The sequence below is a fragment of the Ambystoma mexicanum genome, chromosome 9 (genome assembly GCF_040938575.1).
Source record: "Ambystoma mexicanum isolate Mex_15411 chromosome 9, UKY_AmexF1_1, whole genome shotgun sequence".
In the NCBI taxonomy this organism is placed as follows: domain Eukaryota; kingdom Metazoa; phylum Chordata; class Amphibia; order Caudata; family Ambystomatidae; genus Ambystoma; species Ambystoma mexicanum.
The window spans coordinates 1,502,607,025-1,502,751,203 of record NC_090931.1 but is presented as its reverse complement, the minus strand read 5'-3'; the positions used below and the strand labels follow the sequence as shown (position 1 = coordinate 1,502,751,203).

Sequence of the window (144,179 nt, the reverse complement as noted above, 5' to 3'; positions counted from 1 at the left end):
ATGCAGTAGGATCTACGCCCTTACGGAACCCGAAAACCGGCACCTACGAGAATACTTGGACCAATACCTTGCTAATGGCTTCATTCGTCCATCTAAGTCCCCCGCATCTTCAGCTTTATTCTTCATGCCCAAAAAGGAAGGTGACCTCAGAACGTGCATAGACTACCGCGCATGAAACCAGATCACGGTGAAGAACCGATATCCATTGCCTCTGATCCCCGAACTACTAGACCAAGTAAAGGATACTTGCATCTACACTAAATGACATCTCCGAGGGGCACATATCATCTGGTACGTGTAAAGAAGGGCGACGAATGGAAGACCGCTTTTCGCACCAAGTACGGATTATTCAAATATCAGGTGATGCCCTTCGGGTTGTGCAATGCACCAGCAGCCTTCCAGTATTTTATGAACAATGTCCTTCGTGAACTCATTGACCTCTGTGTTGTCGTATACATAGACGATATTCTAGTGTACTCCTCCTCAGAATCAGACCATGTTAAGCACATTCGTGCAGTCCTTGAGAAACTACGCCAGCACAAGTTATATGCAAAATTGGAAAAATGTGTTTTTCATGCTACAGAAGTTGAATTTCTTGGATTTATCCTGACTCCAAAAGGAGTCCGAATGGACTCTCGAAGGGTGGATGCAATTCTTAAGTGGCCATCACCCAGTTCAGTTAAAGGGGTGCAAAGCATGATTGGATTTGCTAATTTCTACCGCAGATTTATTCCTGACTTCTCATATGTTGTACACCCCATCACAGCACTTTTGCGAAAAAACAAACGCTTCTTGTGGACCGAAGAGGCTGAAAAAGCCTTCCAAGAACTGAAATTGAAAATTACGTCGCCATCTGTCTTAAAGCATCCACGCCCCGAGCTCCCATACATAGTTGAAACCGATGCATCCAGTTTAGCCATGGGGGCTGTCCTGTCCCAGAAGGATCCGGAAACTGGTCAACTTCATCCAGTAGCATTTTGGTCCAGAAAATTCTCAGCCCCCAAATTAAACTATGCGGTTTCCGATAAAGAGTTGTTAGCCATCAAATCCGCCTTCAAGGCTTGGCGGCATTATCTTCACGGTGCCAGGCATACCATTACTGTAATCACCGTTCACAGGAACTTGCAGTATTTAAAAACAGCCAAGGCCCAATCATCGCGTCAACTTCGATGGGTCTTATTCCTTGCCGAATTCGATTTCGTGATCACTTATCGACCAGGTTGTAAGAATGGTAAGGCAGACGCTTTATCCAGAATTGGGATGGGAGAAGCATATTCGAACCCGGAACCGGTGCCTATAATTCCTGAACAAAGAATTCTTGGGATAACTACTCTACAGACCTTAGAAGATATTCATTTAAAGATCGAACAACTTTTCGATTCAGCAGCCCTGCAGGACTGGGTTAAAAAGGGCCCAGATTATTCAGTTGTCAATGACCTACCTTACTATCAAGGACGTCTATTTCTACCACACAAGGAACTACAAGAACAAGTCATCTCCAATTACCATGACGCTCTGATGGAAGGGCACCCAGGTATTGCAAAAACTGAAGCTAAAATTAAAAGACAATTCTGGTGGCCCACCTGGCGAAAAGATGTAAAGTCATTTGTACTGTCTTGTGGCATCTATGCCCAGAGCAAAAGTCAAAAGAAGAAACCAGCTGGTATTTTACAACCTTTAGATATTCCACCCACACCATGGCACATTTTGTCTTTATACTTTATTACAGATCTACCGCCATGTAATGGATTCAACACCATTCTAGTTATTGTGGATCTTTTTTCCAAGATGGCCCACTTTATTCCTTTAAAAGGATTACCTTCTGCTTCAATCTTGGCCAAGGAATTTCTCGAAAATATTGTTCGAATACATGGATTTCCTTCCGTATTGATCTCTGACCGAGGTAGTCAGTTCATTTCGCAATTTTGGCAGAAGTGTTGTCAACTGGCGCAAATCGACGTAAGGTTATCAACCAGTCACCATCCCCAAACCGATGGTCAGACGGAGAGAACCAGCCAGACTCTTGAACAATACCTATGTTGTATACTCCACCAAACCGAAAGTAATTGAAAGGACATTTTATGGATTTCAGAATACGCATACAATAACTCTGTACATTCAGGAACCGGACAAAGCCCCTTTTATACCATATATGCACATCATCCTTGAACCTCAGAACTCGATTCGCACCAGCATTTAGAAATGCCGGCAGTAACTCATCTGCATTCTACTATTACACAAGCTTTTAAAGAGGCAACAAAACATTTGAAACAAGCAAAAGAGAAATACAAGAAAAATGCTGATCAACATAGAAGTGAAACCCCACCATATCGAATCGGAGACCAAGTTTGGCTGGCTACAAGACATTTACCTCTGAAAGGAACTCAGACTTTTAATCCTAGATATTTGGGACCTTACACCATTAAGGCCATTATCAACCCGGTGGCCGTCAAATTAGAATTACCCTCTAATATGCGGATTCATCCTGTCTTTCATGTTTCACTTCTAAAACCAGTTCAACCCAGGACAAGATTAACCAAGCCACCTGACCCCATCCTAATATATGGAGAACCTGAATTCGAGGTAAAAAACATCCTGGACTCTAAAATGGTTAAATCAAGACTTTTTTATTTAATTGACTGGAAAGGTTACGGACCACAAGAAAGGTCATGGGAACTTAGTGACCACGTTCATGCGCCTCGATTGGTGAGAAAATTCCATCGGGACTTCCCAGACAAGCCAGGGCCAAGGGGAAGAACAACATTAGGAGGGGTCTTGGGGGGGGAGTGCTGTCATGATGCCTACCCCCGGGCATCCGGATTGAGTCCATCAGTCCCGGGAGCAGGCATCCAGATACTCATTAAAACCCCAACAGCCCCGGCTGGGGGCTGTTTGGATTCAGTCCTGGCGCCTAAGGCGCCAGGCTCATCCTAGAAATCAGTCCTGGCGCCATAAGCGCCAGGCTCATAGACTTTACTTGCCTTACGCAGACCATGCTGCAAATGAGTCCAAGCCAACGTGCGGCCTGGATGGGACTATTTTATTACAGGGACTATTTTTTACTCGGGTGTGGTTCTGGGGATCTTCTTACGTGGGACTACTTTGCAGGCTATTTAAACCACGCCCGAACAGCAGCTCATGCTTTGTGTTTTTCTGCATCCAGCAGCGTAACACTCACCGTGTCTGCAAGTCAGCATCCAGTCTTCTGCCACGCCCACCTCGAATCCGGAGCTCCTAGACAATAGGAAAAGAAAGGAGAAGAGGTTAGATCACGGACATTATTTGATTCTTTACCTGATTCCGGAACCAGCACATCTCTGAGCCTGGAAAGGACATTATTTCAGCACGCGTCGCTTTGCCAGCAGCAGCGCCGCGTTATACTCACCAGTCCACCTCATCTTTCATCTCGGCGCTGCCTCCATCATTTTCTTCGTCGAAACCCAGCACCTGGGGGGAAATCAAAAGGAATAACAAGGTGAGCCGAGAAAACCACCAAAGACAATCTCTTTGCCACCATAGGCTTACCTGCTTTACCACCGGAGGTATTATCCTTTAATTCGCTGCATCTTTCTATGCCGCACCTATAAAGGGAGAGAAAACAGCAAGTTAAACTCATGCAACTTTTAACGGACAGTGTTTTGTCATACAGACTCTTACCTGAACGCCATCAGCTGCCTCCAGGCAATATTCTTTTGGACCCAGCTGCAACCTAACGAGGGAATGGAACAAGAGTGAACATCGGACAAATTGAACTCTTTGAACTTTATAGACACTGGAGTCAATATTCCTCCGGAACTCCTCCAGTACCTTCAAACCAGTGAAGGAACTGGTATCTAAGCGCCCCTGCATGCCATGCTGGATGGAGATCTCATCATTTAAAAAAACAAGGTGAGTTTACCAAGAGGGGATATCAGAGGTGATTAGTGGGGAGAACGAGAACAGTTGGGGGGGCCATCACTAAAGTCCACGGGCGGCTAAATCCCTTTCTCCACTTGCAGGAGAATACTTCTATGAGTCCAGCAGACAAGATTAGGCGGGCCAGTCCAGACTGTCATCTCTTCACTACGCAACACGTTGGTGGAGACCACAGCTGTCCGGGTCCGATCGACGCCCCTGTGGGAACCAAGTGAGCGTAACACCAGAACACAATCACTAAACTTTTCCAGAATTTACACAAATGTGTGCAAGGAATATGGGCATCAGATGATGAAGTGTCAGATTTTTAACATACAGACATTTGGAGTAATACCCTATTTTCCGCTACTACCCCCCAGAACATACCACAGAGTCCTAACACCTCTTAAAATGTGCACAGAAAAATCACAGCAATAATGATATTATTGATAGAATTTTGACAATTTTGTACTATGAATTATCCATCTTTCTAAAATTATGCTCTGGTGAAAATGGGTGTGGTTTCCCAATGCACATGGGGGAATTTCTGGTTTGTCCACTTCCTCCAAGCTCAGCTGGCTCACAGAGGCAGTGCCCCTCCCAGTTCCTTCCAAGAGGAAGCCATTTACGACCCCCTGATTTAGCAATTGCTTGGAGCAAAGGGAAGCTCATTGTTCTGGTTCCCTGCAGTCCCAGGTACCCCTCCCCTGATTCAATCAGAGAGGTGTAATCTCCTTTTGGTGGGGCAGCAGAAGGCAGGCCAGGCCTGTGAATGCAGTTGCTGGGCAAGTTTCAACTCCTGTTGGGGGTAGTTGCCGGGCAGAATTCAATCTCCTTAAGCCAGGCTTCAGCCAAAGGTCACTTTTGTTCCCATTTTTCTTCATTCAAATCAAACTTACAATTTTGACACATGCAGCTAGAACGCTGATTCTAAGTTCAAAACCATGACATTTAAGCAGTTGCAACCTATGTGACACTCAAAAGTAGGTCACTCATTTATTTTAAACATTTCGATTTTAGTGGCTTTAAATCCCATTTCACTTAAGCTGCTGGCATCCACAGCTCAGCCAGTTTTGTTATGAACATTATTTTAGGCTCTTCATCTTTCCAGATTTGGTATGAACACAAGACTTCCTTCTACCAGACGTCTGCTGGTGTTCAGTAAGATTTTTGAATATCTTGCAATGTTTGAAATAGGCATTTTGAGCTTGCATTCAGAGAAACAAAGGTGATTTCAAAGCGCTTTTTGAGCTAACAGGCACTGCTGTTTTTCCTTTGGCACCACGTTTCACTCATGACGCTTCTGGCCCATCACGCTCGCACTGGTGGGTGGCGGGTCAGGCGACCATTTTGGTGTGCGCAAAAACTGCGCGGTTTTCCTGGATTCTGGCGCAATTGTGGGCTTTTTAGCCATCTTGGATTTTCTAAGCCCACAGCACCAAATGTTGCAGCATAATAACTTGAACGTGGGTCGATACACCTGACATTATTTATTGAACATTTGTATGGCACCTAAACAGCAAAAAAGTGTTTCGCATAACACTGGATATGAAGAGAGAAGGTGAAGATATAGGGTGAGGGACACCACAGGTAGAGAGTGAGCTAGAGAAAAGGGCCCAGTTGTACTTGGGAGGTCGATTTGAAAGGAAAGTGGTCAACCAATCCAGTGACCGGTCTTTGATGCCCAGGGTATCACAGAGCCGATTTATGAGGGGGGAGTGATTGACCGTGTCGAAAGCAGAGGACAGATCGAGAAGGATGAGAACGGAAGGAGAGTTGGAGTCGAGGTTTGGGAGCAAGTCCTCACAGGTGTTCAGCATAGCAGTTTCCGTGCCTATGGCTGTTCTGATGCCAGACTAGTGGTCATGGAGGCAGCCAACAGATTTAGGGCCTCATCACGAGTCTGGCGGTAACCCTTAAATGCGGTGGTAGCGCTATTACCGCCGCATTTAAGGGTCCGCCAGATCATGGCTTTGGCGGATTTCCCCCCAGCTCTGAGCTGGGGGGAAATCCGCGGCAAAATTGCTGATTTTCAGCGCTATTACCGCCGGCGGCAAATCCGCCGGTGGTAATAGCGCGAATTTTCCCCATTGGGCCCAATGGGGAATGAGGAATTCCCAAATGGGCCCAATGGGGAATGGGAAATAACCCTTCTGCCAAACCCGTGATCCAGCGCTAATAGCGCTGGGGGTTTGGTGGTAGGGCTATTAGCGCCGGCGCTAATAGCACCGGCGTTACCGCCCAACTCGTGATGAGGCCCTTAGTGTGGTGGGTTAGTTGGAAGATAACCAGCTTCTCCAAGAGTTTGTCCAAGAAGGGGGTAGTGGAGATAGGGCGGTAGTTAGCCGGGCAGGAAGGTTCCACATATGGCTTTTTTAAGAGGGGGTGCACAAGGGAGTGCTTGAGGGGTGATGGGAAGGCACCAGTGGCCAAAGAGGGGTTACAGAACACAGCCAAGGAGGGAGCAAGAGAGGCAATGTTGTCCTTTATAGTTCTAGAGGAGCAGTGTAAACCCTGTTTGGAGGAGACTTTCATAGAACAAACTGTCTTGGTGACCTCATTCGGAGCTATGGGTGAGAAGGAAGAAAATAGGGGGAAAGGAAAGAGGGCAGTCAAGCGAGGCCTGGGTCCAGGCGGGGGAAGGAGTTGGGTAGAGGAGAAAGTGGACAGGATGTCCTAAGTTTTGGATGTGAAAAGTGAGGCCAAAACCGTGCAGAGGGCCTTGGACGGAAGGGGAGAAGTGGAGGCTGCAGTAGGGTTGGCAAGTTTCTTTCAGATTTTGAAAAGTTCAGCCGTGTTGTTTGTGGCCCCAGAGATGCAGGCTTGGATATGGGCCTGTGTCTTGGTGTGGATGGAGATTCTGTGTCTTGGTGTGGATGGAGATTCTGTAATGCCTTTGGAGCAGGCAACAGGCCAGTTCATCAGAGCACGAGCTCCCTCTCCCAGCTGAATGCAGAAGCAGTCCCCCCTTCCTCACATGCACTAATGTGCTCAAGGTAAGTCTGGAGGCTATACCAAATCAAATGTGCAGAGGCCGTACCCTCTGCTGTAATTCTGCATCTATAATCCCATAATTGATGCTTTAAATCTGCGCTGATTTCATGCCCTTACCAAGTTCCCTGGGTTAAAATCGAAGTGAATATTGCATATTAATTGCAGCCCAAACCACAAGGTTTTTGCTGCTCCAAGATGGCCGCCGTCACATTTTTGGCCAACTCCAACACCTTCCAATTATCACCTGTATCCTGATTGGCCTCCCCTGCCTAGTAGCCAATCGCAGGGCACCTGCAGATGAAAGCCGGCCCCCGACGAAGGCAACCGAAAAAGGCTCTACCTGACTGAGCCTGACCGAGCCGGTGAGCTAAAAGCGCTCCATCCCCTCATCCTTTCGTGTGGAAGTCCTTTTGTCTGAACCATCAGCCTTGCCTAAAGACCACGGTCTGCAAAACTCTTATGTCGGTACTGCTTCCTTCCAGCCTATGGTGAGCCTGCCCGACACTGTATGATCCATTGCCCACTCATTACTTGACTAATGCCCATAAATCACCCCTTGTATGCCGCGACATGGATTTCACCAACAGTTAAATGCTGTTGTCTGCACATCACTGCTATATAGGCATCTGCCCCCTATATCGGCTGAACTATTCATAACACGTCCACGTCTCCTTTTTGCATTTCGTTACATTTTGATGCATACGTTAATGTACATGGTCTTGCTTGCTGCTTGGGGCTTTGCCTTACCCCGTCTTTGTACAGTATGGTGTTTGCTGCTAGTTGTGCTGGAATCTCCATCCTCTTTTGCTGCTGCATGCACTTGCACTTTAGGCCTGCCAGCTTAAAATCTGTGCCATCCCTTAGACACCTGCCTAGGCACCCCTTTGCTGCGTTACCGAATGCCCATGACCATTAAATTGCATATAGTGTAAGTTGCTGATGTTGCCCCAGTGCCCGCTCACAATTAGTGAACTACATAGTACTGGTCTTAGTAGTTTACCCCCACATGTACTATCAATCGTAGATATTTCTGAACACTATTTACTGTTGAAAATTGCTGTTGTATTATATCTGCATCCTGTGACTGTATTGTATAGCATCACGAGTCAAAACGGCAGATGATTGTTGTCTCTGATACAGCTCTCAAACACTGTTGTTGCTATCGAACTGTAATGATCCCAGTAGCCTCCCGACAAACTATAGCCGCTGACGCTCTGAGGTACTTTTGACGGCACTTACTTACTATTCTATGTTATAATGTATTAGCATGTCCCTATTTGCATGGCCATTCACCTCCTAATTGACCCTGCCTTTTGCTTGTTCGGTCAGAATGCTGGAAACGAGCAAACCGGGGTAGCCTCAATAATGCTTCTTGCGAATGGGGTGGAGAGAAGCTGGAAAGAATGAAGCTCCCTTCTTGAGACTGAAGCAGTGGGTGCCGTGCACAGCAGAAAAAGGCAAAGCGGGGCTAATGAGCTAATGGGACGCACGCTGAGTCAGCAAATTGAAGAGGACAGACGAGAGACATGAACACTAAAGCTGCCCGGTAGATCCAGAGAAAGCGAATGGGTTACCAGGGTGCCTCAAAGTGTATGCTGTGTCAGAGAAACAGCACTAGAGAGACGAGTGAAGCCTTTGAAGAAATTGACACATTTGTGAACGATACCAAACAGTCGATGACCCAATGTTTCCAAGGAGAAGTGAATGTGCATAGTATTGGAAAAAGGGTAGAGAGCCAATGTTCGAAAGGAAGAGTGTTGAAACAAACTGTGCTAAGCAAGGGTCAGTGACCCAGTATTGGACAAATACTATTTCATGGATAAGAGGAAAAGCGATTAAAGAATGGAAAAGCCCTGGCAGGTGAGGGAACCAGGAAAGCTGCAAGTCTGGTACTCGCATCCAATAAAGAGACTCACTAATGTCATAACATACTGTGGGTTGAGGCTTCTAGGAATGGAACCTGCCTGTGCTGTGCAACAGTTATATTTAGATTGTGAGTTTGGCAAGATCACAGGAGCCGTTTTGGGGTTTAGCCTGAGCCCCTGTTTGGTACGTGGAAAAGGTTTTTTGCTCCCGGTTATCTTGGTTATAAAGATTTGAAATGATATCCATAACACTTTGGTTGGTACGAAGTGATTCGTTTATTTGTGGTCAGCCGACACGTGTTTCGACCCGTAGGGTCTTTCTCAAGGCTGAACAGTGTTCAATGGTGACAGGTGTTTATGTGATTTGTGACAATTGTGTGACAGATTATATTATATTCCATTGTGGTGTAGGGGTGATGTGCAGTAAGTGACCAAAAATAACATAACATAACATCACATCAAAATACATTGACGTGTTAATTTATAAAGAGCATTGTTACATGCAAGCGAGGAGAAGGGGAGGAAAAGAAGAAGGAGAAGGTTAGCAAGTGGGCAGAAGGGGAGGAAATGGGGGGTTTTCCTTTAATGAGGTGGAATCCTCTTACCTAGTCTATTTGCTGATTGCCCTCAGTGGGGTGTTGTTCAATTTGGAACTGTCCTTGCGGCAGTCCTGGCTCCTATTGGGCCCTGTGATAAGAAAGTCCAATAATGGTGGTTGTAAAAGCATTGTGGTATGATATACATGATTAATTTCTAGTTGGTTCCCAGCTAGTGAGTGTTCTTGGCGGCGTCGAAATCACATCACGTGCAAAATCCGGCTCGTGTGTGTTTCTTGGCCGTGTGGGTCGTCCCTAGCGGAGTTCTTGGGTTCATTATGGGGCCCCAGGTTGGTGCCATGAGCTGGTCTGGATTGACATCAAGGGCTCTTGGGTAGAAGCTCTTGTGTGTGGCCAGCCACTAGAAAGGGCTGGATTTGTTCCGGGTCGCTCGAGTGGGGAGCTGGTCAATGGGAATGTCCCTGCTGGTTGGAAAGTCTGCTAACCATGAGGGCGGGCGGGGAGGCTTACCTGTGTGTTGTGTCTGTGTCCCTGGGCAGTGATCTGCTACTCTCCTCCACCGCGCTGGGGGCCGCCATTATAAGGCGCTCGTGAGCTAGCTGAATCACGTTATGTGACGGGTGCGCATGCTCAGTGGTATAGTGTTCTAGCGATTGTCACTGCGAATGCGCGTGTCCCGTCGTGTCTGCGCATGCTCAGTGGATCATTGCTGGCACTGTAGTGTTCGGAATGGTGAGATCTGGGAGATGGTTGTATGGGGCCATTGGCCCATGGCAATTGGCTGGACGGTTGCCAGGGGGGGGGATTAGCGTTGGGAGGCGCATGAGCGAGAAAGTGTTGCTATACGTGGAGAGCCGTGAGGATACTCCGGCTTGGTGGGAAATTCATGTTCCAGCTTGTGTGTGCAGGGGAGACTGTTGGACCCTGGGCCACATAAGGATTGTATGTGATGTGGGGATAGATATGGTCCCTAATTGGTATGTGTGTCAAGGACATGGGTTGGGCATAGAGTTGCCCCCAAGTTGGAAAAATAGGGAGAGGAGAGGAAGTGTTTACAAGAAGACATTTAGATCGTGGTCTTTGTTCAGGCCATTTTTAACACATCTGAAGTGACAAATTAGCCGTGCTTCTTCTTGTCTTAGTTTCTGAATTCTGTCTCCTCCTCTTGGTCCCAGCCGTACCATCTTGAGTCCGATGAACCTGATGTCACTCTTATTGTCCATTTGGTGATACTTTTGCCAGTGGTTTGCCAGTGGCAGTTTCGGATCTTGTGAATGTATGCTATTGATGTGCTCTCTAATCCTGAAACGTGTCTCACGGATAGTGCTGCCTATATATATCTTATTGCACACACAGATTATTGCATATATCACATATTTGCTTTTGCAGTTGATGTGCTCATTGATATTGAAGATTGGGCAGCCTGAGAATTTTGCACATTTGGTCTGGGTTGCATACTTGCACATGGCGCAAGTCCCGCATTTCGTGAAACCCATTGGTGTACGTTTACTGAGCCAATCTTGTGCTGTAATGTTTTTGTCTGACAGGAAAGAGGGGCTTAGTAGAGTTCTTAGAGTTGGTGCTCTTCTGTAGGACATACTGGGATATGTTTCCAGTTGCGACTCGATATGTTCGTCCATGCGGAGTAATCCCCAGTGCTTTGTCAAGATTTTTTGGAATACATAGCTGTCCTTGTTATATCTGGTTACGAATCTAATCATAGGATTGTTATTTTGTCTTCTGGGTTTGGGCTGGAGTAGAGTTGATCTTTCTAATTGACAGGCCTGTTTTCTTGCTTCTGCCAACTTCTCATGGGAATATCCCCGACTTTGAATCTTCGATCTAGTAGGTTGCACTCATCTGTGAAGGATCTCTCTGTGTTACAGTTTCTTCTTGCCCTGATGTATTCCCCTTTGGGGATGTTGCGTATAACGCCTTTTCTATGGCAACTTTCGGCATGCAGGGTGGAGTTTACTTCCGTTGGTTTCCGGTAGGTTCTGGTAATGATTTCGTTCTCTTCTATCTCAATCGTAAGGTCCAGAAAGTCAATTCGAGTCTTGCTGGTGTGGCTGATTAGTTAGATGCCAAAGTCATTGGTGTTGAGATAATCCATGTATTCATTGAGCTCTACTTCTGTTCCTTTCCAAATTAGGATGATGTCATCTATGAATCTGGCCCAGTTGACAATGAGCCTGGTGTATCTGTCTTCCTTCATTGCATGCTTGATTTCATAGGAGTGCATGAAGCAGTTAGCTAGAGCTGGAGCATAGCTGGCTCCCATTGCGATCCCCTTTGTTTGTTTAAAGTATTCGCCATTGAATATGAATATATTGTTTGTGAGGGAGAATTTGAGGAAGGCTTTAGTCATTTCCACCTGGTCTAGGTGTGAGGCTGATTCTTGTCTGAGAAGAAACCCCATGCTAGTTATCGCAAGATCATGGTTAATTGATGTATATAGGGCCTTGACGTCGAGCGTGGCCATTAGAAAGTGCGGTTCCCATTTGATGCTGGCTTGTATCTCCAAAGTGTGCATTGTATCTCTTAAGTAGCTTGGTATTTTTGTGACGAGTGGTTGTATGACATTGTTGATGTATCTAGCCAGTGTTTCCGTGATTCCTCCAATACCGCTTAGGATTGGTCTACCTTCTGGAATGGTGTCGAAGGCTTTGTGGACTTTGGGTAGGAAATAGATAGTTGGCATAATCGGGTGGTCTGTTCTAAGGTAGCTGTATTCATCATCAGTTATCAGCCCTGCTGTTTTGTAGTTGGTGAGCAGTTCCTGGTGTTCTTTTAGAATCTTCGCCTGCGGGTTGTTCTCCAATTTGAGGTAGTTGCCTGGTGTTTCCAGGTGGTTGAGTGCCATTTTAAGGTAGTCTGCTTTATTCATTATTACTATGTTGCCCCCCTTGTCGGCCTCCTTGATTATGATATTAGTTTCTTCTCGTAAGTTTCTAAGTATGTTCTGTTCTTCCTTAGTTAGATTGCCCTTGGCCTCTTTTCCGTTGGTGCGTTGGTCTTCAAGTTTATGAAGGTCATTGATTACCGCTTGGTGGAAAGTGTCTATATAGTTTTCTGTAAACAGTTGCGGCGTAAATCTCGATTTGCTTTTAAGTTCCGGAATTGTCATTGCCACATTCTGGATACCCAGTTCTTCTAAGCATTCTTGCTTGTTTTTGTCATTTTCTACGAGCGTACTGAGGAGATGGATGTCTTCAACATCCCCTATAGTAAGTACGCTAGGTTTTGGTGTTTTTTCTATTGGTTTGTATACCGATGTCTTGGTGGCAAAGAATTTCTTTGGTTTGAGAAGTCTTGTAAATTTAAATAGGTCTATTTGTATGTCCACAAAGTTGTTTTTGCTGGATGGTGAGAAGGAAAGTCCCTTGTTGAGTACTTTCGTTTCAGGATTTGTAAATTCTCTGTTTGACAGATTCATGATTAGATTTTGTTCTGTTTCTGGCCCCCAGTTTTCTGTGACTGGGACCTTGTCCGTCTTTGTTCCATTTCTTCCTCCAACTGTCTTGCGTCTTCTGACTCTTCTTCCTCCTCTGCTTCTTCTTGTTGGGTTCCTGTATTTGTTAACGGTTTTGCGAAGGATACCGTTTTTTTGTTGTTGCTTTTGGGTTGTGGTTTCAGACGACTTGCTTTCTTGTGTAGTTTGATTTGATCTAAAAAACTGCATTTTACTGGTGGTTTATCTGTTGTTTTCTCTGGTAGATCAGATGTTTCATCTGGTTCACTATCAATTTCAGAGCTGGCCCCTGAGCTGTTTGGGGTGCTTTCTCTGGATTTGGGTCTTTGTTGGTTTTGGTCATATTTGGGTTGATAGGTGAAGACCCTGTCTTCTCTGTAGTCTTTATCATCCCTGAAAAATTTATGGAGTTTTCTCATTTTGACTTCATCTTGGTGAATTTTCAGAATTCTATACATTGTTTTATAATTTTTCTCTTTAGTCGTTTTTGGGGCATCATAATCTTCTATTTCTTTCTTTAATTCTTCAAGTAGAATCACCACTCTATCGTGTTTTCTTTTTGCGTGTTCTATTAGTAGTTCTATCATCCTAGTTGATCCTAATATGAGATTCTCTTCCCATTCGTCTGCTAGGTCTGAGTCCAGTGGGTCATCGAAGTCTGGAAAAATCAGTATCCTGAGGCCTCTCGGTATTTTCTTTTGTTCTGCATATTCCTGCATCGTTGTTTTCTCCCAGAATTTGTTAATTTCTTTTTTTGATAGTTTCTCAAGCCTCATGAATTTATGTTTGAGGTCTTCCTCTAAATTGCTGTCTCTAAACGCATTGTCCGTTGATCCTCGTGGGGCAAAGAGTGGCCTGATGTCTTCGTTCCTTGACATCATATATTCTGCCATTCCTTCGTTTTATTTTTCCGTTTTATTCGTATTGGAATTTTCCAGGTGCGTGAGCATTGGCTGGTTCCCTAGTGTAAAGGTACTGTGGGTTGAGACTTCTAGGAATGGAACCTGCCTGTGCTGTGCAACAGTTATATTTAGATTGTGAGTTTGGCAAGATCACAGGAGCCGTTTTGGGGTTTAGCCTGAGCCCCTGTTTGGTACGTGGAAAAGGTTTTTTGCTCCCGGTTACCTTGGTTATAAAGATTTGAAATGATATCCATAACACTTTGGTTGGTACGAAGTGATTCGTTTATTTGTGGTCAGCCGACACGTGTTTCGACCCGTAGGGTCTTTCTCAAGGCTGAACAGTGTTCAATGGTGACAGGTGTTTATGTGATTTGTGACAATTGTGTGACAGATTATATTATATTCCATTGTGGTGTAGGGGTGATGTGCAGTAAGTGACCAAAAATAACATAACATAACATCACATCAAAATACATTGACGTGTTAATTTATAAAGAGCATTGTTACATGCAAGCGAGGAGAAGGGGAGGAAAAGAAGAAGGAGAAGGTTAGCAAGTGGGCAGAAGGGGAGGAAATGGGGGGTTTTCCTTTAATGAGGTGGAATCCTCTTACCTAGTCTGTTTGCTGATTGCCCTCAATGGGGTGTTGTTCAATTTGGAACTGTCCTTGCGGCAGTCCTGGCTCCTATTGGGCCCTGTGATAAGAAAGTCCAATAATGGTGGTTGTAAAAGCATTGTGGTATGATATACCTGATTAATTTCTAGTTGGTTCCCAGCTAGTGAGTGTTCTTGGCGGCGTCGAAATCACATCACGTGCAAAATCCGGCTCGTGTGTGTTTCTTGGCCGTGTGGGTCGTCCCTAGCGGAGTTCTTGGGTTCATTATGGGGCCCCAGGTTGGTGCCATGAGCTGGTCTGGATTGACATCAAGGGCTCTTGGGTAGAAGCTCTTGTGTGTGGCCAGCCACTAGAAAGGGCTGGTGTTGTTCCGGGTCGCTCGAGTGGGGAGCTGGTCAATGGGAATGTCCCTGCTGGTTGGAAAGTCTGCTAACCATGAGGGCGGGCGGGGAGGCTTACCTGTGTGTTGTGTCTGCGTCCCTGGGCAGTGATCTGCTACTCTCCTCCACCGCGCTGGGGGCCGCCATTATAAGGCGCTCGTGAGCTAGCTGAATCACGTTATGTGACGGGTGCGCATGCTCAGTGGTATAGTGTTCTAGCGATTGTCACTGCGCATGCGCGTGTCCCGTCGTGTCTGCGCATGCTCAGTGGATCATTGCTGGCACTGTAGTGTTCGGAATGGTGAGATCTGGGAGATGGTTGTATGGGGCCATTGGCCCATGGCAATTGGCTGGACGGTTGCCAGGGGGGGGGGGGTTAGCGTTGGGAGGCGAATGAGCGAGAAAGTGTTGCTATACGTGGAGAGCCGTGAGGATACTCCGGCTTGGTGGGAAATTCATGTTCCAGCTTGTGTGTGCAGGGGAGACTGTTGGACCCTGGGCCACACATAAGGATTGTATGTGATGTGGGGATAGATATGGTCCCTAATTGGTATGTGTGTCAAGGACATGGGTTGGGCATAGAGTTGCCCCCAAGTTGGAAAAATAGGGAGAGGAGAGGAAGTGTTTACAAGAAGACATTTAGATCGTGGTCTTTGTTCAGGCCATTTTTAACACATCTGAAGTGACAAATTAGCCGTGCTTCTTCTTGTCTTAGTTTCTGAATTCTGTCTCCTCCTCTTGGTCCCAGCCGTACCATCTTGAGTCCGATGAACCTGATGTCACTCTTATTGTCCATTTGGTGATACTTTTGCCAGTGGTTTGCCAGTGGCAGTTTCGGATCTTGTGAATGTATGCTATTGATGTGCTCTCTAATCCTGAAACGTGTCTCACGGATAGTGCTGCCTATATATATCTTATTGCACACACAGATTATTGCATATATCACATATTTGCTTTTGCAGTTGATGTGCTCATTGATATTGAAGATTGGGCAGCCTGATAATTTTGCACATTTGGTCTGGGTTGCATACTTGCACATGGCGCAAGTCCCGCATTTCGTGAAACCCACTGGTGTACGTTTACTGAGCCAATCTTGTGCTGTAATGTTTTTGTCTGACAGGAAAGAGGGGCTTAGTAGAGTTCTTAGAGTTGGTGCTCTTCTGTAGGACATACTGGGATATGTTTCCAGTTGCGACTTGATATGTTCGTCCATGCGGAGTAATCCCCAGTGCTTTGTCAAGATTTTTTGGAATACATAGCTGTCCTTGTTATATCTGGTTACGAATCTGATCATAGGATTGTTATTTTGTCTTCTGGGTTTGGGCTGGAGTAGAGTTGATCTTTCTAATTGACAGGCCTGTTTTCTTGCTTCTGCCAAGTTCTCATGGGAATATCCCCGACTTTTGAATCTTCGATCTAGTAGGTTGCACTCATCTGTGAAGGATCTCTCTGTGTTACAGTTTCTTCTTGCCCTGATGTATTCCCCTTTGGGGATGTTGCGTATAACGCTTTTTCTATGGCAACTTTCGGCATGCAGGGTGGAGTTTACTTCCGTTGGTTTCTGGTAGGTTCCGATAATGATTTTGTTCTCTTCTATCTCAATCGTAAGGTCCAGAAAGTCAATTCGAGTCTTGCTGGTGTGGCTGATTAGTTCGATGCCAAAGTCATTGGTGTTGAGATAATCCATGTATTCAGTGAGCTCTACTTCTGTTCCTTTCCAAATTAGGATGATGTCATCTATGAATCTGGCCCAGTTGACAATGAGCCTGGTGTATCTGTCTTCCTTCATTGCATGCTTGATTTCGTAGGAGTGCATGAAGCAGTTAGCTAGAGCTGGAGCATAGCTGGCTCCCATTGCGATCCCCTTTGTTTGTTTAAAGTATTCGCCATTGAATATGAATATATTGTTTGTGAGGGAGAATTTGAGGAAGGCTTTAGTCATTTCCACCTGGTCTAGGTGTGAGGCTGATTCTTGTCTGAGAAGAAACCCCATGCTAGTTATCGCAAGATCATGGTTAATTGATGTATATAGGGCCTTGACGTCGAGCGTGGCCATTAGAAAGTGCGGTTCCCATTTGATGCTGGCTAGTATCTCCAAAGTGTGCATTGTATCTCTTAAGTAGCTTGGTATTTTTGTGACGAGTGGTTGTATGACATTGTTGATGTATCTAGCCAGTGTTTCCGTGATTCCTCCAATACCGCTTAGGATTGGTCTACCTTCTGGAATGGTGTTGAAGGCTTTGTGGACTTTGGGTAGAAAATAGATAGTTGGCATAATCGGGTGGTCTGTTCTAAGGTAGCTGTATTCATCATCAGTTATCAGCCCTGCTGTTTTGTAGTTGGTGAGCAGTTCCTGGTGTTCTTTTAGAATCTTCGCCTGCGGGTTGTTCTCCAATTTGACGTAGTTGCCTGGTGTTTCCAGGTGGTTGAGTGCCATTTTCAGGTAGTCTGCTTTATTCATTATTACTATGTTGCCACCCTTGTCGGCCTCCTTGATTATGATATTAGTTTCTTCTCGTAAGTTTCTAAGTATGTTCTGTTCTTCCTTAGTTAGATTGCCCTTGGCCTCTTTTCCGTTGGTGCGTTGGTCTTCAAGTTTATGAAGGTCATTGATTACCGCTTGGTGGAAAGTGTCTATATAGTTTTCTGTAAACAGTTGCGGCGTAAATCTCGATTTGCTTTTAAGTTCCGGAATTGTCATTGCCACATTCTGGATACCCAGTTCTTCTAAGCATTCTTGCTTGCTTTTGTCATTTTCTACGAGCGTACTGAGGAGATGGATGTCTTCAACATCCCCTATAGTAAGTACGCTAGGTTTTGGTGTTTTTTCTATTGGTTTGTATACCGATGTCTTGGTGGCAAAGAATTTCTTGAGTTTGAGAAGTCTTGTAAATTTAAATAGGTCTATTTGTATGTCCACAAAGTTGTTTTTGCTGGATGGTGAGAAGGAAAGTCCCTTGTTGAGTACTTTCGTTTCAGGATTTGTACATTCTCTGTTTGACAGATTCATGATTAGATTTTGTTCTGTTTCTGGCCCCCAGTTTTCTGTGACTGGGACCTTGTCCGTCTTTGTTCCATTTCTTCCTCCAACTGTCTTGCGTCTTCTGACTCTTCTTCCTCCTCTGCTTCTTCTTGTTGGGTTCCTGTATTTGTTAACGGTTTTGCGAAGGATACCGTTTTTTTGTTGTTGCTTTTGGGTTGTGGTTTCAGACGACTTGCTTTCTTGTGTAGTTTGATTTGATCTAAAAAACTGCATTTTACTGGTGGTTTATCTGTTGTTTTCTCTGGTAGATCTGATGTTTCATCTGGTTCACTATCAATTTCAGAGCTGACCCATGAGCTGTTTGGGGTGCTTTCTCTGGATTTGGGTCTTTGTTGGTTCTGGACATATTTGGGTTGATAGGTGAAGACCCTGTCTTCTCGGTAGTCTTTATCATCCCTGAAAAATTTATGGAGTTTTCTCATTTTGACTTCATCTTGGTGAATTTTCAAAATTCTATACATTGTTTTATAATTTTTCTCTTTAGTCGTTTTTGGGGCATCATAATCTTCTATTTCTTTCTTTAATTCTTCAAGTAGAATCACCACTCTATCGTGTTTTCTTTTTGCGTGTTCTATTAGTAGTTCTATCATCCTAGTTGATCCTAATATGAGATTCACTTCCCATTCGTCTGCTAGGTCTGAGTCCAGTGGGTCATCGAAGTCTGGAAAAATCAGGATCCTGAGGCCTCTCGGTATTTTCTTTTGTTCTGCATATTCCTGCATCGTTGTTTTCTCCCAGAATTTGTTAATTTCTTTTTTTGATAGTTTCTCAAGCCTCATGAATTTATGTTTGAGGTCTTCCTCTAAATTGCTGTCTCTAAACGCATTGTCCGTTGATCCTCGTGGGGCAAAGAGTGCCCTGATGTCTTCGTTCCTTGACATCATATATTCTGCCATTCCTTCGTTTTATTTTTCCGTTTTATTCGTATTGGAATTTTCCAGGTGCGTGAGCATTGGCTGGTTCCCTAGTGTAAAGGTACTGTGGGTTGAGGCTTCTAGGAATGGAACCTGCCTGTGCTGTGCAACAGTTATATTTAGATTGTGAGTTTGGCAAGATCACAGGAGCCGTTTTGGGGTTTAGCCTGAGCCCCTGTTTGGTACGTGGAAAAGGTTTTTTGCTCCCGGTTATCTTGGTTATAAAGATTTGAAATGATATCCATAACACTTTGGTTGGTACGAAGTGATTCGTTTATTTGTGGTCAGCCGACACGTGTTTCGACCCGTAGGGTCTTTCTCAAGGCTGAACAGTGTTCAATGGTGACAGGTGTTTATGTGATTTGTGACAATTGTGTGACAGATTATATTATATTCCATTGTGGTGTAGGGGTGATGTGCAGTAAGTGACCAAAAATAACATAACATAACATCACATCAAAATACATTGACGTGTTAATTTATAAAGAGCATTGTTACATGCAAGCGAGGAGAAGGGGAGGAAAAGAAGAAGGAGAAGGTTAGCAAGTGGGCAGAAGGGGAGGAAATGGGGGGTTTTCCTTTAATGAGGTGGAATCCTCTTACCTAGTCTATTTGCTGATTGCCCTCAGTGGGGTGTTGTTCAATTTGGAACTGTCCTTGCGGCAGTCCTGGCTCCTATTGGGCCCTGTGATAAGAAAGTCCAATAATGGTGGTTGTAAAAGCATTGTGGTATGATATACCTGATTAATTTCTAGTTGGTTCCCAGCTAGTGGTCTGGATTGACATCAAGGGCTCTTGGGTAGAAGCTCTTGTGTGTGGCCAGCCACTAGAAAGGGCTGGTGTTGTTCCGGGTCGCTCGAGTGGGGAGACCAGCTCATGGCACCAACCTGGGGCCCCATAATGAACCCAAGAACTCCGCTAGGGACGACCCACACGGCCAAGAAACGCACACGAGCCGGATTTTGCACGTGATGTGATTTCGCCGCCGCCAAGAACACTCACTAGCTGGGAACCAACTAGAAATTAATCAGGTATATCATACCTTCTCCTTCTTCTTTTCCTCCCCTTCTCCTCGCTTGCATGTAACAATGCTCTTTATAAATTAACACGTCAATGTATTTTGATGTGATGTTATGTTATGTTATTTTTGGTCACTTACTGCACATCACCCCTACACCACAATGGAATATAATATAATCTGTCACACAATTGTCACAAATCACATAAACACCTGTCACCATTGAACACTGTTCAGCCTTGCGAAAGACCCTACGGGTCGAAACACGTGTCGGCTGACCACAAATAAACGAATCACTTCGTACCAACCAAAGTGTTATGGATATCATTTCAAATCTTTATAACCAAGATAACCGGGAGCAAAAAACCTTTTCCACGTACCAAACAGGGGCTCAGGCTAAACCCCAAAACGGCTCCTGTGATCTTGCCAAACTCACAATCTAAATATAACTGTTGCACAGCACAGGCAGGTTCCATTCCTAGAAGCCTCAACCCACAGTACCTTTACACGAGGGAACCAGCCAATGCTCACGCACCTGGAAAATTCCAATACAAATAAAACGGAAAAATAAAACGAAGGAATGGCAGGATATATGATGTCAAGGAACGAAGACATCAGGCCACTCTTTGCCCCACGAGGATCAACGGAAAATGCGTTTAGAGACAGCAATTTAGAGGAAGACCTCAAACATAAATTCATGAGGCTTGAGAAACTATCAAAAAAAGAAATTAACAAATTCTGGGAGAAAACAACGATGCAGGAATATGCAGAACAAAAGAAAATACCGAGAGGCCTCAGGATCCTGATTTTTCCAGACTTCGATGACCCACTGGACTCAGACCAAGCAGACGAATGGGAAGAGAATCTCATATTAGGATCAACTAGGATGATAGAACTACTAATAGAACACGCAAAAAGAAAACACGATAGAGTGGTGATTCTACTTGAAGAATTAAAGAAAGAAATAGAAGATTATGATGCCCCAAAAATGACTAAAGAGAAAAATTATAAAACAATGTATAGAATTCTGAAAATTCACCAAGATGAAGTCAAAATGAGAAAAACTCCATAAATTTTTCAGGGATGATAAAGACTACAGAGAAGACAGGGTCTTCACCTATCAACCCAAATATGACCAAAACCAACAAAGACCCAAATCCAGAGAAAGCACCCTAAACAGCTCAGGGGCCAGCTCTGAAATTGATAGTGAACCAGATGAAACATCAGATCTACCAGAGAAAACAACAGATAAACCACCAGTAAAACGCAGTTTTTTAGATCAAATCAAACTACACAAGAAAGCAAGTCGTCTGAAACCACAACCCAAAAGCAACAACAAAAAAACAGTATCCTTCGCAAAACCGTTAACAAATACAGGAACCCAACAAGAAGAAGCAGAGGAGGAAGAAGAGTCAGAAGACGCAAGACAGTTGGAGGAAGAAATGGAACAAAGAAGGACAAGGTCCCAGTCACAGAAAACTGGGGGCCAGAAACAGAACAAAATCTAATCATGAATCTGTCAAACAGAGAATTTACAAATCCTGAAACGAAAGTACTCAACAAGGGACTTTCCTTCTCACCATCCAGCAAAAACAACTTTGTGGACATACAAATAGACCTATTTAAATTTACAAGACTTCTCAAACTCAAGAAATTCTTTGCCACCAAGACATCGGTATACAAACCAATAGAAAAAACACCAAAACCTAGGGTACTTACTATAGGGGATGTTGAAGACATCCATCTCCTCAGTATGCTCGTAGAAAATGACAAAAGCAAGCAAGAATGCTTAGAAGAACTGGGTATCCAGAATGTGGCAATGACAATTCCGGAACTTAAAAGCAAATCGAGATTTACGCCGCAACTGTTTACAGAAAACTATATAGACACTTTCCACCAAGCGGTAATCAATGACCCTCATAAACTTGAAGACCAACGCACCAACGGAAAAGAGGCCAAGGGCAATCTAACTAAGGAAGAACAGAACATACTTAGAAACTTACGAGAAGAAACTAATATCATAATCAAGGAGGCCGACAAGGGTGGCAACATAGTAATAATGAATAAAGCAGACTACCTGAAAATGGCACTCAACCACCTGGAAACACCAGGCAACTACGTCAAATTGGAGAACAACCCGCAGGCGAAGATTCTAAAAGAACACCAGGAACTGCTCACCAACTACAAAACAGCAGGGCTGATAACTGATGATGAATACAGCTACCTTAGAACAGACCACCCGATTATGCCAACTATCTATTTCCTACCCAAAGTCCACAAAGCCTTCGACACCATTCCAGAAGGTAGACCAATCCTAAGCGGTATTGGAGGAATCACGGAAACACTGGCTAGATACATCAACAATGTCATACAACCACTCGTCACAAAAATACCAAGCTACTTAAGAGATACAATGCACACTTTGGAGATACTAGCCAGCATCAAATGGGAACCGCACTTTCTAATGGCCACGCTCGACGTCAAGGCCCTATATACATCAATTAACCATGATCTTGCGATAACTAGCATGGGGTTTCTTCTCAGACAAGAATCAGCCTCACACCTAGACCAGGTGGAAATGACTAAAGCCTTCCTCAAATTCTCCCTCACAAACAATATATTCATATTCAATGGCGAATACTTTAAACAAACAAAGGGGATCGCAATGGGAGCCAGCTATGCTCCAGCTCTAGCTAACTGCTTCATGCACTCCTACGAAATCAAGCACGCAATGAAGGAAGACAGATACACCAGGCTCATTGTCAACTGGGCCAGATTCATAGATGACATCATCCTAATTTGGAAATGAACAGAAGTAGAGCTCAATGAATACATGGATTATCTCAACACCAATGACTTTGGCATCGAACTAATCAGCCACACCAGCAAGACTCGAATTGACTTTCTGGACCTTACGATTGAGATAGAAGAGAACAAAATCATTACCAGAACCTACCGGAAACCAACGGAAGTAAACTCCACCCTGCATGCCAAAAGTTGCCATAGAAAAAGCGTTATACGCAACATCCCCAAAGGGGAATACATCAGGGCAAGAAGAAACTGTAACACAGAGAGATCCTTCACAGATGAGTGCAACCTACTAGATCGAAGATTTAAAAGTCGGGGATATTCCCATGAGAACTTGGCAGAAGCAAGAAAACAGGCCTGTCAATTAGAAAGATCAACTCTACTCCAGCCCAAACCCAGAAGACAAAATAACAATCCTATGATCAGATTCGTAACCAGATATAACAAGGACAGCTATGTATTCCAAAAAATCTTGACAAAGCACTGGGGATTACTCCGCATGGACGAATATATCAAGTCGCAACTGGAAACATATCCCAGTATGTCCTACAGAAGAGCACCAACTCTAAGAACTCTACTAAGCCCCTCTTTCCTGTCAGACAAAAACATTACAGCACAAGATTGGCTCAGTAAACGTACACCAATTGGTTTCACGAAATGCGGGACTTGCGCCATGTGCAAGTATGCAACCCAGACCAAATGTGCAAAATTCTCAGGCTGCCCAAACTTCAATATCAAGGAGCACATCAACTGCAAAAGCAAATATGTGATATATGCAATAATCTGTGTGTGCAATAAGATATATATAGGCAGCACTATCCGTGAGACACGTTTCAGGATTAGAGAGCACATCAATAGCATACATTCACAAGATCCGAAACTGCCACTGGCAAACCACTGCAAAAGTATCACCAAATGGACAATAAGAGTGACATCAGGTTCATCGGACTCAAGATGGTACGGCTGGGACCAAGAGGAGGAGACAGAATTCAGAAACTAAGACAAGAAGAAGCACGGCTAATTTGTCACTTCAGATGTGTTAAAAATGGCCTGAACAAAGACCACGATCTAAATGTCTTCTTGTAAACACTTCCTCTCCACTCTCTATTTTTCCAACTTGGGGGCAACTCTATGCCCAACCCATGTCCTTGACACACATACCAATTAGGGACCATATCTATCCCCACATCACATACAATCCTTATGTGGCCCAGGGTCCAACAGTCTCCCCTGCACACACAAGCTGGAACATGAGTAACCTCACGGCTCTCCACGTATAGCAACACTTTCTCGCTCATGCGCCTCCCAACGCTAATCCCCCCCCGGCAACCGTCCAGCCAATTGCCATGGGCCAATGGCCCCATACAACCATCTCCCAGATCTCACCATTCCGAACACTACAGTGCCAGAAATGATCCACTGAGCATGCGCAGACACGACGGGACACGCGCATGCGCAGTGACAATCGCTAGAACACTATACCACTGAGCATGCGCACCCGTCACATAACGTGATTCAGCTAGCTCACGAGCGCCTTATAATGGCGGCCCCCAGCGCGGTGGAGGAGAGTAGCAGATCACTGCCCAGGGACGCAGACACAACACACAGGTAAGCCTCCCCGCCCGCCCTCATGGTTAGCAGACTTTCCAACCAGCAGGGACATTCCCATTGACCAGCTCCCCACTCGAGCGACCCGGAACAACACCAGCCCTTTCTAGTGGCTGGCCACACACAAGAGCTTCTACCCAAGAGCCCTTGATGTCAATCCAGACCAGCTCATGGCACCAACCTGGAGCCCCATAATGAACCCAAGAACTCCGCTAGGGACGACCCACACGGCCAAGAAACACACACGAGCCGTATTTTGCACGTGATGTGATTTCGAAGCCGCCAAGAACACTCACTAGCTGGGAACCAACTAGAAATTAATCAGGTATATCATACCACAATGCTTTTACAACCACCATTATTGGACTTTCTTATCACAGGGCCCAATAGGACCCAGGACAGCCGCAAGGACAGTTCCAAATTGAACAACACCCCACTGAGGGCAATCAGCAAACAGACTAGGTAAGAGGATTCCACCTCATTAAAGGAAAACCCCCCATTTCCTCCCCTTCTGCCCACTTGCTAACCTTCACCTTCTTCTTTTCCTCCCCTTCTCCTCGCTTGCATGTAACAATGCTCTTTATAAATTAACACGTCAATGTATTTTGATGTGATGTTATGTTATGTTATTTTTGGTCACTTACTGCACATCACCCCTACACCACAATGGAATATAATATAATCTGTCACACAATTGTCACAAATCACATAAACACCTGTCACCATTGAACACTGTTCAGCCTTGAGAAAGACCCTACGGGTCGAAACACGTGTCGGCTGACCACAAACAAACGAATCACTTCGTACCAACCAAAGTGTTATGGATATCATTTCAAATCTTTATAACCAAGATAACCGGGAGCAAAAAACCTTTTCCTAATGTCATAACATGGCAGGAGAGTAAACCAGGAGTGGGAAGAGAAACAAACTTGACTTTGTGGAATAGTGCGGAGATATCCTGGCAGGATTGGGAAATTGTGAAACTGTGAGAAACTAATATTAAAAAGGGAAGAATCATACCCCTTCTTCTGTAAAAGCAAAAAGAGAATATCGAGGCTGAGTACCCCAAAAGGAAATACACCAACACGGGCTTACAAGGATACACAGATCTTTATTCAATAACTGAACAGTTTTCAAAGGACAAAGTATCAGATAGCTATCGGGCCATCAGTACATCACAGCGAATACCAGCCATTCGGTGTGAGAAGTGAGTGGGACGGTACATCAGAACACTCGCTCTTTTATACAATTCTTAACATGATGTCCAGCCCATCTGCAGGTTAATAATTCCTCGGGCTAGGGGTTCGTGCCGAGTTCACTTCTAATTTATTCATCTATAGGCATATGGATTATTCCTAGTATATTCACAAATAGGTCACAATGGTAACAGTGTATTCTCTGGATTTAACATTAAGCCTTTGTACATGTTTTATAGAATGTAGTTCAACAGGTGTTCACATTCAGTATTTAAACAGTATTGTACTTAATATATGCTCGCGGATCAGTATTGTTGGCACAGGTAATCCTTGATCTACAGGTCAACGAAGGACAAGGTCTCATTACATGACCCTAACATTTGGCCTACGGGCAATTTACACATGAACTTGCATGTAGGGGTCAAGACGGCCAAGTTACAAACAGAAGAACACTGTCCACCATTTTAGAACACAGAGTGTCTTTGGAGTGAGAATCAAAATGGCGGATGAACGTAAAGTGGCGGCTAAATTCATCTAAGGTCAGAACATTGCAACACGGATTTCTTCGCAGAGCGACTGGGCTTAGGCCAAAATATACAATAAAGGAGGCATGATATGATATCCCGTCTAACAAACCCTCGTTTTGGCCTAAGCCAAGCGCTAAACTACTTCTAGTCACTTTACGAGTAACTCCACGTCTCAATGTCCATACATCCTGAATCACTGTCGGAGATATCAATTGCCTTGAGATCCGATACTAAGATTTCTTTCAGCACATATTCGTTGGAGCTCTTCTCAGGGGCGTATACTTTGTGTCCTAATGTACGCATTGCTTGTTCACAACATCCCCCTAGCATCGAGCACATACCAGGAAGGCATTGTATACAACAGCAAAGAAACTACAGAATACCTAAAATAATCAGCAAGACCGAAAGTAGTTTCCATCCCCAAGATCGCAAGAAGTCCCAGAACCAAGCGCTAAGATCCCAGTTTCTCTCAGGAACATGCACCTCTGAACTAAGGACATGCAGATTCTGTATTGCCTTGAAGATAGTTGGGGAGGAATCTGGCACGAAAACACAGCAAGCGGACCCCACTAATTTACATACCCCACCACATTCAGCCAGGATGACATCTAATGCTACTAACCTTATTGCTTTTTGTTCTAGAGTCATATTATAGAGTATGTCAGTGGTCCGGTTGATGGTCTTCTCCAGTACTCTCGCTAGTCTCCTGATATCTTCTGAGTTCATTATTTGCCCCCAAAATGGCACAAAGGATTTAGCTACACCGCCTAGAATTTGTGCTGAAGTGTCACCATGCTCGTCTCGCCGTTGACGAGCCTTTGAAATTTCTACAGTACTGGCTATGAACACCCCGGGTAACAGAATCCCTAAATAACAAGTTCCCTGCCAATCCCTGTGTAACCATGGAAATGCTACATTACCGCAAACAAAGTAGACAGGTTCGTCTACATAGAAAGGTCTGTCCTCGCCAGTCAAATTTGCAACGTTGGCGCAACCTTTAAAATCACCCATTGAATGAGTGCCATTCCTTTGTATGCAGAAAGAAACTGAATCGGGGCTATGATTAACAGTGTAGGAAGGAGGTGTGGCATCCTTATTGCCTATAGGAGCCATCTTGAAAGAGATCAAAGATTGAAAAGGACGGGAATTTTATCAGAAGGCCTAATAGAAGCAACGTTAAGCTTACTCCTATTTGCAAAAAACGAGCTTCCCAGGGGCGTCAGAACACATTTTTCAAATTTGTTCAAATTAGTCCCATCGAAGTTCCCCGAGATGCTATTGTTCCATCGGCCAAAGAATAATGCTCTAAGAGAAGCATAGCATGCAGTTGTCAAAGGTAAAGGATGAATATACCAACATAGCCCCTTATTCCCGTGTTGCAGTAAATGTGAACAGATCCAACAATTAGACTTATTAAAAATGGCATGTGTAGCATTCATGATGAGTAAAAGTGTGTTGTTGTGATAACTCTGTCTGTGCTGAGAGTCTCTAGGAGATAGAGTGTGCAGATGCACGAAAGGAGTAGAAATAGTAGGTATATTTTCAGTAGGCAACAAATTCTCAAACGGATGTACTTCTTCTAGATACCAGAAACCTAAGACAATGACTATTGTAAAACCAATCAACATTATCACAAGACAGCAATACTTTTTCGGGGCCCACATATTAGATTGGCCATTTTCAAAGCTGGTCACACGTTCTCTTATCAGTTCTGTATGAGAGGAAGCGGTTGCAGGCATTGTAGTCTCCAAACGAAAGCACCAATGTTATTTGCTGGCGACCTCCAGGCAGAGCGTTTTCTTAGTCCTTCCACAAACCCTAGCCAACAGAATCCCCGTTTGTACAAATGATCGGCCCAAAAAGACAAGCCCTTTGATGATTTTTCCTTGATAGCACAGCCGAACCGTGCAGTAAGTCTATTTCCTCGGACGCAGATCGTACCTTGTGATCCCTGGTACTGAGTGATCTGTGAACAACGTGTCGTCACTTCCCACTGGAAGTGGAGAATGAGCAGAAGCAAGATCAGAGACACGATAAGGGACAACTTCCGGAAACAAAATGGTTGGAGAGTGTGGAGATGAAATGGCTGTTTCCCCAGACCTCACGGGCTCAGGTTGAGTCTCTGATGCACTCTCAATGCTAGTTGCTGCTTCGTGATCGTTGGTTACAGCATTAATGAGGGGTTCTGTATCTTCTGTATTGTGTGGCACTGGGTGTGGAATCCTCTTGGTATGCGACGCATGGATCCAATTCTTCCGGCCTGCTACCCGCACCGCAGTCTGTTTGACCAGCAAAACTTGGAAGGGGCCCCGCCAACGAGGTGCGAGGCAAGAAGATCATTCAAATGATTTGGTGAGGATCCACTCCCCCGGTCGTATGCTGTGACCGGGACCCTCGTACCGTACAGGTAAAGCCTCTCGCACCTGGTGATGAATCAAATACAAGTTTTTAGTCAACTGGCTGCAGTAATCAGAAAGAAGTACATTTTCAACATCTCGTAAAGAACGAGACTTCGGAACATTCCAAATATTAGCAGGCCTCCTCATAACCACCTCAAAGGGAGAGAGCCCAGTCTTAGTTTGAGGGGTTGTTCGCATAGATAACAACACGATCGTTAAGGCGTCCGGCCATTTTAGTTTGGTGCCGGCACACATTTTAGCAAGCTTGTTCTTGATGATGCTGACGTGTTTTTCCACTAGTCCAGCACTCTGAGCGTGTTTAGCCGGATGGAACCATTTATCGATCTGTAATTCTGCGCATATCTGCAGAATTACAGCAGCGATAAAGTGTGGACCATTGTCCGACCAGATGGCTCTTGGTAACCCAAATCTTGGAAAATATTCCTTTAACATAGTCTTTGCCGTGGTCATAGCTGTGGCATCTTTGACGGGAAAAGCCTCAACCCATTTGCTAAAAGCACAGATGACGAGTAATACATACTTGAAATTGTTGCAATGCTCCATCTCAATAAAATCAAAATGAATAACCTCAAAGGGGACAGAAGGTGAAACAAAACTACCCCTAGGAGTTGATGTGCCCTTTCCCACATTATGCTGCAAACAAATCATGAATCCCTGAATGAAGCGTTCGGCTACTTTAGAGATTTTGTCATTTACCCATACATTTCGCAACATTTTAGTGATTTTTCGAGCACATATATGGGTGGGACCATGAGCCATAACAACCATCATCATAATGTATGCGTCAGACAGTAACCATTTCCCTTCAACTTTGTCCACCCAACACCCATCATCATCCAGTTTCCCCAAGCCCTCACCCCATTTCTTAGACTCTTCTAACGTGGCATCGGCTTGGATATCCCTTATGGAATCAATACCCTCATCCAAAGTAAAGACATTTGTGGCTTCCCTTGAAGTGTACATTTCTGAAGAGAGATCAGTGGCAGTCTGTTTGGCTATCTGGTCAGCAAAAGTGTTCCCTTTTCCTACGTTATCTACAATCTTCTGATGTGCTGCGCATTTTATAATAGCTAGCTGAGTAGGGAGTGCAAGCGCTGAGAGTAACTGTACTATGAAGGAGCCATGTTTAATTTTTGTACCATGTGAAGTCAAAAAACCTCTTTCTGACCAAAGTCTACCAAAGCTGTGAACCACCACAAAAGCATACTGACTGTCAGTATATATGTTCACTGTAAGCCCTTCGGAAAGTTGACAAGCTCGGGTCAATGCTATAATCTCTGCGGCCTGCTCAGAGTTATGTGTGATTCTCTTGGTTTCAACGACCGTGCTCAATATAGTGATTGCATAAGCAGCTGTGGATGTACCATCTGGGAGTTTGAAGCAGGAGCCATCGCAAAACAGCTCCCCTTGTGGATTGTTCAAAGGAGTATCCTTCAGATCGATTCTACCCGTTGTCTCTTGTTCGGTAGTGTAAAGGCAGTCATGTGACTCTTCGTCACTGCAAGCAATACCTTGCGGGAAAGGTAAAAGTTCAGCCGGATTAAGAACACAACACCTTTTTATTTGTATGTGCGGCACAAACAAGATCAATTCATATCTCGTCAATCGTGCGGAGGTGAGGTGTTGCTTTTGTGTTTTGTTGAGTAGCACATCTACAGAGTGAGGTACCATCAGGGTTAAAGCATGGCCTAGGACCATTCCCTCGCTCTGTTTTACAGATGCAGCAGCAGCAGCGACAGCTCGCAAACATCTTGGCAAAGCGCATGCTACAGGATCAAGGGCGGAAGAAAAGTAGCCGCACGGCCTATTCTTCCCTCCATGTTCCTGCGTTAATACAGCCAAAGCACATCCATCACATTCATGCACATACAACACAAAGGCCTTTTCGTAGTTTAGTGTGCCCAAAACCGGTGGCGAGCACAATGCAGTCTTGAGCAAATCAAATGCTTGCTGGTGTCCCATGTTCCACGGCAATGGCAAAGAAATGCCCTTCTTCGTCAAAGCCAACATTGGTTTAATCACTAGTGAGACATTAGGGATCCACTGCCTACAGTAAGAAGCCATTCCTATCAAGGCTCTAACTTCTTTCTGCGTATTTGGGACAGACATGCTAGAAATGAGTTTTATCCGTTCAGGCGTCAACCTTCTTCCCTCCTTTGACAGGAGAGAGCCTAAATAGGCGACCTCCTGACAACAATATTGACATTTTTTAAGCGAAGGTTTGTGTCCATGTTTAGCCAAGTGAATAAGCATCAACACAGTGCCCTCCTTAGAAGCGCTCTCTGAGTCAGCAGCTAAAAGCAAATCATCGACATATTGAAGCAGTATACAAGTAGAGGGCAACTCAAGGGTATCGAGCTGTTCTTTCAAAGCCCTACTATAGATGCTAGGACTTTCCGTGTAATATTGCGGTGCACGGGTGAAGGTAAACAAACGTCCCCCTAAGTTGAATGCGAACAGGTACCTGCTATCCTTGTGTATAGGAATACTAAAGAAAGCGTTCTTTAGATCCACAACACTAAAATGAGTAGCTGAAGCCGGGATCATAGTTAATATTGTCATCACATCAGGCACAATCGGAAATTGTGGAGCAACAATCTTATTGATGGCACGTAGATCAATTATGAAACGGAAAGGAATTGCATTATCGCCTTTATTGTACACGGGCAAAATCGGGCTATTGCACAAACTACCTGCAATTTACTCAAGCACCCCTGGATGCACAAAATTGGAGACTATGCATTTTAAAGCTTGCTCACTATCGACCAAGATCTTATACTGTGGAATACGTGGCAGCTTTACTCCATGTTTCAAGACAATTTTAACAGGTTCAATTTGCAAAACACCAAAATCATTATCATCGATAGCCCACAAATACTCCGGAACATCACTAAATTCTGGCGGCAAAGGTCTGGTCAAGAATTGAGAGACAGAAAGTTGCTGTGGTGAAATCGTCAAACGCACTCCATCAGAAGAACAATGAATTACCGCATTTAATTCCCTCAACAGATTCAACCCCAACAAATTCTCTCCACAATTCGTAGTCAAAAGGAATGGACAGTGGTCCGTAAATGGACCCAAAGAAATAGGTACCGGTGAAGAAACCAGACAGACAACTGGTGTTCCAGAAAACCCTACAGAAACATTGATTTGCCCTGACAGTGGAATGTTTGGAACTCGTGAATGATCAATGGAACACTTCTGTGCCACTGTATCTATCAAGAATAGATGTTTCCTATTTCCCACTAACATTTCAACGTAAGGACCTTTCTGATTAACGGGAATAGGCGTTGGTTCCAAACCCTGCTTCGGGCAATCCTAGCGAAACAGAATGTCGTCAAAAGGAAGTTCTTCAGAGAGGTAAGCAGCAGAAGGATGATCAAAAATGTTTCTACTATCCACACTCGATGCCTGTATGTCCTGCGAAAAAGGTTGCTGTAAATCCTGTGAAAACTGACCTCTCCCAGGATCCCCTACACCTGGGCGACCTCTGGATTGTCTACCCATATTCGCAAATGCATTATTCGACCTCTGTTGGAGGATCAGGCATTGTGCATGCCAATTACCCTCTTGTCTGCAATAAGCACAATGGTTAATGTTTACGGGACCCAATGGCGCATTTCCCTGTGGAACATACTGACCTCTAAATTGCGTACCAACCCCTCTAGGGCCCCTACCAATTAGTTGCAATAGTACTTTTGTCTTCAAGTCACCTTTTCTCTTTTTGACTCTTTCCTTTTCGTTATTGACACGATTCTCGTAGTACTGAGCCATGTGCAGTACTTCTGACTGATACTTCGCTTGCCAAGCGCTCTCGGAGGACATCATTTGCGACTGGATGTCAGGCAGCAATCCACGCACAAATTTGTCCATGAACAATCTTTTCCCAGACTCTGTGCCTAACTCTTGTCCACTGAAATCTGAAAATACCTGTTCGAACAAATTGAAGAACTCGGTAGCACCCTCAGACTTCCCTTGGACATAGGCAGTAAGCTTGTCGCAAATAATTCTCTTTTCAGGAATTATAGTTTTCAATTTTGTAACTATTCTGTCAGGCAAAGTTAGTATCACCTGAGGCGGTCTTTCAAAAGCTGGCCTTTCTGCATCGAGCCTAACCATGTTAGTCCATGTATCTCCTAGCCCTGGTAAATCATTAAATAGTTCTAATCGGCTTCCACAAATCAACAGGCAGGAGTACAGGAAATAACAAATCAATATCACTTAGAGTGAATATCGATGATTGCAAATCAGACTCTATTTCTTTGTAGAACCCCGTCGGATTCTTCAAAATGTTGGGAATAGATTGTTTAATGGTGTTCACTTCCTGTCTCGAGCCCGGGACGTGAACGAACTGCGACACATAATGTGCAGGTATTTCTTGAGCAGCTGTACCCGCTGCAACATTAGCGGGAATCTCAACTTTTGGGACAAATGTTGGAGGAACCTCTCTCATAGGCAACTGAGAAGTAGGAAACTCCGAACGTTACTAAGCAACAGAGCCAGATCGAGCGCTAAAGCAGCTGAAGAAGTGTCAAACGAAAAATCTCTCTTATAAATACTCAATAACTCTGCGGGACAACAAATCTTCAATCTCATCCTGCAGGTACTCTACCATTACCTGTATCACTTTCCTCTGCATTTCTGGCGTATACTGACTATCGATTTACGACAAGGAAAGAACCGTTTCTGTACGAACATAACTTCCAAACTATTACCATCTTCATCTTCATTCCGTAACCTTTCCAGCTCCCTTCTAGACTCAAGAACTCTCTCAACATGCTCTTGCACTTTCTCCACAGTATCTCTAGAGAACGCTAAAGTATTCAGATCCCTCAACCCTTGTGGGAGATCTATATCATTTAGCCTGTTCCACATTACACATAAATGAATTCCTAATCCTTCAATAAAAACATTTTTCTCAGGAAAATTGTCTATATTAGAAAGTGTGGCAAAAACATTAGCTTGTTCACCCTCCTCCATGCAATGCTTAGCCCACGCAACTAACTCACGTTTTTTCTCTGAAGATACAGTATTACGAGTTACAACCCTCAATCCCACTCCCCGATCTACTACAAGCGGTATAGAACCACTTGGAAGAGGGAGAGTATGCAAGTTTTGAACATCAGGGAACGGAGGTACTATCACTGGTACAGTAGGCAAAGGTGGAGGAACGGGTGGATGAGCAACGACAAGAGGAGGAACAACGACTGGAGGAAGAGGAACAGCAGGAGGAACAATAGGAGGAGGAATAACAGCAGGAAGAGGCAAAGCAGGAGGAAGAGGAACATACGGAGGTGGCGCAGTGGCACCAGGCCTTCGTTCATTTAACAATTTATCAATAAGCTCATCAGAAACGTGAAAGTCTTAAGAAGGGTAGATTTTCTGGATATGAAGTGAGAAAGCCCTATCCATATTCCTAGCTGACTCAGACTGTCGGTTCTGGTCATACAACAACGCTTTTTCGGCGTTCGTCATAAGACGGCGCGCATGCTTTTCTCTACTCTTGAGCTGTTACAGAGCTTCTTTCTTCCAATTCTGTAATACATTAAATGCTGCAGGTCTAGCCTTTTTCTTCAATAATATAGATTCTAAGTATTCAATACGAGGGATTTCAAAACTACCATTGATTGGCCACTGGAGTTCGGAAGCATGTCTAGTTTGTCTGTGCCAAATATCATTAAGTACTATACTACCAATGCCGTGCTTACAGTACATAGTACATGCCAGCGACCCCTCCATTGGCGCCGGTCGGCCAAATTCCAAAGATTGTCTGTGCTTGCGGAATAATGCCCTGAAGCAGGCAGACAATTTCCCAGGCATATCAGAATACTGGTGTTACCTGGTCAATAATTGAACTTGCGAGTGCAATACGCCAAAACAAATTATCAGGATACTTAAGAATCGGGTCACGACTCACCTGATCAAATCCTAAGTGTTTGGTGATTTCAGCAAATCTGCCCGCCTCGATATATGGACCCTCGTCAAGATGCCGACTCGGACCGCAGTCCAGGGATCGGGTCGTGCAGCGCTGCGGAGGTGTCGCATCTCATACACAAAAAGGGCCCCCTTTTGCACCACCTGATCCCGGTACGATAGCCGCGCCAACCTTCAACCTTCAACCAGCTGGCATCAATCTTGAGGGTCCCTGTTCGGGTGCCATCTGTAAAAGCAAAAAGAGAATATCGAGGCCGAGTACCCCAAAAGGAAATACACCAACACAGGCTTACAAAGATACACAGATCTTTATTCAATAACTGAACAGTTTTCAAAGGACAAAGTATCAGATAGCTATCAGGCCCTCAGTACATCACAGCGAATACCAGCCCGTTCGGTGTGAGAAGTGAGTGGGACTGTACATCAGAACACTCGCTCTTTTATACAATTCTTAACATGATGTCCAGCCCATCTACAGGTTAATAATTCCTCGGGCTAGGGGTTCGTGCCGAGTTCACTTCTAATTTATTCATCTATAGGCATATGGATTATTCCTAGTATATTCACAAATAGGTCACAATGGCAACAGGGTATTCTCTGGATTTAACATTAAGCCTTCGTACATGTTTTATACAATGTAGTTCAACGGGTGTTCACATTCAGTATTTAAACAGTATTGTACTTAATATATGCTTGCGGATCAGTATTGTTGGCACAGGTAATCCTTGATCTACAGGTCAACGAAGGACAAGGTCTCATTACATGACCCTAATATTTGGCCTACGGGGAGTTTACACATTAACTTGCATGTAGGGGTCAAGATGGCCAGGTTACAAACAGAAGAACACTGTCCACCATTTTAGAACACAGGGTGACTTTGGAGTGAAAATCAAAATGGCGGATGAACCTAAAATGGCGGCTAAGTCGATCTAAGGTCAGAACTTTGGCACGCGGATTTCTTCGCAGAGCGACTGGGTTTAGGCCAATATATACAATAAAGGAGGCATGATATAATATCCCGTCTAACACTTCGAGGATTATTGAGAAAATGGCAAATACCCTGGCAGGAGAGTATACCAGGAGTATAAGGAAGACTAACAATAGAAAACGGGAGAACCATGCCACGGACATTGCCGACCTAATACTGACCAATAACCTTGATTTCTTAGCCATAACGAAGTCCTGGCTGCACGAGGCAGCAGGACCCTCACTCTCCCTAGCTGTCCCGGATGGCTATAATCAGACAAGATAGAGAAAATGTACGTGGTGGAGGAACTGCCATCATCTCTAAATCTAGTCTCTATGAGACTTGCTCCTACACAAAATACACTCTCCTGTGAAACCCTCACAGCTAAACTCCCCCTAACCAATTCCCAGACACTAACCATTCATCTTATCATTCGAGGAGGATATCCACTCTTCTATCCAATAACCTTGAAACCACGTCTCAACTACTAGTCTTGGGAGACTTCAACTTGGGCTTCATGGACCCACTTGACAAGCATGCCACCACCATTGCTAATACACTATCTGAACTAGGCCTATCCCAAAAAATTAGCAAGCTCACCCACACTAAAGGAAGCACCCTCGACTGGGTGGCAGAATACAATTGCTTGGTTAATATCACCTCCATCACGCCCTATCCTTGGACAGACTACTTTCTCCTGTCTTTCTCACTCCTTACCACTAGATCACTCATGTTAACAATACCTACAGTTCCTCCCTGTCTAACTAGAAACAACAAAAAAAACATAACAAGGGATAAAGTGATCCCAGCTATCCTGCCTACCCTCAACTTGCTAGAAGACATCCTTGACCCAGGCACACTTGTCAAGGAATATAATAAAATGATGCTAACTACACTTGATACCATTGTACCCCTTAAATTTAGACACAGCAAACTGAAAGCACATCTGAATAAATGGTTCACGCCTCAACTCAAAGACCTCAGACACCTAAAAAGGAGGTGTGAACTACATGGAGACTTCTCCCATCCACATCCAATAAAATTAAACTTACTGAAATCTCATCCCAATACAAAAAGGAAATCGTCCTTGCCAAATGCAATTCGTACAACAAACGCATCTCTGGGGCTAATTCAGTACTAAAGAATTGTTCTCAATCCTTAAGGAACTTTAATCCCCTATCATCACCCCAAAAATCTGTACCAAGGACAAAACGTGGTGCTCTGATATACAACAAACCCTCTGTAATAAAGTGACCACCCTTCAAAATAAAATATCACAAAAAAAACAATCCCTTAACTGCCCTCCTAACCATAGAGCTCTGAATGTCCTTTTGAAGGAAACACTGGCTAACCTGACCCCCTGATTCAATATCACCAAAATCTCTATCCTTGAGGCCGAGAAAGTAATTCTTTCACTCAAGCCCTCTAACTGTCAGGGAGACCTCTGCCCTGCTCAGCTCATAAAAGACACTGCTAGAGATCTTGCCCCTTTCATAGGCAAATTGATTAATGCCTCATTTGCATCTGGCACCGTCCCCTACAACCTCAAACAATCATAGGTGCTTCCACTACAAACGTTAGACCCGCTCATACCCACCAACTATCGCCCCATTACAACTGTACCTTTCCTGCTCAAGATCCTTGATAAAGTTGCATATCTCCAGATTCAAACACTTCTGGAATCCCATAAACTCCTAGGAGCACGTCAATCAGGCTTCCGTCCCCAACACGGAACAGACACTGCCCTTATTGACTCGAAGGCACAGGTCGATGAGCTGAGAGACAAGGGGAAAACGGCCCTCCTCCTACTTCTTGACCTCTCAGCTGCATTTGACCTGGTGGATCACAAGGTCTTATGCAGACACTTGGACTCTGCTGCCAACTTTTCGAAAGAGGCTATAGTATGGATTGAGTCCTTCTTGAGCGACAGAACCATGAGGGTTTTTGCTCCTTCAGCGGCAGCAGACCCCATTCCTATCACGTGTGGTGTCCCCCAAGGGTCCTGTGTCTCCCCCACTCTATACAACATATTTACCAATAATTAATAAATTGTTGCAAGACTATCACCGCGCTTGAAACTAATATTCCTCATTCATGTTACTCTATTTAGTGACAAGTCATCCAATTATTCAATTCCAGGCAATAAAGTCCCCTTATTGAAATCAAGGTGATGTTTTCTTTATATTGTTGTCATGCAGTACAACAATGATATAGCCGACACGTGTTTCGACCCATGCGGTCGTCCTCAAGCCTATTCATATCGATGAGAAGCATATTGAAACACAGCCAAATAAATGATAATTACCATTCATAATGTACCAAAATGAAAATGCCAAATGAAAACAAGTCATGATTAACAACATCAAAATAGAAAGCAAATTATCAAAACCATATCAAAAACATACCACACAGGTTGTTGCGGGTTGGGAAGTGTATACATCCATTGCAATCATGGCGAAGAGCAAAAGAAAAAGCATTCCCAGTTAGCTATATCTGGAATTCATATGTATGTGCACACAATTCTTTTAAATCTTGATGCACCATAGCCCATTCTAATTGGCTTATGAATAACGTGTTCCATGATCTATTTTTGGGATGCATGCGTTTGGTACAACCATCTACCACTTTTACATTGATCAAGTTCTTTGTCCCCCACACCATCATAGTGATAACTCAATGCATATTTAAATCCAAATTATATGTGGCACCCAAAATGTGCTCCTATGTATAATAGCTATTGTACTGGTGGTTCACTTACCCTTGTCCTGTGTTTAAACTTTAAAATCTGTATTTAAAAATATAATGCGATCAGATAGTGTGTTCTGTATTCATTTTTCTGTGTATGAAACCATGCAGTTAGTGAAGTTTATGCCCACCTCATATTCCGCTCAATATTCCAATCACAATAAAGCTTTTCTTCTAGTGCAGTCAAAAATATGTCTCGGGTTAAATCCCAGTGCCCTGAATGGGTCAAAAGAAAATATATGTAATCTCTTAATGTTATCTGTTGCCAAGCTACTAGTAAAATTATGCATGTGCTCTGTTATGAAGTTCGCCTCACCTGTTTTGTAAGGGTCAATCCCTAGACCGGCATCCTAGCCCCATCTATTGGAAAGTCCGTTCTGTTCTGCCTCGTTTAAAATAGCCACGAAAAAACAACAAAATGGCAGCCACGTATTGCGTGATGACGTCACGCGTTATGTTGCGCATGCCGTCACAATGTAAACAGTATACGTCATCAATGACATGCTGTTTATATCGTTCTCTAAATCGAAATAAAATGTCTTGTGCCCATTGTGTGATGCTAATGAATGTAATTGGAATGTGAATATATTAATGCATATATGAGTATATTGTTTGTTATTTTTCAAACGTGTATATAGAGATGCACTCTGCTTTCGTAGTGTGTTAGTGAAAGCCAGTATAAACTATTTGTGCCTGAATATAGGTAATTATTTTTGTTGTTGCCACTATATTTTGACGCACTCGTAAATAAATGAAAAGAAAGCCTAATGTTATTATAAAGCGAATAGCCCTTTGGGCCAGATAATTGGTGTTTGGTTGCCAACGACATGTTTCCCCAATATTTTACCAAAACATCATGTTATATATTAAAGTATTACAGTCATAAAAATACATACATCTCATGATCTGAGTTGAGTCCATATTCTGTAGATCATAGAAGACAAATTACTTTGGTTTCAATTTTCCGTATGGAATTATAGTTCACCCACTCTCTTTCCTTTCTTGGCTTTCATCAGCCCCAAAAATCTTAAATCATCTGCATTACCAAGCCCCTCTTCGATGATCTGGACCTTCTTGGCATCACCTACACTTAGTTTGCAGATGATACCCAGATTCTTCTCCCACTTTCCGGGGAAAATGGAGTGGATTTGGCCTTGGTGAATAGGGTGTATCTCATCATCCAGGCATGGATGGCTACTCATGGTCTATGCCTGAATGATGAAAAAATGGAACTCATCATTTTAGGTACCCACACTAACCTGAAAAAACTAGGACATGATTACTCATCCTTCATCATTGATGGTCATTTTATTAAGGCAGCCAAGGAGGTAAAAACACTCGGTTTCTACCTCGACTCCACCCTATCCCTAGCCAAACAAGTCAACGCCTTGGCCTCTGCCACAGCCTACACTTGTAAACTGATTAGATCTGGCAAACCCTTTCTCTCGATGACAATTGCATTACCCTGGCAAGAGCCCTGATCTTATCCAGGCTCGACTATTGCAATGCACTATACATTGGTGCCAACAAATCTATCATCCAAAAGATTCAAATCCTTCAAAATTACGCCCTAAGAGCGGCTCTTGGCATGCCTAAAATATCCCATATCTCAGCGATAAGGCGTCAAAACAATTGGCTCTCTACCCTCAACAAGATTCATTTAAAAACAGCCTCCTTGACACATAAGGCACTGAATAATGCTGCCCCCAGTTACCTCACTAACAGATTTCAAAGAAGAACTTCCACTATACCCACAAGACTCATCAATACCAATTGCATCACTATAACTAGATTTAGGCTATCCAAGGTTGGTGTCAACAGCTTTCATGTTAAAGCTGCCCAACTATGGAACGCCCTACCACACCACATTAGAGAAGATCAATCCTATCAAAAGTTCAGACTAAGCTACATCATCTGGCTTAAGCCGAATGACATCTAATTGCCTACTCTTATGTACCCCTTGGCCAGGATCATACTTCAGCACCATTGTTGTATATTTGCTGTGTATTTTGCTAATAAAAGCGTATTTTAGATATATGTACTTTGCAGTTGTATCGCGCACTAAACTGCAATCTCTTTACCTGTATATACTGCATATTCCACTATGCGTTATCTTGTTTTATACTGTTCTGCCAATTATGTAACCTGTTAATCAAGCTTTGCATTATCTTTACTCTTGCGCCCTGATACCTCTGGGTATGGTGCGCATTATTAATGAATAAACTAAACTAAACTTATCAGAGGATTTGCTAAAAGGCAACCACTTCTGTTCGGCACTTACGTTTCAGCTAGGCTAGGTCAGAATCATACCAACTATTGCACTTGTAAGCAGGCTTCATGCAGATCCCCATGGCAGAGGCAAGGGTGTCAAGGGTGTTGGAGATAGAGAGGTGAAGGTTATCAAGGGCTGAGTCAGTGTCAGAGTCAATGGCAGGAGTGGGGGGAATGAAGGAGGCTGCAAAATCAGCTACTGCAGTCGCTTCATTGGTCGAATGACGGAGAAGGAAACTGGCAGTGCAGGCAGAGGCTTTGCCGGGGAGCCCAGGAGCTCCAGATGGGAGAAGAGGAGGGCATGGTCAGACCAGGAGAGAGGAGTAAAGAGAGGGTTAGAGAAGGACTTATCAGCTGAGATGAACGCATCCAAGTTGGGCCCGGCTGAGTGGTATGGTCCCGAAGGAGGAATGGTGAGGGTAAGAGAGTCACAGAGGTTGCGGAAGAGTAAAGTGGCTGCATCAAGAGTATTCAGATTAATGTTGAAGTCTCTGAGGAGGAGAAGGTTAGAGGTAGATGTCAGCAGAGAAGTGCCGAGGTCGGCCCATTCCGAAGGAAGAGGGTGATCATCCAGACTGGTTAGACCTAGGCTTGGAGAGGATCTTGTAGCCCTCTGGAAGGAGATGCGGTGACAGAACTGGCATTGAACCATGTCTCAGTGAGAGCGGGGACTTCAAGGTCAAAGTCTTCGATGAGGTGACAGATGTCAGAGGAGTGTTTGACAGCAGAGCGAGAATTAAGGTTAGCTAGGTGGATCTGGTTGCCACCTTTAAAGTTCTTCCGAGGCAGGCTACAGGGACAAGGTACATTCATCGGTGGTGGCGAAGAGGCCAGAGGGGTGGCAGACGGCAGAGTGGCTAGAGAAGGGAGGAAGTTATTGAGAGATGGAAGATGCCTGTCAAGAAGGAAGAGCTTGGGCTGAGAGACCTGGGCCATCATAGTGCCATTCTGGTAGACAATAATGATGCACCTAGAGGATGAGAAGTGTGCCAAGAGAACTTCCTATTTGGTTCCACCATTAAAGGGATAGTGCACTCAAAAATTGTATTGGCTAAAAAGATGGCCCATAATAAAAAATATATATAAAAAATATTGTTAAATAAAGTTCCTATGTAAAGTTTTGAGCAAATGAGGCTCAAACTCGAACATTTCAAGCATTAGGAAGCATCCATTTTGTGGCACTAATGAAGCAAAAGCCAGCCAGCTGTAATAAACAAAAGCTACCACTGGGTGCCTTTTTTGCTTCATTATTGCCGGAGAGAAACGAATGCAGGCAGGAAGGCTGCATACAGGTAAGTGCACATTTTGTTTTTCTTAACAAATCACTGCAATTATAAATGCAACATGGTTGTATTTATGATTGCCGTGGTTATCTTTCTAAGTTTCCTGGGCTCAAAGCGAAATATGCAGCATTTATAAATAGAACGTTGTTGGAAACTTAAAGAGAAAACCACAGCAATTATAAATACAACTGCATTGTATTTATGATTGCAGCGGCTTTCGCTTTGAGTCTCCCGGGCTCCCCCCTGCCCGGGGGAGTCCAGGAGACTCAAAGCTGAAGCCACTGCAATCATAAATACAATGTTGTTGTATTTATGATTTCCGTGGTTCTCTAACCACGCAATCATAAATAAAACAATGTTGTATTTATATTTGCCGCGCCTTCGCTTGTAGGCAAGTCCAGGCAATTATGAATACTTTGCTGGCATCCGGCAGAGTTTTCATAATTGCTGTGACTTTCTTTTATAGTTTCCTGCATGGGAAACTAGAATAGAAAGTGGCAGCAATTATGAAAACTCTGCCGGCAGCCGGCAAAGTATTTATAATTGCTCTGCCTTTCATTTGACTTTTTCTGTGCTTTCCTGGGCTTGCGGAGCACCAAAAACATAAAATGAAAGTGAAGGCAGCCTCCTCTCCATGTTCATCTCTGCTCTGGCTGCAGTAAACAAAAGCTCCCAGTAGGGGGTATTTGCTGCTTGATTAGTGCCGCCAGGGCAGAGCTTAACATGATCAGAGGAGGCTGCTTGAAATGACAAAATGGATGCTCCCATGTAAACACTTTGAGCCTCGTTTGCTCAAAAGTTTACATAGGAGCTTTCTTTAAAAAGATGTTTCATATATGTTTTTGATTATTGCCAATCATTTAATACAAACATTTTTTTGAGCACATTATTCCTTTAATGGGGGCGAGGAAGAAAAAGGGGAAAGGATAGAGACCATATGGGGTCAGGAGAGGGGACAGAAAAGAGTATGTCAGTGATAGTCTGCCTGGAAGAAGCAGTGATGTAGGTGTCAGCAATGGCCAACCCTGTGTTGGAGGCCAGGAGTGCTTTCTTACATTATCTCTTTCCAGGCTTCAAGAGAGAGGTAGGAGAGATGATAGAATAGCAATTGGAGTAGATGGGAGGGATCAAGAGCCCCATAGTTGCGGGGGATATGGAGAGCGCATAAAGGATGGTACAGTGCACAAGGAACTCACCAGGTGGCCTAGAAGCAGGTCAGGGGAAAAAGAGTCAACTGCAACAAATGAAACAATGAATCAAAGGGTAATGAGGGCCAGGACCTAGGTTACAAAAGGCAGCAGGGAGCCAAGCAGTTCACAAATATGGAGGCACAGCCAGTAAAGGGAGCATCCAGAATTGATTGCCAAGGTAAAAGGCATAGCAATTGACACAGCAGTATTTACAGATTGAACTCTGATTTGAATTGCAAACATGGTAAAAACGCCCAGCATTTTAGCACAGCCCGTGGATTTAGAGCAACAAGAATTGATTTTCAAAATACAGTCAAAATGCAACCTTTGAGTAAAGCTAGCAGATTCCAAAGCAACCATATGCAATTTGCAAAATGCAGTCAGTGGCAATATTTGAATAAAGCCAGCAGAATCAGAGACATCTAGATTTGATATTCAGACAATACAGTCAAAATGCTACTTTTAAAAACATCTAGATTTGTACTTTAGCATGAGGTTGAGAAAGGCCTAACAGTGAAGAACAGCACGTATTTTTTACAAACATCTAGATTTGTAGTTCAGAATGAGGGTGAGAAAGGCCTAGCAATTAAGGCGGCCAGCAATTGGCAGGAAGCAAACAGATTATAGATTGAGGGCCAGAGTGAAGGGTTACTGCATCAGATTAGACAAGTGAGAAGGTAAAGCAAAATGATGGGGAAAGCCAAAACAAAAACAGCGTGTAAAAGAGCAAACCAAATCGAATATCCCTGAAGGGGAGGAGAGGCCCAGATTCAAGGCAGCAGACAGGCGGTTGCAAAGTAAAACATCAAGGCTCAGTAGACAATACAGGTAGTACATTTCGTAGTACAGGTATGACAGTGCACAACATAGTCATTGCAGCCAGGAATTACTAGAGGATGCGATGAAGGCAAGTCTGTAGTGGTGTCCGGCATTCGAGGGAAGGAAGTCAGATGGATCTGCTGTTCTGATTTTCCCAACAAGATGAGAAAGCTGATTAGCATACCTACTGGAGTGGTACACCGCTCGAGTTGTCGTTAATACGTTTACACAGCACAACATATGCAGGAACACCCTCCAATATATTGAAAACATTCAGACAAACACAGACAGTGAATTTAGTTGTGTCACCTAAAACATCACACTATCAGGAAGGGAGAGAGTTCACAAAAGCTGAAGAAGGGAGCGATTCCCGAAACATGTAGTGTGTAAACAGGACAATCTCATCCACCACAGAACAATTAATGTCTTATTGTACAATCTGTGGTACCTATCCTGTATTAACTCAACCCATGCAAATCATGTTAATTATTCCCAAGAGGAACATTGTGTATAATCTTTCCTTGATTTTTGAGAAGCATCAACTGATTTGCTATATGTAATTAATGGTCTGTTTTTACCTATGGCAATTGCAGACCATTTGTCCTAATATATCTCTTTAAGTTCACAAACTTGGATTGATTGTTTTTTCTTTAAAAACATTTCTATTCATAATTTTGAAAATCTGAATCATCATAGGGTATGGTATTGTTTATTTATGTAGTGCCTATACACCGGCAAGTGTTTCAAAGCACTCAGGGAGGGTGGGAACATGGGGAAAAACAGCAGTCGCTTAGAGCCCTTGAAATTCTGAGACAATAATAGTCTGCACAGGCAGAGTAAGTGGATAAAAAATACATTTCAAACCCCCAAACAAACACACCTGCTATTCATGGGAATGTTCAGTGGAGTGCACTGAAGTGCAAGCTTCAACTTCTTCCTGCACTTTTATTTTAAAACTAAACCATTCTTTTTAAAATAAAAGTATGGGAACAGTGAAACTTAAAAATAAAAAGTATAGGAGCACGGCTCCTGACCGCTCCCGCCCACTTCGACCTCTAGATAGCAGGGTAGAGGGAGTGAGAAGGAAGAGGAGAAGAGGAAGGTCTTGAAGAATTTCCAGAATTTAAGGAGATCCGGTTCAAGATGGAGGGCGGCAGGGAGGCTATTCCAGAGGGAGGCACCTGCAGGGGATAAGGACCACCCTCCAAATCTCTGCTTGAAGAACCGGCTCACTTGCAGAACGTTGGAGGTAGATGAGCAGAGGGTTCGTGAGGGACAGTATTTAGGTAGGCAGCGTTGCAGGTAGGTAGGTCCCAGGCCCCAGAAAGCCTTGTGAACAATGCAAAGGGTCATGAATTTGATCTGGAGCCAGTGATGGGATTTCAGTGCCAGAGACATGCAATCCAAGGATAAGTCTTGCGGTTCTGTTCTGGATGAGCAGCAGAGGGCGCAGGGTAGAAGAAGGGAGGTTGAGGAAGAGGCTGTTGCAATAGTCCAGTCTGGAGAGAACCAGGGCTCTGGAGACAGTGAGACTCTGGGGCAAAGTGAGAAAAGAGTACCTCTGAGGAGGTGAAGCTGATAGACCTTTTAGAGATGTCCGAAATGTGAGAGGAGAGTGGAGTCAAAAATGACCCCAAGGTTTCTTGCCTCGTAGGTGGGTACGGGCACATGGCCAAGGGAGGCCGGCCAGCGTGAAAGTGGAAAAGCGGGAGCAGAGGTCCCAATGCGCACAATCACTGTCCTAGTGGCGTTGAGGCAGAGGTTGTTTGCAGCGCACCATGACTGAATTGCGGATAGACAATCAGATATGATCAAGGAGGAGGAGGCGGCTGAGGGTAGCCTGAAAGATAGTTGCGTGTCATCCACATAGCACTGAAAGTTGGAGGTGAAAGTTGCAATCAGACATGCCAGGGAAGCGATATAGTCATTGAAGAACCAGGGGGATAGGTTAGATCCCTGGGGAACACCATAGGTTGAGAGAGTGATAGTCGAGTGAAAGGCTCTGAGTTCCACCTGGGAAGGGTGGTCGGAGAGGAAGGAGTTAACCACTCCAGGGCCTGATCTGTGATTCCCCGGGTGTCACGGAGACGTGCGATCAGGATGTTGTGGTTAACCGTGTCGAAGGCAGAGGAGAGGTCAAGGAGGATGAGGATAGAGGGGGTCTTAGTGTCAAGATTTGAGAGCAGGTCTTCACGGGTGTTCAGAAGAGCAATTTCCGTGCCTCTGGATGCTCTAATGCCAGATTGATGGTCATGGAAGCAACCAATAGATTCAGTGTGGAGGGCCAGCTGAAATATAGCCAGTATCTCCAGGAGTTTGCCAAGGAAGGGAGTGATGGAGATAGGGCGGTAGTTTGCCAGAATGGAGGGGTCAGCAGAGGGTTTTATGAGCAGAGGGTGCACAAGCAAGTGCTTTAGGGCAGTTGGAAAAGCTCCAGTGGAAAAGGAGAGATTGCAGAGATCAGCCAAGGCTGGGGCGAGGAAGTCAATATTGTCTTTAATGGTTTTGGAGGGCAGGGGTGCACCTGTTTGGATGAAGCCTTCATAGATCGTACTTGTCTGGTGACCTCATCTGGTGTGACGGGTGAGAGAGAATAGAGGTTAAGTGGAGGGGGGCTAAGGGAGGCTCTGGTGTTGGTGTATGCTGTGATGTGGAAGAGAGGGTGGAAAGGATGTCTTGGGTTTTTCTGGTGAAGTGTGCCGCCAGGGCCGAGCATAGGTCCTGGGTAGGTGTGACAGAAGAAGAGTCTGTTGCAGGATTGGCTAGTTCCTTGCATACTTTGAAAAGTTCGGCCGTGTTGTTTGATGCGGCAGAGATGCAGGCTTGAATATAGACTGTTTTCTTTTTCCAGATGCAGAGTCAATAATGCCTTTGAAAGAGGCTGCAGGTCATTTTGTCAGATAGTTCGCCCGATGCATTCCATTTTCACTCAGCTGCCCGACACTTGCGTTTAAGGGCAGTCAGGTTGGAGTCATACCAAGAGTTGCACTTTTTGGAAGGCTTCAGTCAGACTCTCGTGTCAGGGGCAAAGGTATCAAGAGTATTGGAGATAGAGAGATTGAGGTTAGCAAGGGCTGTGTCAGGGTGGGAGTCAGCCGAAGGAATGGGTGGGGGAGAGTAGGAGGAAGCAAAAGCAGCCACTGTCACTTTTTTCATGGGTCTGGTGACTTTGAAGCCAAGTGGCTGTGCCAGATGTATTACTGCAAGAGGAGAGGGGAGCTTTGGGTGTGTTGAGAGAAGAGAGTGGTCAGTCCAAGAGAGGGAGGTAGTGAGAGGTATAGAGAGAGGGATATCAGTAGAGATGAGAGCATTCAAGGTGTGGCCCACGGTGTGCATGGGGCCAGAGGGTAAAATAGAAAGGGCGAGAGAGTCACAGAGGTTGTGGAAAGCACCTGAGAAGTCAGGAGAGTCAAGATGGATGTTCAGATCACCCATCAGGAGGAGTTGAGAAGAGTAGGAGAGTAGGTAGGAGGCCAGGTCAGCCCATTCCGAGAGGAAGATAGTGGACTGTCCTGGTGGCTGATCGAAGGTGGCCATACGGAGAGAAGATTTAGGGGAAAGTGAGAATCTGCAAACTAGGCACTCAAAGGAGGAGTAGGCCTGAGTAGGGATGATGGACACAGGTATCCATTCTGGGAAGGTAAGCGCCACTCCCACACCTGTTTTCTTAAGCCTGGGCACAGAGAGGATTTTGTAACCTTCAGGGAGGAGTGTGTCAAAGCTTGTGACAGAGCTATTCTTGAACTAAGTCTCAGTGATGGAGAGCACATCAAGATCCATGAGTTCAAGGAGGTTGCAGATGTCAGACAAGTGTTTGACGGAAGAGCGAGTGTTGAGCGTGGCAATGTGAAGCAGCTTGCCATCTTTGAGGGTCTTCCTCGGGGGTGGCACAGGGGACAGTGGTCCCCCGAGGGTGGCAAGAGGGCCAGGGGAATAGTGGAGGTTGGCAAAGGAGCCAAGGCTAACAAGGGAGCTGGGACAGTTGGGTAGGGCAGGGGCGCCTGTATAGAGGGGGGGCACAGAAGGCAAGGAAGCCTGTGCAGAGGAGGAGGAGGGAGCAGACGGCAAGGGAGCCTGGCCGGGGGGAGAGGTGAGGTTAGAGAGGCGAGGGAGGAGCCTGTCAAAGAGAAGAAGGTTGGTTTGAGGACCCTGAACCATGATGATTCCATTGAGATAAACATTAATGATGAATCTGGAAATGAAGAGGTCAAGGAGAACCTGCCAGCGAGTGCCACAATTATTGGGATAAGAGGCGATAGGAGAGAGAAAGCCGACCATGTAACAAGTCCATAGGTCAGCTGCATTAACGAAGGAGGGGATGTCAGTGATAGTCTCTCTGGCGGAAGACGTGACATAGGTGTCTGCAATATGAGCCCAGTATGTCCTTCTTAAGTTTCTTCAGGCCAGATTTAGTGATAGGAGAAGGATATGAGATAGATAGTGATATGGTTGGCTGCAGTGGAGGGGGGCCCTTACCAGTCAGAAGCAGTGATGCACTTGGAGGAAGGGGGGTAGGGACACAGGGGAAGGGGAACAGGGGGAAGCGTGCCAGCTAGTGAAGAACACAAGCAGCTACAAGGCACAACTAAATTTGATTATCAGCAGGATAGGTGAAAACACATGCAGCAACTGGGCAAATCTAAATATATATTTCAGCAGGGCAAGGTGAAACACATTCAGTAACTGGGCAAAGCTGAATTTGATTTTCCGGAGGACAGTAAAAACACATGCAGCAACTTGGCAAATCTAGAATAGTGGGAGCCCAGATCAGATGAAGTGAGAGGTGGAACAGTCCTAGGTGTGAAGGAAATGATTGATGAAGTTAGTTAAGGGAACTGATTTTCAGAGCTCCTTCACTTACAGTGTGTCCAGAGAACATGCAGTTCTCCTCAACCTTCATGTGCATGTGGGGGGTATAGGAGAGGACACACAGCCTTACCAGACAGTGGAGAGGGAGCAAACAGTGCCTTAGAAAGTGGGCTTTTGAGGTGAGGGCCGACTAAAGCCTGCTGGTCCAGAATAGGCCAGCCAATGGACCGAGGAAGAGGAGTCCAAAGGGTGGGGGATGCCTCTTACTGAATGGAAAAGGCAGCAGCCATCTTAAAATTGCTGCAAGGTCGGCACTGAAAGGCCTGCACAGTGGAACTCGCTGCAGATACTGTGCTCTCAGCACACAGGGACTAGGGCAACAGGCATATAAGAGCGGATGCCAGAGAATGGATGAGTGAAAAACAAAGTAAAAACGTTTTGGTGTTTTCTTTTTCCAAAATAAACATTTTCAATCAGACTTTTTTCTTTTTTAATTCCCAAGTCATTCCCCATGGGAGTGTCTGGTCTTTTCCTTGATTAGCTTCAAAGAACTTCTTTAGCCAGAAGTCTGCAGTGGTGCGCAGGTCAGTGAGAGCAGCATCATGGGAGCGGGAGCAGGGAAGGGTTAATGTAGGCTGCAAGGCGGTAGAATGTGAATGCGCACCAATGAGGGGTACTTAGCGGGAAAAATTAGTTGAGAAGTTAGAGTGGGCTCAGTCACATAATCAAGTGGCCACAGAATAGATGAGATGGATGAGTGGGGAGAGAGCGAAGAGGCTTACCGGGTCGTGAAATTGCAGGAATCCGGAAAAGCATGAGCTCAAACTCACGGGGCGGCGAGCAGGGAGTGGGGCCCCCCACCAGCCCCAGACAGGTCCAGACAGGGTAAGCCTTTGCCCTTGTAGGTGGCCCTTGGAGGGGCATGTGTCTCCTGCAGGCTCCCAGGCCTGGAAAGGGTAATAACCTCTCAGGTACCAATCACGTGGGGCACAGAGGCAGATGGTGCATCAGCACACTTCCATTCTCCCGGCGGCCGTGTTGAAAAAGGCTGAGCCGGGTTTCAGGCAATGGGGCACCTCGAGGCCCCAAGAGTCTGTGGCAAGATGTTGCTGCATGCAGAGGCAGGAAGAAACGGAAGTGTATATTGAAAATGCTAGAAATAGAGAACGGACTACATCATCACTTCCCACCTCCCAAATCAATATCTGGGAGGTGGGAAGTGATGCGCCGGTTGGTCTATAGAGATAGTGGGTTGAGGTTCTGGAGGAGTATATGGGGAGCTGATTTGGGGGTGGAGTGGTTAGGTCAAGTGTATGTGGTCTAAATGGAATGCTGTATGTTCTCTTGCAAGAGGTGGAATAAAACCTTCCCTGTTCACCTGAACTTTAACTGGTCTCCTGTCTCGTTAATATACATTCCACTATCTGTGTATATGGACTGAATGGGTTGCTACATGCTCACACGTGACAACGTATTATGTTATCTGTAGCATTTGCAGGGCAGGGTACAGAGCACAATTACACAATGGTGTGTACAGCAATTAGGTGCAGAGCCAGGCAGCAAGGACATTTACTATGTTGTACAGGATGCAGTTAGTGTAGATAGCAAACAGACAGTATGATAAAGGTGTTGATCCATTAAAATGAGAAGAACACAGAGATAGAGGAGCTGTATTAGCTTAGTAGCTAATACAGGGGTGGATGCAGGGTAGTGGTGAGTGAGTGTTAGTGAAGGATCCCTGATTTATTTGTATGTTATGTTAAATGTTATGTTATGTTAATTCTTTTTACACCCGCCATGAGGGGGATGCAGCGCAACCAACATCAAAAAGGCAACATGGAGCTAAAGCAGAAACCCATGATTAGGAACCATAACGAATGAACTAGAACAGTTATGTTTTTAGGGCCTTCCGGAATTCCAGAATCACGTGCTAAGATTGTTGGAATTCCATGTCCACCTCCCTAGACGACAGGTAAAGCACATCAATCTCTGGATTGTCGATTATGATTTACCAGCCTTGGTGTAATGAATTAGTATTCTCATAGCAATGCTTAACTCCAAATTGTGGATTAACATGATTAATTCTCGGACTAATGAACTGGTGATATCTAACCCTTGTATTGTAGTTTCAAATGATGTTTCCTAAAAACTGATATTATTTCTGTTTAAATTTCTTTATAGTGATCTTTTGTTTAGAAGCCCCTGATGTGGAATAAATTACTCGAATCGCGTTGGGCAATTCGTTCATTAAATGTTATGAACCAATGGACTACTGAATTTCTTTATGTGATGACTGTAAATGTATTGTACACCTAAAAAACATGCTGAATTTCTTTTACAAATTGACTCCACCTCAACAAACTAAATAGTGGCAAATGTGTTTCCCCTATAGGAACCACTTGCTACTTACTCCCAATCACTTCCCTACTTTAGGTTATCGGATAGTGTGCAGGGGACGTGAGTTCCCTAATAGGGAACTTTCTCTTTTTCACTGTTATATTGACAACCTAGATGCCAAGGTTGTGCTCTCTCTCCCCGCACCTGAAATTCATCAAATCACTTACCACAAAGTCACAGCAATAATTTGAGACTCTCTCCAAGCCTTCAGTCCCCTAACTGAACAACCAATCAGTGTGCACTCAATCAATTTTGTGTATTCTTTCCTATAGTCAGCATCCCTGGATGCCATGTTTAATGTGCCAAAGGCTGCCAAACAATCTAAAAGCAGCAGCATGACAACACTGCCCCATCGATAATACACCTGGGATCATCCCAGGCTGACAGGAGGCTTGTTGTGAGTCAAGGAAGTTAGGTGATCTCTACAACTTTAAGGGATGTAAGTGACTCTACTGAGATCAAATGGGATGTGGGACAGCACAGGGTTTGAAACTGCCAGAAGCTGGTAGCTATTTAGTTCCTGCTTGTAGCATAGAGGAGCCTGGCCAGCTTGACACCAACAGCTACCAGGAGCTACATTTGCTCCCAAAACAAGTGTGCTATCGAACATTAACTCTGTGTGTTTGTCGATGTGACCAAGAGGACTTCGGGAAACATCTAGAAGAGCTTTTAACTGTACTTGGTGATATTTAATGGACAAAAGGTTATAGTTGCCTCTCACATGGAAATTAGATTAGCAATGTGCTATGTATTAGGTCCTCATTCCCCTGAGGTAGCTCCTGCTTACTCTGTGAAGCCAATACTCAGGAGAACCTTTTAGCTCCTGCTCAACAAATCCTTGCTTTGATCCCTGCAACGTAAGGCAAAAGCATACCTAGAGAAACTGGGTTAAAATGATATAAACAAATGAGCTTTTCGGACGATTTGAAATTATACAAAATAGACTTGAAATAATGTTGTACTTTCCTTTGCGCTCTAAATCCCATATATAGGTAACATGGGTAAATAACATCAAAAATCATGTCTTAATTTTGAAAAGGGTTAAACAGCAATACCCATTCTGAAAGCTGGCCAAGTAGGAGGGCTTCTTCTCCTCCTGCGATATAGCAGAGGTGATTGAGAAGTTAAAGAACTCCAGAGCGCCAGGACCCAATGAACGCCAAACATCATGAAAAGATATACTATGGAATGGGCCGAGAGCCTTGCAATTATGTTCTGTAAGATTATATCTTCCTTAATTCTGCCCGGGCCAAGACTGTATCTTTGCTGGTCATGATTTCCAAAAAGGCAAACCAGGGGGATCCAAAACTCTAAAAGCTAATGGCTACAGGCTAGCAGCAACAGGCCAATAGCTACAGGCTAGCATCCACAGGCCAACAGCCTTTCTAGATGCACAATCTTGCATCACTCATATTAAAGTGATCACCACTGTACATTCAGGGTTGTCCAGGTGGAAAAGAAGGGGATTTCGGAGGTCCTAGCCAAGTATCTTTGACTTTTCAATTTTATGTATGAGGACCTTTTGAATGGATCGTTAATCATGCACAGATATGAGTGTGTGATATCTAAGTAAGAATAGTCTCTTGACAAGGCCAAACAGTAGGTAATGTTCTGCACCATGGACCACTCTATATGTGCCTCATTGACGGTTTGTCTACTTTTCAAGGTGACCACAGAGGGATTTCACCACAACTCTCACAGATGTTCTCGGTGTAAGTGATCCCTTAGGTGTTTACACCATGGGAAGGAACTTGCATGTTGGTGCCACAGCAGATCTAACAAGGCTTCCCTACATTTAATCAAAAGTGGATTGCTGGACCAAATGCATACCCAGTAGAGCACTGGTTTCTGTTTGATATCAACACCAATAGATGGCAGCCCAAGTTCTAGGTGTAGCAGGATATTTGGTGTGCTGTGGGACGACGACTGTTAGCAGCTTTTTTATAAAACAGTTTTCTATTACGCTCAATCTAGAGTTGTTGCAGCGCCTCCACAAGCCGAGAATCGTCGCTGGTAGGGTCTGCATTTAGTAGATTATCAAAGCCGAAAGGAGAATATTGTTACCAAACGATTTGGAATAGGTCAAGATTGCACTGCTCCTTTCCCTTAGGATCAGGTTGGCTTTAGCAATATAGTTTTGCTAATTCATGTTTCACCCAAAACTGATTCTGAGGTAATCACAGAAAGGGACATCCTCGATTCTGGGTTCCCCGATACATTGTTGCATATGGGAACGAGATCTAGAGTTTTTCCCACACATGGGCAATTTAGTCTCATCTGTGTTAATTGTGTTAGTTGACAAAATGCTCTTTAAGTTTAATTAGGCCACCTGAGGTCCAGGAAATGAGGACACCATCACCCTCAAACATTGGCAATGGAATCTTTTCACCCTATGCTGGGAACGTCAGATGTGTGTGTGTGTGTGAGACAGTATATTACGCAGCACCCCATTGAAAAACACATTAAAGAAGTTGGAGGCTAGAATACATTGTTGTCTAACACCCTTACCAACAGAAAAGTGTGTACTGCATTACTGCATCATTACCAACACAATTTTGGATTTCAAGTGCTGCAACTAGTTCATTTATTTGCTTCATGCTTTGTGATTTTTGGTAAAAAAGGGTTAAAGACTAGAGGTGACCCTTTCATATGGACACCATATTTATCAATTTATGATAAATCAACTGAATAAAATTCTTGAGGTCACAGTCTCCCCAACTCAAATGCCTATTATTTATTGATGGACGTAACAAGTTGGCCGTCTCAAATTATATCAATTTGGCAAGTTTGAGACTCGGTTTATAGTCGGGGTAGTAGTGAACACTTTCACCTCTTTGGACAACTTCTAATGACTTTGCAGGCTTCCAGTTTCTTACACCAATTAGTATATAATAAACATCTCTCAAGGTCCTGGCATTATGATAAGTAGGCTCCGGTGGTATAACGCTTTGTATAACGCTTTGTAGTCACCCATTACACATACAGAAGCTTTAGATCTCCCACAATTAACAACATTGTTTTGTTTAATGTATTGCCAAACCAATTGGCTGCCAAATGTTCTAAGAAGTCACAATACCATTTAAGTCACAGGGTCTGTTCTTTGAATAGCCAAAAAAGTGATTGACTCCTGGGATTTCAATAAATAGGCCTTGTATATCTAGCAAACCTGTATCAATACATTTTATGGGGGCATTCAATTTTACACTAACCCACATACATAGCCCCCCGCTTGGCCGTCCTATCTTATGGGAGGGACAGACTGCAGACGGTAAAACACATATAACCCTCCAAATATAGAGGGCTACAGGGCCATGTTTCCTGGAAACATATTCAGTCTAAATATCTAATGAAGTCAACCCAATCGAGGTCGCCCAGATGTTTGCGCAGGCCAGCTGTGTTCCAAGACACCAGATTCAGCTCCTGCATAAGATCCCTCTCTTGTGTTAATTCAATAGTATTTAAAAAAACTGGCAAGCGGGAGGGGAAAGTCAAACATTGATTTATGTGGTGTTGTAAGGAGGCTGACAAAGTGATATCATGTTTAGATATACAATTTAATTAAGTAAAGGAAGAAACCTGTCTCGCCCTACCTCTAAAAGGCAGGCTTTCCCAAGCTCAAACTAATATAGCTAGGCTAGTTGTCGGGATGAAAGTGAAAAGAAACGTGTATACTGCACTCGGTCCAAACCAACTACTCTATCCCACTAAGAAAGTAAACCAAAAGCATTCAGCAAAGGTCTTATACAGATACCAGCAGAATGACTCCCTTCTCCTGGTGAATTATTCCACTCTCAGGCTAATTCAACAGCTGTCGCTTGAAATAGGGTCCGATTTACCAGCCATGCTTAGAGCAGGAGAATGACCCCCTTCTCCTGGTGAATTATTCCACTCTCAGGCAGGCTGATTCAACAGCTGTTTCTTGAAATAGGGTCCAATTTACCAGGCAGACTTAGACCAGGAGAATGACTCCCTTCTCCTGGTGGATTATTCCACTCTCAGGCTAATTCAACAGCTGTCTCTTGAAATAGGGTCTGATTTACCAGCCAGACCAGGAGAATGACCCCCTTCTCCTGGTGAATTATTCCACTCTCAGGCTACTTCAACAGATGTCTCTTTAAACAATTAATGTTAATGAGTCTTGTACTGTGCAATAGAAGGGGGACTGGGGGTCTGTAAGTGGGACCGATAAGGAAAAGAGCAAGAGAGCTTTGATGTGCTATTGGCAGCTTCAGTACAGAGAAACTGGTCACTGAGCGTAGGTGCATTTTCAGTTGGTAGCCGTCATGTGGTGTTGCAGTATGATTGTGTATGGTATGGTTTTGTGTTCTGTTTTGTGAAGTGTGTGTGGTTACATATATTAATAGTGTCTGATTTACCAGCCAGACGTAGACCAGGAGAATGACTCCATTCTCCGGGTGAATTATTCCACTCTCAGGCTGCGTCGATGACTGGCTCTTGAAATAGGGTTGCATTTACCAGCCAGACTTAGACCCCAAGAATGACTCCCTTCTCCTGGTGAATTCTTCCACTCTCAGGCTGCTCTGACGGCTGGCTCTTGAAATAGTGTCTGATTTACCAGCCATATTTAGACCAAGCGAATAGCTCCCTTCTCCTGGTGAATTATTCCACTCTCAGGCTGCTTCGATGGCTGGCTCTTGAAATAGTGTCTGGTTTACCAGCCAGACTTGGACCAGGAGAATGACTCCATTCTTCTGGCCCTTCTGGAAAAGTTCCATAGACTGATACTTGACAGTTCTGGTCACTGGTTTTGAAAAGTATCTTTAGTTCTTCCCGAGATCAATCTTGATGGATACTTGACTCTTGGCTCTCTGGGTATAACTACTGTGATGAGGGAGATCACGCCAGAAGAATAATGTACTCTTGAACCACCCCAGGGCCCACCCGGATCTTGCACTGCTCCCATTACCTCTATTCAATAGTTGGAGCATTGACATTTCTTCCCAGAGTCTTATCTCGGGGTGGCGGGGTGGCCGCTACAAGCGCCCTCTGAAGGTACCTCTCTGGCTTCTTCCTTCTCAGTGCGGCTCTGTGGAGCCCAACGCACAGGTCTCAGTGTTGTTAATTGACCTGACGGTCCACGTTCTAGAGGTTATGCCACTGCCAAGTTCTTGACTTCTCCACAAATCTGCAGTCACACTTAGGCTCGTGCAACGTCTTCCAGCTTCCTCCGTTCCAGAGAACAGCGTTATCACTGTGTTCGAGTCACTGCAGGGTCGATTTTCCCAGGCAGTACAGCGCGCACGCCAGCTTCTCTTGCTGATCTTGCTGTATCGCCCTTTTCTTAGTTTACTTTATATGGCTGTGCCTGCCACAGTGAAGCATCAACGTTCACGGCTAATGTCTTTGCCGTGATCTTCATGTCTTCCAATGGCCACCTGCGCTCAGTTCTTGGATTACTCCTTTCATTAGTAGTCTTTATGTTTCCTTGGTTCTTCTTCGTCTCAGTATTATTAACCTTTACAGATGAGACAGTGCAAAACTCACATTAACACACAGTATTAGTTTCCACTTGTGAAAGGGAAGGAGTCAACAACGATACATCTTCTGGGGCAATGATTTAGGGGGGTCTTTACCCAACTGGGAGTCCCTATTATCAAGAAGGTAGTCTGTCCATATGAGGCCCTCCCGCTATTTGCCACCCCTTGGGAGACTATTGGGTAATGGCCTCACCTCCCTAGCCTCATAGGGAAGGGCTCCCCTGGAGAAAAATGACGACATCTAGGGAATCGTCACAGTTGTGCAAGGGTTGTTAGCAGCTTCTGCATGGATTAAATCAACTGAAGACCGGCCACTCGTCTCAATGGTGAGGCCTGCTGAAGGATTAGTGTGGACGTCAATTGATCTAAGCTTTGCTGCCTTCCCCTAGAGCATGTAAACACCTAGCTCCAATAGTATCATCTCTCACAATTGACAAGCAATGTTTCTGATTGTGTATCCAATAGATGCATGTATTGATAACACTGTCTTTGCCCTCCTCTTTTCCTGATACTAATTTTGGAACATTAGTCATGTATAATACTCCTCCTCTAGGGTTATAATCAAGAGGTATTAATAGGGGTGTATGTCTTTTCTAAGTTTGCTATACAATCTCCCCTGGGCCGATAACCATGCCCCACCACAGTATGAGGTGCATCATCTGAGGTTTTGGGGCCTTTTGCCACATAATTTCTAGGTGGAATATGCCCCATGTTTGAGGATGGATGGCTTTTAATGTGATTTTCAATCACCTGGAAAATGGGATTAGGTAGCAGGCATTTGATTAGCTAGTGGTAAATGGGAAGCAACAGCGATCCTAGGTGGTGGCCTCCCCACTGGTGGATTCATCAAAGTAGTTAGGTGTTTTGGCATAGGGTGGGCTGTGCCAACAGAAAAGCAAAGTGGTAGGACAGGGTCCTGTGAAGGCTGCAGACTGCCTTACCATTTCCCTGGCTTTGCCAAGGGCTCGATATTTAGCGTCTTTTGGAGCAGCGTGGGTGGGGCCAACAGAAGAGCAAAGCCTCAGGACAGGATTCTGTTGAGGTGGCCGTCTTACCCTTGTCCCCGGGCTACACCCATGGACTCGAAAGCCAACATCTTTTGGCATAGGGTGGGCTGGGCCAACAGAACAGCAAAGTGGTAGGACAGGATGCTGTTGAGGTGGTGGGCTGCTGCAGATTTTCTTGCCCTTTTGCTCAGGATTCACAGCATGGCTTTTAACTACATGAATGCAGCTTCTCCTGCTCTGTACACTAGTATGATCAGTCTCTAGTATGGCACCTCTGATGCGTGCAAAGACGAGTTCTCTCACTGAAGCGCTTCTCACACTCTGTACACCGGTGTAGTCGCTCTCCAGTATGGCACCTCTGATGCCCGTAAAGCAATGTTCACTCATTGAAGCTCTTCTCACACTCTGTAAACCGATAGGGTCGCTCTCCAGTATGGCACCTCTGATGCCTGTAAAGACGTGTTCTTTCATTGGACCTCTTCTCGCACTCTGTGCACTGGTGTGGTCGCTCTCCAGTATGGCATCTCTGATGCCTGTAAAGACGTGTTTGTTCATTGAAGCTCTTCTCGCACTCTGTGCACTGGTGTGGTTGCCCTCCAGTATGGCACCTATGATGCCCGTAAAGCAATGCTCTCTGATTGAAGCTCTTCTCACACTCTGTACACTGGTGTGGTCGCTCTCCAGTATGGCACCTCTGATGCCCATGGAGCAATGTTCTCTGATTGAAGCTCTTCTCACACTCTGTACACTGGTGTGGTCCCTCTCCAGTATGGCACCTGTGATGCTCATGGAGCAATGTTCTCTGATTGAAGCTCTTCTCACACTCTGTACACTGGTGTGATTGATCTCCAGTATGGCACCTCTGATGCCCGTGAAACAATGTTCTCTGATTGACGTTCTTCTCACACGCTGTACACTGGTAGGGTTTCAATCCAGTCTGGGATACCTTAAGTGTCATCATGCTTGATGCATGATTAAAGTGCTTACCGCATTCTGTGCATTCTTAAGGCTTTACCCCAGTATGGATTCTTCGAAGACTGCTCAGGGCTGAGCAGAAACTGAAGCATTTCTTGCACTCTGTGCATTGATAGGGCCGTTCCCCAGTATGGACCTTCTGATGCTGCTGCTGACCTGAGCTCTGAGTAAAGCCTTTCTCACACTCTGCACACTGGTAGGGTTTCTCTCCTGTGTGGGATCTCTTATGAGTCATCAGGTTTGAGGCATAATTAGGGAGCTTACCACATTCTGTACACTCATAGGGCTTCAGCCCTGCATGTATCCTCTGATGCTTAGACAGACTTGAGCTACAAGTGAAGCTTTTCTCACACTCTGTACACTGGTAGGGTTTCAATCCAGTATGGCAACTCTTGGGAGCCATCAGGATTAATGCCTGGTTAAATTGCTTACCACATTCTGTACACCAATAGGGCTTCTGCCCTGTATGGATCCTTTGATGGCACCTCAGAGTTGATTGGTCACAGAAGCTTTTATTGCATTCTGTGCAAACATAGGGCTTCCCCCCAGAATGGATCATTTGATGGTTGCTCAGGGCTGAGGGGTCGCTGAAGCTTTTCTTGCACTCTGTGCATTGATAGAGATTCTCCCTGTATGGATTCTTTGATGCTTGGACAGACTTGAACTCTGAGTGAAGCTTCGCTCACACTCTGTACACTGGTATGGCCACTCCCCAGTATGGACCTTCTGATGCTTCTGCAGATCTGATCTCTGAGTATAGCTTTTCTCACACTCTGTACAATGGTAGGGCCGCTCCCCAGTATGGATCTTCTGATGCTTCTGCAGAACTGACCTCCAAGTGAATCTTTTTTCACACTCTGTACATCGGTAGGGTCTCTCCCGAGTATGGATCCTTTGATGCTTCTGCAGACATGAGCTGTTAGTGTAGCTTTTGTCACACTCCGTACATCGGTAGAGTCGCTCCCCAGTATGGATTATCTGATGATTCCGCAGATGTGATCCCTGAATGTAGCTTTTCTCACACTCTGTACACTGGTAGGGTCGCTCCCCGGTATGAATCTTCTGATGCTTCTGCAGACATGAGCTGTAAATGTAGCTTTTCTCACACTCCGTACACTGGTTGGGTCGCTCCCCGGTACGAATCTTCTGATGCTTCTGCAGACATGACCTGTTGGTGTAGCTTTTCTCACACTCTGTGCATCGGTAGGGTCGCTCCCCAGTATGGATTCTCTCATGAATCTGCAGATCTGATCTCTGAGTGTAGCTTTTCTCACACTCTGTACACTGGTAGGGTCGCTCCCCGGTATGAATCTTATGATGCTTCTGCAGACATGAGCTATTAGTGTAGCTTTTTTCACACTCCGTACATCGGTAGGGTCGCTCCCCAGTATGGATTCTCTGATGAATCTGCAGGTCTGATCTCTGAGTGTAGCTTTTCTCACACTCTGAGCACTGGTAGGTCTTCTCCCCAGCATGCATCCTTTGATGGCTGCTCATTCTCTGTTGAAGGAAGCAGAGGTACACTTTATTATTTTATGTGATAGCCACACCCTCCAAAATTCTCTCCTGCGCCTTCCCTTTAATTCTAGACACTTTATTGAATGAATTACACACATAAACATATGGTGCAACTAGTAATTCAATATGGCCGCCACCAAGAGGCAAATAAACAAAGAACAAAGTATGGGTCTAGTTGTTGTAATGAGGGAAAAGGAACAGGAAATGAGATATAATGAATTGCAAATATGGTGTCAATAGCAATCCGACGAAGCCCAGTTTGGGGTGAAACGCATTATTGTGAGTTTTTACATGGATATACTCTCGGCTGACCACATATCTTATAAATAAAGGACGTTTTACTATGGAAAAAGCTTGAGGATGTGACGTTTTTCTTCGAGTGAAAATGGAGGAGTGCCGCTGTGAACTGCTATTAACACAGAGATGGCAGTCGGTGGTTCTTCAGAGTTCGTTCCCTATCTTTCGAGTTCAACCCTAAGAAGCGTGGAGCCTTGTGCTCAACAGTAGAGTTGTGCATAATTACGCACGATCGGGCAGACGAAACAAAGAGTGGGTTTTCTTTGCAGGGCTGTAGTAAGTCAGGAAAGGGCTTAAGGAGATGAAGAATAATGTCCCGCTATTTCATTAGGCCCTGCCCTTGGCGGCAAAGCAGTGTTGAACAGGGGAGAATAGCTAGGGAGCATAGGCTAACCCACCCAAGTCTGAATACCTTAATGGGATACTTTTGCGGAAAAATGATCGGATGTGCCAGGGGACCACCGGTAAGTTATGCAAGTACTCACCGACTCTCGGCACAGTCTGAACCAAACTTTGCCAGTTTAGGCAAGGTTGCAAGTAGATTCAAGCCCTGTTACGCTCACCTGGTTTCTGCTGCGGCACTGGGGAATGGTTGCAGCCCTCCCTGGGGTGAGGTCGCTCTGGTCCGATTTCACCCTCTGCGCTTATGTGTTGACTGTAATAGGTGATGCTGCTCGGGACTGCTCCTGCGTGGAGAATAGGGGGTCTGAGTATGCCAGCTTGTGCACCTGATCCCCCTCCAGAACCCTTCTCCCAAACCGTGGTACCCGTGGGATGCTCTGTCCCTGGAAAGCTCACCTGTTGATTGGTTTTGGCGAGCACTCTGTCCTGCTGCTTCTGGCACGGGCACTTGTATGATCTGGACTGAGTTCCTTCACTGGTCCCTTGCACGTGGTAGTCCAGTCCTGCTGCGACTAAGCCACTATACTTCAGGTAAGTGTTCCTGTTTGCCTTTGTCTTTTCTCGTCTGTTTTTGTTGTATTGTAAAGTTCGTTGTCTTGTATTGCTGTCAGTTCCACTTTTGATGTTTGATCTTTTGCTTTCTTCCCTTGCAGGTGATGTTGCCGGCCCGGCAGAAGCTGCGGAGCTCGAGGCGGCAGCCTGGGGAAATGAGGAACGAAGCTGCAGCCGCAGAGTAGCTGGTAAATTGTTAACTAGGGGGCGCAAGGGGTTCAAATGTGTTGCGGCCCTAGGACGGATGTTCTAACCTTGTCTTTCTTCTTCTTCACAGGGTCCGAGTTCGTGGATGCGGAGTGCAGTGCTGCGGCGTCGTGATCATGATCACTGGATGTCAGGAGATGAGTCTGCAGATGACGCGATGAAGTACCGGTTTGCTGGAGGTGAGTATGCAGGTGAACGCCTGGTTTTAAAGGTAAGTAAACTGGTCCAAGCGGCGGTGAGCGCAATGTTGCAAGCAAGTGCACAGTAACGCGAAGCACCGGCCTTAAGTATGGAGCAGCTTATATAGCTGAGCTTCTGAAACCATGCCCACCAGGTTCAGCCTGCCTGCCACACCCTGCATCACCCGATGAGTCAGGACATGAAGACCAGGCCTAGTGAGCCACACCCGATGAGTCAGCAGATGAGGATGTTCTCTGAAATAAAGGCTTTCAGCTCCTGGAAAGTTCTTGTAAAATAAAAGCACTCCTGCACTGAAATAAAGTAAAAGCACTCCTGCACTGAAATTAAGTGTTCCTGCTCACATCTCTATATGGCCCTGGCGCTAAAGGCGCCAGGACCGAGTCCAGCAAGGGCCCCTGTGTTTATGGCTCCCAAAGGGAAATAAGTGAGTCAAGTGACCCATTGACCCCATCACTAGATGGTGTGGCTTTTGTGTTCTGGGGCCTGTGGCCATGACAGCACTCACCCTCAAGGCCCCTCTCATGGGTGGTTCCCCCCCTAGCCCTGCTTTAGTGGGGTTATTTCGGTAGAACTGCCTGATTAATCGTGGAGCGTGGACATGCTCCCTGGGTTCCAAGGTCCGATCTTGGGGTCCATAACCTTTCCAGTCTATAAGGTAGTATAACTTTGACTGGACCATCTTAGAGTCTGGGATCCTTTTAACTTTGTATTCTGTTTCTCCTTCAACTATTTTGGGATCCGGTGGAGTATCGATCCGTGTACCTGGTCTCAATGGTTTTAGGAGGGAGACATGAAACACCGGGTGGATCCGCATGTGGGCCGGTAATTCTAATTTCATGGCCGCAGGGTTTTTCACAGTTTAGGGTCCCAGATATCTGGGACGGAACGCCCGTGGTCCTTTCAGGAGGATTTTTTGGATGCTAACCAAACCTTGTCTCTGACTTGGTAGTTGGGAGCTTCCCTTCGGTGTCGATCCGCAAACTGCTTCTGTTTCTTTTTGGCTCTGGCAAGATGCTCTGCTGCTTTCTTAAAAACCTTGGTGATGGTTTTGTGTAAGGTCATTACAGCGGGAATTTCTAATGATTCGAGTGGGTCGAAAACGGATGTCCGTGGATGTCGACCGTATACTATATAGAATGGGCTTTGTCCCGTACTGGTGTGAATGGAGTTGTTATATATCTATTCTTCTAACCAAAGTATGTCCTTACAGGTATCCTTGGTTTGTTGCAGCATGCACCTTATGTATTGCTCGAGGGTCTGGTTAGTCCGTTCGGTCTTGCCGTCGGTTTGGGGGTGATGGCTTGTAGATAACCGGAGGTCGATTTTGGCAATTTTACAACACTTTTTCAAGAATGCAGAGACAAACTGAGTTCCTCGGTCTGATATGAATATTGATGGGAAGCCGTGTAGACGGACGATCTGTTCCAAAAACACGGCAGCCATAGTAGAAGCAGTTGGGATACCTTTCAGGGGAATAAAGTGGGCCATTTTGGAAAACAGATCTACGACGACTAAGATGGTATTGTATCCGTTACAGGAGGGAAGGTCTGTAATAAAATCCATTGATAGCGTATGCCAAGGTGCTGGGGGCACTTCTAAAGGACGTAGCAGACCTGCAGGACTTTGCGTTTGGGACTTGTGGTGTGCACAGGTGCCACAGGTTGTGATGAACTGGACAATGTCCTTTCGCCCAAGTTGGCCACCAGTAATTTTTCTTTATTTTAGCTTGAGTTTTGGCTATTCCTGGATGCCCTTCTACTAATGAATTGTGATAGTTTGTGATGATTTCATTCTGTCATTTCTTATCCGGGATGTACAATCGTCCTGGGTAGTATGGTAGGTTGTCCACAATCGTATACCGGTCTCCCTTCCCTAGCCACTCCTGTTGCGCTGGTGGACTCATCAAGTGTTGCAGGTCAGATTTTAAGTTGTCTAGAGTGGTGGTTGCAGCAATCATGTCTTGGATTCGTCCTTCAGGGATGATGGCCACAGGGTCTGGTGTAGTGAGTGCCTCTTCTCCCTCACTCATGCGAGACAGGGTGTCCGCTTTTCCATTGCGTACTGCGGGTCTATAGGTGAGGACGAAGTCTTATTCCACAAAGAAGAGAGCCCAGCGGAGTTGGCGTGATGATTGCGCTTTAGCGGTCTTCGGATACTTTAGATTGCGATTATCCGTGACGACAGTGACTGTATGTCTAGCCGTAAGAAGATAATGTCTCCAGGCTGTGAACGCTGCCTTCATTGCTAGCAGTTCTTTATCAGTGATTGCGGAATTCAATTCAGGGGCTGAAAACTTGCGAGACCAGAATGCCATGGGATGCAACTGACGTGTTTCGGGGTCTCGTTGTGACAGGACTGCTCCCATTGCTATCTTGGAAGCATCAGATTCGACCACGTATGGTAGTTCTGGTCGAGGATGCTGTAGAATTGGTGCTGTGGTAAATGCTTGTTTTAGCTCTTGGAAGGCTTTCTCTCTGCCTCTGCGGACCAATTAAATTGTTTATTTTTCCAAAGTAAAGAGGTGATTGGGTGGACGATATGGGAGAACCCGGGAATGAACAGGCGATAAAAGTTAGCGGACCCGAGTACACTGTGTACTCCCTTAATGGGTGTCGGTGAGGGCCAGTTAAGGATAGCGTCTAGCTTATGCGTGTCCATGCGTACGCCCCGTGGTGTGAGAATAAAGCCAAGGAATTCTACCTCTGTCACATCAAAGAGGCATTTTTCCAATTTGGCATATAGCTGGTGTTACCGCAGTTTCTCCAAAACTGCCCGGACATGGTTGACGTGGTCCTCCTTGGTTTTCAAATAGATAAGAATGTCATCAATATAGACAAGAGCGCAGACGTCCAACAGTTTGCAGAGCACGTCATTCATGAAAAATTGGAACACCGCCGGGGCATTACATAGTCCAAAGGGCATAACCTGATATTCATAAAGGCCATATTTTGTGCGATAGTCCTTCTTCCACTCGTCTCCTTTTTTGACTCTTACTAGATGGTAGGCCCCTTATAAGTCTAGTTTTGTATATATCTGAGCGTTTTTGACTTGATCCAAGAGCTCGGGGGTAAGCGGTAACAGGTACCAGTTTTTTACCGTGATCTGGTTAAGTGCTCTGTGGTCAATGCAAGTTCTCAGGTCTCCCTCCTTTTTAGGCACAAAAAAGAGGGGCGGGGATGCAGGGGACTTGGACGGACGAAATAAGCCATTTGCCAGATACTGATTGAGGTAGGTTTTTAGATGCTGGTTTTCCTGTTCTGTAAGGGTGTAAATCCAGCTGCAGGGAACATGAGCTCCAGGTACCAGATCAATTTGGAAGTCATACGGTCTGTGTGGAGGTAGGGTGTTTGCTTGCTCTTTTTGAAAGACATCTTGGTAATACAGGTATTCAGGTGGTAGTGAACTGGTAAGGCCGAGTATGGTTTCTTTCTTCAATGAACCTGGGTTGGTAAGACCTTTTAATGAGAATCCCTAGCTATAACAGGTGTTGGACAGTCTCTGGGAAAGGTCAGAACTCATTTATCTCAGTCAATCCTGGGATTGTGGGTCTCCAGCCAGATCATTCCCAATAGCATCTGGGACTGAGGAGATCAAAGGTGATGTTTAATCTTTTGCTTTCTTCCCTTGCAGGTGATGTTGCCGAAACTGAAGCTGCGGAGCTCGAGGCGGCAGCCGGAGGGAATGAGGAACGAAGCTGCAGCCGTAGAGTAGCTGGTAAATTGTTAACTAGGGGGCGCGAGGGGTTCAAATGTGGTGCGGCCCTAGGACGGATTTTCTAACCTTGTCTTTCTTCTTCTTCACAGGGTCCGAGTTTGTGGATGCGGAGTGCGGTGCTGCGGCGTCGGGATCATGATCACTGGATGTCAGGAGATGAGTCTGCAGATGACGCGATGAAGTACCGGTTTGCTGGAGGTGAGTATGCAGGTGAACGCCTGGTTTTAAAGGTAAGTAAACGGGTCCAAGCGGCGGTGAGAGCAATGTTGCAAGCAAGTGCACAGTAACGCGAAGAACCAACCTTAAGGATGGAGCAGCTTATATAGCTGAGCTTCTGAAGCCACGCCCACCAGGTTCAGCCTGCCTGCCACAACCTGCCACACCCGATGAGTCAGCACATGAAGACCAGGCCTAGGGAGCCACACCCGATGAGTCAGCACATGAGGATTTTCTCTGGAATAAAGGCTTTCAGCTCCTGGAATGTTCTTGTACAATAAAAGCGCTCCTGCACTGAAATAAAGTGTTCCTGCTCCTATCTCTATATGAGCCTGGCGCCAAAGGCGCCAGGACTGAGTCCAGCCAGGACTCCTGTGTTTATGTGTCCCAAAGGGACATAATGATAATGATGTGTTATTTATATAGCGCCTTAATCCAAAGCGCTTTACAAAGCATCTATTTACATACAATATCACCCAACCGAAATTGGTACTCATTTATCGACCTCAGAAGGATGAAAGGCTGAGTTGGCCTTGCCGGGATTCGAACCTGCAACCTGCAGATCACGCTCAGATCACAGCAGCGAGCGCTCAACCCACTGAGCTATCTTACCGACATAAGTGAGTCAAGTGACCCATTGCCCCCATCACTAGATGGTGTGGTTTTTGTGTTCTGGGGCCTGTGGCCATGACACGTCCTGAAGTTTTGTGATGGGACAGTTGCCTTTTCTCAGCTTCCGAAGGAGCTAGGTAGAAAATTCTGGTGCAGCGAGATTCAGGGCATAGGAGAGAAAAACAGCAAGATATCTACAGCGACTGTCACTAACCAGTAGTGATGCAGGAATCACATGAGCAGGTCTCGTTATGCACTCTCCTGATTCGGGACCAGAGGCGCAAGGCCTGCAAAATTTGGCAGTAGAATGCACGGGACTACATTCAAGAAATATCCCAAGTATCGGGTCTGCACTTGAGACGGCGGCGGAGCTGCTGGTTATCCTGTGGTAGAGCTGGACAGTTCACTGGATGGCCCAGTAACACTTCCTAAGCGGTTCGTTCGGTGGGTAAGCAGGGGGCACTGAGAGTAGTTGTTCCCTCTACCCCAAAGGGGCGAAGCGCCTCAGAGGCCTTCTGGTTTGATGAAGAAAGTGGGGATATGATGGGACAGCAGTGGGTGAAGGGTGCTAAAACCTTCTAAAGCATCTTCAGCAGTTTCACAAGTCTGTTTCTTTGTACAGGAGACTTGGCTCATTCTGTAGTTTGGTGAGAATTCAGGTGATCGACCTGGAATGGCTGCAGAGCCCCTTCTCTTATCCAAGATTAGCTTTGTGCCAAAATCGAGGACTTCCAGTAGAAGGTCTGCTCTCTTGCAGTCAACCTAGACGTGGACCAATGACAGTCCACAGTGGTCTCAGTCCTTCAGGCACTCCAGACATCCTGGCACCAGTAGTGTGGATTGGGACTAGAGAGTCCCAAACCTCTTCCTGGGCACACACACGTGACAGGCAGAAGCCCGCAAAAGAGATCGGTTTCCGCGGGAGGCTGCATGCCCAAATAAGGAAAACCCAGGTTACTCGACTTGCGTGAAGGCAAGGAAGAAAATGGCCATGGGACAGAACAAACGACTTTGTGGCTCAGCCATTTTTGGACCTGGCCACAGTCTTGAGCCAAACTCGAGAAACGCGGTTTACTCAGTAAAAAGAAGTCAAATATTATGAAAAGTAACTGCTGCCAACAGTTTGTCCCAAGCACACTCCAACAATCACCAAAAAATCCTTCAAGGGTGATATAACAAAAAGGGACCCCAGCGCATGGTACTGGAAGGTACATTGTGCACTGTTAAAAAGTTACCAATAAATGGCAACATAGTCAAAGACTAAGGGAAATATAGAGGAGGAAGTCCAAGAGTTTTAGCCACAAATGGGTAGTTGCGCATAACCTCTGACTAATAGTGTGGTTAGGGTTGGTATTGTTCACAGGGTTTGCTGCAGTAATGGGGCATGGAAGGGGGATTCCTCGGTACCCTTACCAGATAAACTATAGTAGAATAGGTGGGGTGCTCCACTATCTGCGCTTCCAAAACAGTCTTAGTACTTCTACATAAGGCTCAGCTAATGTAACCACAAGGTTCCCTTTGAAAGTAAAGGTAGCTGACAACAGTAAGGTGCTGATAGTTACATCATTTTTAATCAAATCAAAAGAAACGCCACGCCAACACGTGTTTCAGCCCTCTCTGGGCCGTCCTCAGGGCGTAGAAATATGTTACTATAATCAAGAGTCAGAGAGTATAAATAATACATTTAACCCAAACATTAGAGATGATTGTCAACAGTTTGGACAACATAAGAGTATCAGTCATAAATGTAAATGCACCAAAAGACAGCAAGGAAAAGATAAGAAAAGAAACAGGGTTAGGGGAAGAGGAGGGGACAAAAAAGGAGGAGAAACCATAGGTTTGAGCAAGCATGTTCTCATTCTAAAGGTATTTTCAAATGTAGTCCATTGTGTCATCACAAAACATTACAAAAACTGCTACATTGTCAAAAGACCACATCACAGAGCGAGAAGGCAGTACATGAGAGAGGTACCTGGTAAATGCTACATGTGATAGTACGTCGTATATAAAGCGTTAGCTAAAAGTTTGCTTGAAGTGTTCCAATCATACGTGTAAATCTGAGAAAGTAAACAATGACTATTTTTAGCCCAAAGGAAAATGATACATAAAGATAAATAACTCTTAATTAGCCAAAAAGTCGTATCATTAAAAATAAGTTAGTACCATTGCGTGGTCAAGGTAAAGATACTTAGTTAATAAGCGCTTACCCTCCAGTCATGAGTGTTCTCTTGAGTGCGCGAAGAAATGTATTTTGTCAAGGCATCTCGTGCGTTTGTATTAAAAAATGTTGTGATCTATTAATAGCAAAGAGAAAAAAGGGAAAAAGCGGGACAAGAACGTCATGTCTCCGTAAGAACGTATCTAGATCAATCTGCGATGTGAAAGCTTCTCCGTGTAGGAGAGATTCGTCAGCTTACCAACTAACCGCTTGAATGCGTATGTATCTGAGCCACTTCTGGCTCGCTGGTCGCGGCTGAGAAGGAATGTGGGTGTTGTTACTACTAACCAATGGCGGTTCAGCAAAGAAATTAAAAAGCTGTGGTCATGTGACCACTAAGGCTGGTTGCCTAGTAACCCTAGTCGAGGGTTCTTTTAATTAAGCCGTGCCTCTCAAGGCATATTTGTGTGTTGAATTGCAAAAGGGAATGAAGGAAGAGACGTCGAAATATCCCATACTTAAGCAAGGTGCGCAGCAGCGGTATCCCATATCTGGAGTTAGTGTGTGAACACATTTTAGCATAAAAGCTAAGGTTTTAAAGGTTAAGCAGAATACGAGCTGCCCCATTTTAGGTGTTCTTGTTGCCGGGTAACCTGTAAGCTGGGTTAAACATTAATGTCCTTAGGGGAAAGTCTTCCAGTGATATGACAGAACAGTTATTAAGAGATATGAGTTCTCTGACTCATACGAACAAATATCAGTGAAAGAAGGCTAAACAGTCCCAAATTAAATGCGAACGAGTGGACGAACGTCTCCAATGTAAACAGGATTCCTTTTGGATACAACGTATTAAGTTGGCTATCCACGTAACTAAGAACGAGCTAAGCGCTCTTTACCTCGTGTGAACGAAATGAAATAAGTGCATATTAACCTATGTATGGTATTAAGTGCACACGTAACCATCATATGTATGGTGCTAAAATAATAATTTGCATATTGGAAAATGAAAACATAGTGATAATAAAATAAAAGGAATATGGGTCACACGTGCTTCTGCTTGTCTGAGCCTCAATTGTCTGTCTCCACCTCTTGCATGTGCCTTGACTACAATTCCCAGAAGCCAAAGCACTGTTGGCTAAAGGACAAGAGACTGAAGGTGAGCCGAGTCACATGGGTCCAGTTGGCAGCAATGATTCCCGACCACATGAAAACAACAGGGAAGGCAACTCACCTGACATGGCTCTTGCCCAGCCCCTTCCCTCCAGTGATCTGGATGGATTCTAGTGATCTTGGGTGGATACCCCTACAGTGATCCTGGATGGATTCTTCTCCAGTGAACTCTTGCAGAATTCAGGACAACACCCGCCCGGTAAGAGAGGAAGAGTCCAGGAGACAATGGGTCCTGAGCAGGATCCCAGCGTTGCACTGACGTTGCTCTGAATAGGAGACATTAATCACCGGAAAAGGAGACACTAATCTCGGTAACAGTGACTGAGCTCTGCGTTAAGCTCCTATGCGGCCATAATGCACTCTGGCTGATAGACCATCATGCAGCTCCATTACAGTGAACACAATGAAAGGGGCGTTTCCTTGTCTCACAGGGCGCCCCAACATGTGGTCCATTTCATGCAGTGAACTGCCATGGATAGATCCATAGAGATATAATTATGCCTCTCCCATGCTATCTGTGCATTATTCTGATTTTTTTCAGGTCTTTGTAACTTATGTGTACTCATGGAAGCCAAAACTAAGAGGTGTACCAGCTGGAGCTGCGAGCATGGTCAAGGGCCTGTATTGCAGACTGGGTGCAAATCCAGGCTCCACCACTTAAAATGCATAGCTCTCAACTCACACGCTTTTCGCGGGTGTCACCCGCCTTGTAAAGGGCTGACTCACCCGCCAAAAACAAAATCGGGTTGAGAGCTATGAAAATGTGTGATTCTCAGCAAATAGTTTTCTCTCACTGAGCCTTATCTGCCAATATTTGAAGGGATAATTCACAGTGTACACTATAGATAAAAAGCTTGAGTCACTCACAGATCATTGCACATAGATATGTGTTGCTTGGTTCACTCATCACAACTTAATGCCACTCCATGGTGATGCACTCAACTATGAAAGACTGATGCCTTTCCAAGCTCAGACGTCAGTTTCTGGCCCTCATGCCGGGGCCCCACACGTCGGAGACATTGGCAGAAACGAGAGAAGGGGGGGCTGCACACAGAGCAATGCATAATGCTAAACTTAATTAAAAAGAGTGCAGTTGTTTTGACCCCACCCTCCCTTACCAGAACGTTTACGGGTTTGGCCCAAAAGATGTCACAGAAAGCAGTGTGCAGGGTTTTATAACATCGAACCAACACGTGCTGCAATATACCGCGGTCACGAGGTTTGAGAGTTAATAATCGTGCTTAAGCACAGGCAGGGCAAGAGTTTGTTTGTTTGTTTATTATTTATAATGCGCATCATACCCGGGGTTAACAGGGCGCAGCAGTTTACAAGTAAATGCGAAGCTTAGTTACACAAAAATGAATACAGTTTACATACAGATGATACTTACAAGGTGTATATAAACAATATACATATTTACAAGCAGAGTAATATATGGCAGTTACTGAGGGCAATACATAGGGAATAGAGCAGGTGGGGGAAGGGGTTATTAGTGTTGGTTAATAGATTTCAGCCATATGATGATATTGGATCTACATTTCTGGTAGGATTGGTCTGTTCTCAAACTACCTCTAGTGTGCCTGGTTCTTCAGTACAGCCTCCCTGTACTGCTCAAGGTAAATGCAGCCTGCCATAATGGCGCATCTTAATATCTGGTGATGGGGTCCTGCTGGGATCTGCCTTCCACACTGCGGACTGCACAACAAAGTATTGAAGACTTGGCACACTTCCTCGTTCACGGCTAGGAAGCGCCTGGACAGATCGTGCCCTGAAGGCCCAAGAGAGAGAGTTGCTGGGTGCTGCCTCTTTGATGCATGATTCAATGCTGCTATGACTCGTACGCTAGGAGCTTCAGAGGTCTTCAGGGGGACATGTCATCATGCTTCTGCGGCCGTCAATCTGCTCCACATATGTTGCAGCTGCTTCGTTCCTGCATCACTCTCAAATTTCGGACAGTGAGGAAAGGGCAACGAGGCAGATCAGACAATAAGAGGTGGTCCAGACCGTGAATGGCGGCGTATTCTAGCCTGGAAGAGTAACGGGAACCCTGCTCCAAGGGTTTGCATCTTCGCAAGCATGCAGAGCTCATACGGCACATACCTACCACGTAAGGCGACAGTGTCCATGGCCGGGAGGGATGAGGCATGTGCAGAGGAAGAAAGCAACATATCTTCCTCCACCAGGTGAGAGCCACTTTCCCAAGACTGCCGGCTGATCCATGTGGCCAGACAATGGTACTACCACTATTTCTGGTGCCAGCATGTGATTTATCGGGCTCCTGACCACATTAGGCTCCTGAGGGACCCTATGGGCAAGAGGTTGGAGATGTTGCTACTGCAGGAGAGACAGAAAACACCACAGGAAGAAACATATCTCTGTTACACTTGGAGTGAGCTGCACAAACAATTCAAGACTCTTCCACAAGGAATGGGTCTTATGTGGACTCTGGAGCTGCCCTGATAAACTACTTCTCCCCTATGGTGAGCATAGATTGTGACCGATTCCAGCTACGCCCGGCAAAATAACATCTGGCGGAATCGCTAGATGACTTCTGCACAAGGTCGAGACAGCTGGCCACTAACGTGTGCGTTCCCAGATGAGGAAGGGGGAGTAGGAGGACAGATAATTCAGAAATGATTCTCCTCCCAACTGAGAAAGCAAATCATCAAGGAGACATACCTTCTGCTCTATGAATATTAGAGCTAGGCAGGCGTTAACTCAATGACACCAACAGAACACTGACCCTTATACACAATGGATAAACCTATTCAGATGCAGCAAAACTGCAATGTATGTAAGAATCCCCCGCCTGGATCTGCCGACCCCTGCAAGGGAGGAGGTTTGTCGACACAGCAGGGAAACCCCAAGGGCGAAAAAACCCTGTAGTCTGGTCTTCTTTGATTGCGTTTTAATGAGCTCCTCTGGAAAGCTTTCTGCGATAAGTATTTCCCTGTGTCTAGCTGAGAAGGGCAGCAGGCTAGCGACCGGCTGAGTGAGCGGGCTTCAACAGGAATTGAAATCTCGAGGGACCAGGAGTGAAGGCGGGTTAGAAGCAAGAGAATAGACCACACACGATTCTACAAACAAGAGGTATATAGTGAGCATCAACATGACAGTAGTAGAGCAGGGATAGTTGAGTTCCGCACAGGATAGCAGAGAAAGAAAACAAACTCACAAGCATTATGTTGCGACATAGCAACGTGCCTCTTCTTCGGTCTCTTCTGTACTTGAGCACTTCACCCACTGTGGACTGACGCTGGGGCTGCAGAATCCACACAACAGTACTCCTCCTTCTGAACAACTAGACTGTTACATGGCACTTCAGCAGCCATGTTGGGGGAACCAGGAAGTAATGAACCAACCCTCTTCCAGTGAGGCAGGAATGAATGATGGTGGAACTGGGATATTACAGTATGCCCCTCCTTAGAGGAGTCAGCCCCGGTTTGCCCAGATGCAGACGTTGAAAGTGTCAGACCAAAGGCAGGGCAAGATCCTACGTGCAAGCTGCAGGTGAGTACCCCTTCTAGTCCACCAGATTCTACAGTCACCAGTATAAGAAGCGGGAGTCACAAATGCCTGCAACTCATACTCCAAACCAGAAGTCGTAGCGACAGGAGAGGTACGAGCAACAGAGGGAGGGAACTTGCATGTTGATGCCTGAACAGATCTATCAGGGCTTCCCTATATTTAATCAAAAGTGTATTGCCGGGCCAAATGCATACCCAGTAGAGTACTGGTTTGAATTTGATATTAAAGTCAATAGATGGTAGCCCAGGTTCTAGATATAACGGGATATTTGGTGTGCTGTGGGACGACTGTGAGCAACTTTTTTATAAAACAGTTTTCAAGTAGGCTCAATCTAGAGATGTTGCAGTGCCACACAATTCTGCACCGAGCATCGCCGCTGGTAGCATCTGCATTTGGTATATTATCAAAGCTGAGAGGAGAATATTGTTACCAAAGATTTGGAATAGGTCACAATTACACTGCTCCTTTTTCTTAGGATCAGGTTGGCTTTATCAGTATGGTTTTGATAATTCATGTTTCACCCAAACCTGATTCCAAGGTAATCAAAGAAAGGGACATCCTTGATTCTAGTTTCTCCTATACATAGTTGCATATGGGAACGAGATCTAGAGTTTTCCCCACAACTCGCAATTTGGTCTCATCTTCATTAATTGTATTAGTTGACAAAATGCTCTTTAAGTTTAATTAGGCCACTTGGGGTGCAGGAAATGAGGACACCATCATCCTCAAACATTTGCAGTGGAATCTTTTCACCCTTTGCTGGGAACGTCAGATGTGTGTATGTGAGAGGGTATATTACCCAGCACGCCATTTAAGAACACATTAAACATGGTGGAGGCTAGAATACACTGTTGTCCAACAACCCTAACAAGAGTGAAGTGTTCAAGTGCTACAACTAGTAGTAATTGTAATTGTTTATTTGTAAAGCACGTATACACCACTGAAGTGCTTCAAAGCGGAACAAGGGAATACGGTCGTCATTCTTAGGCCTTGAAGATTCTGAATGATCTAACAACAGTAACTAGCATACTAGGCCAGAGGCATATATACTAGTGAAGTGCTTGACAAAGGGTGAGAGGAGAAAGGGGGTAGGGGGCATACAAATCAATAAACTACAGTCCTGGCCTGGTGACATTTCAGATTGCTTGGTGGTTGATCATCCATGCGTCTGTGCATGAGTATTTCAAGCACGACCAGCTAGGGGGGGACGGGTGTACAGAGGGAGGACTGGACAGACCAGACTTGCTAGGACTAGAACATTCAAGGTTCTGTAAGTGCACAGAGCAGGAATTGTGAGGGAGGAGGAGGGGCACACGTCCAGAAGGGGCCAGGGTTGAGTGCAGAGTGGTTGCCCTTCTCATGAAGCATATTGCAGTAGTGCCAGGCAGAGGCCGAAGGCAAATGCAGGACTGACGGGTGAGTGTGGGACCTGGGAGGTTCTGGAGGTGTACCAGGCGACCATTCGGCTAACTGAGCAGGTTGGGGAAGAGAAGGAGAGAGGGAAACAAGCGAAGAGGGAGAGAGATAGAGGAAGAGAAGCGGTAGGTCTTGAGGAGTTTCCCGGAACTTGAGGAAGCCCGGCTCAAGACAGAGAGAGGTAGGTAGGCTGTTCCAGAAGGAGGCACCTGCAGAGGATAGGGATCTACCCACAAATCTCTGTTTGGAGAAATGGCTCACCCGCAGAGAGTTGAAGGAAGCTGAGTGGAGGGCTCTAGAAGGAGATTATTTGGGAAGGGAGCATTGTAGATAGTGAGGGCCCCGGTCCCAGAAAGCCATGTGGTCTATGCAGAGGGTCTTGAACTTGATCCTTGCAGCTATGGGAGCCAGTGGAGAGATTTCAGTGCCAGAGAGATGCAGTCCCTGGGCTTGATGCCAAGGATAAGTCTTGTGGTTCTGTTCTGGATAAGCTGATGAGGTTGGAAAGTAGATGTAGGAAGATAGAGAAAGAGGCTTTAGCAGAAGTCAAGTCTGGAGAGACCAAAGGCTCTCGTAGTGGGATTTTATGGACATGTCCAAGATGTGAGAAGAGGAGAGAGTAGAGTTGAAGATGACCCCCAGATTGTTTTCCTCAATGGTGGGTGGGATCGCAGGAGCAAAGGAGGCCGGCCAGAGTGAGAGTAGGAAAGTGGGAGCAGGGGTCCCAATGAGGACGATCTCTGTCGTGTTGGCATTAAGGCAAAGGTTGTTAGCAGCACATCAGGACTGAATTGCGGACAGACAGTCAGGAATGAGCGAGGAGGAGGAAGAGGCCGAGGGTAGCCTGAAAGAGAGTGGTGTGTCATCTGCATAGCACTGAAAGTTGGAGGTAAAGGCAGAGATTTTGTGGGCCAAAGGGGCCATGTAGACATTGAAAAACCAGGGGATAGATTAGATCTCTGGGAGACACCACAAGTAGAGAGAGTAATAGCGGAGTGGAAGGACCAAAGTTCCACCTGGGAATGATGGTCATAGAAAAAGAACGCAAGCTACGCCAGGGCCTGATCTGTGATGCCCCGGTTATCATGGAGGCGGAAGATAAGGATGCTGTGGTTTACTGTATCAAGAGCAGAGGAGAGGTTAAGAAGAATGTGGACAGAAGGAGAGTTCGAGACAAGATTTGAGAGCAGGTCTTCACAGATGTTCAGAAGAGCAGAGTCTGTGCCTCCAGACTGATGGTCAAGGAGACAACCAACAGATTCAGTGGGGAGGGTTAGCTGAGAGATAGCCAACTTCACCAGGAGTTTGCCAAGGAAAGGAGTGATGGAGATTGGGCGATAGTGAGCTGGAATAGAATGCTTTGCAGAGGGTTTTTTAAGCAGTGGGCGCACAAGAGAGGGTTGGAGAGAAGTGGGGAAGACTCCAGTGGCGAAGGAGAGGTTGCAGGGGTCTGCCAAGGCTGGAGCTAGAGAGTTAATGTTATCCTTGATGGTTTTGGAGGGGCAAGGGTCCACCTGTTTGTAGGAGGCTTTCATATACCAGACTTGTCTAGAAACCTCCTCAGGTGTGACAGGAGAGAGGGAGGAGAGAAGGGGGGAGTGGCGGTGTCAGCCGAAGGGGGCCCAGGAGATTATGGTGCACGAGTCGAGAGAGAGGACATGATGTTCTGTGTTTTGGTGGTAAAGTGTGAAGCCAGGGCCCTGCAAAGGGCCTGGGTGGGTGCAATAGAGGAAGAGGCTGCAATGGGTTTGGCCAGCTCCTTACAGACTTTCAAAAGTTTGGCCGTATTGTTGGTAGCTGCCAAGGTGCGCGCTTGAATATGGACTCTTTTCTTGCGCCGGATGGAGAGTCTATATTACCTTTGCAGAAGGCGGCAGGCCAGTTTATCAGAGGGTGCACCTGAAGATCCCCATTTCCGCTCCGCTGCCCGGCACTTATGTTTAAGGTCAGCTAGATCAGAGTCGTACCAAGAGTTGCATTTTGGGAGGCTTCAGTCAGACCCTCATGATAATAGGGGCAAGGATGTCAAGAGTATTGGAGATGGAAAGGTGAAAGTTAGAGAGTGCTAGGTCAGGGTGGGAGTCAGCCGCAAGAGTAGGAGGAGAGGACTAGGTGGAGGCAAAGGCAACCACTGACACTTTTTTCATGGGTCGGAAGACATTGTAGGTGGGAGGCAGTGCAGGGTGTGCCAGTGCTAAAGGAGAAGAGAGCTTTAAGTGAGAGGAGAGAAGAGAGTGATCAGTCCATGAAAGTGGAGTAATGAGAAGGATAGATAGATAGAGGGATGTCTGTGGAGATGAGAGCATCGAGGGTGTGGCCAGCAGTGTGTGTCGGACCAGAGGGTAGAATGGAGAGAGAGAGTTAGTCACATAGGTTGCGGAAAGCTCCTGAAGAGTCAAGAGAGTCAACATGGATGTTGACATTCCCAAGCAGGAGGATTTGAGAGGTGGAGGACAGGAGAGAGGATGCCAGGTTAGCCCATTCCGAGAGGAAAAAGGTGGAGTGGCCCGGCGGCCGATAGAAGGTGGCCAGAGTGAGAGGTGGGAGAGAGAGCCTTCAGACCAGGCATTCGAAAGAGGAATATGCCGGAATGGGAATGGTAGAAACAGGGATCCATTCTGGAGAAATCAGGGCAACTCCCCCTCCTGGCCTGTTGAGCATGGGCTCAGAGAGGATCTCATAGCCTTCAGAGAGAAGTGTGTCAAAACTCGTGACAGAGCTGTCCTTAACCCAGGTCTCAGTGAGCGCAAGAACATCAATGTCCGGGTGTTCAAGGAGGTGGCAGATGTCAGAGGAGTGCTTGACTGCGTAGCAAGAGTTACGTGTGGCAACGTGGAGCAGATTTCAATTTTTGAAGGACTTACGGGGGGTGCAGGGGACAGAAGTCCCAACCGTAAGCAGCGTTTGTACAAAAGGGATAGATGCCAGAGACGGCAGAGGGGCCGAAGGGAGGGCAGGCAAGGGAGCTGAGACAGTAGTAGATGGCAAGGGAGCCAGTGGAGTAGGGGCCGCCGAGAACAAGAGAGCCCTAGATGCATTGGCAGTGCATGGCAAAGGCACCAGCATGGGCGAGGCTGACAAGGTCAGTGCTGAGTGTGTGGGCAAGGGAGCCAGGATAGTAGAATACACCAAAGGAGCAGTAGTAAGACAGGCAGTGTGACCAGGAGGCAGCAAGGAGACAAAGGTGTGCCCCACAGAAAAGGGAGCCAGGAAGGACCAGGGTGCAGTTGGCAAGGCAATCAGTGAAGAGGAAGGTGAAAAGTTGATAAGGCGAGGGAGGTACCATTTCAATAGACATTAATGATGGCCCTGGAGGTCGAGGAGGAGGCAAGAAGGACCTCTCAGCGGGTGCCACCATTGATATGCGTGGAAGAGCAGGGAGAGAGCAGAGCAACCATATGAAACGTCCAAAGGTCGGGGTAAGGAACAACGAGGAGGATGTCGGTGAGAGCTCTCTGGCTGAAGCACTGACGTAGGTGTCAGCGATAGGAAGGCCAGGGCTGGAGCCAAGTGTGTCCTTCTTAAGTTTCTTCCTGCCAGACTTGGTGAGCAGTGAAGGGTAGGAGATAGAGAAACAGTTGGAGAAGATAGAAGAGATAGAGAGTGCCATGAGGGGACACAGGGTGTGCTACACTTAACCCGGCTGAGCAGCTCAGGCACACGGATGGGAGATGACAGGGGGCGCACACGAACAAGGAAACCCAATAGGAAAGGGAATAAACACTGGGAGCTAAAAAGGGAAGGGGGGGGTAACAGGGAGAACAGGACAGAGACAAAAAAGAGACAAGGGTGTAAGTAGGAATTTAACTGGCAGGACAAAACAAATGCAGGATGGGAGTACACGTAAAATTGATTTTTTAAACAAACAGTTACATTAATTGCATGGAGAAAGCACACCTAAGTTAAATTTACAAACAAACAGTCACAATCAGTTAATGGAGAAAGCACACCTAAAGTCGATTTTTAAACACACAGTTACTTTCAATACATGGAGAAAGCACACCCAAGTTACATTTTTAAACGGTCACAACCAGTGCATGGAGAAAGCACACCTAAGTTAAATTATTAAACCAACAGTTAAGTCAATGCATGGAGAAAGCACAACTAAAATGAATATTATGACACAGGAGGAAGGAATACAATTAAGAGGTAGATCTTCTGTGTAAGGATACATGAGTCAACAGAGATAGGGCAATGGGCAATGTCTGGAAGGCAGAGGGTAGGAGTCAAGGAGAGATAGGGCAGGCCATTGAGCAATAGTCAGTACGTGATGGCAGGAGGGATGCCACAGCCCAAGGGAGATAGGATGTAGTGCCCAGCATAGTTCATGTCTTGCAAGTAGTTAAAAGGAATGGGGCCACATGCCCAGCCAGGCCCAGACATGGCCTTAGATGAGGGCCTCTGATTGGTTTAGGTTAATTTATTTGCTTCATGCAATTCTTGTCAAATCAATACTCCCTCTTCGTTTGGATTAGGACACATGATTTTTGGTAAAAAAGGGAGCAAGACTAGATGACCCTTTCCTATGAATACCATATTTATCAATTTATGATAAATCAACAGAATAATATTCTTGAGGTCACAGTCTCCCCAACTCAAATGCCTATTATTTATTTATGGACGTAACACGTGGGCCATCTCGAACAATATACATTTGCCAAGTCTGTGGCTTGGGCTATAGTCAGCGGGTAGGGAACACTTTCACCTCTTTGCACAACTTCTAATGATTTTGCAGGCTTCCAGGTTCTTATACCAATTAGTATATAATCAATATCGCTAATGGTCCTAGCGTTATGATAAGTAGGCTCAGGTGGTATACACCTTCATACCCAAATAATGAACAAGCTGGGCAGTTGGTAATCGGATTTCCTTAGCTTCGGTGGAGTTAAGGGAGAAGAGCCTCAAATCATGTGCTCCTCAATAGAACGACTACTTCATGTACGGGTTCATACAGAAGGCTAAGATCTCCCACAATTAACACATTTTGTTTAATTTATCACCAACCCAATTGGCTACCAAATAAGTCACAGGGTATGTTACTGTTATAGACATTGAATAGCAAAACGTATCCCCTCATGGATTTCAATAAATAGACCATGTATATTTGGAAAATATGTATGTCAGGAATCAGCATGGTAGCATTCCCCAAAGAGCACAAGAGCAGACAGTCCATTCATCCCGTGCTGCCTGCCCCCAAAGGATGAGGAGAAAACAGTTGCCTTTCTGGCAAAGACAAAGAACATTGTTTCTGTCGCGTTGGCAGCTCCCATGGAAATGATGGAAGCCCTGCCTCATACGCTGCAACGTAGAGAGGAAGCGTTTGGCTCCACATCATGTGATGCATTTCCCAGGACGCAGTGCACGTAAAAGTCTGACTCAGTCTTATCTCGGTGCTTCTGAATGAAGTTGCTACAGTCACATTTCATGACTCGATTGTTTGGTTCTTAGATTCCTGCTATCACGTCTACGGTACTGTTTCCTTGCTTATGTGCATTGTACCTTTGAAACCGGACCGCCGAACGGATGGTTTCAGGCCCAAGAATTAGTTCCTGTTTTGCTGCTTAAAATCATATTTGACCCGGCTTGTTTTACGGACTGATTGCGCATTCCGATTCTGACTCTGGCAACCTCCCGCACGCTCTTTTTGTATCTGGATTGCTTTACGGACTGTTTTCACATGCATCCTCGTGCCGTCGGTGTAGGATTGCTGAACTCTTGAACAACTGAAGACCTTGATAGGCGTCCTCGTGCAGTTGGGACAGCCCTCCTGCAAAGGACTCCAAAGCACAGCCCGGAATTCAAACTCTTAATCTGTTGGTAAGATCGGGTTACTATATTTGGGTATTGTTTTATTGTTCTATCTTTGGGTCCTTCATATTCGTTATACCTTCCCATCATATTGCAGACCAATACGTTAGGAGAGATTCAGGAACACTTATTGCCAACAACCCCGCACTCTGCCTTTTGGGACCCTTCTAACACCTACTCAAGGGTGGCTTAGTCTGAACCAACTATTCTCAGTATTAACCGGTGTACAACTTGTACTAAGAATTGCTTTTCTCTCCTCCTACAGCCATCGTGTCGGGGGTACCTGTGTTCCATCTTCCAACTAATTGATCTTTCTACTTGTATTTACACATCAAGTAGAGGGGTACATTTGTGGGAAAAATTTGTCAGCGACTAGAATTCTTGTGTTCCCAGACGGTTCTTCTTTTGGGCTACCAGGCAAGATCTGGGTAAGCCTGACAATGTATCAATACATTCAACTTTACACTAACCCACATATAACCCTCCACATATAGAGGGCTACAGGTCCATGCTTCCTGGAAACATATTAAGTCTAAAGATCTAATAAAATCAACCCAATCAAGGTTGTCCAGATGTTGGCGCAGGCCAGCTGTGTTTCAAGACACCAGATTCAGCTCCTGCATAAGGCCCCTCTCTTGTGTTAATTCAACAGTAGTAAAAAAAACTGGCAAGCAGGGAAGGGAATGTCAAACACTGATTCATGTGATGTTGAAGGGTATTGGTTCTGGGTTGTGTGGCATGATGGAGTAAGGAGGCTTACAAGGTGATATCATGTTTAGGTATACACTTTCATTAATTAAAGGAAGAAACCTATCTCGCCCTACCTCTAAAAGGTGGGGTTTCCTAAGCTCAACCTAATATAGCTAGGGTAGTTGTCAGGATGAAAGTGAAAAGAAACTTATATCCAGCCCCTTAATGTCTGCAGCAGTTAGCCAACCTGCTCAGCTATCATACTGGGAATGGTGCATGTGACATGCAGGTTATAATTCGATGTACGCTGTGGGTGCCTAAACCATGAATTGTTTCTATTTAACATATTTATAACATGCAACATTCACCCTGGTGCTGAGTGCTTGGACCGCAGGAGAGTGCAGCAGGGCTCCTGATTGTGAACACATGCAGGACTTCCAAGATTCACAAAAGATCAGATTATCATCAGGAAATGATCAGGAAATGGAACAATGGTGAAAAGGGAACTACACCTTTTGGCCCCTATATTACCTCTAGCCTTTAGATAGAGCACTTGTGGAACTGTTAGGAATATGCATGTTTCTCTTTGCAAAATATCTCTTGATTTTCTTTACAATAAATAATGCACCATTGTCATGGAAGTCCTTGTCCAACATTCACATGGCTTTTAACTATATGAATGTAGCTTCTCCCGCTCTGTACACTAGTATGGTCAGTCTCTAGTATGGCACCTCTGATGCCTGTAAAGACGTGTTCTTTGGTTGAAGATCTTCTCACACTCTGTACACTGGTGTGGTCGCTCTCCAGTATGGCACCTCTGATGCTCGTAAAGCAATGTTCTCTGACTGAAGCTCTTCTCACACTCTGTACACCGGTGTGGTCGGTCACCAGTATGGCACCTCTGACGCCCATAAAGCAATGTTCTCTGATTGAAGCTCTTCTCACACTCTGTACACTAGTAGGGTTTCACTCCAGGCTGGGATGTCGTATGTGTCATCAGGCATGATGCATGAGTAAAGTGTTTTCCACATTATGTACAACCATAGGGCTTCTGCCCTGTATGGATCCTTTGATGGCGCCTCAGAGTTGATTGTTCACAGAAGCTTTTATTGCATTCTGTGCACACATAGGGTTTCCATCCAGTATGGATCCTTTTATGGTCACTGAAGCTTTTCATATACTCTGTGCATTTATAGGGCTCTCCCCTGTATGGATTATTTGGTGTGTGTACAGGCCTGACTTATGAGTAAAGCTTTTCTCACACTCTGTACACTGATATGGCCACCTCCCAGTATGGATCCTCTGATGATTCTGCAGATGTGATCGCTGAGTGTAGGTTTTCTCACACTTTGTACACTGATATGGCCGCTCTCCAGTATGGATCTTGTGATGCAGGTGCAGATTTGATCTCCCAGTGAAGCTTTTATCACACTCTGTACACTGGTATGGTCTCTCCCCAGTATGGACCCTCTGATGCAGGTACAGATTTGATCTCTCAATGAAGCTTTTTTCACACTCTGTACACTGGTATGGTCTCTCCCCAGTGTGGATCCTCTGATGCAGGTGTAGACGTGAGCTCTGAGTGAAACTTCTATCACACTCTATACACCGGTATGGCCGCTCCCCAGTATGGATCCTCTGATGCTTGACAAGATCCGAGCTCCGAGTGAAGCCTTTCACACACTCTGAGCATTGGTATGGCCGCTCCCCAGTATGGATCTTTTGATGCTTCTGCAGGTATGAGCTCTGAGTGAAGCTTTTCTCACACTCTGTACACTGGTAGGGTCTCTCCCCAGTATGGATCTTCTGATGATTCTGCAGATGTGATATCTGAGTATAGCTTTTCTCACACTCTGAGCACTGGTATGGTCTCTCTCCAGTATGGATCCTCTGATGCTGCAGCAGTTCTGAGCTGTTAATGAAGCGTTTCTCACACTCTGTACACTGGTATGGGCGCTCCCCAGTATGGATATTCTGATGTGTCTGTAGGTGTGAGCTCTGAGTGAAGCTTTTCTCACACTCTGAGCACTGGTATGGTCGCTCCCCAGTATGGATCCTCTGATGCTTGACCAGTTCCGAGCTACAAGCAAAGTTTTTCTCACACTCTGAGCACTGGTGTGGTCGCTCCCCAGTATGGATCTTCTGATGTGTCCCCAGGTGGGAGCTCTGAGTGAAGCTTTTCTCACACTCAGAGCACTTGAACAGCCTTTCCCCTGTGTGGGTTCTCTGATGTATTCTCAGGTGTGATGCCCAATGAAAGTGCATATCACATTCCGTGCACACGTAGGACTTCTCCCCAGCATTCATCCTTTGATGGCTGCTTATTCTCTGTTGAAAGAAGCAGAGGAACACTTTATTCTTTTGTCATCATACAGCCTAAAAAACATTAGATTGAGTGCAGAGCTGTTAATCCTCATTATACTCGAGGCTAACAAACTCACTGTGTGATCCTGTGAGAAGCCACACTTGTGAACCTTCACCAATCAGGAGGGAGACATGGAAAAAATGTACTAGTTGAGAGAATTCTACACAGACTTACATGTACAATATTTAGTAAAAATCTATTCGTATTTGCTCCATACATGAATAGATGAGACTTGGGTATGAATTTCGCTTTCACTGTTTAATGCAGTATTTTTCTAAAAGAGGAAACTAATTGGGGAAAAATAGAATTATTAAAGAGTAGGCACTTTTTTAAATACTTTATTGTGTCATTTGCCTAATAAACAAGCCTTAAACACACAATAAATACAACATTCTTGTACATTGCATATGTGTTCACATATTTCATAAAAAATACAAATTTAAAATTAATTCAAGAATTCATAATTATAAACAGGCATATTATCATTAATTATCATTATTTATTTCAGCCTTTCATACACATACTACTAATTATCTAAAATGTCAATAAAAATACATAATTAAGGCAAGCATATTATCATTCATTTTTCAGCCTTTCCTGCACCTTCAATACATTTTTCAAATTCTTCCCATAAATGAAAGTCAGCTGCTGATACAGCCACTGAGTCTCCTCTAAACAAAGTATTCCAAAATAGATCAGAGTTAATAACTCTAAGATTCCTGCAATTGTTCCTATATCCTTTTTCATAAAAGGTTATCATTTTGGGACAATCCGTTAAGACGTGCCTGCTTGTTTCGATTGCGTCCCCACATAATCGACATATCCAATCTTCGCATGGAAGGCCTCGCCAGATACCCATAAGCTCATTAGTCTGGAATAAATTAATTCTTAATTGTATTATGAATCGTTTCACAGCAATAGAGCAACGCTTTGGTAGATATGAAAAGGGAGAGATTACTACAAAGCTTGGTTTAGAGTGTTCAGCATATCTAGTCAACTTAGACAGTCTTTCCATGTTTTGAATTCTGTCCAATATCTCAGCTTTCCTTTCCAATATCACATCAATATGTGGGCATTCTTGGGCTTCTTCCATCGTTACCACTGAGTATTCTAGATATGTTACTGTGAAGGCTCTGAGCTCTGCCAGGTATGCATTGTAATATGTAGACTTTTCTCTCAAACCCAATATGCTGTTTAAATCATCTGTCTTCAATTTACCAGCGAACATGTTCAGTCAGAGGATCACTCTTTGGACGGCCCAGCTTGTGTCAAGGGATGTGACTGCATATTCTCGTCTAAGTTCCTCTACTGGGGTTGCTTTTATCTTCTATTTGTTAAAGCCACTGAATGTGGGTAGAAAGCAAGGATGCTAACCCGTACAATAAACCGGGCACGATGCTCTCCCTATATACCTCCAATAATGCCTTTACATTGGAGCCTCCATTGTTGGCTATACACCATTCCCTCCATATGCGAGGGATACACATCTTAGCATAATAATTCAAGCCAGGGTTCTTCTTTAGGTAGAGGCGTAAATACCAATATTGCTCAATCACCTCGAGGGGTTTCCCATCAAGTTTCACGCCTCTCAAAAACATACTTCTGGTCTTGTTTATTTTAATCATCATATTGTTTTCCTTTACATAAAGATTCAGAGCGTTGATGGATCTCTGTAGTCCCACTGGAGTTAGGTCGAACAATACAGTATCGTCTGCGTATGCTAGCCATCCCGTGGAGATGTTGCTTACATTCATGGATGGTACATAAGGCTTCAGGAAGATCTACAGCATATAAGTTATATAGAATTGGGGCTAGCCCACATCCCTGTTTCAATCCTGCATTAGTATCACAGAGACTTTCTATTCCCTCATTCTGGTTTAAACAAATGAAGACTGATGTATTAGTATAACGCCCCTTGATGTAGTATAGCAGTCAGGGTCCTATGACCCATCTAGTTATTTTTACCCAAAACAAGGGGCGTGAGACACTATCGAAAGCTCAACTGAAATCTATATAACAACAATAGAGGTTTTTACCGGCATTAGTCAATCTGGACTCTGCCATAAGACATGCCATTGCCAATATATTGCTCATGGTGCTGTAGTTCTTCCGAAATCCTGTTTGGAAAGGTTTAAATAAATATTTATCACACGCCCATTTCATTATTTCTTTAAAGCTATAAACTATGGGACTATATTTGATATACAGTTTCTGAGTGAAATCTGATAGAAAATGAAAGTGGAGCTCGGGTTTATGATGCTATTAGGTACCCCGGGGTGGAATATACCCCTTGACTGATAGCTACCCAAATATTTTATTATGATATCTATGGCGCCCATGTCTTTTTCACACTCCATGAGTTGTCCCCAGGAACCAGCAGTGCAGGGGGTGGGAAGAGAAGGCATGAGGGAAAGGTATATGAGAGTAAAAATAAAGTTAACCACCCCATAAGGAGAAACAAGTGCACCACCAACAAATATCCCCTGACCATAACCATCACAGTTCCCTAGCATAACCATGGCTCCTGTGCGGTGTAAGGAAGGCATGGTATCAAACAGCGAAGACAGACACAAGTGATCACAGTTCAAGAGTGTTTATTGATCTTCAATGGGTTGGTTGAATGGCTGTCTAACCTACATGTAAGGATGGGAGCAAGCTACGACCATTACATAATAATAATGCAGTCCTAGTCAACTCTCTGTCAAAATAAAAGGGCCTATACTAATAAACCTATTGCCAATCCTTACTTCTAAATATAAAAGGGTGTGGGACAATAACGTATGCAACAAAGAAAAGTGTTCAAGAAATAATATGTCAGGACGGTTGAGCAGGTGATTTCCTTACCCATGTCTTCAGCACAGGTAAGGCAACAAGTTCGAGCTTCACACACTCTTGCTTCTCGGCCACGAGGATACAGTTCCAAGCATAGACATCTGAGTATTCTGCCAAACCATCTTTTCCAATAACAGTCTCTTACTGCAGAGGGCCTGTCGTAACAAACAAATCTCAAAGTTCCATTCCTATTAGGATTTTCACATGTACAAGTTCTTGCTTCTAATGTTCATCAAGGTCTCCCTCCTTCGGGCACGGACCCCCTTTTTATGACAATGTTCACATTTGGTCTCCATCGTTCGGGCTTGCACCATGGATCTCCCTTGTTCAAGCTTGGTTCCTTTGATATATCTGTGTTTATATTTGTTCCCCCTTGTTTTGGCCTGGACCATGCACCTTCCTTGTTTGGGTTTAGATCCTCTTTTTACTAAAATCGAAAATTTCAAATGTGTGATGGGTGTTGCTTAAACCGTTGCAGGACCACTACGATTCACTTCACACAATGTTCTTATCAATCTTCTAGTTTTGTTTCTCTTGGCGGGATACCTTACAGAGACCTTCGATTGAGCACATTCATGGTGCCGGACCACTCTGTCAATGGAATTGCACCTTTCCTTCTCAAGTTCAAACATTAATCTGCAGTTTAGCTTTAATCGCTCCTTTCATCACACGCATTTAACAATGTTCGTTCTTGTCACACTGTGCAAAAGTTCCAGCCCCCTGAGACTCCTCACCTGGTTCTTCAGCAGGGTTTGATGACTTCGGTCTCCTTCTTCTTTCCGTTTGGAGACTTTCTCTTTCGTCGCTTGACTGAATAGTCCTTCTTCCCTTTTTTCGTTCGAAGAGATAGGGACGGTCTCCCCCCGAGGCCACCTTGCCCGCCTATGGATCGGGCAGTCAGGTGGACCCAGGGGAGTCCGCTCCTCAAACAGGGAAAAAGCCTGTTAAGGCAGAAAAAACCCTGTGTGTCAATCGATGCCTTTGGTAAATCCGATGTGAAGACTGGAGAGGCTGGCGTAGTCCTGTATCAGCTGTAATAGCAAGCTCAAGGTTTGATCCTTCCGGATGAGGGTTTGGCCGCTCACGGGAAGCGAGGAGAAAATCCAACCGGAGGCTAAGGAAGTAATGATAGCCACAAAAGACTCCTGGACGAAGGTAAGAGAGGAAAAAGGAAAGAGAGGGTACGAGCGCGAGAGAGTGAGAGTGTGCGAGCGCGAGAGAGAAAGAGAGAGTGCGAGCGCGAGAGAGAAAAAGAGAAAGAGAGAGAGAGAGAGAGAATGAGAGAGGGATAGACAGAGAGGGAGAGCGAGCGTGAGAGTGAAATCGAGCGTCAGAGAGAGAAAGAGTAATAGACGCGGGAGTAGTAAGGTGAAACTGACACCGAACACACCGCGACAGGTTGACTGAGGCTCCAAGCAGGTACAACCGGGGGGAGCGAGAGAAGAGGAAGCAAGCGAGGCTGACAGCAGAAGAGAAAATCCGGACAGGAAGCTAAGGATAGCGAAGAATCAGATGAAGCAAAAGTAAATAGATTCGCTGGACGGGGCACTGCAAGCAGACGAAAGTCAGGAGACTAACAAAGCGAGTTGCAACGCAAGTTGCAGGGGGGCGTGGTCTCCTCTTATACCTGCCGGTCCTAGACGACTAGCCCGTCGAGCGGACCGGTGTAGAGGCTCAATACCGCCTCCATCTTGACCAGAGTTTCCACGGCCGCGGTGTGACAGTATGCCCTCTCTTCATCGACTCTCCCCCAGGTTTTCCCGGATGTAGGCGATGGAACTGTCTTAAAAGTTGTGGAGCGTGGATATGTCTTCTGGGCTCCCAAGACCGTTCTGCGACAGAATACCCCTTCCACTGAACCAGGTATTGTACAGATCCATGCCTGTAACGTGAATCCACCAGCCTCTCCACTTCATATTCTTCCGGTTCAGGGTCTTGGAGTTTAGAAGAGGGTATATGACGGTTCATGGGATCAGGATGATAAGCCTTCAGGAGAGAAGTATGAAAAACGGGGTGAATCCTTTTCAGACTGGATGGCAGACGTAATCGAAAAGCCACAGGGTTTACTTGAGACAAAATGGGAAAAGGGCCTATAAAGCGGGCTGAGAATTTCCCTGGATGAACCCAACGTGGGAGATATTTGGTTGACAACCAGACCTTAGTTCCCACTTCCCATTCGGGGTTTAGAGATCTCTTCTTATCCGCATACTTCTTGTATCGAGCTCTGCTTGCCTCCAACTGCTGAGTCGCTTCCTTCTGGATGGATCGGAGATCAAACAGGCGTTGATCTACCGAAGGGACTGAAGTTGGAGGAATACCAAAGAGAGGTATATGTCTTGGATGATATCCGTAGGTATAGTAGAAAGGGCTGCAGCCAGTTGCCGAATGTATAGTGTTGTTGTAGGTAAATTCTGCTAGAGTTAGAAAGGATTTCCACTTATCTTGTTCCTGATGGCAAAAACAACGGAGATATTGTTCAAGGGTGGAATTTAGGCGTTCTGTTTGTCCGTTGCTTTGGGGATGATAACCAGAGGATAAAGCTCTCTTTATTCCTAGAGTACTACATAAAGCCGACCAGAATCGGGATGTGAATTGGGAGCCCCTGTCGGATACTATGGTCCGAGGTAGACCATGCAATCTTACTATTTCTTTGAGGAATACTTCAGCGGTTTCGGATGCAGATGGCAGGCCAGGCAAGGGAGAGAAATGAGCCATCTTGCTCAAGGTATCCACCGTAACCATGATTGCCGTTGATCCCATTGAGAGAGGGAGATCCACGATGAAATCAGTGGAAATGTGTTCCCAGGGTTGTGATGGTAGAGGTTCTTGTTGGAGCAACCCCATGGGCCGATGAGTAATGGGTTTATTAGCAGCACAAACCGGACAAGCCTTCACGTAGGTTCTGACGTCCTGGTCCATAGTCGGCCACCAGAAATATCTGGATATCAGACGGAGTGTTGCTTCTTGGCCCTTATGTCCTGCCGAAGGGAGGTCATGGCACCAGAATAAGGCTTGTGTCTGGAGTTTCTCTGACGGTAAATACAGTGATCCTTGATGAAAGAATAGTTTCCCTCTCCTTTCCATGCTGGTCCTATGGTCAGAAGAGACTTCAGAGAAATTAGTCGAGCGCTCAACTTCTTGTATGAAGGAATTGATCATTCCTAGGATTCTCTTCCCAGGGAGTATCTCACCCAGGCCTTGTTCTTCCTTGGGCTCCAGACTGCGGGACAGAGCGTCCGCTAAGGTATTCTCCTTTCCTGGAAGGTAGGTTATTTCAAAGTCGAACTGGGAAAAAAAATACGCCCAGCGGGCGTGACGAGAATTACGGCATTCCATCTGTTGCAAAACCTTGAGATTCCGGTGGTCCGTGCGAACCAGAAAGGGATGTGCCGCCCCCTGCAGTAAATGCCTCCACTCTATACATGCCTGACGAATAGCCAGTAATTCTCGTTCCAGAACAGAGTAGTTCCTCTCACTAGGTGTAAGAGTTCTGGAATAGTAGGCCACCGGATGTTCTGCTCCATCCTTGCTTGATTGTAGGAGAACAGCTCCTATGGCACCTCCGGAAGCATCCGTCTCCACCACAAAAGGAAGAGACTGATTTGGTTGCACTAGGATGGGAGCGGTGGTGAAAGTCCTCTTAAGTAAGAGAAAGGCCTGAACCGCCTCCTTATCCCATTCGAACTTCTGACCCTTCTTAAGCAGACGGGTTATGGGTAGAACAATATCCGAGAAATTGGGAATAAACCTTCTGTAAAAATTAGATAGTCCCAGAAATCTCTGAATATCCTTGGGATTCCTGGGAGTAGGCCATAGGAGAACTGCCTTAACTTTCTCCGAATCCATCTGTACTCCTTCCTTAGAAAGAATGAATCCTAAATAGGATACTGAGGAGGTTTCAAAAACACATTTCTCGGGTTTGACCAGTAGTTGATGTTCTCTCAGCCTTTGAAGGACCTGCGTGACATGTCTTCGATGTTCAGATAGGGAGGAAGAGAAAATCAAAATATCGTCCAAATAGACAACCACAGAGATGTATAACATGTCTGAGAAGATCTTGTCTACAAACCTTTGGAACACGGCAGGAGCATTCACTAGTCCGAAGGGCATTACCCTATACTCAAAATGTCCCATGGGAGTTCTAAATGCCGTCTTCCATTCATCTCCTTCCCTTATTCTCAACAAATGATAGGCTCCTCGGAGGTCTAACTTTGTTAAGATTGAGGCTCCTTCCACAGCTTCAAGTACCTCCTTGATGAGAGGCATTGGGTACCTATCCCTGATGGTCATGCTATTCAGCCCACGGTAGTCTATACACGGTCTTAATTCTGTAGTTCCCTTCTTGGGAATGAAGAACATCGAGGCTCCTGCTGGGGAACGGGATTCTTGTATTAAACCGTTTTGCAGATTGGCATCCAAGTACTCCTTCAAGGCTCTTCTTTCCGGAAGGGACATAGGGTACATACGGCCAAAAGGAACAGATGCCTCGGGCTTTAGGTCGATACCGCAGTCCTCGGCTCGATGTGGGGGTAAAGAACGAGGTAGCCTGTCTTCAAAGATTTCCGCATACTCCTGATAATGCGGTGGAATCGTTTGGACCACTGTAGTGCATGTCGATTGTGCTTTCCCCTTCTTCATCAAAGGAGAGGGTTGTGGTAGACATTCCTTCGAACAATACTGTGACAAAAAACAGATGGTATTTGCGGACCAATCAATCCTGGGATTATGTTTACGTAGCCAGGGTATGCCTAAGATGATTGGGAAATGGGCTGCTCTTATAACATCAAAAACAATCCGTTCTTGGTGCTGAGACAAGGACATGTTAGCCGGGACTGTCTCCTTAATGATGGGACCGGATGAAAGGGGTGCTCCATCGACCCCTTCTACTGGCAAAGGGCAGGCTTTCCTACGCAGGGGTATGCCTTGTTCTTGAGCCCACTGGATGTCCATAAAGTTTCCGGCCGCACCACAATCCAGCATAGCTAGTACTTCAACAGATGGAGAGGATTCAAACGTTAGGCGCACAGAAAACACCATAAGACTGTTGTTATCCGCAGAGGGATCCTGGTGGGTAGAATTGCAGGGATTCCTTGATCCTGCCCGGTTCCTTTCCCTGCTCAAGACCGGGGAGGCGCGTTTCCCGGACGTCTCGGGGGCACATCCGGACAAGTCCGGAGCAAATGTTTCGAAGATCCGCAGTACATGCAGAGGCCCAGGTCTCTGCGTCTCTTGCGTTCCTCGGGGTTCAAAGGGCCTCGGGTTGTTCCTATTTGCATAGGCTCTTCCTGTTGTGGTCGGTTAGGAGAACCTGCAGAGGGATTCCCTCCTAAGGGATGGAGTCTGAATCTCCTTCTTTCCAACCTTCGTTCATGCAATCTGTACTCCAGTTGCAGGGATAAAGTAACCAACTCTTGGAAGGAGGTAGGACGTGCCATCCTGGCTAGCTCGTCCTTGAGCTCATCCTGTAAGCCTCGGCGAAAAAGGGTCTGCTGAGCCGAATCTGGCCATCCGGAGTCTGTGGCCAGTTTGGTAAAAGTAGAGGCATAAGTCTGTACATCTTGATTGCCTTGCCGGAGATCTAGAAGGGTTTCATAAGAAGAATATTGGACTTCTGGTCTCTCAAATCTGGCACACAATAGGTGAGTGAACTGAGAGTAATCCGCTAGCGCAGGGTCCGCGAGTGTTATCAGTGGGGTTGCCCAAGCCAGAGCGTTACCCGTAAGGTTGGAAACAAGAAACCCTACCTTAGTTCTATCCAGTTCATATGCCCTGGGTCGAAAGGTGAAGTAAACCATACAGGCATTCAGGAATTCCTTAAGAAGTTTCGGATTGCCATCATACTTCCCAAAAGAAAAGGTCAGAGGAGGTAGATCGCCTCGGGATTCTTCTCGTGTCGCTACCTGTTGGCGTAGGTTAGTGTTCTCGGTCCGGAGATTCTGAACCTCGGCCTGAAGGCCCTGAATAGCTGTAACCATCTCCTGGAATTGTTCTAAGGAGGCCATGCCGGTAGTTGGGCGTTGCAATCTGTCACACTGTGCAAAAGTTCCAGCCCCCTGAGACTCCTCACCTGGTTCTTCAGCAGGGTTTGATGACTTCGGTCTCCTTCTTCTTTCCGTTTGGAGACTTTCTCTTTCGTCGCTTGACTGAATAGTCCTTCTTCCCTTCTTTCGTTCGAAGAGATAGGGACGGTCTCCCCCCGAGGCCACCTTGCCCGCCTATGGATCGGGCAGTCAGGTGGACCCAGGGGAGTCCGCTCCTCAAACAGGGAAAAAGCCTGTTAAGGCAGAAAAAACCCTGTGTGTCAATCGATGCCTTTGGTAAATCCGATGTGAAGACTGGAGAGGCTGGCGTAGTCCTGTATCAGCTGTAATAGCAAGCTCAAGGTTTGATCCTTCCGGATGAGGGTTTGGCCGCTCACGGGAAGCGAGGAGAAAATCCAACCGGAGGCTAAGGAAGTAATGATAGCCACAAAAGACTCCTGGACGAAGGTAAGAGAGGAAAAAGGAAAGAGAGGGTACGAGCGCGAGAGAGTGAGAGTGTGCGAGCGCGAGAGAGAAAGAGAGAGTGCGAGCGCGAGAGAGAAAAAGAGAAAGAGAGAGAGAGAGAGAGAATGAGAGAGGGATAGACAGAGAGGGAGAGCGAGCGTGAGAGTGAAATCGAGCGTCAGAGAGAGAAAGAGTAATAGACGCGGGAGTAGTAAGGTGAAACTGACACCGAACACACCGCGACAGGTTGACTGAGGCTCCAAGCAGGTACAACCGGGGGGAGCGAGAGAAGAGGAAGCAAGCGAGGCTGACAGCAGAAGAGAAAATCCGGACAGGAAGCTAAGGATAGCGAAGAATCAGATGAAGCAAAAGTAAATAGATTCGCTGGACGGGGCACTGCAAGCAGACGAAAGTCAGGAGACTAACAAAGCGAGTTGCAACGCAAGTTGCAGGGGGGCGTGGTCTCCTCTTATACCTGCCGGTCCTAGACGACTAGCCCGTCGAGCGGACCGGTGTAGAGGCTCAATACCGCCTCCATCTTGACCAGAGTTTCCACGGCCGCGGTGTGACAGTTCTAGCGCTCATTATACAATGTTGCCGCTTGCAACCTTGACTTCAACAAAGACCGGTCTTGCATCGGTCTCCCCAATTTACCGGCTGTGTTAAGGATTTCAACCAGGCAACACATACCTTAGTCTCCTCCTAGTATGCAGCGCACAACCGAAATGCTTATCTTTTTATATTGATTCAATATTGAGATGGTACACCACTCATATTCCACCCCTTTTTCAAATATCACAATGGACCATGAACCAGGCTGGTTGGTAGAATAAAATATTTATTTATTTTAAAATTCAAGCGAAATCATACCATTTTTAATATGGGCCGCCATCACCAATGGGGTGATAATTACAATGGGAATATGTGCAATGCACTGGGTTTAACCTTCTAGTGAAACATATACACAGCACAGAGGAATAGGAGCACTTTTTGATTTAGGAAAGATAGCACCCAAGTTAGAATTTCCCCCTGCAATGTTCCCTCAACCCACAAATAATCAATTCTGAGTGGATAAACAGAATCAGCAGGTAATCTGGAATAAGAAACAGGAAACGGAATACAAATCTGACCTTTCCTCCCCCAATAAGAGAGCAAAATGGATTTTAAACCCCTTGCAATGTTATGAAATGACACTTGGAAATGGACAAATAAATAATGAATGTGTGTTAAAAACCTTGAAGCAAATATAATTCCTCACTAAAGCAACAAAGCAACAACACTAATAATCACAAAGAATGGATTAGCAAAAGCATACAGTTTGAAAATGAGTGGCAAGTTTAAAACATGCTGCAGCAAAATGACACGTTGGAAACTTTGCAATTTTGCAATTCCCGCCTAAAATTACCCAAATGGTTTTTAATAAAAAACGAGTGAAATACACCTATTTGGTTGGAGGATAGAGGTATATCACAGGAACAATATGGAAGTGGAATTAAGTCTCTAGCTGGTAAATTGGATGAGTTATGCAAGATATACAAAGGTGCGCTTTGAGTAAAATTAAGCTGTGAAAAAGGAAAGGAAATCAGTTGTGACAAGAACAGTTTTACTTTACACTAGAGTATTCAGGCTAGGCCACCAAAGAGGGACACAGTAAGCTCCAGGGTTGATTCGCGAGTTCAACCCTATCACCCCAGTGCCCAACCTTGGCAGAACCAGTCCGATCACTCGAAATAGGACTAATGGTTTAGGATTACACAAGACAAAATTACTAAAGAGATGGCGCTAGCACTAGAAATCAAGGGCAGGGTTGCAAGAATGATTCTGACAGTTTGAACAAGTTATCAGGATAAGGATAGGATGACTTAGAGAGTGAGATAAGGACAAATGCAAGACAAGTAACCTATGGATTTCTATGGGGTAGGGATGATACTTACAGTCCACTTTTAGTTTGGGATTATGGACCGTCAACGATTCTGGTCACTACACGGCAGGGCGCCTGGCAAACAGCTGGGCAGTTCTGGTCACCAGATTGCACTGGACTGGAATGGCAATTCCGGTCTCTGGATACTAAAGATCAGCTGGGTGGCAGGTTTACAGCGAGCCTGCAGTTAGTGGTATCGGGGTGCTTCCCAAAAACACCACAGCTTTGACCTTTTTAATGGGAGGTTAGTGGGTTTTCAGAATTGAGGCCTTGCTGGAGCAGTATCAGCAATGCTTGGGTTTTGCAGTGGACCCTGGAGTAGGGTCAGCAATGCTTTGGCCTTGTAGTTGGGATCTGGAATCTGGATGGACGGAACAGGAACGCAGCACAGGAACGTCAGGAAGAGTGTGTGTCTAGAGTCTTGTCAGGGACTCTTATTTATAATGCATAGTGACATCATCAAAGTATGTGACAGGGGCAGGCTTAACTAAACACGCCTCTAACAACGGGATTGCACAAGGGTGATAATCTCCGCCTCGCTCTAAGCTGGTTGGATTTCTAAAAAATGATGTCAGATTTATGATGTGAGTTTTACAATGTCCAAAAACCTCCCACAGTTACTTTAACTAAAATCCGATTTTGCCACAACCATACATTTATACAATTGCAATCTCTTAGCAAATTATATACAGAGGTTATATATTTTGTGCAGCACATAGCAGTCCAATCATCCAGTCTGCAAGACTTTGTTTCATCCTTCTACCAGTTTTTCGTGCTTTTCAATGGGATTCATATTACTCAAAATTCTATAACTTTATACATCGGTGTGGATTATCATAAGGGATGTATGTACAAAAGTTTGCATTTGCAGATGCTTTTCTTGTAATCCGCCATACTTCGCCATTTCTGTCCCCAAGGTGTCAGTGAATTCTACCATGCCTTAAAAGAAAGCCTAAAAATTCACTCTTACACTTCGAAAATTCTACATTTTTACAAAGTCTTGCTGCAGAGATAAAAGTCTTTAAAGTTTATTTATGAAATAGTCTTTGGAAACAAATGCCAGTCCTTTGTCACTGGATCGTTTTTTTTCCTTCCTTCAACTGCTACCAACTGTCATTTCCTTCAAAGCATAGTGGGGGCTTCTCAGTTTGATTGAAGGTTTTATTGCCCCTTCACACTTCAAACTTCCTTGCCCTAGGAGTTGCATTTTCAGTGGGTTAGCCTAGCCTAGATTCTTTCCAACCTAGTAATTATCATTTAGGTGTTAGTATCTGCTGAGAGTTTATGGTGTGGCTCCGTTCCTTAGGGGGAAGTTTAAGGGCTGCCAACTGGAATAACTGGTTTTTGGGAGCTTGCAAATTCAGCCCATGTGGATTAAAATCTTTTGGGTCCGGAATGAAAACAAACCTGTGGAATAAAACAGCCCCTGTGTGTATTATCACCAACAACACAATCCCTTTGCATTGCTAAATAAGGCAAGCTTTCATTCAACAATTTCCTTTTAAAACAGGCCTTTTTTTCCTTCAGTTTGCAAAGGCCCGTTTTTACATGTGTGGTGAAAAGATAGAATTTCTTTAATTCGGTTTGGCAGCTCCATCAGATTCCCACACTGTCTTTGCAGCCATAGTCATTTTTTTGAAAGCAGGAGTTTTGTCTGAAGCACAGATATATGGAAACTGACCTGGCTCAGAGCTTTGGATACCTTTGGAAACACATAAACGCGTGTTCCCCTGTAAGTGAAAGTGGAGTTCCTTGTTGATTTCTCTCAGAGTTGGTTTGACAGGGCCTGTCATTTAGAAATCATGCCTGGTTTTGCTGAGGCACAATGAAATATCCTGGGCATGGCAGGGCCTTTTTAATCACAGTGGCTTAAGAACCGATGGAATTAGCATCAAAGCAGCATTTTTAAAGGGTGGAAAAGTTTCATTTTGAAGAGGAATTTTGTGGTTTTCAGCAAAGCAGTGCTGCCTTTTCACTTTTTCTATTTATATGTTTCAGAACACACTGGCATTATCCTTCAGTGTGTCCCATTGTCCCATCCTGCCTGAAGTGTACTTGGCAGGATGGTGCAGCCATCTTTTTTTTGCTGCAAAACCAGTTTTGAGGTCCTAGTGCGCACAGGCGCCAGCCCAGCCATTTTCTGTTTTCTGCAGACAGGCAACTTGGTGATGTAGGCAAATGCTGTTGATTGGGTCAATATATACCACATACACCCCCCTGACTTCTTCTGAGCTTCCAAGGCAAGGGAGAGTCAGGCAAGTGGGATTCCTCAATGTGGCAAAGCAGGATCGGTCAGGTATGAGTCCTTCTTCCATCAGAAAGCAGTGCGCCATGCTCCTTTCGCTGCCTCTGGTTAGAACGTGGAACGACACCCCCAGCTTTCTCTTGGATCTTCCTTTATGGTGTTGAGCGACAACCCCAGACTTTCTTGGGTTTCTACTTTCCAAGTCCCCAAGGAGGTCCTCCTTAATAGTGATGGTGCAACCAGTACAAATCTATGAAAGAGAAACACAAACCGGTTGCTACCATTTCCCACTAACTGCCCTCCAATCGGGTTGACAGCAGTGGGATAAGCAGGCATTCATTGATGATAATTGATACTGAAGAAAAATACTCCCTGTTATATAATTATACCAAAAACTCCATCTGTTCCCTTCTGGTTCTTCTGTTTCTTATTCTCATGTTTCAGATGTCTCCTCTACTTGATTCTCTCTGGGCTCCTGAATTTGTTGCAAAGTGTTCCTAGGGTGACAACTCTTTAGCTGATTAATATGGACCCATTTCTCTTCTGTCAATTCACATTTGGGGATACGGATTCTGTAGGCTAGGCCTGGGATGGTGACCTCTTCTCGATTTTGGAACTTCAATTTCCTACGGTAGCTCTGGGGCTGACCGGAAGGCTTTCTTTAGGACTGCCAGGGCCCTGAGATTTACTCTCCAGTTGGGACCGGGCTTGGCAATAACTGGGATCCAAAGTAATCTCGAGTCGGTTGAGGACGTGACTGCCCATGTAAAAGGCGGAAGGGACACCTCGCATGACCCAACAATTGTGTTCTATGCTTTTGTCACCTATAGAAATTTTGAGCATACACCTGCTAGGCAGGAGATGTTTGGAATTGGGAGTTTCCAGACCCATTTCCCACTTATCGATCAATTTAAATGTGGGAATGGCTGGATCTTTTGGGAGCTGTCGGAACATGGCTTCTCTGATGAAGCTCTTACCGTTGTTCACGCACACTCGGGCGAGAACAGATTCCTTCCCCTCATTTAACTGAATAGGGAAGAATAACTGTCCTCTAATTTTCTCAATATCAGCTAAACTTTGAGCTGGTTTCTCATCACTTTTGGCTATAGAACTGGGATTTTCAGATTGTGAATCAGTATAGAATTTCAAGGTATTTCCTTCCAGTGTGGAATGCCACTTGATACTGGAAGGAAGGTGGATTTTCAGGAATGGAGAGGAGTTCCCATCACCAGTTTGTTGTCCTACAGCAATTACTGTCACGTCAGGTATTTGATTGTTCTGGAAATTAAACTTAATTTGATCTGATTTTTGTTCAACCATGTGGCATGTGCTATTTAGACTAACATGGCACTCTGTTTCAATTTTATTGGCCTGTTAGTTTGAGTCCATAGGACCTTGGTCACACAGTCTATCAGGGGAGACAACCGACACAGGATGTCATCACCTAGTAGACAGGGTGTGACCTCTGGAGTCACGACTCTGACCAAGTGTTTCACTTTATGTGCCCAATTTTTATTTCCAAATCCACAGTCCTCTCGACAAGAATTTCCTTCCCGTCGAAGTTTTGGAGTTGTCCAGGAAGAGGGGTGAGAGGGATCTGGTGTCTCGCCCCCCTTCCTGAATTTAGCTGATCAAAGGCCCTTTTTGACAGAAGAGTTTAGGATCCAGCGTCCACCAGTGCTGAAAATGCACATTGCCCATGCCGGGGCATACAATCTACCCTCCTTCTCCTCAAGGGGACAAAGATAATGTGGATTTTGGGCAAGCTGGGTGGTCAACTTCTGTCTTTTTTACTCCGACACAGGGGTAGTTTGGACATAATTCTGTGTGGGAGTTTGGGGATCTGAAAGGACATTTTTGCATTCGGATATTTGGGGAGATTCGGGCTCCCCTTTTTCTGATTCTGGGCTGCCCCCGCCCCTCTTTTTGGAGGCAGTCACCAGAATTGGTTGGTGAGGTTCGGAATCCCTCTGTTACTATTGAGTTTTCTGGATGCTCATTCTGGGGTTCAAGGATGGGCTATTCTGACTCGGTCCCCACACCTACCCAGTCTTCATTTAAATCCCTTGGCACCCATTTTTCTTTGGGAGGAGTCCCCCTCCCGTCCATGAAGGAGAAGATCTTTTTCCCAGAATCCTTAAAGGAATCCTCCCCTTCAAATTGGAGGACACCGAATTCCTCCACAAAATGGGCCTTTTTGAGTTCTTTATTTCTCCTACCCACCCGCTTTTCCTTGGGTTGCAGATTTTCGGGGGCAAGAGATTTTTGTTCTGGTTCCTGGGTCTCCAGGGGCTTTTCATGAGTGAGGAAGTAAGCTTCCTCTAGGGCTTTACCCTCCATACCCCATGTGCCTCCTCTTCTGGAACTGGTGAGTCATCAGGGTTCTTGCCATGTCATTGTTCTGGGATACCAGACCCTTGGTTTGTGGGGTTCTGAGCTGCCATGTTTATCTGAGGGTTCTGTTGAGCCCTCAACATGCGACCCAGATCCTGGGTAAGGTTTTGGACCTGGCGCTCCAGTTGGGACACCCGTTCCGGCTGGTACGGGGTTCTCTGGTCAACCCTAGGTGGATCACGGGAAGGGTAACTATCCCTTCTCCCGTAGTACCCTGGATATTGTGAATTTTGATAACCCTCCACCCTTGGTCTCCCCTCTCCCAGATTGGGTTGTCTGGGTTCCTGAACGGAGGGTTGCCCTGCAGGCTGCGGTTTTATGGGTATCGAGGGAAGAAACTTAACCCAGTATTGGAGGAATTACTGCCCTCCTGGGGGAAGTTAGGAGGGAAGTTTCCCGGGGCAGTACTTACCACCTTGGGCTGGGGGAGTCCATACATACCCCAGGATTGGTCGTTTGCCCTTGTATCGGGGGCTGATATAATAAGGGGAGTTAGGGGTCCCATTAGTGGGATTACCTCCCTGACGGCCACCTGTTTGTGATTGTTCTGAAGGCCTTCTGGGTCTTTGATTTTGCTGATTTTGTACAGGTATATTTTTAGGCTCCCCCATCTCTAAGTCTAAAATTGTGGCAACCTTCACCTCTGCCACCTTAGCAGCAGGAGGGATATTGGCTGGTTTGGGGTTTTTGTTCAGATTTTTATTTTCTGCAAATTCTTGGACCTCATAAATGCGGGTCGCCTGCTCTATGACCCAGTCCAGAGATATTTTGACATGCAAATTCATCACCAGCTGGGTCATGATATACTTGATGAGTGCATGAAAGAAGGTGGTTACAAACTCCCTGCTATCCGTGCAAAGGCGCATTTGAGCTCCTGCACAAATTCCCGTGGGGCCTGATCTTCCCCGCACTGCAGATTGTAGGCCATTTTGCAATCCACCTGGGGGTTTCTGAGGGCGGAAAAGTGTTTCAAGATGGCCGCCCTGTAGGTGGACCATCTTGAATGGTTCTGGTCCTCCAGTCCAGCAAAGAAACTGGAGTACTCAGGGGAGAATGTCCATTTTACATACTCTATGCAGTTCTGGTTGTCTTTCATATGAAAAGTGTCCATCATCTGCTCATAGAGTTCCAAGTGTTCCCAAACAGAATATTTTTCATTTTTATGGTATGGGGTTATGACACTCCTAAGGGCCTTAATCTGCCTAATGGGGTCTTTTGTCATAACCCTCTTTTTTGTTTGCTTTCTTTGGCTTAGTCACCCGAGTCCACTCGCTCTCAGAGGCGCTACTACTTGAGGTCCCCTTATGATCATCTAGGCACTCCCTGAGTGAGCTTGCGAGGGGCTCGCAGAATGGAGGGACCCAGTTTCTCTATCCCTGTGGTGCTCAGGAGAGTAGTCTTCTGACTCTTCCCTGCTCCCAGGGTTGGCAGAGTATCCCTCCCACTGCCCTAATTGGGTAGAGGTCTTCAGGATGCTCTTTTTGGGGTTCATATAATTGGGTTTTTCATCAAATTGGACCAACTGGTCCTTTGGAAAGTAATATTTCTGTGGATCTAATTCCCTGATTCTAACCTCATAGAAGACTTCCTTGTCAGAGACATCAGCCTTAATGTTTGGGTATCTATACAGGGATGCCTGTCCATCCATTTCTGGGGGCCGGCGACCTGTCAGTTCCATCATGCTTGGTCTATTAAATTCTGATGGCCTTATGGTTTCCGGCTCATGTGAACCAGGAGCCATGAAGTCAGCAGTGTACAATGTGTTAAATGGATTTGAATCCCTTAGTACAGAGGTATTTATGCTATGATCATGGGTTGCTCTGTCCCTCTCTACCTGTTCAGGGTCCCTCCAGTTAGGATTAAATCTAGCACCCTCTTTCTCCAGCCTTGCTAGTTTCTTCTTCTCTGCCCCTACTTCTTGATAATAAGCAAAAATCTTAGCCTTTTGCTCAGCTATCAAGCCTTTACTGGCCTCTATGACCCGCTCTTGCGCTGCCACTTGTGGAGCCCTTCATTCTTTTCACAGAGGGCCTCTTTGTCTCTCTCCGTTTCCTGAATGGTTTGGGAATAATGAGACAATTTATGTTGTAGGAGACTCACCTCCTGAGTTTTTGCATCTTTGGCCTGGATGTTCTCTTCCAGAACACCTTCTACCTGTCTGGCATGCTCCAGTAGATTCCCATACTCTGTTTTGAGTTCATTTAGTTTCTGGAGGGCTAACACACTTCCCTGTAACTCCATTTTTAATTTGCTTACTTCATGGCCTAAGGCGTCTCTTTCCTAACTTAGGGTGCCTCTCTGTTCAGCCAGGTCACCCCCTTGTTTCCGGATGATATTGAATTTCAGGCGCTCTTCATCAAATTCTGTTTGAGGGTGGAGGTCTCTCAAAATTAATTTATTATTTTCCTCTTTCAATTTCTCTATCTGGTCTTGTAGGGTAACTATATGCTCTGGGAAAACCCTGTTATAGGTGGTTAATTGTTGAGTCAGCTTCTGAGAGTCAACCTTTTCCTGACACTCTAGTCTTACTTCGTCTAATTTGGCCTCTTGATCTGCATTATTTTGTTGTTGGAGAGCCAAATCTTCTTTTAATGTTATGATATAATTTCCAGATAGCTCCAACTCTTGGCTCTTCTGTAATTTTTGTTCTGCTAAATCTAGATCAGTCTGGATTTTATTTAACAGTTCAACTTAATTCTGCGCAAGAGTCGTGTTTTCCTCATGCCTTTCCTGCATCACTCCCATGTGGAGATACATGTAGGCCGTGATTCTGGCCATTTTGATTTGTTCCTCTTTAATTTTTGGGGTCATATATAATTCACTCCGAGCTTGGTGTAATAGGCCACCGTCACGGTTCATGGCAGCGACCTGTTGTTTTATTTCTTGTAGCCAGGCTTTTTCATCCTATTCTGGCCACTCACCTCTGACAAATAGATTGTGTAGAAGGTGCTCCCTAGCCATATTGATTTATACTACAGTCATTTTGGACATGTTCTTTCTTTATTAATTTATTTATGTCAGGGTAACCTGTATTCAATGGCTTTTCTGTCTATTTTGCGGTTGATTTTAGTTTTAGTTTTCTAGACACAGGCCTGGTACTTAGAGTATTTGTTTTTGGGGGGCGCTTGTACTGTGTAACCCAGTATTCCAACCACACAAAGTATTACTACCTTGCAGGTTAGTCTGCTGTGTTAGACTGTCACAGGTGGCAACCAAACTCAATCCCTTGACGAGCCCCCAAATTTGTTAAGGATTTCAATCAGGTGACACACAACTTGCTCTCGGCCTAGTATGCACCGCACACCCAAAATACTTATCTTTTTATATTGATTCAATATTTATATGGTACACCACTCATATCACACCCCTTTTCCAAATACAATGGACCATTAACCAGGCTGTTTGGTAAAATACAATATTTATTTATTTTGTTTACCAAAAGCATTCAGTTCGAAAATGAGTGGCAAGTTTAAAACAGGTTGCAGCAAAATGACACGTTGTAAACTTTGCAATTCCCGCCTGAAATTACCCAAATGGTTTTTAATTAACAAAAACAGGTGACATACACAGATTTCGAGTGTGTGTTTTGGTTGGGGGATAGAGGTATACTACAGGAACAACATGGACGTGAAATTAAGTCTCTAGCTGGTAAATTGGATGAGATATGCAAGATATACAAAGGTGCGCTTTGAGTAAAATGAAGCTGTGAAAAAGGAAAGGAAATCAGTTGTGACAAGAACAGTTTTACTTTACACTAGAGTATTCAGGCTATGCCACCAAAGAGGGACACAGTAAGCTCCAGGGTTGATTTGCGAGTTCAACCCTATCACCCCAGTGCCTAATCTTGGCGGAACCAGTCTGATCACTCGAAATAGGACTAATGGCTTAGGGTTACACAAAACAAAATTACTAAAGAGATGGCGCTAGCACTAGAAATCAAGGGCAGGGTTGCAAGAATGATTCTGACAGTTTGAACAAGTTATCAGGATAAGGATAGGATGACTTAGAGAGTGGGATAAGGACAAATGCAAGACAAGTAGACTATGGATTTCTATGGGGTAGGGATGATACTTACAGTCCACTTTTAGTTTGGGATTTTGGACTGTCAACGGTTCTGGTCACTACACGGCAGGGCGCCTGGCAAACAGCTGGGCAGTTCTGGTCACCGGGTGGCACTGGACAGGAATGGCTATTCTGGTCACTGGATACTAAGATTAGCTAGATGGCAGGTTTACAGTGGGCCTGCAGTTAGTGGTATCAGGGTGCTTCCCAAAAACACCACAGCTTTCCCCTTTTTAATGGGAGATTAGTGGGTTTCCAGAATTGAGGCCTTGCTGGAGCAGGATCAGCAATGCTTGGGTTTTGCCGTGGGCCCTGGAGTAGGGTCAGCAATGCTTTGGCCTTGTAGTTGGGATCTGGAAAAGTGTGTGTCTAGAGTCTTGTCAGGGACTCTTATTTATAATGCATAGTGACATCATCAAAGTATATGACTGGGTCAGGCTTAACTAAACACGCCTCTAACAACGGGATTGGACAAGAGTGATAGTCTCTGCCTCGCTCTCAGTTGGTTGGATTTCAGGAAAATGATGTCAGATTTATGATGTGAGTTTTACAATGTCCAAAAACCTCTCACAGTTACTTTAACTAAAATCAGATTTTGCCACAAACATACATTTATACAATTGCAATCTCTTAGCAAATTATATACACAGGCTACATATTTTGTGCAGCACAAAGCAGTTCAAACCTCCAGTCTGTGAGACCTTGTTTCGCCCTTCTACCAGTTTTTTGCACTTTTCAATGGGATTTATATTACTCGAAATTCTATAACTTTATACATGGGATGGATTATCATAAGGGATGTTTGTACAAAATGTGCATTTGCAACATGGATGCTTTTCTTGTAATCTACCATACTTTGCCATTACTGTCCCCATAGTGTCAGTGAATTCTACCATGTCTTAAAAGAAAACCCCAAAATTCACTTTTACACTGTGAAAACTCTACATTTTTACAAAGTCTTCCTGCAGAGATAACAGTCTTTAAAGTTTATTTATGAAATAGTCTTTGGTAACAAATGGCAGTACTTTGTCACTGGATCGTTTCTTTTTCCTTCCTTCAGTTGCTACCAACTGTCATTTCCTTCAAAGCAAGGTGGGGGTTTCTCAGCTTGATTGAAGGGTTTATTGCCCCTTCACACTTCAAACTTCCTTGCCCTGGGAGTTCCATTGTCAGTGGGTTAGGCTAGCCTAGATTATTTCCAACCTAGTAATTATCATTTAGGTGTTAGTATCTGCTGAGAGTTTATGGTGTGGCTCCCTTCCTTCGGAGGAAGTTTCAGGGCTGCCAACTGGAATAACTGGTTTTTGGGAGCTTGCAGATTCAGCCCATGTGGTTTAAAATCTTTCTTTTCTTGTTTTGGGTCCTGAATTAAAACAAACCTGTGGAATAAAACAGCCCCTTTGTGTATTATCACCAACAACACAACCCCTTTGCATTGCTCAATAAGGCAAGCTTTCATTCAACAATTTCCTTTTAAAATGGGCCATTTTTTTCCTTCAGTTTGCAAAGGCTCATTTTTACATGTGTGGTGAAAAGCTAGCATTTCTTTCTTTAATTCGGTTTGGCAGCTCCATAAGATTCCCACACTTTCTTTGCAGCCATAGTCATTTTCTTGAAAGCAGGAGTTTTTGTCTGAAGCACAGATATATTGAAACTGACCTGGCTCAGAGAGTTAGAGTCTCTTTGAACTGCTGAGCTTTGGATACTTTTGGAAAGACATAAATGTGTGTTCCCGTGCGAGTGAAAGTGGAGTTCCTTGTTGATTTCTCTCAGATTTGGTTTAACGGGGCCTGTCATTCAGAAATCATGCCTGGTTTTGCTGAGGCACAATTAAATATTCTGGGCATGGCCGGGCCTTTTAAAACACAGTCGCTTAAGAAAGAACAGATGGAATTAGCAGCAAAGCAGCATTTTTAAAGGGTGAATAAGTTTCATTTTGAAGGGGAATTTTGGGTTTTCAGCAAAGCAGTGCTGCCTTTTCACTTTATTCCATTTATATATTTCAGAACACACTGGCACGCTCCTTCAGTGTCTCCCCTTGTCCTATCCTGCCTGAAGTGTGCTTGGCAGGATGGTGCAGCCATCTTTTTTGTTGCTACAAAAACGCAGTTTTGAGGTGTAACGCTCACCTGATTCCCACGGAGGCGCTGATCCCGGCTGGGCTGCTATCGTTTCTTCAATTGAGAAGCGTAGAGCTCGGACGTCTCTCAGGACTGGGCTTCCTCTTATCGAATGTCTGACTTGCAGGGTACGTTTTCTGCAGGTGGAAGAAAAAGGGTTAATCACCGTTTGATGGGATTCCTTCTCCCACCAATCGCCAGTTTCTCCCACAGCCTAGCTTTCTACTTGTCTCGGCGAGCTCTCACCTTAGGCGTATAAATGCTGAGCTCTCCATCCTGCGTCTGGTGCAGGGGTGCGTGGATTCCAGTTACGTCACTGGATGAGTTCAGTGTTGAGGCTCCAAGTCTTTTGCGGCCTTAGTTGTGGCACTGGTGCTGGGATGCCGAAGAGCGATGCCGCCGTTACTGCACAAGCGGATGCCTGTAAGTATACTGTAGTCTTTAGGCTTTAAAAGATGGGCACCTCAATAATGTCCCTTTTCCTTTGTTTCAGGCCTCGGGATGCTGTGGGCGTAGTTTTCCGTTGCCGCTGCACGTGCCGATGCACGTAAGTATAATGTTCGTTGGCTGCTTTTAATGGCACCTCTAATAATGTCCTTTTTTCTAGTTTTCAGGTGCCGGGATGCTGCAGGCTTTATACCCGTTGCCACTGCACGTGCCGATGCACGTATGTATAATGATCGTTGGCCGCTTTTAATGGCACCTCTAATAATGTCCTTTTTCTAGTTTTCAGGTGCCGGGATGCTGCGGGCTTTATATCCGTTGCCACTGCACGTGCCGATGCACGTAAGTATAATGATCGTTGGCCGCTTTTAATGGCACCTCAAATAATGTCTTTTTCCTGTTTTTCAGGTGCCGGGATGCTGAGGTTGATGTAGCCGCTACTGCGCGTGCAAAAACTGGTAAATTAAGATGAATGCGACTGCCTTCACCCGAACCCCTTTTTAATTATGTCCTTTGCCTTTCAGGTGCAGAGAAGCTGCCGAAGAGAAGGCCGCGGTTAGCTCTGTTGCAATCACGGATGGATCAGGTAAGCGGGCACGGCTGCGAGCGAGTTGCACTTTTCTAACCTTATGTTTATTCTTTGCAGGTTTTGCCGGTGACTGGATTCCGGGATCTGGTAAGTATTGTTCTGTGTCTTTCTTCATCCACAGGTTGCTGCGCGGAAGTTGAAGATGACTCTGGACCTGGAATGCAGGAGCCGACTCGGTGAGCGTCCTGCTGCTGCTGCAGAATAACGCGAAGCACGTGTTTTCCATCGGGCGTGGTTTAAATAGCAGAGAAGTGCTTCCAGTGTGTGTTCTTCCACCGGTTCCACCCAGGTAAGAAAAGAGTTCCTGAATGGAGGGAATAGTTCCTCCCAGCCCTGATGGCTGGGGACTTCAACCAGACTGGATTGTTCTGGGTAAATATGCAGCATGGTCTGCCTCAGGTAAGTCCACCCAAGCATTATTACACTGTTTATCAATATGAGCCCAGCGCCTATGGCGCGAGGACTGAAACCCTTCATGAGCCTGGCGCCAAAGGCGCCAGGACACGGTCCAAAGGGCCCCTGTAGGGGTCTGCTGGGTCCGGAGTAGTGGTAGACGGGTCTGCTTCCGAGGGCGCTGGGCCAGTCCTGGCCCCTCGGGAGTAGCGCCCATGACAGCACACCCCCTCAAGGCCCCTCCCAAACTTGTCCTCCCCGGGGGTTTTGGTTTATCGGGAAAGGTTCCCATGACCTTTCCTGAGGTCCGTAGCCTTTCCAGTCGATTAGGTAGAATAGCTTCGATCTGATGATTTTAGAGTCCAAAATGTCTTTTACTTCAAATTCGGGCTCCCCATTCACTTGAATGGGCTCTGGAGGATTGGTCAATCTGGTTCCAGTTTGCATGGGTTTCAAAAGAGATACGTGAAATACAGGATGTATTCTCATATGGGTTGGCAATTCTAATTTAACGGCCACTGGATTCATTATGGCCGTAATTGGATATGGCCCCAGGTATTTGGGGTTGAAGGTGCAAGGCCCTTTAAGCGATAAACATTTGGTGGACAGCCAGACTTGATCCCCAACCTGGTATTGAGGGGCATTGCTTCGGTGTTTATCTGCTCCTTTTGTGTACTTCTCTTTAGCTTGTTGTAGATGTGCAGTCGCTTCCTTAATAGCTTGGGTAATAACGGTGTGCAATTGATCCACGGCGGGTGTTCCAAGATCTTGAGGTGGATCAAGGTTGGAGGTTCGAGGATGAATCCCATACAAGATGTAGAAGGGACTCTTCCCGGTACCCGAATGAACTGAATTGTTGTAAGCATATTCAGCTATCCAAAGAATGTCCTTCCAGTTACTCTCCGACTGTTGTAGCATGCATCGTAAATATTGCTCGAGAGTCTGGTTTGTTCTCTCGGTTTGCCCGTCGGTCTGGGGATGATGGCTGGTCGAAAGTCTTACATCGATTTGAGCTAATCGACAACAGCTACGCAAAAAGTGGGAAATAAACTGGCTCCCCCTATCTGAGATTAGTACTGACGGGAAGCCGTGTAGCCGGACGATGTTTTCAAGAAATACTTTGGCTAGGACTGATACTGAAGGTAAGCCTTTTAGCAGAATGAAGTGGGCCATTTTAGAAAACAGGTCCACAATAACAAGAATAGTGTTGTACCCGGAACAGGAGGGTAAGTCTGTTATGAAGTTCATGGAGAGGGTATGCCAGGGGCACGGTGGGATGTCTAATGGTTGCAGAAGACCAGCCGGCCTCTTCTTCTGACCCTTGTTTTGAGCGCACACACAGCAGGACATCACGAATTCCTTTATGTCTTTTCTCCACGAAGGCCACCAGAAGTGTCTCTTCACCTTTTCTGTGGTTTTGGCAATGCCAGGGTGACCCTCAATTAATGAATCATGATAGCAGGAGATTACCTGTCTTTGTAAATCGGCGTGTGGTAGGAACAATCGTCCTTGGAAATAAGGCAAGTCATTGCTTACGGTGAAATCTTTTCCTTTTTGTAACCAGTTCAGTAAGTCTGGTGAGGTTACAAGTTGTTTAGTTTTTTCTTCAATATCCTCAATGGATTGTGAAGAAATCAGACCCACGATCCTTTGTTCAGGAATTATTGGTACAGGTTCTGGATTGGCAACGTTATCTCCCATTCCAATTCGGGAAAGAGCATCCGCTTTGCCGTTCTTGTTGCCGGGGCGATAAGTGATCAAGAAGTCAAATTCAGCAAAGAATAGAGCCCAGCGAAGCTGTCTGGAGGATTGAGCCTTGGCGGTTTTCACATACTGCAGATTTCGATGATCGGTGATCACTGTGACGGTGTTTCTGGCCCCGAGGAGATAATGCCGCCATGCCTTAAAGGCTGATTTAATCGCTAGAAGCTCTTTGTCTGTGATGGTGTAGTTGATCTCAGGCGCCGAGAACTTCCGAGACCAGAATGCCACAGGATGCAGTTGGTTAGTCTCTGGATCTCTTTGTGATAGGACTGCTCCCATTGCTAAGATGGAGGCGTCGGTTTCAACGATGTAAGGGAGGTCCGGGCGTGGGTGTTTCAGTATTGGCGCCGAGGTGAATTTAGCCTTTAGCTCTTGGAAGGCTTGTTCTGCAGACCATTCAAAGCGTTTATTTTTTCTTAAGAGGGCGGTAATGGGTTGTACCACTCGTGAAAACTCTGGAATAAATCTACGGTAAAAATTGGCAAAGCCTAGCATGCTTTGAACGCCTTTCACGGAAGTAGGAGACGGCCATTTGAGGATAGCGTCTACTTTTCTCGAGTCCATGTGGACTCCTTTGGGTGTCAGAATAAATCCCAAAAATTCGACCTCAGTGACATGAAAAACACATTTTTCGAGCTTGGCAAAAAGTTTATGTTGGCGAAGTTTTTCAAGAACCGCCCTAACATGATTTCGATGGTCAGCTTCTGAAGATGAGTACACAAAAATGTCATCTATGTAGACGACAACGCAGACATCAATGAGCTCTCTGAGGACATCATTCATAAAATATTGGAAGGCGGCCGGTGCATTGCATAGTCCAAAGGGCATCACTTGGTATTCAAATAGCCCATACTTAGTGCAAAAGGCTGTCTTCCATTCATCTCCTTCCTTGACCCGTACCAAGTGATAAGCTCCCCGGAGATCAAGCTTAGTATAAATACAGGCGTTTTTTACCTGGTCAAGGAGTTCCGGGATCAGAGGTAAGGGGTACCGGTTTTTTACTGTCATCTGATTCAGAGCACGATAATCTATATAGGTTCTGAGGTCACCTTCTTTTTTTGGTACGAAGGACAGAGCCGAGGATGCAGGGGACTTCGACAGATGGATAAAGCCATTGGCCAGGTACTGGTCTAAATACTGTCGCAGATGAAGGTTCTCAGGCTCGGTAAGGGCGTAAATCCTTCTGCAAGGGGGAGTTGCACCGGGTAGCAAATCTATCTGACAATCGTATGATCTGTGGGGTGGCAAGGTGTTAGCCTGTTCCTTTTGAAAAACATCTTGGAACTCTCGATACTCTAGAGGTAATTGTGGACCGTCAGCCGTTACTGTCGCTAGGCCAATGTTGGGTCATGGATAACAAGTTGGTGTGCACTCTGGGAACTTTATCGTCTTTGCTCGCCAATCAATCTGAGGATTGTGTTTCTCCAACCAAGGAATCCCTAGAATTACTTGGAATTGAGGAGCCTTGATCACGTCGAACATTATTACCTCCTGATGCCCGTCTTGGCCTAGTATCGTCACTTCAGTAGTGGTATGGGTCACTGGTCCGGAGGCGATTTCCGTCCCATCCACCGTGGTAATGACGTCTTTAACCACCTTTGGACAAAGAGGTAAGTTCATCCTGGAAGCCAATTCGCGGTCCACATAATTTCCAACTGCTCCGCTATCAATGTATGCCTTAATTGCATGCAAACGATCCGGTTGCTCTGGGTTTACGAGGACCATTGGCATTATGAAGTGCGAGGTCAAAGAACTGGTTTTTACGCTCGGCAAGCGGACCTCTACACTTGTCGGGCGAGGTCGTTTCCCGGCTCAGGCTTTTCAGAACTCTTATCAGAAGCTCCCACTGTCTTCTTCGGTGATTTCACCGGGCAATCTCGAAGAAAATGTCCTGAATTTCCACAATAGAGACATAGTTGCATTTGTCGTCTCCTGTCGCATTCTTTCTGGGTTAGGGGACCCTTTACAACCCCAATTTGCATAGGTTTGACGGCTTCAACACCTTTGGTGTGACTTTGAGGCTTAGGGAACACTCGTGTTTCAAACCTGGATCGATCCGCCTTTCTGTTTTGTAGTCTGTGATCCAATTGGACCACCAAATCAATGTACTCTGAACAATCCTGAGGAGGATTCACTACCTGGGCAAGGACGTCTTTGAGTTCGCCACGCAAACCCCTGTGAAAAAGCGTGATTCTTTTGTCCTCAGGCCATCTGGTTTCCACGATTAGCCTATTGAATGATGTAATGTAGGCCAAAAGATCTTCATTGCCCTGTCGTAGGGAAAGGGGATCGTTGTCCAGGGCCTGCCCCTGGGAATGCCTTGCAAAAAGTCTTTCCATATTTGCCTGGAAGGTCGGGAAATCACGAAGGATCGGGTCATCCTGTGTAACCAGAGGGATCGACCAATCAGCGGCACTGCCGCTAAGATACGAAAGCACAAAGGCTACCTTAGTCTGGTCAGTCGGAAAGGCTGCAGGTCTACAAAGATAGTGCAATCGGCATTGATTTATAAACACCGCAAACCTTTAGGGTCACCAAAGAAGCGTTCAGGCGGTGCCAATGGCACATTTCCGGGTAGGTTGATTTGAACAGGATTGGCTGAAGCCGCTGGGATATAGCTCCCTCCTGAATTAGGTAGCGGGGTTTGCCCCGCTTGTGTCTGTAATAACTGTCTGGCGAGATCATCAGTTCGTTCTTTTGATATTATCAATTCCCTCCTAAGGGCATTCGTTTCCTGGTGGGCAGCATGAACTTCAGCTCTTAATTCCCCTAATAACTGGGCCAGTTGGTCTGTGTCGGAAGTTTCCATAGTGCCTGGGTAGGAGGTTATTGGTGGGCTTTGCGTTCTGTAACGCTCACCTGATTCCCACGGAGGCGCTGATCCCAGCTGGGCTGCTATCGTTTTTTCAATGGAGAAGCGTAGAGCTCGGACGACTCTCAGGACTGGGCTTCCTCTTATCGAATGTCTGACTTGCAGGGTATGTTTTCTGCAGGTGGAAGAAAAAGGGTTAATCACCGTTTGATGGGATTCCTTCTCCCACCAATCGCCAGTTTCTCCCACAGCCTAGCTTTCTACTTGTCTCGGCGAGCTCTCACCTTAGGAGTATAAATGCTGAGCTCTCCATCCTGCGTCTGGTGCAGGGGTGCGTGGATTCCAGTTACGTCACTGGATGAGTTCAGTGTTGAGGCTCCAAGTCTTTTGCGGCCTTAGTTGTGGCACTGGTGCTAGGATGCCGAAGAGCGATGCCGTCGTTACTGCACGAGCGGATGCCTGTAAGTATACTGTTGTCTTTAGGATTTAAAAGATGGGCACCTCAATAATGTCCCTTTTCCTTTGTTTCAGGCCTCGGGATGCTGTGGGCGTAGTTTTCCGTTGCCACTGCACGTGCCGATGCACGTAAGTATAATGTTCGTTGGCCGCTTTTAATGGCACCTCTAATAATGTCCTTTTTCTAGTTTTCAGGTGCCGGCATGCTGCGGGCTTTATTTCCGTTGCCACTGCACGTGCCGATGCACGTAAGTATAATGATCGTTGGCCGCTTTTAATGGCACCTCTAATAATGTCCTTTTTCTAGTTTTCAGGTGCCGGGATGCTGCGGGCTTTATATCCGTTGCCACTGCACGTGCCGATGCACGTAAGTATAATGATCGTTGGCCGCTTTTAATGGCACCTCTAATAATGTCCTTTTTCTAGTTTTCAGGTGCCGGGATGCTGCGGGCTTTATATCCGTTGCCACTGCACGTGCCGATGCACGTAAGTATAATGATCGTTGGCCGCTTTTAATGGCACCTCAAATAATGTCTTTTTCCCGTTTTTCAGGTGCCGGGATGCTGAGGTTGATGCGGCCGCTACTGCGCGTGCAAAAACTGGTAAGTTAAGATGAATGCGACTGCCTTCACCCGAACCCCTTTTTAATTATGTCCTTTGCCTTTCAGGTGCAGAGAAGCAGCCGAAGAGAAGGCCGCGGTTAGCTCTGTTGCAATCACGGATGGATCAGGTAAGCGGGCGCGGCTGCGAGCGAGTTGCACTTTTCTAACCTTAAGTTTATTCTTTGCAGGTTTTGCCGGTGACTGGATTCCGGGATCTGGTAAGTATTGTTCTGTGTCTTTCTTCATCCACAGGTTGCTGCGCGGAAGTTGAAGATGACTCTAGACCTGGAATGCAGGAGCCGACTCGGTGAGCGTCCTGCTGCTGCTGCAGAATAACGCGAAGCACGTGTTTTTCATCGGGCGTGGTTTAAATAGCAGAGAAGTGCTTCCAGTGTGTGTTCTTCCACCGGTTCCACCCAGGTAAGAAAAGAGTTCCTGAATGGAGGGAATAGTTACCCCAGCCCTGATGGCTGGGGACTTCAACCAGACTGGATTGTTCTGGGTAAATATGCAGCATGGTCTGCCTCAGGTAAGTCCACCCAAGCATTATTACACTGTTTATCAATATGAGCCCGGCGCCTATGGCGCCGGGACTGAAACCCTTCATGAGACTGGCGCCAAAGGCGCCAGGACACGGTCCAAAGGGCCCCTGTAGGGGTCTGCTGGGTCCAGAGTAGTGGAAGACGGGTCTGCTTCCGAGGGCGCTGAGCCAGTCCTGGCCCCTCGGGAGTAGCGCCCATGACATGAGGTCCAGGTGCGCACAGGAGCCAGCGCAGCCATTTGGTGTTTTCTGCAGACAGGCAGCTTGGTGATGTGGGGAAATACTGTTGAGTGGGTCAATATATCCCACAGCTGTGTGGATCGCTCTGATGCTTCTTTGTTCTTGGAACCAAGGACGATACCAAGGCGGCGGCTGCTGCTCTTCCTCCTCCTCCCCGCCTTGGTCAGTTACGCAGGAGGGCCTTCGGTATCTCTGCCACACAATGCACAATTCTTCAGTCTGGTTTCCAGGCCTTATGCTTTCTGCCTCGATGGTTTCACGAAAGTAACGGTTACTTGTCAAAAAGGTCAACAATATTTCCCTCCTTGTGTACCCTTCATGGTTTCCTGTCTTTCTCCCCTCGTTCAGCTGCCAACTGGAAACTGCTGTTCCTTCATGTGCTTTGCCTCACTCAAAGTGTGCTCTCATGCTCTGCATTTTATCCGTGTGGGGAAGTTTAATGGAAGTCAGGTGTGAGTGATTGTCAGTAATTGCCCGACTTTGCCTGATCATAGTAGCGGGCATATCAGGTACACTGCTCGGGTGTGAGTCTGTTTTCTCCTAGAGCGGGCTGTCAGTGTGGAAGTGTTGGAGAAGGGAAAGGGGGCAGGGGTTAGGTTCCCATGTATCCTACCTGGTAAAATAGGATAACAGTGTTGAAGTGGGAGGGATACCGGATCTCACCATCCGGTTGTGTCCCACTCACAGAAGACCCCTCACCCAGGTGATCCTCCCGCACTGGTCCACCCACAGGGTCTGAATCCAAAGGTGATGGCCGTGCCCTAGCCACCTGAGAGAGATTAGCCGGTGAGACACCTTCTGGTTTCTCACATACACTTCCCCAATACGATGTAGCCGCATCTGTTTCACAGGGAAACCGGTAAAAGAAATTGACGTTCCTCTGGTCTTTGCCTTTTTTGGTGTTCCACAGTGAAACAGTAGGGCTGCAGGTCTAAGTACCATTGCATGACTTGAGTGTTAAAATCCTTTTGTTGGCTTATCCATACTAAAGGTGAGTGGTCTGTGACAATGGTGATCTTCCTTCCTAAAAGATAGTATATTAGATGGGTAATTGCCCATTTGATAGCAAGGGCCTCTAACTCCAATACAGAGTAGTTCTTTTCATGTGGGAAGAGTTTTCAACTAGTGACTAGGATAGGGTGTTCTAATACATCACAGGTTTTCGATAAGACTGCTTCTAACCCTGTGAGAGAGGCATCACTTTGTAAAACAAACTCCTTTGAACAGTATACCACCTTTAGGATTGGGTTCTGGCACAAGGTGTGTTTAAAGTTGTTGTAACACATATCATCCTCATCAGTCCAATGAATTTTCTGGGTTCAGCGTTATTTAATTTGTTGGTTAACCTAGACGTTTTATCTGAAAAATGAGGGATAAACCTACAGCAATAACCAATCAATCCTAGGTACGCTCAAGGTCTCTCTTAGTCTTAGGCATGGGGTATCACTTTTTCTCGTTGGGGCTGGACACTGCCATTCCCTAAAAAGAAGCTGAGGTATTTCACTGCTGATTTGGCCAGTTTATATTAGATTGGATTGGCAGTTAAGCCGGATTCTCTGAGGGTTCTCATGATGGTATGAAGATGGAAGAGATGGTCTTCCCAAGTCTTACTGTAAATGACTATGGCCCGCATTTAAGGGTCTGCCCAATCATGCCTAATCATGAGTATGGCGTGTTTACCCCCAGCTTTTAGCTCCAGAAAACTGATGATTCTCGGTGCAATTACTGTGTGGTAATACCGCCGGTGGTAATTGCGCTGACAATTCCCCATTGAGTCCAGTGGACCCAATGGGGAATAATGTTTACCTCCCAACCCATCATCCGGCGGTAATACTGTCGGACAAGTGGGCGGTAACGCAAATAAAGTTGGGCAGTATCCCAGTCGGGATACCGCCCAACTCGTGATGAGGCCCCATGTCATTTTGCAATGTAAATGTAAATGACGATGTAAATGTAATGTACATTTTAATGTAATGTAAATTACTATGCAAATGACTATGCACATAAATCTCTCCCATTCGAGTGCAAACATGCAAAGGTAGTTCCTTTGGACAGATATGTCTTGGTGTATGAGCCCCTTGCGGGGAGAGAAATGTTGTTGCTGGATGTTTACGGCCCTAATGTTGATGACCCCCAGTTTTATACAGACATCTTGGACGAACTTGCCCAATATTCACTGATCCCTATATTGTAGGAGGATGGGGGGATTTTAACACTATCCTTGATTTGAAACTGGACAGATCCAACCACACTCAGAGAACTAATGAGCTGCCTCTATTAAAGAGGGCATGTGTTCCCTTAGGCTGGTGGATGCTTGGAGAACATTACACACTGATGACCAATCCTACTCTTTTCATCGGTCCACGATTCCTTCTCCCATGTAGACATGTGGTTCATTTCTAATAGATTACTCCGAGGGGTTAGAGACGCCAGCATGCTGCCTTGCACCTATTCTGACCATTCCCCAGTTAGTATCTCCATGACATTGCCAACGCTTTCCAGGCCTCGTAACAGCTGGCGCTTTAAACCACTTGCACTGCAAGATGCAGTGTTTGCATCCACTATTGATGACCATGTGCAATTGTTCTAGGAGAAAAATGTAGGCTCTGTACCCTCGGCCAGTGTGCTCTGGGAAGCCTTCAAGGTCTACATTCAGGGGATTGCGATGTCAGCAGAGTTCAGTGTCCTCAAAGCCATCCGATAAAGCATAGTACAGTGCGAGTACCCATTGCAGAGGCTAGAATGGGAACTAGCTAATGATCCACCTATGGCCATGTTGGTACAGATCAAGGAGGCAATCGACACTTTTAGGACCCATCCTGAGCGAGTACTTAAATTCTTTGATACCTAAATGTCCGCTAGGAGATACGGGGAGGGATACAGACCTGGCAGACTGCTTGCTTGCATGGCGCGTCAAGAGAATGGCAACGGCTGCATTCCACTCATAACAAACAGCTCGGGTAATCTAGTTCATGCACCCAAGGCCATCAATGAGGTGTTTGCAGGTTTCCATAAGGACCTATACACTAACAATGACACATGCACGCAAGAAGAGATTGATGTGTTTCTCGATACTCTCCCACTCCATCAGATATTACACGATGCCAAGGCCCTACTGGATCTCCCGTTCTCGCTATCCAACATTATTCAGGCAATAGACCATCTGCCATCTGGGAAGGTCCATGGTACTGATGGCCTTACAGACAAATTTTACAAACACTACAAGGAGACCCTGGCCCACACCTTCTACAGGTCTGGCGAGAATCCCTCATATCCCTGTCACTCCCTGGCACCATGCGCAAGGCATTTATCACGGTTTTGCTGAAACCGGAGAAACCTGCGGATCAATGCGGTTCCTATCGGCCCCTATCCTTAATTAACACAGATGTAAAGGTGTTTCTGAAGATTCTGGCCACCCGGCTAAAGCCAGTCATGCCATACATTATCCACCCAGATCAGTTGGGGTTCATCCCGGGCAGGTCCTCAGCACTAAACCTGTGCCGAGTCTTCAATATACATCAACAGATAGATCCCTCGGTCCAAGCAGTAGCTGCTACACTAGACATTCAAAAGGCATTCGACTCCATATCGTGGCGATTCATCTATGCTGTGTTATCAAAGTGTGGGTTTGGACAATGGTTTCTCGAGCCTTTACATCTCAAACATACAGCACCAGTAGCCAGAGTCAACACAAATGGGTTTTGCTTCGCCACAATTTGAGATTGGCAGAGGCACCCGTCAGTGATGTCCAATGTCACCCCTGATATTTGCTATCATTATAGAACCATTGGCAGATTTAATAAGGCTTAAGCATATGTAGCGAGGGATCAGAATGGCGGGCGAACCGTAGCTAATTTCCCTTTATGCAGACGATGGGCTAGTATACCTTTGGAACCTCCCGAGAACAGCAGAGGCCTGTCATGGAAGACATTCTACACTTCGGAGAGCTATCAGGTCTCTGGGTGAATTGTAGTAAATCCAAGCTCTTTCCCCTTACAGATATCACCACCCCACCCGAAGATCTACATGGATTCAAGTGGGCCCCAGAGTCCATACTCTACTTAGGGGTGAGAGTTGCAAGACACAGACCTATGCTGCATGACAGCAACTGCAATGTGTACATGGCTCAATTACGAGCGAAGCTCACGAGCTGGGTCCATCTCCACATTAAAATAGCCAGCAAAACAGCACTCCTCAAAATGACTGTTCTTCCTAAACTCTTGCATCTCTTCCACAATGTACCGTTGTGGCCTCGGTGATCATTCGTTCAGGAGTTAGAAGGTGAAATGTGTACATTTGTACAGCACTCTGGGGCAGTACGATTGAAATGGGACACACTAACACAGCCATATGATAGGGGTGGGTTTGCAGCCCCCAACTTCTGACTGTGTTGGATGGCTGCACAAGCACAATTTCCGGCCTTCAGTTTTGGCGATAACTCCCCTCCCCCCCCAGACACTGCTAGAACAATACTCAGCAGGGCACAGGGACCTTTGATCGCAGGTTCTTCCATCCAGATTTGCCAAACACTGCGGATTTGACCCTGCAATGGTCACGGCACTAGCCTGGCACAAAATATGGAAGTAGATAGGTGTACATTCCCCATACCATAAAGACCTTCCCCTTTGGAACTGTGTTCCATGCCTAGAACGGGTCAATGCTGGCTTGCATGGTGCTTGGATGCAACACGAGTTCCACACATTGTGGTCACTGTATTTGGAAGACAACTTCATCCAATCCACTGATGTCCCCGGGCTCATGTGCAATACGTCCTCGCAGTGGCTGCAATATGCGGGCCAGCGCAAGGCATGTAAGATATTATGGAATTATTTCCCAGCTAAGCCTGAAAACGATACCTTGTTAGGTTTTGTTTTGACAGCGGGCGACAGTCGGAGCCGAGTGTCGTCCCTGTTTCACTTAATTCAATCTCACTCGGGTATATTACACCACAATGTATAAGCTAAATGGGCGGAAGAATTCCAACTAGACGTCACTGACGACCTCAGGTCCGTCATGAGCGCACAAACACGCAAAGGGCCTCATCACGAGTTGGGCGGTAATGCCGGCGCTAATAGCGCTGGCACTATCTGCCCTACCGCCAAACCAACCGGCGCTATTAGCGCCGGATCACGGGTTTGGCGGATTTGGAAGTCCCCATTGCCCATTGAGCCCATTCGGGGCTCTGGTGGATTTCTCTCCAGCTCTGAGCTGGGGGGAAATCCTCTGAAAATTCACGCTCATACCGCCGGCGGATTTCACGCCGGCGGTATGAGCGTGAATTTTCGGAGGATTTCCCCCCCCAGCTCAGAGCTGGGGAGAAATCCGCCAGAGCCCTGGTTTGGCGGACCTTTAAATCCAGCGGTAACAGCGCTACCGCCAGATTTAAGGTTACCGCCAAACTCGTGATGAGGCCCAAAGTGTCATTTAATTCCAACTCCAACTAATACAACTTAAAGTGCTACACCGGTATCACAACACTCCAGATACGTTGCATATGTTTTCTAATGAGGGGACCGGAGCATGCCCACGTTGTAACTTCACCCACGCTAGATACTTTCATATGCTATGGGACTGCCCGCAACTTGTGACCTTTTGGAGAGATGTGTGTGTGTGACAGTGCCGGAAATGACTGGTGAGGTTGTTACCCCCTACTATTACTCTGCTTGTTTGATATTTCCGACCCACCATTGGCAATATGTGTACCTTTATACAGCCAAGCCTTCTGCTAGCCAAACACTGTATTCTCCTGCACTAGATGAGTTTAAACGCTCCCAAAAAAGACCACTGGTTGAGGGATGTAGAGTGGGCTAACGATATAGAAGAGCAGTGGGCACACATGCAACCACCTGAATCTCGACCAAAAGACATTGGAAATCCGCTTAAAATGTACCTTCTGCGCACAACAACAATGCCGGATACGCCCTTGTCCCCCCAATTGATGTGAATTACTCCCCAGGCTCCAAACTTCTGGTATTAGAACTACATCATCCCAAACCTCTGTATATTCATGCTTTATCTTTTTGTACCTTGCAATGCCTATACCCAGATCTCATTGTCCAGACCTCTCTGATATCTTTGTTTTGATGCCCTGCTGTGTTGTGTTATGTGTCACCATATGTATCAATTAAGAAAGAAAAAACTAAAAAGTGCACTTGTACAGGCTAATCTAAGGATGATTTCAAGTTCTCCAATGTCAATCACTGCATTTCTATGGGGTATTTAGAATGAATAAAAAGCAAGAGCACATAGAGGTCAGTGGTCTAGGGGATTTGGGGGTAAATACTCTATAAAACCTATAATAAAAACCTGCTCATGGTAGATGGAGACTACAAACAGTAAAGAGTTAATGCACTGTTTTAAGAGTGACACGTCATCTTTACAGATGTTTGTTCCCATATTTAGCTCAGTAGAAAGCCAAGGGGGGAATGTTCTATATATGGAACTTCAACAGTACACAATGCAGAAGGGCTGCTCCAGGATGAAGAGGACCAGCTCACAGAAGGATGATGCCACCATATGCAGAAGAGCTGCTCCAGGATGAAGAGGACCATCTCACAGTAGGCTGATTCTATGATATGGAGAAGGGCTGCTCCAGGATGAAGAGGACCAGCTCACAGAAGGGTGATGCCATGATGCAGAAGGGCTGCTCCAGGATGAAGAGGACCAGCTCACAGAAGGGTGATGCCACCATATGCAGAAGGGCTGTTCCAGGATGAAGAGGACCAGCTCACAGAAGGATGATGCCACCATATGCAGAAGAGCTGCTCCAGGATGAAGAGGACCATCTCACAGTAGGCTGATTCCATGATATGGAGAAGGGCTGCTCCAGGATGAAGAGGACCAGCTCACAGAAGGGTGATGCCATGATGCAGAAGGGCTGCTCCAGGATGAAGAGGACCAGCTCACAGAAGGGTGATGCCACCATATGCAGAAGGGCTGTTCCAGGATGAAGAGGACCAGCTCACAGAAGGATTATGCCACCATATGCAGAAGGGCTGCTCCATGATGAAGAGGACCAACGCACAGAAGGACGATGGCATCATATGCAGAAGGGCTGCTCCATGATGAAGAGGACCAACGCACAGAAGGACGATGGCATCATATGCAGAAGGGCAGTTCTGTAATGAAGAGGACCGGCTCACAGAAGGATGATGCCATGATATGCAGAAGAGCTGCTCCAGGATGAAGAGGACCGTCTCACAGAAGGACGATGCCATGATATGCAGAAGAGCTGCTCCAGGATGAAGAGGACCAGCTCACAGAAGGACGATGCCATGATATGCAGAAGAGCTGCTCCAGGATGAAGAGGACCAGCTCACAGAAGGACGATGCCATGATATGCAGAAGAGCTGCTCCAGGATGAAGAGGACCAGCTCACAGAAGGGTGATGCCACCATATGCAGAAGGGCTGCCCCATAATGAAGAGGACCAACACACAGAAGGACAATGCCACCATATGCAGAAGGGCTGCCCCATGATGGAGCAGAAAGGAAGTGCATCATGAATCGCCATCTCCATGCTGGGACTGTGCAGGAAGCTCTCTGCATAACTGATTCCAGGACCGCACTTTGCACATGCCCAAAACAATAAACCAATGCCCTCCATTTTACTATGTTTGCATCTGATAGTCTTTCTCCCAAACACTTGCAGCGTGGCAAATAGCCTTTGCAATACGCAGCCTTTCGGTTAAGCATGCCAACTGTGTTCTGCTCTATGTATCAAGCACCAATGTGCCACAGGTGCGGACAACCCCTGTGATACAATCCTAACCTTCAACCATGATACAGTTAAACCAAAGTTAGAAGCATGGCTCACACTACCCCAGTAATCTCACGCCCAGTACTAGTGGGGCCTGGGAGGCCTGCTCCCCCAAAGGGAGATCACTGACCTCCAAGGCTCCTCACACTTCAGGACATACTAATTGCATTTACCTGTGACAGCCAAAGCAGCTAAATCTGCAAGAATATATAGCAAACAGATATCATTTCTGTTTCATTTTGTGTCTATTGAATTGTTTTCCAATGTTACTCTGCATATTGTCTGTGGCCAATCGAATACACACTCATGTAAAGATTACATGAATATCCCATCTAGTTAAATTGACAGAGCTGGGAACCAGTGTGACGTCAAGAGGAAGCACAGAAGATCATTTATATATGACGCTCGCACGTAAATAAAGTGCCATTGCTGGTGACAGGTGCGACATCACCAGGGAGCACTGTCAGATGCTAGAACACACCCTCCCCTCCATAGTCCCAGCATCAGCAGGGCATAGTGACAGGTGTGACATCACCAGGGAGCATTGTCGGATGCTATCACACACCCTCCCCTCCATAGTCCCAGCATCAGCAGGGCACAGTGACCGGTCTGACATTACTGGGGGGCTCTGTTGGATACTATCACACAGTCTCCCCTCCATAGTCCCAGCATCAGCAGGGCACATTGACAGGTGTGACGTCACCGGGGATCATTGATGGATGCTATCACACACACTCCCCTCCATAGTCCCAGCATCAGCAGGGCACAGTGACAGGTGTGACGTAACCGGGGAGCATTGTTGGATGCTATCACACACACTCCCTTCCACAGTCTCAGCATCAGCAGGGCACATTGGAGCACCAGGGACAAGGATGAGTGCCTGTGGCCTCTTCACAAATTAGGAAAGACATACACAGGACTTTCAAGGGGATCTGCTTTCTCAGATTGCAGATGTGCATCCCTGGACACAAGGGGGATATCTTTAATACATTTCTTGCTTTCAACTTGGTTAATGCTCATAACATTGTACAAAAAAAGGTGTTACTATTAAACAATGACACTCAATTTATGGAAGGCAAAAATTATTCTCAACAAATCGGACTATATAAGTATGGCTCAAGATCATCTAGCAACACCAGGCTGCTACCAAAAGCTTACCAATAATCCGATGATCCAGACTGTCCAAGAACTACAGGCACTGATTCAAGAATGGTACCAACGAGGTATGCTGACTGATGAAGAAAAATATTTCCTGATTAACACCAGTCCACTAATGCCTACCTTGTATCTACTACCTAAGATACACAAACCCTTTGATAATCTACCATCTGTAAGACCTATTATGAGCGGCCAAGGAGGGGTCACTGAGAACCTAGCAACTTACATTGACTCCTCCATTAAGGATCTCGTACCAAAGATTCCAGCATACTTGAAAGACACAACTCATATCTTACAAATTCTCAACAATATCCCTTGGAAATCACACTATTTTCTGGTTACCCTAGATGTTACTGCACTGTATACATCAATCGAACATACACTGGCCCTAAAAACAATAGACCATTCATTCAGATCTCACTCGGCATTATACAATGCATGTTCAGATGCTTAAGAATTTTGTGGCCTTTACCCTTAACCACAACCAGTTCATTTTTGATGATGAATACTATACCCAAACCAAGGGTATCGCCATGGGTGCTAAGTATGCCCCTGCCTTAGCCAACCTTTTCATGGCATACTTTGAGGACCTGCATATTTTTCATAACAACCCGTACATTGAGCTCATCCCTGTATGGAGGAGATACATTGACGATGTCTTTGCAATATGGGCAGGCACACTTATTCAATTTAATGATTTCATGAAATAGCTCAATCAGAACCAATTCGGGATTCAGTTTTCTGGACAAATTGACATTAAAGAAATCATGTTTTTAGATCTTAAAATCTATGTAACTAATGAAACCCTACAAACCAGTACATTTCGTAAAGAAACTGCAGTGAACTCCATTCTGCATGCTAGGAGCAGTCGCAGAAGAAATGTGATTAATAACATACCACATGGGGAGTTCCTAAGAGCAAGGAGGAACTCTAGTGAAGATGTGCATTTTGAAGCAGAATGTAAGTCTATAGGGACCAGATTCCAAGAGAGAGGTTACACTACTGCGACTATTCACAATGCATTAAGGCATGCTAAAACAATAATGCGATCCTCTCTCCTGGCACAGACTATGGGAGAACTAACCAAAAGTACCACTGGATTTCCACAATATGTTAATTTCATCACTAAATTCTCTAGTGATTCCAACTTCATTTACTATATCTTGAATAAACATTGGAATCTTTTACATTTAGATACAGATCTGGTGACCTATATCACAGTGAAACCACGAATAATATACTCAAGAGCACAGACTCTCAGAAATGTACTCTGTCCCTCTTTTCTGAAATCTGGTTCCAACAGACAGGAAAACTGGCTCACTCAGAATATTAGACCCAGTGGGATTCACAAGTGTGGGACTTGTAACTTTTGTCAGTTTGCCTTGTCTCCTACCAAAGTGTCCTTATGTCATGGGAATCTGAGAGTCAACATCATTGATTTCATTAACTGGTGTCCCAAATATATTATATATGGAATAATATGTGTATGCAAGAAAGTGTATATTGGCAGTACCATCAGGGAGCTAAGAATTAGGATTAGAGAACACCTTGCTAATTTGAATAGCCAAGATACCAAATTGCCATTTGCAACACACTGGCAAAAAGAACACCAAATGGGCCACAGAAGAGACATCAGATTTGTGGGCTTGCAACACATCAAGTCACACGTAAGAGGTGGCGACAGACAACTGAAACTACGACAAGCAGAAGCACGCATGATTTGTAGTTTAAGATGTATCCAGCTCGGCCTTAACCAAGAACATGAACTCAATGTTTTCTTTTGATCAAAATGGCTCATTGTATAAGCTTAATTGAATTTAATGTTAAGACTGTATTGTTCACCACATCACAATAGATAAGGCAGTCCTTTTAGGGGCTTCTCTTGGTTCTATTCTTGAGCTTTGTCCTGTGCTCTAATCATACCCAGCAATGTGCCTAGGGACCTAGTGTAACTCACATCACGTATATTACTACAGATAAGGCTACATGACCATCCCTCCAGGACATACTTTCCCATCCTTCCAGTTATCATTTGCATGCCAATACTTTATCTATACACTTGAGGATCTATTTTAAATGCCACCAGTTTAGACCCATCAATATATAAATTAAGTTTACTTTAACAGTGGTAACTACCAATCAAGATCTGGACGAGAGCCAACCCATTAGTACTTACATAATTTATAGTTACGATCTTGCGACATCAGATTATTTTCCAGATTCAGACAGTACTAGTAATATAAACGAGATGCTTGGATGTACTATTACTTGGTTTTACCATTGAGTGGAGATTGCGTGACTGTGCCAATAATGTTCACATTGGCATATTAGCCTTTGCACACGACAGTGACATGTATAATTTGAACAACGCTTAGGTAGAAGACCCGCACAAGAGCCTTTCCATTAACGTTCATACTTATTTTTATATTTGTTATTTAAAACTCACTTGTGCGTCTTAAGTGAGCCCATTTTTTCAGTCATTACTCCGCAAACAAACGGAGCTCCTTTTATGCGAACATGCAATGTGTAACACATCACGCAGGTCGCTAGGCAACTGGGGCCCTAATTGGTGTAACTTGTTCAACCTACATCACTATGATGCATTTTTTTTCGTAATGCACGGACATTTCAGCAATCATGTGGAAATGCCTTTATTTGGCACATTTAACTTTTGCAGTTCAGTTTTACTTTTATTTGGGGCATTTAAATCTTTGCAGGCACTTAGCAAACGTACCTATCACGAAGCATTTTCAGAAGTTAGAACAACGACCTAGGTTGCCAGGCAACCAGTGCCTCTATAGGTCACATGACCATTGGCTTTATCTTCGCTGCTGAGCTGCCATAGGACAGCTCAGACAGCACCCACATTCCTCCAAGGGTGCGACCGACAAGCCTGCAGGAAACGCCAGGCACCCACGCATTCAAGCGGCTAATGGGTAAGCTGACCTAACCTTGCCGTAAATCAGAGCTCTGACACCGCAGGTTGTTTGAATACTGGCTCTGACGGAAACCTTGCCTTTTCTGTCTCTTTCTTTTTCACTCCATTAGACACCTAGATAAAGCCCTAACCTCGCGTGATTAACAGACAAGCATATGACTTGCTGTTAAGCTCCAGCAAAACTTTACACCTGGTGAATACGGAATGGATAATTCAGTGCCTAATATATTTGTCTAAAAATAGGTCCGGTTTGCATTTACAGAAATATATGCAAGTATGAAACTCTTCTAGCAAACTTCCAACTTGTCATACCAAACACACGGCAGACCATACCACGTGCCACATATATCAGGTACCCCGACCATATGGACTGCTTTCTCTCTGTGATGTGGTCCTCTTTTAATCCATTATTTTTGAATGTATTATGGCATTATTATTTTTTCACTATAATATGGCCTAGAATGAGGATTTGCCTGCCTGAATTAATGTTTTTTTCTTGCTTCTTCTTCCCCTTCTTCTTTTTTGTCTTTCTCTTCCCCTACCCGGTTTTTTGTTCTGTTTTCATGCCTTTGCGTTAATGTATGGTACGTTGTTGATGCAACAATTGATGACTGTGGATATGTTCTAATGTTGTGTTATAATGTTGGATTCTATATTTTCGTGTGACAGTAACATATCTTAGTACGCCCTGAGGACGGCCCAGAGAGGGCTGAAACACATGTTGGCGTGGCACATTTTCTGTTAATTAAATGTTTGTAACTTTAAAAATGATTTTGATGTCAGCCATCTTACTTTACAAGTGAAACTTGAGGGCTCATATACCTATTGTTCATAACCTACTCACATAATCTTTGTTGGGTAGCGCAGATAGTGAGGCACTCCTTACTCTTAGTCTATGCTTTCTTGGAAGGGGTACCAAGAAATTACCCTTCCACGCCCCACTACTGTAGCAAACCCTGCAGTTTAATACGCATCCAAATCGTACCAATTGTAAGAGATTGTGCGCAGCTGCCCGTCTTGTGGTTAATTTCTCGGACATTCCTTGTATCTAGACCTAATGGTCAGATCCGGGTCCTGTAAATGTTGGTGGAACTGAGTCGTGGTCATGCAACTTTATTATGTCCTTGTAAGACGGTTAACTTTCAGAATTGGGATCTATCGCCAGGCTCTACACTCTTAAATACTGATTTGATCTTCACGGCAATATTTTTCATCATCATCAGTTGCAATTAGTTAGTTAGTTAGCATTAGTTGCAAGGCATTTTTTTCTATCCTTTTAGAGATTCAGATTGAGTAGATGATTAATTTAACAAACTGTTTTGTAAATGCACTCTTTTTACAGCAAATGTGGCGTTGGTAGTATGGCATGGTAAATGCACTTTATTTTCAGCAGCTGTGGCGTTGGTTGTATGGCATGGTAAATGCACTCCCTTTACAGCAGCTGTGGCATTGGTAGTATGGTATTGTAAATGCACTTTATTTACAACAGCCGAAGCATTGGTATTATGACATGGTAGATGCACTCTATTTACAGCAGCTGTGGTGGTGGTAGTGGGGTATGGTAAATGCACTCTATTTACAACAGCTGTGGCAGTGGTAGTATGGTATAGTAGATGGACTCTATTTACAGCAGCTGTGGTGTTGGCAGAATAGTATGGTAAATGTACTCTATTGACAGCAGCCGTGGTGTTGGTAGTATGGTATGGTAGATGTACTATATTTAAAGCAGCCGTGGCGTTGGTAGTGTGGTATGGTAGATGCACTCTATTTACATCAGCCATGGCGTTGGTAGTATGGTAGATGTACTCTATTTACAGCAGCTGTGGTGGTGGTAGTGGGGTATGGTAGATGTACTCTATTTACAGCAGCCAGGGTGTTGGTAGACTGGTATGGTAGCTGTACTCTATTTACAGCAGCTGTGGCGTTAGTTGTATGGTAGATGTACACTATCTGCAGCAGCATTGGCAGTGGTAGTTTGGTATGATAGCTGTACTCTATTTACAGGACCCGTGGTGTTGGTAGTATGATATGGTAGATTTACTATATTTACAGCAGCCATGGGGTTGGTAGTATGGCATGGTAAATTCACTCTATTTACAGCAGCTGTGGTGTTGGTAGTATGGTATGGTAGATGTACTCCATTTACAGCAGCTGTGGTGTTGGTAGTATGGTATGGTAGATGTACTCTATTTACAGCAGCTGTGGTGGTGGTAGTGTGGTAAGGTAGATTAACTCTATCTACAGCAGCTGTGGTGGTTGTTCTATGGGATGATAGATGCACTCTATTTACAGCAGTTCTGGCAGTGGTATTCTGGTATAGTAGATGTACTCTATTTACAGCAGCCGTGGTGGTAGTAGTTTGGCATGGTAGATGTACTCTATTTACATCAGCCGAGGCGTTGGTAGTATGGTATGGTAGAATTTATCCACAGGCTGGTGGCTTACAGGTACCTGTGTTTGACCTCATGTTCACAGGTTTGAATCCTGGCACGCCCACTCATCCCTTCATCCTTCTGAGGTCGATAAAATGAGTACCATTAAGTTGGGTAACAATAAACCTCTGTTATCTGTCAATAGTACCAAGATACCCCTCTGGGTGTAAAGGTGCGCTCCACAAATACACCTGTTATGTTATTTAGAGGCTGTTATGTGTACTCTTTTTTTAGGACAACTTATCACATCATATATTTCTACTTTTGTGCATATTTCATAATTCAGATAGTAATAATATGGAAAGTTGAATCAGCACGCATTTAAGAAATAAGCCCCAAGCCGCAGAGCCATTACTGAGTTAGGTAATGCCCTGGGGCCCATAGTTACAGTTAACAAAGGCCCCGGGCTATTACATGACACCGTAATGCTCCAGCGGCAAGGGGCTTATTACTTCTAACCCTGGACCGCAAGACCGGGGTACTAATAGCATTTGTTTTCTGTTCCGAAACGCTGTAGCGTTTCGGAACAAAAAAATACAAATACATTTTTTTTTAAATGGCTACCGGGGATGGGTAAACAGAGTCTGTTTTCCCTTTCCATGGCGGCCATCGGCAGACAACGCGCTGGGGACAGAAGTGTTCCGAGCACATTCGCTCTCGAAAATGGAGAAAAAGAAAGTAAGAGGGGTTGGGAGGGCGGAGAGGGGATTGTTTGGAAGGGGGTGTGGAGAGGAGAAAACACTTACCTGAATCCCTGGCGGGAGAGGATGGCAGCCTCCAGCCGTGTGGTGGGTCGGAGCAAGGTTTACCCCATTCGGAGCCTCCTCATTGGCTGAGGGGCTGTCACGCCTCCGTGCCGGGGATATAAAGGCGAGAGATTCTGCGTCGGGTAATGCCCTGGCGAGGGCCAATCAGATTGTCTGTTACATTCTGATTGACCCTCGCCGGGTACTAATAGTGTTTAGCATCATTATTGGCTTAATCTCTGAATAATTAAGTAGAGTTTTGGCTGCTTCCAATGATGCAGCGTTTATTTTGTAAATATGTTTTTTTTTTCTTTTCTTACAAGTTAATGATACACATATTTTACGTTGTAGATCATTTCAATTCATTTATACCGGCATGACCTGTTTTGTAGTCATTTCCAGGATTATTCATGCCTAACTTCATTATCAAGTGTGAAGTGGAACCGGTGATCCCGTGTTTGTCCAGAACTATTAAGGACAACATCTCCTCTCTCGCCCGGCTCTAGCCGATCTCTGTAACCACTCCTTCGCCACTGGCTCTTTCCCTTCATCCCTCAAGCACTCCCTTGTGCACCTTCCCCTAAAAAAGCCATCTGCTGACCCTTCCTGCCCGGCTAACTATTGCCCCATCTCTACCACCCCCTTTTTGGGCAAACACTTGGGAAAGTTTGTCTCCCCCCCCAATGATCCATCCCACTGAACTCGCTGGTTGCCTCCATGACCACCAATCTGGATTCCGGGCATCCAGAGGCAAGAATACTGCTCTCCCGAACACCCATGAAGATTTGCTCGCTAATCTTGACTCCAGCTCGCCTGCTGCTCTCATTCTCCTTGAACTATCCTCTGCTTTTGACACGGTCAACCACTCTATCCTCACAGCACGGCTCTATGAAATCCTCGGCATCACGGACCGGGCACTAGATTGGCTGACCTCCGTCTTAACTAACCACCCTTCCCAGGTGCAACTGTCCCTTTCACCTCTACTGCTTCACTTTCTACCTGTGGCATTCCCCATCGTCTCGCCATGGCTCAATATCTACTTCACCCCTCTTGCCCAGTCCGATCTGATGACAGACAGCTTTCCTTCAAACCTCCCTCTACTACCTCCTCCTCCTCCTCCTCCTCTCTCATTCCCGACTGTCTGACAGCTATTCAGGCATGGTGGGCTGCCAATGATCTCTGCCTTAATGCCAGTAAGACTGAGATCCTTTGGATTGGGAAACCTGTGCCCTGTTTCCCTCCTGCCTTCTGGCTGCCCTCCTTGGGCCCTCTACCCTCACCGTCCAGCAAGGCTAATAATCAAAGAGTAATCTTCAACTCTTCTCTCTCCTTTACCCCTCACATCTTGGACCTTGCCAAGAAGGTCAATTTTCAGCTTCATCTCCTCATTCGGCATTTCCTTACCTTTCCCCAGAAGCTCAATGTCTCCAGAGCTTTGGTCCTCTCCAGGCTGGACTACAGTAACAGCCTCTTTCTCAATCTGCCTCTTTCCTCCCTCCACCCTGTGCAACTAAACCAGAATAGGGCTGCAAGACTTATCCTTGGCCTCGAGCCCAGGGATCGCATCACTAAAATCTCTCCACTGGCTCCCAGTGGATGCAAGGATCAAATTAAAGAGCCTCAAGGCTTTCTGGGGTCTCGGACCCTATTATCTCCAACTCTCTCTTCCCAAATTCCTCCCTGCTCAGAGCCCTCCACTCATCTAGCTCAAACTCTCTGCTGATCAAACGCTTCTCCAGCCAGACAGTGGGGGGCAGGTCTCTCTCTTCGGCTATTGCCTCTCTTTGAAACAGCCTCCCTGCCCCTCGCAAATTTGAGCCGGACCTCCTTAAATTCCAGAACCTTCTCAAAACTCTCCTTTTCTCTAACTCCTTCCCTCCTCAGCTAATCCCCCAACTGCCGCTGAGGTTACAGGCTCTCTGCCCAGTCTACACCAACTCCTGACCCCCCCCACCAACACTTCCCTCTGAAATAGATGGAATCTTTAAAGCTACCTGGACCCAGTGGATCATTCGCTGGCTTAACTTGCTCCCTCTCTCTGCAGTCTCTTCCCTCTCTGTGTCTGTCTCTATGTGTGTCGGTGTGTGTGTCTCTCTTTCTCTCTCTGAGTGATAGTCGTGTTGTCAGGTGCACATTGGCTAGAGTCACCACAGATTCAATTATCACTAGCCAGTGACTATTGGCGAGTGCAAAGGTTCCACCTTGTTTGGAGATATTCATTGAAGATATTCGTTGTCAACATGTGTGCCAGACGGAAATGTTGCCATCACAATGAGGGTGCATTGCTTGCAGGGCGAAGTGAAGGCGATTCAGATGGGCTCTGTGGCAGGTGCTGGGTTCTGAAAGATCTTCTAATAGAGCAGAGACTCAGGCTGCAGGCTCTACAACTGTGCTTGTTATTTTCTATTTATTGTAAGTATTATTTTTTGTGCATACTGTAGCAAATTTTGCGTTGTGCAGCACTGGCAACAAATCAGCGGCCAGCACAAGAAATTAAGCATTATCTTGGTGCTCACAGAAAAAAGAGATCATGGGTTCTAATCTTAGCATAGCCTTTTCCAGGAAGGAAGGACACTGTTCATTTCTAAGACCCACTTCCGGTATATATGCAGTCATAATAAGAATGATACACATCTCTTATTGAACAAAGAATATTATAAAAACTACTCTAACCATATACATGTGTTTATTTTCTAATAGAAGGTTATCACTCCAAGTTTCACATTCCTGTGCACTCCCATTGTACTCTTTTGAAATACCCCTATGAGAAAGGCGGTGGGACAAATAGCAGCAATGAAGGTCCCTGGCTGGTTTGCATTAAAATGAAACAGCAGTTGGGAACATAAGAATGACCGCAGATCTTTACATTTGACAAATATCTCTGTGATCATTGGCTTGCGTGCTCATTAGGCATGCTGGGATTTGTGCTCATTTCATTTTTCATATCACTCATCCAAGCATTCAGGTGTTTCTAGCCATGAGTCATATAAACTCATTTAGACAGCCTCAGAGTTTGGAATCGACATGACGTGGCTGTGACATATGCCAATCCTGTATGTGAATGATTCACAGCTTCCTGGGGGACTACGAGATCATTGGCGCACATGACGGCGGCAGCTACATTGGGGAGTAAGTAAATGTACATTTCTGACTGACCTGACCCTTACCGCTCACGGGCAAAGGTGAAAAAGAACAGCTTGTACACTTTTAGTCTTGATGTTTCTTGAGACTGATGAATAAGGCAGGTGATTCAGAAAGTCACTATCTACTAAAACTGAGCGGAACAATGATCCCAGACACATTTTTTTTAAAAAAAGTTTTAAAATCTGCCATCCTGCTCCTCATGCTTTTTCTACCATATGAGGAGAGAGTTGCTGCTTTTGGGAGACACAGAAAAGTTTGTAGTTAAAAGGCCAGGTCTTAGGCTACGGATGTCTACTGGGACAGTTAAACTTGCTTTGTACACACCTAGGTGAGTACAAGTTGCAATAGTGTTCCTGCCTGCAGTGGAAAGCATGTCCTATGCTCTGCTCAGCACAACACACCCCTCTCCTGAGTGTTGCCTCACAGAATGCCCAAGGATGTGGGCGCCAGGAAGTTCATTTAATGTCATGATTAAAGTTTGCCTCAGAGGTGGGAGAGGTGGAATTTTGTTGCTGGAGACTCCTGGGAGTTGCGGGAGACTTTGCAGATTTGCTATAGTGGCATCATCCCTTTCTCCCACTCCCCAGCCTCTCCCCCCCATTCCACGGGAGTGTAAATAAGTGTAAATGATGTATATGGTCAAAACGTGTGTTCTCTGCCTCCGCCACCTCCATCAGCTTCTGATGATTGTATTGATTTACAATCATTCACTATGATTGTAAATCACCCTGCTAAGGTATTGTGCCACTCCCATCAGCTGCTCACTATTCACAATGATTGTACATCACCCTGCTAAGGTATTGCGCCACCCCCATCAGTTGCTCACTATTCACTATGATTGTAAATCACCCTGCTAAGGTATTGCGCCACCCCCATCAGCTGCTCACTATTCACTATGATTGTAAATCACCCTGCTAAGTTATTGCGCCACCCCCATCAGCTGCTCACTATTCACTATGATTGTAAATCCCCCTGATAAGGTATTGCGCCACCCCCATCAGCTGCTCACTATTCACTATGATTGTAATTCACCCTGCTAAGGTATTGCAAAACTCGTCATTCTCATTCATTATGCGCAGTGTTTCTGCTATAAACATTCAGATGTATCTTCCAAAAAAACAATTATATGCTCTGCATGCCTGGCAGAAGGCCCCCCTGAAACAAAATACACCTTTGCCCAGTACTGTTTGTTTAGATGACAGCAAGCTGCATGCTGGGAATGCTAACACTTAAAGGACCATTTATAAAGGGAGAAGTGAAACTACAACTCCCAGAAGCCAACGCACTGTTGGCTAAAAGGCAAGAGACTGAAGGTGAGCCCAGTCACATGGGTCCAGTTGGCAGCAATGACTCCCGACCACATGAAAACAACAGGGAAGGCAACTCACCTGATCTGGCTCTTGCCCAGCCACTTCCCTCCAGTGATCTGGATGGATTCCTCTCCCGTGATCCTGGATGGATTCTAGTGATCTTGGGTGGATACCTCTACAGTGATCCTGGATGGATTCTTCTACAGTGAACTCTTGCAGAATTCAGGACAACACCCACCTAGGAAGAGAGGAAGAGTCGGGAAAACAGTGGGCCCCGACCAGGATCCCAGCGAAGCACTGAAGCTGCTCAGAACAGGAGACACTAATCTCCCGCGCATGCGTAGAGTCTTATTTTGTGTTAGAGCTCTGTGTTAAGCTCTCTGCGGCCATATGCACTCTTGGCTGATAGACCATTATGCAGCTCCATAAAAGTGAACACAATGAAAAGGGCGCCCCCATGTCTCACAGGGCGCCCCAACATGTGGTCCATTTGATGCAGTGAACTGCCAATGAGAGATACATAGAGATTCATATAATTATGTCTATCCCACACTATCTGTGACTTATTCTGTGACAGGTTTTTTAACATCACTTTAACTGAGTTGTTTTCACTAAATATATTCATTTTTGTCAGGTCTTTGTCATTTCTGTGTACTCATGAAAGTCAAAACTAAGACCCACATTTGTGCCAGCTGGAGCTTCGAGCATGGTCAAGGGTCCGGATTGCAGACTGGGTTCAAATCCACGCTCCACCGCTTAAAATGTGTGATTCTAAGAAAATAGTTTCCTCTCACTGTGCCTTATCTGCCAACATCTGAAGGGATCATTCGCAGTTTACACTGTAGATAAAAAGCTTGAGTCACTCTCAGATCAAGGAGCTACAGTGTCGCTGCACGATGTACCCCAATTCCAGCCATTCCTATAGTGCACATGACATAGATATTTGTTGCTTTGTTCACTCATCACAACTTAATGCCACTCCATGGTGATGCACTCAACTATGAAGGACTGATGCCTTTCCAAGCTCAGACTTCATTTTCTGGCCCTCATGCCAGTGTTATGTCCCTCTCCTGGGACACCAGAGCGGGACACGTAGCTACCAGGATGGACCGGATGACAGAGTAATGCTGTGATCATGCAGCAGGGCGGCCTGCAGGGGGGCACCCTGCAGGGTCCAGGTCCCCAGACCATGCGCCAAAACTGGGGTCACCTATTGTGGGACAGGGAGCAGCACCATGCCGGCCTAGGGTGGCCAACTGTCCCGTATTGTGCGGGATCGTCCCGTATCTGAGGACTCGGTCCCGCAGTTTCCATGGTGGCTGTGCGGGATGCAGGTTGTCCTGACTTGCTTTGTTCCCGGGAGTGTGACTGTTGGGAGACAGCAAGTCAGGACAACCTGCGTCCAGCACAGCCACTCTGCAAACTGAAGTTGCCGTCTACCCACCATGGTGCTGCACCTGCTCCTGCCTGCAGTTTTCTTTCTCTGGGCGGCTCCGCGGCCCCGGCTCCTTTTTTGAGCCTGCAGGTCAAGCTGCTGCCGCTGCTGTTCCAGGCTTGCTGCTCACGCTCTGACACCTGTCTTCATTCCAATGCTAAAGCTTTTTCCCTGGGGTCGTAATGGTCATGTTTGCAGTTAAAAAACGTGACCATCACCTCCCAAGGACAAACCATTTGCATTGCAATTAAGTCCGGGGTTAAGGGCCATTAACACATTGTTTAAATTACAAATGGGGCGGGGCAAACGTGACTGGCGCTGTGACATCATCACCGCCTTGTGGGCAAGTGTCCCGCAAAAGGATCTAAAAAAGTTGGCCACCCTATGTCAGCCCGTGGTCACACGGGCTCCTTCATGGGCTGGGGCCACCCAGGCCATTACAGTAACCCGGCCAGCGTTACCCATCAGGGGTATCGGCATACGTACGTAGAGTTGCCCAGCAGGACTGAAGGAAAGCGTTGCCCATCAAGGTCACCATCCTGGTGTAGGGCGCTGCATGGTAGGTCTTCTGCCTGGTACGCAGCGCTGTGCGCTGCAAGGACAACACATCAGACAGAAGTCGCTGTTTTGTTTTTACCTGTTCCCCTCCCTTGCCTTGTCGCGCTCTGAAACACTTGTGTATGAGCACGATAGAAATAAAATATCAATATCAAGACAGTTGATTCCAAGACTGACGAGCGGTAATACGCTCATTACTTTTATTAGTTTGGTCACATGGTCACCGACAGCACAAGCCCTGGGAGATACCATGCTCCCAGGATGGGTGACACACCACAGCCGGGTGTCTTCTAATCTTATAGAAAGGGCCCCACTAATCTTTTAACTGGCTTCCTTTAAGCTAGAGCGCTGCATCAACATGAAGGTATGGCACTGTGCTGTTAGTGTGATAACAAAACATAATGTATATTTTTAGGCAGGAGGGAGACAGGAGAGGGGTTAAAGTAAGTGAAAACCTCAACCCATCAGGGAGGGGGAAGAATAGTGTCCATGTGGGGAACACCCGCAGCACTTGCATAAAAGAGAGAAGGGGGGGCTGCACACAGAGCATAATGCTAACAACTTAAAAGCGTGCAGTGGTTTTAACTCCACCCTCCCTTACCAGAACGTTTACGGGGCGGCCAAAGAAATATCACAGACAGCAGTGTGCAGGGTGTTGTAACGTCTAACCGACGTGTGATGCAATGTGCCGCGGACAGGACGTTTGAGAGTTAATAATCAGGCTGTGCTCAAGCACAGGCAAGGCAAGAGTTATCACTACCTACTAGTGTGCGTGGTTCTTCAGTACAGCCTCTCTATACTGCTAAAGGTAAATGCAGCCTGCCACATGGCGCCTCTTACCATTTGGCGACGAGGTCCTGCCCTCATTACCACGGATCTGCTGTGTTTCTAACATAGACGGCACCCCCGGATATCCCCCATGTCGTATCACACTGATACTGGGATCTGCCTTCCACACTGCGGGCTGCACAACAAAGTGTTCAAGACTTGGTACACTTCCTCGTTCACGGCTAGGAAGCGCTTGGACAGATCGTGCTCTGAAGGCCCAAGAGAGAGAGTTGCTGGGTGTTGGCTGCATCCGGGGCACTGTGCCGCCTGTTTGATGCATGATTCAATGCTGCTGTGACTTGCACGCTACAAGCTTCAGGGGTCTTCCAGGGGACTCGTCATAGTGCTTCTGCGGCCGCCGATCGCCTCCACATATGTTGAAGCTGCTTCGCTCCTGCATCACTATCAAATAAGGACAGTGAGGAAAGGGGAACTAGGCAGATCTGGTGATAGAGGTGAACCAGACTGTGAGAGGTGGTGTATTCTAGCCTGGAAAAGTAACGTGAACCCTGCACCAAGGGTTTGCATCTTCGTAAGTATGCAGTGCTCATGCGACACATACCTACCACATAGGGCGACAATGTCCATGTCCGGGAGGGATGAGGCATGTGCAGAGGAAGAATGCAACATATCTTCGTCCATGAGAATAGAGCCACTTTCCCAAGACTGCCTGCTGATCCATGTGGTCAGACAATGGTACGTCCACCATTTCATAGCAGCCTGGTGCCAGCATGTGATTTATCGCACTCCCTGCCACGTTAGACTCCTGAGGGACCCTATAGGCAAGAGGTTGGAGATGTTGCTGCTGCAGGAGTGACAGAAAACACCACAGAAAGAAACATGTTACTCTTTTACAGCTGGGGCGAGTTGCACAAATAATTCAAGACTATTCCAAAAGGAATGGGCCTTATGTGGACTTTGGAGCTGCCCTGATGAGCTACTTCTCCCCTATGGTGAACATAGATTATGAGGAAGTGTAGATAAGAGTGAATATAGTGGTGATTCCATGTGTTTACCATTGATAGGCCCGAGGCGAAGATATCACTGCCTGGATCTAGAGTAGGATTTATTTCAGTTCACCTTCTCTTGCATCTCCTATAATACACGTGGAGGTGAGTTGAGGTGGGGGCAATTATGTATAGAGTTGCTTTACACAATGGTAGTGTTCATAAAAAGAAATATGGATGACAAGATGAAGTTATAGGTTTTCTAGTAGTGTTTATATGTTTTTGTGTAGCTGGAATGGCTCATATCAGTCTATACAAGGCAAAGACATAACATGATCTTTGTTCAATGTCCTGAAGAAGGTCGAGAATTTGAGGGCTGTACTTGTAGTGCCTGAAAAAAGACCGAAACATATGTCAACGATTACAAACTGCTCAAAATAAGAATGAAAAGTGAACAACACTTGTATTCATGATAGGGTTGAAAAATCCATAGCGAATATTGTAACTGATCAAAATGTGTGATATTACTGGAAAATTTTAAAAAGTTTTTGCCAATGTAGATAATTTTGGGAATAAATGATTGACTGAGAAAAGTGTGTGTGTGCGTTGTACATTGAATGTGAGTGGATGAAAAATGTCAATGGTCATTAGGAATTGGTTAATGAATTATGAGAATTGTTTTTAAACATATAGAGATTTTTGTACTGTGTTGAATAAAAATTACTTTAAGAATAAATTAAAAGAGATTTTCTTGTCATCCTGTATACTCTGGTTCAAACCCACATACAGGGCCTCATTATGAGTTTGGAGGCAGCCATGGAGCTTTTAGCTCCATGGCTGCCTCCAAACCGGGCTCCATTACCGGGTTCCTGCATGGGGACTTACCGGGTCATTCCGACATAGGAGGAACCGGTAAGTCCTCCTTGCAGGAACCATTCCCCATTCCCATTTTAGCCCCCATAGGGCTCAAAGGGAATGGGGAGGGAGGTAACAACGGGAACATTACAAGTGTCCCATTGTTACCTCCCTCTTCCCCTCGCGGGACCCGGAAAAGACATCTGGTTTTACCAGACGTCTGATCCGGGTCCCGCAAATGGAAACTCGTAATAGGCGCTCCTGTATCAAAGGGGGCTGGTCCCCTACCGGCCCCCTTCATTACGGGAGCGCCAGGGTCGTAATGAGGCCCATAGTCTGCTTGATATTTACCTGAGGAACCAGAGAGTGAATAACAGGTAATCCCCTTGTATTTGTGTACTGGTTAGTACATCCCGTGGCTGCAGGGGCATTGTTTAGCTAAATTAAAAAGCTGTAAGAAGAAATGGAGAAGTTAAATATCTTCTCATTTACCGATGAGCACTTAAAAAAATTATTGGAAGCTCTGATTGTCCCATTTGGGGACATCCCAGTAACAGAAAAGAATAATGAAGGAATTGAGATTGATAAAATCTTACAGAAAATGAAGAAACTAACAAGAACAGACCTTCATGGTCAATTTATGTTCCAATATTTAAGAGCTGGGATTATCCCAAAGGTGTTATCTGATGTAGAATCAAAGACTTACATTTTCACTAACCTAGGCAGACAGAGATTTGCACCGGAGGCAACAGGCAGAGATTGAGGAATCCCCCGTGGGAGTCCTGCTCTCTCTCACTCTCCGAATTGAATTTCAGAGAGGAGGGAGGCAGAATCCCCAGGGAAACCCTCCTGGGGAATAAAACCCTGAATCGCAGTGCCTCTTCGGAACGGAGGGTAGCAGCTTGGACGGTCCCTCTAGGAAGAGCTGGAGTGCGCAGAGGATTGGAATCCTTTCCGGGGAACAAGATAGAACAGGTAAATGCCAGGTAGGAAGAAGTGAGAGAAAAAGAGAGTACTACGGATTTTGAAGGGAAACGTACGTGGTATTCAGAATGTGATTCTCAATGAGATGAGGACGTTCTTGGGAGTCTCCGGGTGGCTGGAGGTCTTAGAACTGTGGTGCTGAATGAACGGATAAGTAAGGGAATGAATGTTAGCAATGGGAGAATTGAATGAGCTAAAGAGGACACTAAGTTTAAGGGAACTTACAGACACGGGCGAAACTCCTAACTGGAACCTATGGTGGAGATGAAATATGGCCTGAGAATAAGCTTGTGGGTATGGGAGGCGGAAAGAAAAGAGTGAAGTTTAGATATTAGAGGAGAATGCAAGTTAGCAATATCAAAAGGAGGAATCTTAGCAGCGAACTTACGGAGTGTCGGTATGAACAGTAGCAACGCGTATGCTAGTAACACTTCCTTCCTTATCAGGAGTCACGTGAGTAGACGCAGGAACGTAAGATGTGCGTGGAACAACTAGACCGCGGTCTTCCTCACAAGGAACCGTCGCTTTGGGAGCCTGCATTATAACATTATGTGCCATTCTTCCTAATCTCCTTCTTTGCCACCATGACCAATGCTGATAATGTGTAACAGTATGCCCCTTTCTCAGGGGAGGAGAACCCGGCTTTCCGGGGTGGAAGCGATAGAATTTTCTCACCAATTTGGGGGCATGGACCCCTTAAGCAATTTCCCACGTTCTTTCTGAAGGTGAGTATCCTTTCCAATCAATCAAAAACTGAAGGTGACCTCCTGTGTATCTTGAATCACAGATATTGGCCACTTCGTATTCCAGACCTGTCTCAGTTATCACTGGCGGGGGGTGTGACAGAAGAGTTCTAGCAAAGCGGTCTGGAATGGATAACTTAATCTGTGAGACATGAAAAACCGGGTGAATTCGAGACCAGGAAGGAGGTAGCTCTAATCGCACCGCTGATGCTCCTACTAGGGAGAGGATCTTAAAAGGTCCAAAAAATCGAGGAGACAATTTGGAAGGAACCAGATGTTTGGGGAGAAAACGAGAAGATAACCAAACCAAGTCTCCCTTCTGAAGTGAAGGTATCTTTCTGCGATGACGATCAGCATATCGCTTAGCCCGATCCTGGGCTGCTTTCAAGGATTGGCAAGTCAGACGGTGACCTTTCTGAATGTCGCAAATCATGCGGTCGACTCCCGGGCATTGTGAAGAAGGAGGCGAGATGGAGGGTAAAAAGGATGGGTGATAACCATAGGAGCAGTAGAACAGGGTTGAGTTCAATGCAGAATGATATGCATTGTTGTACGAAAATTCTGCTAGTGGAAGTAACTCCATCCAATTATCCTGAGCTGCGGATACAAAACACCGAAGATACCCTTCCAACGTTTGGTTTAAACGCTCAGTTTGACCATTGGTCTGCGGGTGATATCTGGAACTGAGAGACCTCTTTATTCCCAATTCTCCACACAGATATTTCCAGAAATTAGAAGTGTATTGGGACCCATGACCTGAAACAATAGTATCTGGAAGTCCATGCTTGGAGAAGATTTCTGTCAAGAACACCTTTGTCATCTGTTCTGCACTAGGAATTTTGGTGAGAGGTGTAAAGTGGGCCAATTTAGTAAGGTAGTCGATGGTTATCATAATAGTGGTGTGTTGAGACGAAAGAGGGAGATCAACAATAAAATCCGTAGAAATAAATTTCCATGGTTTATCCGGGATAGGCATACGGGATAGTAAGCCGTAAGATGGAACACAAGGAGTCTTGGACTGTTGACACACCACACAGGCGGAAACATAATCACAGACGTCAGATCTTACTGTAGGCCACCAGAAATGTCTAGAGATGAGTTCCAAGGTGTTTCGATAGCCACGATGTCCAGCCGCTCTGGAGTCATGGCACATCTTTAGTACCTCCTTTTGTAAAGAAACTGAGGGAATCAGGACTTGAGCTTTATTGAAGTAACAGCCTTGAGTCAATTTAAGCAGATGTTGGCTTGCTATTTCTTCACATGTCTGTCAGTTCTGTGACGTTGCCAGTTTCAGCTCCTGAAGAAAGTTGGTTGTCATTGCTACGAATCTAGCTTTAGCGAATAAAGGTTCTGGAGTGAATCGATGAGGAGAGAAATCTTTACGTGAAAGGGCATCTGCACAGAGGTTTCTGTTTCCCGGGAGGTATGTAAACTCAATTCTGAATGGCAAGAAAAAATGGGCCCATCTCGCTTGTCTGCTGTTGGTAGTATGTGCTTGCTGTAGTACTTTGAGATTCTGGTGATCCGTGCGTACTTCGACCGGGTATCTTGTTCCCAATAGCAAATGCCTCCACTCTTCAAAAGCTCTTTTAATAGCCAATAACTCCTTTTCAATTACAGAATAATTCTCTTCTGACTGATTAAACGTCTTGGATAGATGTGCTACTGGTTTCTCATCTCCCTGTTGGTTCCATTGGAGTAAAACCGCTCCCAATGCATGATGTGAAGCATCTGTCTCCACAATAAAAGGTCGATCTTGATCCGGGGTAGACAGTACCTCAGCGGAAGCAAAAAGGCGTTTTAGCTTTTCAAAGGCTTTCTGTGCCTCTTCATCCCAATCGAAGATAACCCTTTTCTTTAGGAGCCTCGTGATGGGTCGAACAGTTTCAGAGAAACAGGGGATAAATTTGCGATAGAAGTTTGTGAAACCCAGAAATCTCTGGATTTCTTTGATGGACGAAGGAGAAGGCCAATCCAAAACTGATGATACTTTTCTAGGATCCATTGAAATCCCTTGTGGAGACAGGACAAACCCTAAATATGTTACTTGACTTTGATGGAATTCGCATTTTTCTAGCTTGCAGTATAGCTGGTTCTCTTGAAGGCGAGGTAACACGAGATTGACATGATGGATGTGTTCTTCTTTGTCCTTAGAAAAGATCAAAATATCATCGAGATATATGATGACAAAGTGAAGAAGGATATCTGCGAATAGATGGTCCATAAATCTTTGAAAGATTGCCGGTGCATTGACCAGTCTAAAAGGCATAACATGATACTGGTAGTGTCCGAAAGGGGTTCAAAAAGCTGTTTTCCACTCATCCCCGGGGGTAATTCCCATAAAATGATAGGCTCCTCTGAGGTCCAGCTTAGTATAGAATCAGGCTCCTCGAACAGCCTCCAAGATATCAGGAATCAACGGCATGGGATACTTGTCTGGAATAGTAATCCTGTTTAAGCCGCTATAATCTATGCAGGGTCGTAATTCTTCCAAATCTTTTTCCGGGTTAAAGAACAATGAAGCTCCAGCAGGAGAAGTGGATTCTGAAATTAGACCATTTTGGATATTTTGCTTAAGGTACTCCTTCAGAGCTGCCTTTTCTTTCTGGGAAAGCACATACATGCGCCCGAAAGGAATTGGCTGATCGGGCATTAGATCGATGTGGCAGTCGTCTCTACGATGTACTGGAAGATTGGGAAATTTGGGAGTAGAGAAAACTGAATGATAGAGCTGATGGCATTCAGGAATCCTACTGATGTGGCTAATAGACGGAACTTTCTAGGAACTTTCCTTCTCCGACGGGATATGTACTCCTACTGAAGAACCGGACAAACAATGAGAGGTGCAGTATTCGGAACCCAAAAAGAGAGTACTGGCTGACCAATTGATGAAAGGATTATGTAATCTCAACCACGGTAGTCCCAAGATTACGGGGAAATGGGCCATTCTAATAAGGTCGAATTCTATGCTTTCCTGGTGAGTCCTAACCTGAACATTTAAAGGTATAGTGTGTTCTCGAATGGCACCCGAACTCAAAGGAGTCCCGTCAACCCCTTGAATAGGAGTTACCAGTGGTTTGGCTACTCTAGGGATCCCTTTACTGGATGCCCATTCGTCATCCAAGAAGTTCCCCGCTGCCTCACAATCGATGAGTGCAGGTACATTCTTCAGGATAGAATTTGGGAGGGTTATTGTCAAAAAAATCACAACCATGGGTTGGTCAACCACCCGAGGGTCTGAGGAAGATTTGTTGTTAGTAAGGGAACCCTGTCTAAACACTCCTACCATTGTTCCCCCTAGGGTAGGGGTTTGGCGTTTCCCGAAACCTGGGATTGCTTTCTACGAGGTGGTACTAAAGGACAGTCTCTTAGAATGTGTACAGATGATCCACAATACATACACAGTCCTAAATTATTTCTCTTCTCCCTTTCTGTGCTAGATAAAGGACCTTTCATAGTCCCAATCTGCATGCGCTCTTCCGTAGAAATAGGTTTAGTATTCCCAGGGAGAAACTCCAAATGAGCTCGAGGACTCTTACTCTTCTTCCTTTCATGATGGCGTTCTTGCACCCGGTAATCTATCTGCATGGTAATCGAGATCATTTCTGCCAAATTTGTTGGTCTAGGAATCTTTGAGACCTCATCCTTGAGCTCTTCAGACAGTCCTCTCCTAAATAAAGTGATCAGACCATCATCTGGCCATCCCGTCTTAGAGGACAATTGTTTAAAGAGCGTGATATAAGAGATAAGATTCTTAGATCCCTGTCTCAACTCTAGTAGTCTTTCTTGTAAAGATACCGAAATCTCTTTTCGGCCAAACATGGTTTTCAGACTGTTTATGAAAGCAGGATAGGAATCAAGAATAACATTTCCTGACGTAACCAAAGGGTTAGCCCATGCTAATGCTGGACCCGATAAATGGGAGATCACAAATCCCACCTTATCTTTCTCTGTGGGAAAGAATCTGGGCTTAAACGTAAACTGAATAGTGCAGCTTTCCAGAAACTCTTTCAGTTTAAGCGGATTCCCGTCAAACTTTTCCGTGTGAAAAGTTGACGGTGGAGTTTTAGAAAAGGCACGACCTATCTGCTGTTCTAATTGTGCATTGTCTTGTCTTAGGGTCTGCATCTCTAGCGACATGGACTGCATTGCAGCCATGAGTTGTTGCATCTGTTGTTCCATAGCTAATCGCCGTCTGCCCCGGTATAACGATACCTATGGCGTCGCTATCTGTTATCTGATGTAGAATCAAAGACTTACATTTTCACTAACCTGGGCAAACAGAGACTTGCACCGGAGGCAACAGGCAGAGATTAAGGAATCCCCCGTGGGAGTCCTGCTCTCTCTCACTCCCCGGATTGAATATCAGAGAGGAGGGAGGCAGAATCCCCAGGGAAACCCTCCTGGGGAACAAAACCCTGAATCGCGGTGGCTCTTCGGAACGGAGGGTAGCAGCTTGGACGGTCCCTCTAGGCGAGCTGGAGTGCGCAGAGGATTGGAAACCTTTCCGGGGAACAAGATAGAACAGGTAAATGCCAGGTAGGAAGGAGTGAGAGAAAAAGAGAGTACTACGGATTTGGAAGGGAAACGTACGTGGTATTCACAATGTGATTCTCAATGGGATGAGGACGTTCTTGGGAGTCTCCGGATGGCTGGAAGTCTTAGAACTGTGGTGCTGAATGAACGGATAAGTAAGGGAATGAATGTTAGCAATGGGAGGATTGAATGAGCTAAAGAGGACACTAAGTTTAAGGGAACTTACAGACACGGGCGAAACTCCTAACTGGAACCTATGGTGGAGATGAAATACGGCCTGAGAATAAGCTTGTGGGTATGGTAGGCGGAAAGAAAAGAGTGAAGTTTAGATATTAGAGGAGAATGCAAGTTAGCAATATCAAAAGGAGGAATCTTAGCAGCGAACTTACGGAGCGTCGGTATGAACAGTAGCAACGCGTATGCTAGTAACACTTCCTTCCTTATCAGGAGTCACGTGAGTAGACGCAGGAACGTAAGATGTGCGTGGAACAACTAGACCGCGGTCTTCCTCACAAGGAACCGGCGCTTTGGGAGCCTGCATTATAACGTTATGTGCCATTCTTCCTAATCTCCTTCTTTGCCACCATGACCAACGCTGATAATGTGTAACAGTATGCCCCTTTCTCAGGGGAGGAGAACCCGGCTTTCCGGGGTGGAAGCGATAGAATTTTCTCACCAATTTGGGGGCATGGACCCCTTAAGCAATTTCCCACGTTCTTTCTGAAGGTGAGTATCCTTTCCAATCAATCAAAAACTGAAGGTGACCTCCTGTGTATCTTGAATCACAGATATTGGCCACTTCGTATTCCAGACCTGTCTCAGTTATCACTGGCGGGGGGTGTGACAGAAGAGTTCTAGCAAAGCGGTCTGGAATGGATAACTTAATCTGTGAGACATGAAAAACTGGGTGAATTCGAGACCAGGAAGGAGGTAGCTCTAATCGCA

At 45.5% G+C, this 144,179-nt stretch overlaps 2 protein-coding genes and 1 pseudogene across 2 annotated transcripts; all 3 read right to left on the bottom strand.

The window, feature by feature from the left end:
- Window positions 1-57,386: 57,386 nt before the first annotated feature.
- LOC138489339 (zinc finger protein 271-like) lies at window positions 57,387-58,667 on the bottom strand (annotated as a pseudogene).
- LOC138489341 (zinc finger protein 271-like) lies at window positions 58,667-132,531 on the bottom strand. The gene is made up of 2 exons (XM_069617056.1): window positions 132,427-132,531; window positions 58,667-59,608 (listed from the first exon to the last, which is right to left on the bottom strand). The coding sequence occupies exon 2, from the start codon at window positions 59,603-59,605 to the stop codon at window positions 58,679-58,681; it is 927 nt and encodes a 308-aa protein (XP_069473157.1). The 5' UTR covers window positions 59,606-59,608; window positions 132,427-132,531; the 3' UTR covers window positions 58,667-58,678.
- Window positions 67,472-132,543, bottom strand: LOC138489340 (zinc finger protein 271-like). Its single transcript, XM_069617055.1, has 2 exons — window positions 132,427-132,543; window positions 67,472-82,925 (listed from the first exon to the last, which is right to left on the bottom strand). Exon 2 carries the CDS (start codon window positions 82,902-82,904, stop codon window positions 81,771-81,773), a length of 1,134 nt encoding a protein of 377 aa, XP_069473156.1. The 5' UTR covers window positions 82,905-82,925; window positions 132,427-132,543; the 3' UTR covers window positions 67,472-81,770.
- Between the last annotated feature and the right edge of the window lie 11,636 nt (window positions 132,544-144,179).

Coding starts and splice junctions, on each gene's coding strand:
- LOC138489340 (XM_069617055.1), bottom strand. CDS start 82,904: ATGAATGCTGGGGAGAAGTCCTACGTGTGCACGGAATGTGATATGCAC.
- LOC138489341 (XM_069617056.1), bottom strand. CDS start 59,605: ATGAGCAGCCATCAAAGGATGCATGCTGGGGAGAAGACCTACCAGTGC.